The sequence below is a fragment of the Pseudophryne corroboree genome, chromosome 11, assembly GCF_028390025.1.
Source record: "Pseudophryne corroboree isolate aPseCor3 chromosome 11, aPseCor3.hap2, whole genome shotgun sequence".
Classification (NCBI taxonomy): Eukaryota; Metazoa; Chordata; class Amphibia; order Anura; family Myobatrachidae; genus Pseudophryne; species Pseudophryne corroboree.
Genome location: NC_086454.1, coordinates 105770039 through 105914217, shown reverse-complemented (window position 1 = coordinate 105914217; position 144179 = coordinate 105770039). Strand labels below are relative to the sequence as shown.

The 144179-nt window shown below is 44.8% G+C and overlaps 1 protein-coding gene and 2 long non-coding RNA genes across 4 annotated transcripts; 2 read left to right on the top strand and 1 right to left on the bottom strand.

Annotated features, from left to right (window-relative positions):
* Window positions 1–30386: 30386 nt before the first annotated feature.
* Window positions 30387–83962, bottom strand: IGF2 (insulin like growth factor 2). Of its 2 annotated transcripts, none has more exons than XM_063944722.1 (4): window positions 83638–83962; window positions 57153–57330; window positions 38558–38724; window positions 30387–37706 (listed from the first exon to the last, which is right to left on the bottom strand). In XM_063944722.1, exons 1-4 carry the CDS (start codon window positions 83701–83703, stop codon window positions 37473–37475), a joined length of 645 nt encoding a protein of 214 aa, XP_063800792.1. In that variant the 5' UTR covers window positions 83704–83962; the 3' UTR covers window positions 30387–37472. The 2 variants fall into 2 exon arrangements, with proteins under 2 accessions (XP_063800792.1, XP_063800793.1); XM_063944723.1 differs by having other exon boundaries at window positions 57168–57330.
* Window positions 60565–77995, top strand: LOC134969989 (uncharacterized). Its single transcript, XR_010189603.1, has 5 exons — window positions 60565–60705; window positions 61556–61652; window positions 66112–66180; window positions 67854–67917; window positions 77071–77995. It is a non-coding gene; the product is annotated as an uncharacterized LOC134969989 (long non-coding RNA).
* On the top strand, window positions 81585–86983 carry LOC134969021 (uncharacterized). The gene is made up of 3 exons (XR_010189376.1): window positions 81585–81734; window positions 82716–82843; window positions 85573–86983. It is a non-coding gene; the product is annotated as an uncharacterized LOC134969021 (long non-coding RNA).
* The last annotated feature ends 57196 nt before the right edge of the window (window positions 86984–144179 follow it).

Genomic DNA, 144179 nt, shown 5'->3' with positions numbered 1-144179 from the left:
TTGTCACTGGGCAGCCTGCTACAGAGCTCTCAATCTGAAGAGAGACCTGAAACCGGGACATTTGACACCTGAAACTGAGATGTATGATTTAGATGCCTATACTAACAGTACAAACGGGATGCAGTTATAATGCCGGCTGTCGGGATCCATGGGTTCAGGAGCCCGACGCCGGAATCCCAACAGCCAACATATTACCGGCGGTTCGGAATGCTGACACCCGCCCATAATTCACACTCGGTTGGTGGGTCCACGTTGGATGTTTCATTTACATAGTTAAGGACTGGTGCTGAGTCATACATAAGTCCAAATCTAGACGCATCCTGTGGGTACCTACAAACTGCGCATGAGCCATAGAAAGTACCACTACAATAGTGACAGCTGTAGATAGAAAATCTGTCCGACCGTACACATTAAGATGGACGGATAATTTGCATAGATGGAAGGATATTCACTTTAGCATAACAGAACAAGCAGACTGCTATGGGTGGGCTATATTTAAAGTGTTGCTGTGATTGCAATACTAAAAAATTACTTAACTTTTATCATGCTACTTTGCTTCACCTTTACCCTAGTATTTGTGTGACATATTTCTCAGACTGAGGTTGTTTGCTGTTGGATTCTCCTTGATTTTTGAGTGTGTGATAAAACACAAAGTCATCTGCTTTTCAGAGTTGGCAAGAGGCACTTGCCATCTGCTCTGTTTGCAAAAGTAGCATAAATAAAAGTGCTGCACGATGACGACTGTGAAGGCCTTGAAAGCATTTTCCACCCAGGATGGCATGCCCAGGGTGTGGCCACACAGGCACCCAAATCACTAGGGATAAGGTATCAGCCTGTTCCACATTTAATCACCTCACTCCCTGCAAAGTTATGCAGCAACTGTGAAACAAATAAACATACTTCATCAAGAGTATCTTTAACATTCAGCTCATGGTCACTGATAGCTACTGATAGGAATGTAGAAAATACTGTAAGGTCAATGTGAACAAACTGTAAGCATAGACAGTGTGCAGTTCCGCTTCAGTGCCTTACAGTTGCTAATACTCTACTTGAAAGTAGACTGAAGAGGGAAATTGTATACTAGGGTTATTTTTGAGTCTAACCATGGCGAAGGTGTAATAATATTTTGTTTTCCATTCCATCTCGCACCATGGAAATATAAACAGCAAATAATAACATTAATATTCTGTAAAGAAAGCACAAAGTCCATTATTTAGTCGCGTGCATTGTAAGTATAATGGAAAGTGTAGATTTAATAAAGCTTCTATGACAGTTGTGGTGTTGCCCATAGCACCCAATCAGATAATGTCTATCATTTTCTAGAATACAATAGAGTACTGATAGCTACAGTTACAGTAGGATCCAGGGGAGTATCAAGAGAGGAGGAGGTCCGTGTGCATCATGTGTCTGGGCCCCTCCTCTATTGATGGCAGCGCTGTATACTTTGAGCACTACATAGGCAAACGCGGGGGGGGGGGGTGTTCCGGTTGCCTGGAAACCCCCCTCCTCTTGGCAAGTGGCACAAATTATCAATGACATATACTACGATTACCAGAGCTGCCACTACAACATACAGTTTAAGGGACAGAACACTGCAAAACTGATTCTATTGCTGTATGTTTGTGTTTTTATTTATTATTTACATTTGTTTGATACAGCCTATACTATAGAACATCTATAGTGTGTTAAATGTTAATACTGTATTCCATACAGTATCCAGTGTATAAAAAAAACAATGTTTACATTAATATCAAGGGTCATTAGGTTCCTCTACTGCTCTCCCAGACTCCCGCACTTGCACCAATGTTCTGCAAAGTGGTAGATTGTGAAATGCATTTGGAAACCCCCCCTCTAGAAATCCTGCATTTGCCACTGCACTAGGGTCACCAGATGACCCTAGCGCTGTCCCAGAGTCTAGTACACATGCGCAGGTGTCCGGGAAAATGGTGCGATGGCCATTTTCCCATAGACTCGCTGTCCCAGAGTCTAGTGCGCATGCCCGAAACAATGGGAAAATGGCAGACGCACCATTTTCCTGGTGATTCCTGCGCTGCTGCTACTGCCAACACGGGACCCCGAAGCGTATGTGGTGTGGTCTCCCCTGCTTCCTGGGGGCCCGTATGCACGGCACACACTGCACCCATTTTAAATACGCCACTGCTAGGATCTCCCATTTGTCTGTTTTGGAAATTTGTCTGCTTTAGTAAATCTTGTTGGAATGGGAGAGTTCTACTGTGCATTATTCAGTATGACTTCTCTGGGGATGATGCTTCATTCCCTTACCAAGATGGCCACCAGAGTTACTACTATGTAGTGTGAAACAGTGGGAGACAGACATCTCCCCCTTAGCTCCAAGAATGCTACTTTTACCTGTGATACCGATGCTCCAGCACCCTGAACCTGCATCCAGGGGGAAGACACAGGCTGGTGAACTGTCAGAACCTCGTTCCACTAGAAGTGTAACAGTGAGTACAGCTGTACCTTCACTTATACAAAAACCACACTACTGGTTACACCACTGGACTTGTGATTGGGTCAAATACAATTCCGCTGGTGTGGACATAGGTGGTCATTCTGAGTTGATCGCAGCCAGCAAATTTTTGCTGCTGGTGCGATCAACTAGTCCACGCCTATGGGGGAGTGTATTTTAGCTTAGCAGGGCTGTGAACGCTTCTGCAGCCCTGCTAAGCTAGAAAGTTTTGTGTAAAAGAAGACTAGCCCTAGACCTACTTACCCTGTGCGACGGCTCCAGTGATGCAGGTCCAGGCTTTGACGTCAGACATCCGCCCTCTGTTCTTCTGACCACACCTGCGTTTTCTCCACCACTCCCCGAAAACGTCCGCCAATGGTCTGGTGACGCCCAGGAACACCTTCTTTCTGTCAATCTTCTTGCGGCCACCGCTGCGATCGCTTTCTTCATAATCCGCGTCATAACCCGGTGACCCCTGTCGCCGGGCAAAGATGCACATGCGCACGCTGCGCATGCGCATTCCGGACCCGTTCGTACCACAGCGACAAACAGCTGCGTGCGAACGGGTCGGAATAACCCCCATAGTTCTGCTAATCTACCGCTGTACACACATATTTCTAACAAACCTACCCCCAAGGCCCTTTCTGAGAGGCAGTGATACAATTTTATAAGATTGCAACATGTACATACTGTATTCGTATACAAGCCTAGTGCTTAAGATAGTTTCAATTAATATACAATATAAAATGTTCATATGATTTAATTTATGAAGGAAATACAAAATGCCCACTTAAACTAGGGATATACTATATGTGAGACGTTTATAAATAGTAGAGATGTGCGACTGGCACTTTTCGTGTTTTGTGTATTGGCTTTTGGTTCTAATTCCACTTTTGTGTTTTGGTTTTGGCTTGGTTTTGCCAAAACCACCCTTTTCGTGTTTTGGTTTTGGTTTTGAATCTGGATGATTTTTTAAAAAAACCATAAAAACAGCTAAAATCACATAATTTGGGGGTAATTTTGATCCTACGGTATTATTAACTTCAATAACATTCATTTCCACTCATTTCCAGTCTATTCTGAACACCTCACAATATTGTTTTTAGGCCTAAAAGTTGCACCGAGGTGGTTGTATGCTAAGCTAAGCGACACAAGTGTGCGGCACAAACACCAGGCCCATCTAGGAGTGGCACTGCAGTGTCAGACAAGATGGCACTATTCAAAAACTAGTCCCTAAACAGCACATGATGCAAAGAAAAAAAAGAGGTGCAATCAGGTAGCTGGATGGCCAAGCTAAGCGACACAAGTGTGCAGCACAAACACCTGGCCCATCTAGGAGTGGCACTGCAGTGGCAGACAGGATGGCAGATTTAAAAAATAGGCCCCAAACAGCACATGATGCAAAGAAGAAAAAGAGGTGCAATGAGGTAGCTGGATGACTAAGCTACGCGACACAAGTGTGCGGCACAAACACCTGGCCCATCTAGGAGTGGCACTGCAGTGGCAGACAGGATGGCAGATTTAAAAAATAGGCCCCAAACAGCACATGATGCAAAGAAGAAACAGAGGTGCAATGAGGTAGCTGGATGGCCAAGCTAAGCGACACAAGTGTGCGGCACAAACACCTGGCCCATCTAGGACTGGCACTGAAATTACAGACAGGATGACACTTAAAAATACTGGTCCCCAAGCAGCACATGATGCAAAGATAAAAAAGAGGTGCAAGATGGAATTGTCCTTGGGCCCTTCCACCCACCTTTATGTTGTATAAACAGGACATGCACACTTTAACAAACCAATCATTTCAGCGACAGGGTCTGCCACACGACTGTGGCTGAATGACTGGTTTGTTTGGGCACCCACCAAAAAAGAAGCAATCAATCTCTCCTTGTACAAACTGGCTCTACAGAGGCAAGATGTCCACCTCATCATCATCCTCCGATTCCTCACCCCTTTCACCGTGTACATCCTTCTCACTGAGTATTTATTCGTCCCTACCGGAATCCACCATCACAGGTTCCTGTGTATTTTCTGGAGGCAATTGCTGGTAGAGGTCTTCCCGGAAGACTTTATAATTCATTTTGATGAACATCTTCTCCACATTTTGTGGAAGTAACCTCCAACGCCGATCGCTGACAAGGTTACCGGCTGCACTAAACACTCTTTCAGAGTACACACTGGAGGGGGGGGGGGGGGGGGCAACTTAGGTAAAATAAAGCAAGTTTGTGCAAGGGCCTCCAAATTGCCTCTTTTCCTGCCAGTATACGTACGGACTGTCTGACGTGCCTACTTGGATGCTGTCACTCATATAATCCTCCACCATTCTTTCAATGGTGACAGAATCATATGCAGTGGCAGTAGACATGTCGTTGGCAGGTCCATCAGTCCGGACCAGATGTCAGCTTTTGCTCCTGACTGCCCTGCATCACCGCCAGCGGGTGGGCTGGGAAATCTTATCCTTTTCCTTGCATCCCCAGTGGTGGGAGAAATTGAAGGTGGAGCTGTTGATGGGTCACGTTCCGCTTGAGTTGACAAATTTACTAACCAGCAGGTCTTTGCACCTCTGCACACTTGTGTCTGCCGGAAAGAGAGATACAACGTAGGCTTTAAGCCTAGGATTGAGCACAGTGGCCAAAATGTAGTGCTCTGATTTCAACAGATTGACCACCCTTGAATCCTGGCAAAGCGAATGAAGGGCTCCATCCACAAGTCCCACATACTTTGCGGAATCGCTCTGTCTTAGCTCCTCCTCAATTTATCCAGCTGCTTCTGCAAAAGCCTGATGATGGGAATGACCTGACTCAAGCTGGCAGTGTCTGAACTGACTTCACGTGTGGCAAGTTCGAAGGGTTGGAGAACCTTGCACAAGACGGAAATCATTCACCACTGCGCTTGAGTCAGGTGCATTCCCCCTCCTTTGCCTATATCCTAGGTGGATGTATAGGCTTGAATGGCCTTTTGCTGCTCCTCCATCCTCTGAAGCATATAGAGTGTTGAATTCCATCTCGTTACCACCTCTTGTCTGCCCTTTTCCACTTGTCCCCATGTCCGTGGTTCTTTTACTGAACTTTGGCTTTTTGGATTTTACACGCCCTCTACTATCACATTGGGCATCGGCCTTGGCAGACGATGTTGATGGCATTTCATTGTCTATGTCATGGCTAGTGGCAGCAGCTTCAGCACTAGTAGGAAGTGTTTCTTCTTGATCTTTCCCTATTTTCTCCTCAAAATTTTTGTTCTCCATTATTTTTCTGGAGTTACATGAGACAATATGCGTCACAGGAATGACTGGAATTACTGATGACACAGGACACTACCACTGGTCTGATGCAGCCTAACAGGTTGTTATAATTGTTATACTGCAGCAGTGGATATATAGGAGTAGCGTATATCGTCACTGGAATTACTGATGACACAGGACACTACCACTGGTCTGATGCAGCTCAACAGGTTGTTAATAATAATTAGTGATGAGCGGGTTCGGTTTCTCGGAAACCGAACCCCCCCGAACTTCACCTTTTTTACATGGGTCCGAGGCAGATTCGAACCTTCCCGCCTTGCTCGGCTAACCCGAGCGCGCCCGAACGTCATCATCCCGCTGTCGGATTCTCGCGAGATTCGGATTCTATATAAGCAGCCGCGCGTCGCCGCCATTTTCACTCGTGCATTGGAGATGATAGGGAGAGGACGTGACTGGCGTCCACTCCGTTTATTGTAGAAGTTGATTGGTTTATTGCTTAATTGTGGGGAGGACTGGGGAGCAGCTGTTAGGAGGAGTACAGTGCAGAGTTTTGCTGATAAGTGACCACCAGTTTTTATCCGTTCTCTGCCTGAAAAAAACGCTCCATACCAGCTCAGTGTGCTGCAAAATATATCTGTGCTGAGTGCTCACACTGCTTAATTGTGGGGACTGGAGAGCAGCTATAGCAGGAGTACAGTGCAGAGTTTTGCTGACAGTGACCACCAGTATACGTTGTCTGCCTGAAAAACACTCCATATCTGTGCTCAGTGTGCTGCTTTATTGTGGGGACTGGGGACCACCAGTATAATTAATATTATATAGGAGGAGTACAGTGCAGAGTGCACTGCTGTACCTACCTCTGTGTCGTCATCCATTAAGTATACTATCCATCTACATTCTATACCTGTGGTGCATTTTAGTTTTGCAGTTTGCTGACAGTGTCCACCAGTATACTATATATAGCAGTACGGTAGGCCACTGCTGTACCTACCTCTGTGTCATCACTCGTCATCCATTAAGTATACTATCCATCTACATTCTATACCTGTGGTGCATTTTAGTTTTGCAGTTTGCTGACAGTGTCCACCAGTATACTATATATAGCAGTACAGTAGGCCACTGCTGTACCTACCTCTGTGTCGTCACTCGTCATCCATTAAGTATACTATCCATCTACATTCTATACCTGTGGTGCATTTTAGTTTTGCAGTTTGCTGACAGTGTCCACCAGTATACTATATATAGCAGTACGGTAGGCCACTGCTGTACCTACCTCTGTGTCGTCATCCATTAAGTATACTATCCATCTACATTCTATACCTGTGGTGCATTTCAGTTGTGCGCAGTAAATATAGTAGTAGGCCATTGCTATTGATACTGGCATATAATTCCACACATTAAAAAATGGAGAACAAAAATGTGGAGGTTAAAATAGGGAAAGATCAAGATCCACTTCCACCTCGTGCTGAAGCTGCTGCCACTAGTCATGGCCGAGACGATGAAATGCCATCAACGTCGTCTGCCAAGGTCGATGCCCAATGTCATAGTAGAGGGCATGTAAAATCCAAAACACAAAAGTTCAGTAAAATGACCCAAAAATCAAAATTAAAAGCGTCTGAGGAGAAGCGTAAACTTGCCAATATGCCATTTACGACACGGAGTGGCAAGGAACGGCTGAGGCCCTGGCCTATGTTCATGGCTAGTGGTTCAGCTTCACATGAGGATGGAAGCACTCATCCTCTCACTAGAAAAAAAGAAAAGACTTAAGCTGGCAAAAGCACAGCAAAGAACTGTGCGTTCTTCTAAATCACAAATCCCCAAGGAGAGTCCGATTGTGTCGGTTGCGATGCCTGACCTTCCCAACACTGGACGGGAAGAGCTTGCGCCTTCCACCATTTGCACGCCCCCTGCAAGTGCTGGAAGGAGCACCCGCAGTCCAGTTCCTGATAGTCAAATTGAAGATGTCACTGTTGAAGTACACCAGGATGAGGATATGGGTGTTGCTTGCGCTGGTGAGGAAATTGACAAGGAGCATTCTGATGCTGAGGTGGTTTGTTTAAGTCAGGCACCCGGGGAGACACCTGTTGTCCGTGGGAGGAATATGGCCATTGACATGCCGGGTCAAAATACAAAAAAAATCAGCTTTTCGGTGTGGAATTATTTCAACACAAATGCGGATAACAGGTGTCAAGCCGTGTGTTGCCTTTGTCAAGCTGTAATAAGTAGGGGTAAGGACGTTAACCACCTCGGAACATCCTCCCTTATACGTCACCTGCAGTGCATTCATCATAAGTCAGTGACAAGTTCAAAAACTTTGGGTGACAGCGGAAGCAGTCCACTGACCACTAAATCCCTTCCTCTTGTAACCAAGCTCCTGCAAACCACACCACCAACTCCCTCAGTGTCAATTTCCTCCTTACCCAGGAAAGTCAATAGTCCTGCAGGCCATGTCACTGTCAAGTCTGACGAGTCCTCTCCTGCCTGGGATTCCTCCGATGCATCCTTGAGTGTAATGCCTACTGCTGCTGGCGCTGCTGTTGTTGCTGCTGGGAGTCGATCGTCATCCAAGAGGGGAAGTCGGAAGACCACTTGTACTACTTCCAGTAAGCAATTGACTGTCCAACAGTCCTTTGCGAGGAAGATGAAATATCACAGCAGTCATCCTGCTGCAAAGCAGATAACTCAGGCCTTGGCAGCCTGGGCGGTGAGAAACGTGGTTCCGGTATCCATCGTTAATTCAGAGGCAACTATAGACTTGATTGAGGTACTGTGTCCCCGGTACCAAATACCATCTAGGTTCCATTTCTCTAGGCAGGCGATACCGAAAATGTACACAGACCTCAGAAAAAGACTCACCAGTGTCCTAAAAAATGCAGTTGTACCCAATGTCCACTTAACCACAGACATGTGGACAAGTGGAGCAGGGCAGACTCAGGACTATATGACTGTGACAGCCCACTGGGTAGATGTATTGCCTCCCGCAGCAAGAACAGCAGCGGCGGCACCAGTAGCAGCATCTCGCAAACGCCAACTCGTTCCTAGGCAGGCTACGCTTTGTATCACCGCTTTCCAGAATAGGCACACAGCTGACAACCTCTTACGGCAACTGAGGAAAATCATCGCAGAATGGCTTACCCCAATTGGACTCTCCTGGGGATTTGTGACATCGGACAACGCCAGCAATATTGTGCGTGTATTACATCTGGGCAAATTCCAGCACGTCCCATGTTTTGCACATACATTGAATTTGGTGGTGTAGAATTATTTAAAAAACGACAGGGGCGTGCAAGAGATGCTGTCGGTGGCCCGAAGAATTGCCGGCCACTTTCGGCATTCAGGCACCGTGTACAGAAGACTGGAGCACCACCAAACATTCCTGAACCTGCCCTGCCATCATCTGAAGCAAGAGGTGGTAACGAGGTGGAATTCAACCCTCTATATGCTTCAGAGGATGGAGGAGCAGCAAAAGGCCATTCAAGCCTATACATCTGCCCATGATATAGGCAAAGGAGGGGGAATGCACCTGACTCAAGCGCAATGGAGAATGATTTCAACGTTGTGCAAGGTTCTGCAACCCTTTGAACTTGCCACACGTGAAGTCAGTTCAGACACTTCCAGCCTGAGTCAGGTCATTCCCCTCATCAGGCTTTTGCAGAAGAAGCTGGAGACATTGAAGGAGGAGCTAAAACAGAGCGATTCCGCTAGGCATGTGGGACTTGTGGATGGAGCCCTTAATTCGCTTAACCAGGATTCACGGGTGGTCAATCTGTTGAAATCAGAGCACTACATTTTGGCCACCGTGCTCGATCCTAGATTTAAAACCTACGTTGTATCTCTCTTTCCGGCAGACACAAGTCTGCAGAGGTTCAAAGACCTGCTGGTGAGAAAATTGTCAAGTCAAGCGGAACGTGACCCGTCAACTTCTCCTCCTTCACATTCTCCCGCAACTGGGGGTGCGAGGAAAAGGATAAGAATTCCTAGCCCACCCGCTGGCGGTGATGCAGGGCAGTCTGGAGCGAGTGCTGACATCTGGTCCGGACTGAAGGACCTGCCAATGATTACTGACATGTCACCTACTGTCACTGCATATGATTCTCTCACCATGGAAAGTATGGTGGAGGATTATATGAGTGACTGCATCCAAGTAGGCACGTCAGACAGTCCGTACGTATACTGGCAGGAAAAAGAGGCAATTTGGAGGCCCTTGCACAAACTGGCTTTATTCTACCTAAGTTGCCCTCCCACAAGTGTGTACTCCGAAAGAGTGTTTAGTGCAGCCGCTCACCTTGTCAGCAATCGGCGTATGAGGTTACTTCCAGAAAATGTGGAGAAGATGATGTTCATCAAAATTAATTATAATCAATTCCTCCGTGGAGACATTCACCAGCAGCAATTGCCTCCAGAAAGTACACGGGGACCTGATGTTAGGATCTCCTGCTCTGTGCTGCCACGTCGCCATGGCAACCGGGAGGCAAGTGTTAGCGAAGTAACCTGAGCGCAGTTGATACTCCGGTCAGGGTTTTTACTGTGTAGTGGTTACAGGCTCTGTGCACGGCAGGGAATCCGGCGCTGGTTTTGTGCTCACAGTCTGTGAGGTCTGAGTGGGGCGTGGACAGCACCTGCTATATAAACCATCCTCTCAGGCTAGGCAAATGCTGCTGAATCTTTGTTTGTTAGTCAGTTCCAGAGAGTTAGCTAGTACTGTGTGACTTTGTATTTACTTGTTGCTTACTGCGAATAGGCCTTGGGATTCGGTACTTCATTCTGCCAATCCGGACCTAGCAGTAAGACTGGAGTCAGTTGTTTGACCTGCTGGGGTTCTTTTGCTATTCTGTGAACCCAGCAGGTTTGCGGCTGTACTCTCAGACCTGCTTGCTTAATCCTCCCTCACTGTGCAGGGCGTCCAGGTGTCAGTTTAGTGGCAGTAAGCTGAACCTGTGCCCTGCAAGTGGGGGTTAGGATTGTGGATACTCTCCTTGTGTCTTTATTTCTATCTCTGACCAAGGAGTTTATTCCCACACCCGTTGGTAACCCTTTGGGGTTTTTCTGTTGCTCTTAGCAACATCATTTCAGGTGCTCCACATGTTAAATCACTACACCTCGCTTCATTGTCCGCTCTATTCCATCTGAGCATTCCTGACACTAGGGAGACACCCAATTCCTGAGCCTTTGGGCTTCTCCGTTCACTTTGTGTTTATTAGTTATTCCATCACCTCCTGTGTATGTTATGTTATACTGTCTGTGAGTTCGTTTGCTTCGTTTCCCTCTCTGTTCATACACCGGTATACTCCTGTTAGCACGGGTGTGCATAACACCTGAGATGGTGGATTCCAGTGGGGACGAATTAATAATCTGTGAGGAGGGGGATGTACACAGTGAAAGGGGTGAGGAATCGGATGATGATGATGAGGTGGACATCTTGCCTCTGTAGAGCCAGTTTGTGCAAGGAGAGATTGATTGCTTCTTTTTTGGTGGGGGCACAAACCAACCAGTCATTTCAGTCACAGTCGTGTGGCAGACCCTGTTGCTGAAATGATGGGTTCCTTAAAGTGTGCATGTCCTGTTTATACAACATAAGGGTGGGTGGGAGGGCCCAGGGGCAATTCCATCTTGCACCTCTTTTTTCTTTCATTTTTCTTTGCATCATGTGCTGTTTGGGGACAATTTTTTTGAAGTGCCATCCTGCCTGACACTGCAGTGCCACTCCTAGATGGGCCAGGTGTTTGTGTCGGCCACTTGTGTCGCTTAGCTTAGTCAAACAGCCACCTTGGTGCGCCTCTTTTTTTCTTTGCATCATGTGCTGTTTGGGGACAATTTTTTGGAAGTGCCATCCTGTCTTGATTGACACTGCAGTGCCACTCCTAGATGGGCCAGGTGTTTGTGTCGGCCACTTGTGTCGCTTAGCTTAGTCAAACAGCCACCTTGGTGCGCCTCTTTTTTTCTTTGCATCATGTGCTGTTTGGGGACAATTTTTTGGAAGTGCCATCCTGTCTTGATTGACACTGCAGTGCCACTCCTAGATGGGCCAGGTGTTTGTGTCGGCCACTTGTGTCGCTTAGCTTAGTCAAACAGCCACCTTGGTGCGCCTCTTTTTTTCTTTGCATCATGTGCTGTTTGGGGACTATTTTTTAAATCGGCCATCCTGTCTGACACTGCAGTGCCACTCCTAGATGGGCCAGGTGTTTGTGTCGGCCACTTGGGTCGCTTAGCTTAGTCATCCAGCGACCTTGGTGCAAATTGTAGGACTAAAAATAATATTGTGAGGTGTGAGGTGTTCAGAATAGACTGGAAATGAGTGGAAATTATGGTAATTGAGGTTAATAATACTATGGGATCAAAGTGACCCCCGAATTCTATGATTTAAGCTGTTTTTTAGGGGTTTTTGAAAAAAACACCCGAATCCAAAACACACCCGAATCCGACAAAAAAATTTCGGTGAGGTTTTGCCAAAACGCGTCCGAATCCAAAACACGGCCGCGGAACCGAATCCAAAACCAAAACACAAAACCCGAAAAATGTCCGGTGCACATCACTAATAATAATATAATTGTAATTTGTTATACTGCAGCAGTGGATATATATAGCAATAGCATATATCACCACTGGAATTACTGATGACACAGGACACTACCACTGCTCTGTTGCAGCCCAACAGGTTGTTATAATTGTTATACTGCAGCAGTGGATAAATATAGCAGCAGCGTATATCGTCACTGGAATTACTGATGACACAGGACACTACCACTGCTCTGATGCAGCCCAACAGGTTGTTATAATTGTTATACTGCAGCGTATATCGTCACTGGAATTACTGATATATTTACTGGAATTACTGATATATGGCAGCAGAGAACACCAACACTGTGAATGGCTGGACTGATACAGCACAATACACTGACTACACTGGACTGGTCTGCACAACACAGCACCACTTTACAGCTACACTGGCTATATGGACTGGACTGAGCAGCACAACACTTGTCACCCCACGTTCCCGCCCCAATAAACAGAGACTGAGCACACTGAATACACGTCTTCTCACTCTCCGAGACTGGAGTGAAAATGGCCACGACGCTCGGCTCCTTATATGGAATCCAAATTCCGCGAGAATCCGACAGCGGGAGGATGACGTTTTGCCGAGTTCGGGTTTCCGAGTCAAGAGGGAAAATCCGAACCTGGCTCAGATCCGGTCTCGGAAGGCAAAGTTCGGGGGGGGGGGGGGTTCAGTTCTCTGAGAACCGAATCCGCTCATCTCTAGTCTTTAGGCACCACTAAATATCCTAGCATGTCCCTCAGTGGAACTTCTACAGTATCATGGGTGGCATAGAGACACCCAACTCACCAGTCACAGTCTAAGTACTGCAGTTGCAGTGACTGACTTGCACCTCTAGCTGTCAACAGTATTGTTCCAGTAGCGCTAATCAGCCAATAGACAATTCTTGCTGGAAGAGATGAATAATGAATAAACCTTTGTCCAGTTTATATGTAATTATGAGCCTAATTCAGCATCAGTAGCAGTTTTGCAATTGTAGCAAAAATTCCTAAAGAAAAATTTGTAACTTGGAGGCCACCTAGCACGAGAAGGTCCACCCTGTGTTGCGATTGCGATTAGATCGCAATCGCAGCAATAAATGTTGACCCATGCCTGCACCCCTCCCCCCCCTCCTTGAATTATGGGGGGTATTTTGAGTTGATCGCTTGCTAGCAACTTTTTACAGCGCTAAGATCAGGTCAAAACTCAGCAAAACTGCGAATGCGTATGCACCACAATGCGCAGGCGCGTCGTATGGGTACAAAGCCGATCGTTGCTGAGTGATGGATTTAACAAAGAATCCATTCGCACAGCCGATCGCAAGGAGATTGACAGGAAGAAGGTGTTTATGGGTGTCAACTGACCGTTTTTAGGGAGTGGTCAATTCCGGGCAAGTCTGAAGTGATCGCAAGGGCTGAGTAAATTCAAACCTACTCAGAAACTGCACAAACTGTTTTTGTAGTGCTCGGCTGCAAAAGCGTTCGCACACTTGCAAAGCTAAAATACACTCCCCTGTGGGCGGTGACTATGCGTTTGCACGGCTACAAAAAGTGCGAAGGTATGTCACTTGTGCAATCGCATCTGCCTGATTGACAGGCTGAAGCAGTCACGGGACTTGTCGGTGGCGTTGTATATATATAATTTACGTAAAAGAATCATTCAGGTTATATATATTAGAGATGTGCGGCGGGCACTTTTCGTGTTTTGTGTTTTGGTTCTAATTCCCCGCTCGTGTTTTCAATTGGGTTGGTTTTGCCAAAACCACCCTTTCGGCTTTTGGTTTTGGATCTGGATGACTTTTGAAAAAAAACATAAAAACAGCTAAAATCACATAATTTGGGGGTAATTTTGATCTTACGGTATTATTAACCTCAATAACATTTCATTTCCACTCATTTTCAGTCTATTCTGAACACCTCAAACCTCACAATATTGTTTTTAGGCCAAAAGGTTGCACCAAGGTGGCTGTATGACTAAGCTAAGCGACACAAGTGTGCGGCACAAACACCTAGCCCATCTAGGAGTGGCACTGCAGTGGCAGACAGAATGGCACTTAAAAAAACTAGGCCCCAAAAATCACATGATGCAAAGAAGAAAAAGAGGTGCAATGAGGTAGCTGGATGACTAAGCTAAGCGACACAAGTGTGCGGAACAAACACCTAGCCCATCTAGGAGAGGCACTGCAGTGGAAGACAGGATGGCACTTAAAAAAACTAGGCTCCAAACAGCACACGATGCAAAGAAGAAAAAGAGGTGCAAGATGGAATTGCCCTTGGGCCCTCCCACCCACCCTTATGTTGTATAAACAGGACATGCACACTTTAACAAACCAATAATTTCAGCAACAGGGTCTGCCACACGACTGTGGCTGAAATGACTGGTTTATTTCGGCCCCCACCAAAAAGAAGCAATCAATCTCTCCTTGTACAAACTGGCTCTACAGAGGCAAGATGTCAACCTCATCCTCCGATTCCTCACCCCTTTCAGTGTGTACATCCTCCTCCTCACAGAGTATTAATTCGTCCCCACTGGAATCCATCATCACAGGTCACTGTGTACTTTCTGGAGGCAATTGCTGGTCAAAGTCTGCCCAGAGGAATTTATAATTCATTTTGATGAACATCATCTTCTCCACATTTTGTGGAAGTAACCTCCTACGCCGATTGCTGACAAGGTTACCGGCTACACTAAACACTCTTTCGGAGTACACTGGAGGGGGGGCAACTTAGGTAAAATAAAGCCAGTTTGTGCAAGGGCATCCAAATTGCCTCTTTTCCTGCCAGTATACATACGGACTGTCTGACATACCTACTTGGATACTGTCACTCATATAATCGTCCACCATTCTTTCAATGGTGACAGAGTCATATGCAGTGACAGTAGACATGTCGGTAATCGTTGGCAGGTCCTTCAGTCCAGACCAGATGTCAGCACTCGCTCCTGACTGCCCTCATCACTGCCAGTGGGTGGGCTAGGAAATCTTATCCTTTTCCTTGCAGCCCCAGCCTATATTGTAGGTGGATGTATAGGCTTGAATGGCCTTTTGTTGCTCCTCCAGCCTCTGAAGCATATAGAGTGTTGAATTCCACCTCGTTACCACCTCTTGCTTCAGGTGATGGCAGGGCAGGTTCAGGTGTGTTTGATGGCGCTCCAGTGTTCGGCACGCGGTGGCTGAATGCAGAAAGACGCCCGCAAATTTTCGGGCCACCGACAGCATCTCCTGCACACCCCTGTCATTTCTCAAAAAACTCTGCACCACCAAATTAATTGTATGTGCAAAACATGGGACGTGCTGGAATTTGCCCAGATGTAATACACGCACAATATTGGTGGCGTTGTCCGATATCACAAATCCCCAGGAGAATCTAATTGGGGTAAGCCATTGTGCAATGATGTCCCTCAGTTTCCGTAAGAGGTTGTCAGCGGTGTGCCTCTTATGGAAAGCATTGATACATAGCGTAGCCTGCCTAGGAACGAGTTGGAGTTTGTGAGATTCTGCTACTGGTGCCGCTGCTGTTGTTGCTGCGGGAGGCCATACATCTACCCAGTGGGCTGTCACAGTTATATAGTCCTTAGTCTGCCCTACTCCACTTGTCCACATGTCCGTGGTTAAGTGGACAGTGGGTACAACTGCATTTTGTAGGACACTGAGGACATTTTTCTGACGTCTCTGTACATTCTCGGTATCGCCTACCTAGTGAAGTGGAACCTAGATGGAATTTGATACCATGGACACAGTACCTCAAACAATTCTCTAAGTCCCACTGAACTAATGGCGGATTCCGGATGCACGTCTAACACCAACATAGCTGTCAAGGCCTCAGTTATCTGCTTTGCAAAAGGATGACTGCTGTCATATTTCATCTCCCTCACAAAGGACTGTTGGACAGTCAATTGCTTAGTTTAAGTAGTACAAGTGGTCTTCTGACTTCCCCTCTGGGATGACGATCGACTCCCAGCAACAACAACAGCAGCGGCAGCAACAGCAGGTGTACCACTCAAGGATCCTCCAGAGGATTCCTGGTTAGTAGAGGACTCCTCAGTCATACCAGTGACATGGCCTGCAGTACTACAGACGTTCCTGACTGAGGAGGAAGTTGACGTTGAGGGATTTGGTCGTGTGGCTTGCTGGAGCTTGAGTACAGGAGGAAGAAGGGATTTAGGTGTCAGTGGATCTCTTACGCTCTTACCCAAAGTTTCACAACTTGACATTGACTTCTGATGAATGTGCAGCAGGTGATGGGAGGATGTTCCTAGGTGGTTAACGTCCTTACTCATACTTATTACAGATTGACGGAGGCAACACATGGCTTGACACCTGTTGTCCGGATTTGTGGAGAAGTGATTCCACACCGAAGAGGTGGCTCTTTTGGTATTTTGCACAGGCATCACAATGGGCTTCTTTATCCCATGGACAACAAGTGTCTCCCCACGTGTCTGATTTAAACAAACCACATCACCATCAGAATCCTCATCGTCAACTTCCTCCTCAGCGCCAGCAACATCCATATCCTCATCCTGGTGTACTTCAACAGTGACATCTTCAATTTCAGAAACTGGACCGTGGGTGCTCCTTCCAGCACTTGCAGAGGGCGTGCAAATGGTGGAAGGAGCCACCTCTTCCCGTCCAGTGTTGGGAAGGTCAGGCATCGCAACCGCCGACACACTTTGACTCTCCTTGGGGATATGTGATACCATCTTAGAACGCACAGTTCTTTGCTGTGCTTTTTCCAGCTTAACTAATTTTTCTAGCGGGAGGATGAGGGCTTCCATCGTCATGTGAAGCTGAGCCACTAGTCATGAACAAAGGCCAGGGCCTTAGACGTTCCTTGCCACTCCGTGTCGTAAGTGGCATAATGACATGTTTACATTTCTCCTTAGACCATTTAAATTTCTTTTTTTGGGTCTTTTTACTGAACTTTGGCTTTTTGGATTTTACATGCCCTCTACTATCACATTGGACATTGGCCTTGGCAGTCGACGTTGATGGGATTTCATCGTCTATGTCATGACTAGTGGCAGCAGCTTCAGCGCTAGGAGGAAGTGGTTCTTGATCTTTCCCTATTTTATCCTCCAAATTTTTGTTCTCCATTATTTTTCTGGAGTTATATAACAATATGCGGTACAGGAGAGCGTACCTCTACACCACACAGGGAAAACCCTGTGAAAATTATTTGGATTAAATATTAATGGGTGTGGTATGGTATGCCGGCGGGCGGGCTCCCGGCGACCAGCATACCAGCGCCAGAAGTCCGACCGCCGGCATACCAACAGCGTGGCAAGCGCAAATGAGCCCCTTGCGGGCTAGCTGCGCTCACCATGCTGTGGGCACGGTGGCGCGCTACGCATGCCACGCTATTTATTCTCCCTCCAGGAGGGTCGTGGACCCCCACGAGGGAGAAAAACTGTCGGTATGCCGGCTGTAGGGATTCCGGCGCCGGTATACTGTGCGCCGGGATCCCGACAGTCGGCAAACTGAAGACCACCCAATATTAATAACCCCTTTATTTGGAGTAAATAATATACAGCACATGACAGCACCACTGAACTTATATGGCAGCACCACTAGACTGGATTTATATGGAATTATATGGATTTATATGGAATTATACGGCAGGATCACTGAATTATATGGCAGGATCACTGGAATTATACAGCAAGATCACTGCAATTATACAGCAGGATCACTGGAATTATATGGCAGGATCACTGGACTTATACGCCAGTACCACTGGAATTATACGGCAGGATCACTGGAATTATACGGCAGGATCACTGGACTTACACGGCAGGATCACTTCAATTATATGGCAGGATCACTGGAATTATACGGCAGGATCACCGGATTTATACGGCAATACCGCTGGACATATACGGCAGTATCAATGGACATATACGGCAGTATCACTGGACATATACGGCAGTATCACTGGACTGGACTTGTACACCAGTACAACTGTAATTATACGGCAGGATCACTGGAATCATACGGCAAGATCAAAGCAATTATACGGCAGGATCACTGGAATTATACGGCAGGATCACTGGACTATACGCCAGTACCACTGGAATTATACAGCAGGATCACTGGAATTATACGGCAGGATCACTGGATTTATACGGCAGGATCACTGCAATTATACGACAGGATCACTGGAATTATACGTCAGGATCACTGGATTTATACGACAGTACCGCTGGACATATACGGCAGTATCAATGGCCATAACGGCAGTATCACTGGACATATACGGCAGTATCACTGGACTGGATTTATATGCCAGTACAACTGTAATTATACAGCAGAATCACTGGATTTATATGCCAGTACCACTGGAATTATACGGTAGGATCACTGGAATTATACGGCAGGATCACTGGAATTATATGGCAGTACCACTGGATTTATACGGCAGGATCACTGGATTTATACGGCAGTACCGCTGGACATATGCGGCATTACCACTGGACATATACGGCAGTATCACTGTAATTATACGGCAGGATCTCTGGATTTATACGCCAGTACCACTGGAATTATACGGCAGGATCACTGGAATTATACGGCAGGATCACTGGAATTATACGGCAGGATCACTGTATTTATACGGCAGTACCGCTGGACATATACAGCAGTATCAATGGCCATATACGGCAGTATCACTGGACATATACGGCAGTATCACTGGACTGGATTTATACGCCAGTACAACTGTAATTATACAGCAGAATCACTGGATTTATATGCCAGTACCACTGGAATTATACGGCAGGATCACTGGAATTATACGACAGGATCACTGAAATTATATGGCAGTACCACTCGATTTATACGGCAGGATCACTGGGTTTATACGGCAGTACCGCTGGACATATACAGCAGTATCACTGGACATATACGGCAGTATCACTGTAATTATACGGCAGGATCACTGGATTTATACGCCAGTACCACTGGAATTATACTGCAGGATCACTGGAATTATACGGCAGGCTCACTGGACTTATATGGCAGGATCACTGCAATTATATGGCAGTACTGCTGGACATATACGGTAGTACCGCTGGACATATACGGCAGTATCAATGGACATATACGGCAGGATCACTGGACTTAAACGGAAGGATCACTGGAATTATACGGCAGGATCACTGGATTTATATGGCAGTTCCGCTGGACATATACAGCAGTATCAATGGACATATACGGCAGGATCACTAGACATATACGGCAGGATCACTGGACATATACGACAGCACAGGGACACCATCACTGGACTCATGCAGGACAACACAGCACCACTGCAATGGACTGGATTTATACAGCAGCACTGGACATATGGCAGCAGAGGACACCACCACTGTGACTGGACTGATGCAGCACAACACACTACCACTGGACTGATGCAGCACAACACAGCACCACTGGACTGGACTTATACAGCAGCACTGGACATATGGCAGCAGAGGACACCACCACTGTGACTGGACTGATGCAGCACAATACATCACCACTGAACTGATGCAGCACAACACAGCAACACTGTAAGGGACTTATACAGCAGCACTGGACATATGGCAGCAGAGGACATAACCACTGTGACTGGACAGATGCAGCACAAGACACGGACACTGAGGACACTGAGAGGACGGAGATATGTCCTCTCTCTACAATCTCCAATGCCGCAGTGAAAATGGCGGGGACGCGCGGCTGTTTATATGGAATCCAAACCCCGCAAGAATCCGACAACGGGATGATGAGGTTTTGCTTCGTTCTGGTTTCCGAGTCATGCGGGAAAACCTGAGCCTGACTCAGATCCGGGCTCGGATGGTGAAGTCCGGTAGGGTTCGGTTCTCTGAGAACCGTTCCCGCTCATCTCTAATATATCTGTATATGCTTTCTGCCAAAATGTATTCATATTTTATCTAGGAGATGGGTCAGAGATACTCAACTGTCCCCTCAATACTGGTCTGAAATAGTTCAGAGTCACTATTTATTGGGCGTGCCAGACTGCACATGTATGAGTCAGCTCGCCACTTGGTGCACAGGCTGTAGTAAAGCTTTTAGTTCCACTACTATGCAAAAGTAAAAGTATAAAAACTCATTACATGTCCCTCCTGCAGCCCTGTGCCATCTCTCCAAATGCTTCCAGACAGTGAATAACTGTCAGCACTCTGATTGGTGGATAGCTCCAGCCATCCACCAATCAGCATGTTTACAGCCATTCACTGTCTGGCTACAAGCTGGGAGGCAGGTAGAGAATGCTAATCACTGTCTGGCTGCAGGTTGGGAGGCAGACAGAGAATGCTTCTTCAGCACTCTGATAGTGTGACCACCACCTGCCCTGGGTAGCTGGCCGTCCTATACATTTAGATGGCCCTGTTCTGAGCCATTGGAGCAGGTCTCCTGCTCCCACTGCACACATAATTTATCAGAGACATATATATAATTACATGTCATAGTGGGGGGAAAAGTGAGCAGATAGAAGCGCGCAAGAAAAGCATTTCCGAAAATGCCTTCTGTAACGTTGACACTGTCTCTGTAAATTGGTGTGAATGAACCAAAAATTACCCTTATTTAGGGGTCTATTTACTAAGCCTTGGATGGAGATAAAGTGGACGGACTTAAAGTACCAGCCAATCAGCGTCTAACTGTCATGTCACAGGCTGGGTTTGAAAAATGACAGTTAGGAGTCGATTGGCTGATACTTTATCTCCATCCACTTTATCTCCAGCCAAGGCTTAGTAAATAGACCCCTAAGTAACAGCTTCATTAGTTACTAGCAGTTGGTCAGAACTTTGAATCCCGATCATTCCAGCCTCTCCGCCATCTACCGAGCTTACCAGAGACAGGACAGACTTAGACAATTAGTATATAGACCAGTGAAAGGACGCAGAATATGCCAGGTCACCTCAGGCTTGCCCCACTGCACTCCACCCAATCCAGCTCCTCCCTCTGGTATGCATTTAAAATACCGACCGTCGGGATTCCGGCGGTCATAATACCGATGCCGAAATCCTGACAGCGGTACAATGCTGACACCAGAATACCAGTGAGGTAGGTTTTACTCTCCCTCTATAGGTGTCCACGATACCCATAGAGGGAGAATAGAACCACAAGGGGCCTCGATCCGCTCGCCCTGCGGCCAGCATTGTGGCAGACGGGATGCTGCTGTCGGCATAGTGACAGCCGGAATCCCGTAGGCTGGGATCCCATACCTATCCCCTCCCTCTGTCCCACTCCACCTTGCAGTGGGAGCTGTTGGACAGGTGGCACACACCCCAGCTCCCACTCCCACGGACATTAGAGAATTACTGTACAGGTTGAGTATCCCTTATCCAAAATGCTTGGGACCAGAGGTATTTTGGATATCGGATTTTTCCATATTTTGGAATAATTGCATACCATAATGAGATATCATGGTGATGGGACCTATATCTAAGCACAGAATGTATTTATGTTACATATACACCTTATACACACAGCCTGAAGGTCATTTTAGCCAATATTTGTAATAAAGTTGTGCATTAAACAAAGTGTGTGTTAGAGATGAGCGGGTTCGGTTTCTCTGAATCCGAACCCGCCAGAACTTCATGTTTTTTTTCACGGGTCCGAGCGACTCGGATCTTCCCGCCTTGCTCGGTTAACCCGAGCGCGCCCGAACGTCATCATGACGCTGTCGGATTCTCGCGAGGCTCGGATTCTATCGCGAGACTCGGATTCTATATAAGGAGCCGCGCGTCGCCGCCATTTTCACACGTGCATTGAGATTGATAGGGAGAGGACGTGGCTGGCGTCCTCTCCATTTAGATTATAAGAGACTGAGAGAGATTTACTGGAGCTGACTAGGAGGAGTACTGTTACTGTAGAAGTGTAGAGACTGAGTGGAGAGAGTTTACTAGTGAGGACAGTGCAGTTTACTTTATAATCCGTTCTCTGCCTGAAAAAAGCGATACACAAGACACAGTGACTCAGTCACATACCATATCTGTGTGCACTGCTCAGGCTCAGGCCAGTGTGCTGCATCATCTATTATCTATATATAATATTATATATATCTGTCTGACTGCTCAGCTCACACAGCTTATAAATGTGGGGGAGACTGGGGAGCACTACTGCAGTGCCAGTTATAGGTTATAGCAGGAGCCAGGAGTACATAATATATTATATAGTGAGTGACCACCAGGCAGACACACAGTGCAGTTTATTTAATATATCCGTTCTCTGCCTGAAAAAAGCGATACACACAGTGACTCAGTCAGTCACATACCATATCTGTGTGCACTGCTCAGGCTCAGGCCAGTGTGCTGCATCATCTATTATCTATATATAATATTATATATATCTGTCTGACTGCTCAGCTCACACAGCTTATAATTGTGGGGGAGACTGGGGAGCACTACTGCAGTGCCAGTTATAGGTTATAGCAGGAGCCAGGAGTACATATTATATTAAAATTAAACAGTGCACACTTTTGCTGCAGGAGTGCCACTGCCAGTGTGACTGACCAGTGACCTGACCACACTGACCACCAGTATAGTTAGTAGTATACTTATATTGTGATTGCCTGAAAAAGTTAAACACTCGTCGTGTGACTTCACTTGTGTGTTTTTTTTTTTTTTATTCTATAAAAATAAAACTCATTCTGCTGACAGACAGTGTCCAGCAGGTCCGTCATTATATAATATATAATATATACCTGTCCGGCTGCAGTAGTGATATATATATATTTTTTATATAATTTATCATCCAGTCGCAGCAGACACAGTACGGTAGTTCACGGCTGTGGCTACCTCTGTGTCTCTGCACTCGGCAGGCAGTCCGTCCATAATTGTAATACCACCTAACCGTGGATTTTTTTCATTCTTCTTTATACATACATAGTTACATAGACATCTTCTCTTTATCAACCAGTCTATATTAGCTGCAGACACAGTACAGTACGGTAGTTCACGGCTGTGGCTACCTCTGTGTCTGCACTCGGCAGGCAGTCCGTCCATAATTGTATACCACCTAACCGTGGTTTTTTTTCATTCTTCTTTATACATACATAGTTACATAGACATCTTCTCTTTATCAACCAGTCTATATTAGCTGCAGACACAGTACAGTACGGTAGTTCACGGCTGTGGCTACCTCTGTGTCTGCACTCGGCAGGCAGTCCGTCCATAATTGTATACCACCTAACCGTGGATTTTTTTCAGTCTTCTTTATACATACATAGTTACATAGACATCTTCTCTTTATCAACCAGTCTATATTAGCTGCAGACACAGTACAGTACGGTAGTTCACGGCTGTGGCTACCTCTGTGTCTGCAGTCGGCAGGCAGTCCATAATTGTATACTAGTATCCATCTCCATTGTTTACCTGAGGTGCCTTTTAGTTGTGCCTATTAAAATATGGAGAACAAAAATGTTGAGGTTCCAAAATTAGGGAAAGATCAAGATCCACTTCCACCTCGTGCTGAAGCTGCTGCCACTAGTCATGGCCGAAACGATGAAATGCCAGCAACGTCGTCTGCCAAGGCCGATGCCCAATGTCATAGTACAGAGCATGTCAAATCCAAAACACCAAATATCAGAAAAAAAAGGACTCCAAAACCTAAAATAAAATTGTCGGAGGAGAAGCGTAAACTTGCCAATATGCCATTTACCACACGGAGTGGCAAGGAACGGCTGAGGCCCTGGCCTATGTTCATGGCTAGTGGTTCAGCTTCACATGAGGATGGAAGCACTCAGCCTCTCGCTAGAAAAATGAAAAGACTCAAGCTGGCAAAAGCAGCACAGCAAAGAACTGTGCATTCTTCGAAATCCCAAATCCACAAGGAGAGTCCAATTGTGTCGGTTGCGATGCCTGACCTTCCCAACACTGGACGTGAAGAGCATGCGCCTTCCACCATTTGCACGCCCCCTGCAAGTGCTGGAAGGAGCACCCGCAGTCCAGTTCCTGATAGTCAGATTGAAGATGTCAGTGTTGAAGTACACCAGGATGAGGAGGATATGGGTGTTGCTGGCGCTGGGGAGGAAATTGACCAGGAGGATTCTGATGGTGAGGTGGTTTGTTTAAGTCAGGCACCCAGGGAGACACCTGTTGTCCGTGGGAGGAATATGGCCGTTGACATGCCAGGTGAAAATACCAAAAAAATCAGCTCTTCGGTGTGGAGGTATTTCACCAGAAATGCGGACAACAGGTGTCAAGCCGTGTGTTCCCTTTGTCAAGCTGTAATAAGTAGGGGTAAGGACGTTAACCACCTCGGAACATCCTCCCTTATACGTCACCTGCAGCGCATTCATAATAAGTCAGTGACAAGTTCAAAAACTTTGGGTGACAGCGGAAGCAGTCCACTGACCAGTAAATCCCTTCCTCTTGTAACCAAGCTCACGCAAACCACCCCACCAACTCCCTCAGTGTCAATTTCCTCCTTCCCCAGGAATGCCAATAGTCCTGCAGGCCATGTCACTGGCAATTCTGACGAGTCCTCTCCTGCCTGGGATTCCTCCGATGCATCCTTGCGTGTAACGCCTACTGCTGCTGGCGCTGCTGTTGTTGCCGCTGGGAGTCGATGGTCATCCCAGAGGGGAAGTCGTAAGCCCACTTGTACTACTTCCAGTAAGCAATTGACTGTTCAACAGTCCTTTGCGAGGAAGATGAAATATCACAGCAGTCATCCTACTGCAAAGCGGATAACTGAGGCCTTGACAACTATGTTGGTGTTAGACGTGCGTCCGGTATCCGCCGTTAGTTCACAGGGAACTAGACAATTTATTGAGGCAGTGTGCCCCCATTACCAAATACCATCTAGGTTCCACTTCTCTAGGCAGGCGATACCGAGAATGTACACGGACGTCAGAAAAAGACTCACCAGTGTCCTAAAAAATGCAGTTGTACCCAATGTCCACTTAACCACGGACATGTGGACAAGTGGAGCAGGGCAGGGTCAGGACTATATGACTGTGACAGCCCACTGGGTAGATGTATGGACTCCCGCCGCAAGAACAGCAGCGGCGGCACCAGTAGCAGCATCTCGCAAACGCCAACTCTTTCCTAGGCAGGCTACGCTTTGTATCACCGCTTTCCAGAATACGCACACAGCTGAAAACCTCTTACGGCAACTGAGGAAGATCATCGCGGAATGGCTTACCCCAATTGGACTCTCCTGTGGATTTGTGGCATCGGACAACGCCAGCAATATTGTGTGTGCATTAAATATGGGCAAATTCCAGCACGTCCCATGTTTTGCACATACCTTGAATTTGGTGGTGCAGAATTTTTTAAAAAACGACAGGGGCGTGCAAGAGATGCTGTCGGTGGCCAGAAAAATTGCGGGACACTTTCGGCGTACAGGCACCACGTACAGAAGACTGGAGCACCACCAAAAACTACTGAACCTGCCCTGCCATCATCTGAAGCAAGAAGTGGTAACGAGGTGGAATTCAACCCTCTATATGCTTCAGAGGTTGGAGGAGCAGCAAAAGGCCATTCAAGCCTATACAATTGAGCACGATATAGGAGGTGGAATGCACCTGTCTCAAGTGCAGTGGAGAATGATTTCAACGTTGTGCAAGGTTCTGATGCCCTTTGAACTTGCCACACGTGAAGTCAGTTCAGACACTGCCAGCCTGAGTCAGGTCATTCCCCTCATCAGGCTTTTGCAGAAGAAGCTGGAGGCATTGAAGAAGGAGCTAAAAGGGAGCGATTCCGCTAGGCATGTGGGACTTGTGGATGCAGCCCTTAATTCGCTTAACAAGGATTCACGGGTGGTCAATCTGTTGAAATCAGAGCACTACATTTTGGCCACCGTGCTCGATCCTAGATTTAAAGCCTACCTTGGATCTCTCTTTCCGGCAGACACAAGTCTGCTGGGGTGCAAAGACCTGCTGGTGACAAAATTGTCAAGTCAAGCGGAACGCGACCTGTCAACATCTCCTCCTTCACATTCTCCCGCAACTGGGGGTGCGAGGAAAAGGCTCAGAATTCCGAGCCCACCCGCTGGCGGTGATGCAGGGCAGTCTGGAGCGACTGCTGATGCTGACATCTGGTCCGGACTGAAGGACCTGACAACGATTACGGACATGTCGTCTACTGTCACTGCATATGATTCTCTCAACATTGATAGAATGGTGGAGGATTATATGAGTGACCGCATCCAAGTAGGCACGTCACACAGTCCGTACTTATACTGGCAGGAAAAAGAGGCAATTTGGAGGCCCTTGCACAAACTGGCTTTATTCTACCTAAGTTGCCCTCCCACAAGTGTGTACTCCGAAAGAGTGTTTAGTGCCGCCGCTCACCTTGTCAGCAATCGGCGTACGAGGTTACATCCAGAAAATGTGGAGAAGATGATGTTCATTAAAATGAATTATAATCAATTCCTCCGCGGAGACATTGACCAGCAGCAATTGCCTCCACAAAGTACACAGGGAGCTGAGATGGTGGATTCCAGTGGGGACGAATTGATAATCTGTGAGGAGGGGGATGTACACGGTGATATATCGGAGGGTGAAGATGAGGTGGACATCTTGCCTCTGTAGAGCCAGTTTGTGCAAGGAGAGATTAATTGCTTCTTTTTTTGGGGGGGGTCCAAACCAACCCGTCATATCAGTCACAGTCGTGTGGCAGACCCTGTCACTGAAATGATGGGTTGGTTAAAGTGTGCATGTCCTGTTTTGTTTATACAACATAAGGGTGGGTGGGAGGGCCCAAGGACAATTCCATCTTGCACCTCTTTTTTCTTTTCTTTTTCTTTGCATCATGTGCTGATTGGGGAGGGTTTTTTGGAAGGGACATCCTGCGTGACACTGCAGTGCCACTCCTAGATGGGCCCGGTGTTTGTGTCGGCCACTAGGGTCGCTAATCTTACTCACACAGTCAGCTACCTCATTGCGCCTCTTTTTTTCTTTGCGTCATGTGCTGTTTGGGGAGGGTTTTTTGGAAGGGCCATCCTGCGTGACACTGCAGTGCCACTCCTAGATGGGCCCGGTGTTTGTGTCGGCCACTAGGGTCGCTAATCTTACTCACACAGCTACCTCATTGCGCCTCTTTTTTTCTTTGCGTCATGTGCTGTTTGGGGAGGGTTTTTTGGAAGGGACATCCTGCGTGACACTGCAGTGCCACTCCTAGATGGGCCCGGTGTTTGTGTCGGCCACTAGGGTCGCTTATCTTACTCACACAGCGACCTCGGTGCAAATTTTAGGACTAAAAATAATATTGTGAGGTGTGAGGTATTCAGAATAGACTGAAAATGAGTGTAAATTATGGTTTTTGAGGTTAATAATACTTTGGGATCAAAATGACCCCCAAATTCTATGATTTAAGCTGTTTTTTAGTGTTTTTTGAAAAAAACACCCGAATCCAAAACACACCCGAATCCGACAAAAAAAATTCGGTGAGGTTTTGCCAAAACGCGTTCGAACCCAAAACACGGCCGCGGAACCGAACCCAAAACCAAAACACAAAACCCGAAAAATTTCAGGCGCTCATCTCTAGTGTGTGTACATTCACACAATTCATTTATGTTTCATATACACCTTATATACACAGCCTGAAGGTCATTTAATACAATATTTTTAATAACTTTGTTTATTAAACAAAGTTTGTGTACATTGAGCCTTCAGAAAACAAAAATTTCACTATCGCACTCTCACTCCAAAAATTCCGTATTTCGGAATATTTGGATATGGGATACTCAACCTGTATATAGATTTTCTTAACCCCAGGAAATAATAGGTATTTTTGGGGAGTGGGGTAATGTAAGCTTGCGAGCAGGGCCTTCCTACTTCTATGTCTTTCTGTTTTAACCCAGTTTTGTTCTATTGCTGTCGTTCCAATTGTAAAGCACAACAGAATTTGCTGCACTATACAAGAAACTGTTAATAAATAATAAATAATAGCCCTCAGTACTGTAGTCTATGCACCAACAACCCCTGCCAGGTGCATGTGCCATCGTGGAGGTAAATTTACTAAGGTGGGAGTTTTTTTAGAACTGGTGATGTTGCCCATAGCAACCAATCAGATTCTATCTATTATCTTCTAGAAGTAGCTAGATAAATGTTAAGTAGAATCTGATTCGTAGCTATGGGCAATATCACCAGTTCTAAAAAAAACTCCCACCTTAGTAAATTTACCCCATGGAGTTACACAACAGGTGCCTGGGAAGCCATGGTAAAAGGCAGATGCCTTTCTGTGTAATGATGTGCCCAGGGTTTCCAAGATGCAAAAGGGTAGCGCACTGCCTCTCCAGGGTGCCTTTGGGGCAGTGATCATGCCACCCTCTTGGCTTTACACCTTGAGCACTGTTCGCACACCCTTTGTTAGGACTTTACAAACAGATCTGTGCTATTTTGTTAATTCCTTCATGAGATGGCATTAAGAGAATAGGTATTATTAATGAATACAGTAAGCTCTCAATGCACACAGATGAGGGATAGCAATAACTGGGCAATGGCTAGCTTTAACCCTTTAGTATACAGTGGTGGATTTGCCACTAGGCACATGAGGCCCGTGCCTAGGGGTGACATTTGCAGGGGGTGGGTGTGTGGTGGGGAAGGGGGGCACAGGATCCTCACTTGCATGGGAGCCCTGCTGATCTGTTATGCCAGCAATAGGGTTTTTCTGTCTTTGATATTTATTTTCAGCCCCTCACTGTTTCTTTACTAGGGTAATTTGCCAATAGCATAGATTAAGAACATGCAGATAATGTCATCATGCACAAATAGGCTACTTGTATTAGCCTCATGTATAAAAAGGATCACAATCACACAATGAGAACACTGCGTGCCATTGAGGAATGTAGGAAATGTGCTCGTTGCTGATGCTGCCAGCCTGGTGAGCTTATTTCTGTACTTCCTGCACCAAAATAGACAGAGGACATCAGAAAGTGAATTTGTGAGGCAAGGCCGCCTTTTTGTAATGACCTTTACTTGCCATCTCAACTCAGCTCAGAAATATCAGGAGATAGACTATAAACTCCTTTATGTTCTAGCTGCTACAACATATCAAGGATCTATTTATCAAACTAATTACTGTATGTCCTTAAAACATGTGGAAACAGCTGTTTCCTTATATTGAAGGCAGAATTTAATTTTACAGTGATTTATTAAGGCTGTAAAGCAGGATATATAGGTGATATCTCCTGATTGGCAAGTAACAGCACTCGCATCAGCCACCCCTATAGTAGCCTGCTGTTGCCTTTGGAATAACCACGACGCCCATCATAAGCTTTCTACTCTGCACAAGTGCGTATGGATGGCCGGGCAAGAGCAGTTGTGCAGCGGAATCGGAACCTTTTGTTTCTAAATAGAGATGAGCAGTTTTCAAATAAAAAAACGAACCAGACCCGCTCATCTCTAGTCTCTGTATTGTATTGTACTCTAACCACCAGTGCAGGGTGTCAGTATTGCACTGTCACCAGAAGCTCTATATACTGTATTGTACACTAACCATTAGAGGTGGGTCTGTATTGTACATTAGCCACTAGAGTTTGGATCTGCACTGCATACTAATTAGAGAAATTTGCTAAAAAGACAAAGGGTGGGATGTAATGAAGTCCAAGTTCAGCGTCCGTGTGGGATGCCGGATGAACCTTGACATTTTTTTTAAAGGGGCAATCATGTACAAGGCCATGTACATGATTTCCCCTTTAAAAAAAAGTCTGAGTTTGTCCGGCATCCCACACGGCCGCTGAACTCGGACTTCATTATATCCAAGACAAATTTGTGCAGCAGGTTAAAATGATTAGCTGTATCCAATAGCAACCAGACATTAGTGAGCTAGAAACATGTGGTTTAGGTTACAGTATCATATATCATAAAGGTCCCCCAGTAACATACTTGCTGTTTATTGGGCCCACATGGAGATCTCAGAGGGATAGTCAAGATGGGAGGTGCTGGGGGGGTGGGACCCACCTACAGTGCAGTGATTTGCAGCATTGATTCACTGTGAATCTTGCCATCAAGCCCAGGGACTGCCCACTTCACTGGGGAAATGGGTGTGATCTGGGAGACTGGTCTACTCTCCAGGAAGTGCAGAAGAACGCCATTAAATTCAGTAGTCTCCTGGACATTCCAGTACAGTAGGGAAGTTTGCTCAGTTGGTTATGCATATTCTGTAAAGAGGGAATACAATAAAATACACAAAGACAGTTTCATCATGATATGGTAGATTTGCTTTATTGATATGATATTACAAAATAGGTAAAATAGGTGCAGAATCTGGGCGGTTGTGAAGTTGCATACTATGCTGAGTGCACAGAGTTTGGACAAGCTATGGCAACAAAAAAACCATAGCATTGTCATTAAACAATCCTTTAGGGACATGAAAAGCCAACAGTCCAGTGACAGCAAGAGAACATTTCCTTCATATAGTGCAGAGGCCACTAAATCCATCCACATGACAGTGGCAGTTCCAGTTCTATAAAAGCCTCTTTAAATGGTGATAACATTGCTGCACTTTGGCTCTGTAACACATAAACCCTTTACAATTGCTTGCATTAATAATTGCTTTACTTTAATTCTTCCAATAAGGCAGAAGGTGTATGATACAATATTGTGACATAACAATGTTCAGTAATATTTAGCAGAATCTAGGAAAATGAAAACATGAACGTTTAAGTAAAAAATAACCTTACAGAGATGCTGGATATTTTTGCGCATGAATTATATGAAAGTCCTTTAACTGTTTTGTAACAATTTATAGAATATGGTACAAAGTGAAGATAGATGCTTTATAATGATGTGACTGCAGAATTAGGAAGTCGGCGGTTTCCACTCAACTTTCTAAATCTGCTCCAAAAATAAAATCTGCTAGTGCATCAAACAAAATCTGAGATAGCGTGTTTATAAAACCAAGAACACGTATTTGCGACAGTCCCTGCAATAAGGCACTGCCACGTCATGTCCGCAGCAGTGTCTCTAACTGTGAATGCATATGTACTTAATGCCAAACCTGAAGAAGAGACAAAATTTGCATTGCTGATTAAAAATTCAAACACAAGTCAACACAAGTCAAAGAAATAGCAGAGTTCTTAATTTGAAATGGCTCAGACCTGCTACCCATTTGTGTTTATATACCTGTTGTTATGTAAAAAATATTTTATTTTATTTTTTTGTGAAAGGCAGCCAGCAAAATTATTTTCAGTGTGACTTTTGCTGTTTTTGTAGTTTTTTTTCTAGATGTTTTTTTCCCCATTTTTTGGTAAAAAGCATTTACAAAGTTCTAGCAACTAAAAGTACAAAATAATTCATTAAAATGCTGCTTTCTCTTTCTTGTTTGATTTCATGCACATTAGTTAAACTCTGTTTTCCTTTCTTAAAAACCCTCCATGTTTTGTAACATCAATAAATAATGCTGTTTTTTCTTCATCACCTCCATCATATTGCAATTTAAGTTTTATCTTTCCTTTTTTGCATGTTTATTTTTTTGTTGTTTTTTTGTTGTTTGTTTGTTGTTTTTTTACAAAAATGTATCATGGCTCAACATTGCAAGGAAATAATATTAATATCATATAAAAAAAAAGATTACACAATAAAAATATCTAATTACATCCTCCCATCTCCAGTTCTGGAGCCCTCCCAACTTAAGACCCATTGCTCATCATCCGTGATATGAAATATTGTACAATTCAAGTAGTCTTCCCATTTTTTTTTCTTTATATGGTACAGATAAGGCAGCAAGCAAAAAAAAAAAAAAACCCAAAACAAAAGAAAAACCCCAACCATTATAGCTGCAGTACCACCTATTTAGCTGCTTTGATAATTGTACAGCTGACATCAATGTATTGCAGACTCAGCCAATAACCTAAGACATTCTCATTAAAGTAATGAACTTCTGGATTTACAAATTTTTGAAAATGGAAACAGATTGTTGCTCATACCAGAAGACATCATGTGAAAGTAAACAAAGACCTACAATAATGGAAGGAAAACATATATATCCCTACTAAAATGTTGCCATCATCCTTCCATACTAGTTCTAGTACATTCACAGCATGTTAAGGATAAGGGGCTTAAATTCCAGACAACTTTATTTTTAGGTGCACACAATCCTACCGCTTTGACTCCTTTAGTCTTTTTCACCATATTATACCAACTTTTTAGAGTTTTTGTTCTTTACTGAGAACAGGGCTGTTCCGTGGATGAAATTGCATTCAATGCAGAGACATAAGCCCTTTCATATCAGAAAGGAACACTTAAGCATCTGGCCTGATAAATAAACGGTGAAAAACACAAAAGCAGGATAAAACAATGTATTTAGAAAACAGTGTTGTTAGCCATAGGATCAAATCAATTAAAGTTGCCTGAAGGTGTGTCGTCACTTAAAATAAGATTTTAGAGCGCGAAGTGGTCTATCAGGGGTAGCCAACCTGTGTCACTCCAGCTGCTATTGAACTACACATACCAGCATGCCCTGCTGCTGTTTTATCATTGCCCAACAGCTAAATTGCGATAGAGCCTGCTGGGATGTGTAGTTCGGCAGCAGCTGGAGTGCTAAATGTTGCTCATACCTGGTCTGCTGTATATCGTGGTGGGCATTCTCTATAACTATTTTAGCCAATCCCAATGTGGGAAAGAAGAGTATGACCAGAGCAGTTACCCTTATTGATGGAAGAAATATCTAAAACTGTTCTTTATTTTCCTTATTGCCCATAGTTAATGTTTTAGTTGCACATAGTATCCCTGTATCATTCAAAATGAGGGAAATTCACAAACTATAACAATTGACACTAATGTGAATAAGCTATGAGTTTGAAAGTGGTCCTAGAATTGCCAACTGTCCATATTAAGGATTCTACTGGTGGTATTTGCAGTCATGCAGACATTATGGATGCCCCTAAGAAAAAAAGTATTGTCTTAATAAACTTAAAGAGCAATGATAGGAATGAATCCAACTCCATGGCGACATACTAACATATGGTTACTGAGAACTGTTCTAAAAGGGTATAATTTCCTTTTTCCTGTTAGAAATAAGATATGCTAGCTATTGGACTTCTTATTGCACCACTGCAGCGTCATAGCTGGTAGACACAGTCGTTATTTTTAAGTTTATAATGTAGGTAATGTGACAGTGACGCTGCTTGGTTCAGTTTAAGGACACATGATTTTATTTGCCCCCTGTCCTCAGCTAGGTAAATGCTATGTTTACAATGAACAAATACGCCTGTGCGTATGTACCCTGTGACGGGTGGATTGTAGTTCAATTTATTTGCGCACTACTTGTTGTTAAATAGCACAGGAGATTTATCGAGCTTTCAAAAGCAAAACAATGGAAGTGTTCCCTCTAACAACCAGTTAGATTCAAGCTACAATTTTCTAGCATTGGCAAGATAAATAAGAGCTAGAATCTGATTGGTAGTTATGGACAATACCTCCATTTTAACTTTTCAGAAGGCTTGACGAATCTCCTGCTCTGATCGCTACAGAGAATGCATTATTAGTACACACACACACACACACACACACACACACAGATTTACAGATGCAATAAGGACCTAAACTACCATAGGCTGCGCTCCATGGACCTTTCTACATCTGAAAAGAGTGTGTTCAGAAAGTAAAATCTTCATACAGATTAATCATCTCTTTCAGAGATCAGGTAACAACAGGTGAACGTCACAGGATGCTACAGCACTACATGAAACTGCAAGCTAAGCAATATTAGCATTGAAGTGTGGAAGGATCCAATTTGTTGGCTGAACCAACAGTCCTGAGTGCAGCCAATCAATTTGCAAAGAACTGATGACATAATTGAGGCACTATCTGAGCAATTCACGAGGCCTGACTAATATTTGTGAGGTACTGGCTCCTGGGGAATTGATAATCTGCATTCTCAAAAACTGCTTTCGCGTTACAGAATGGCTGAGTTAGCTGTGTGTTCATGAAGAATAACTTTCAATATTAATATTATTCTACTGTGTTGAGAGTAGGTGAAAGTAAAGTTCTGAAAAGGTAAATGACAGTATGACTGGTGCTAGAAATGGAATTGATCAACCTTCTCAATTTGTATCCCAACTAGTCTGTTTTACAACAGAAACATGCAGATGAGATAATGTACCCTCATTGAATAAAAGGAATGGGTAATCTTTGGCACTTTACCTGTTGCTGAACTACATTTCCCAGGATGCACAACTGGTTTATGCTAGAGATATGCGGTTTGGTTCTCCAGAAATCCGAATCCACCAGAATTTTGAGAATCCAAGCCAAACCAAAAACCGGTTCAAATCTCCAGAGAAGTTTCGAACCGAGTCCCGCTTTGGACTTCCCGCGTTTCGATATTTGGATTTTAAAACAAAATTTTGTGTTTTGGATTGGAAAAATTACATGTTTTTTTTTTCTATATTTAACCAAACAAAAATCCAAACCAAAACACTTGAGGATGGTTTTGCTAAAATCAGAGCCAAAATATGCTGATGGATTAAAACCAAAGCCAAAACACAGGGGCCTGCCACATCTCTTATTTGTGCTAAACTTGACCATACCTGTCCTATCATAGTGCACCTATCCCTTGCATGCTGCAGAAAGCTGCCATTTTGGAGAAAGGTTTGGTATACAGTCTATGAGTATGCAGTTTAGCAATGCATTTAATAACAGTGGCTTGTGAATATAAGTCATGGCCCATAAATATTAGTAAAGTGTCTCAGTGACGGTGGGATTTCCTACTGGATTTATAAACTGCAGATCCATGAAAATTGGTTCAGATTGCTGTACCCAATGCAATGTGTACTCGGTACTCGGTATTAAGTACACATTAATAACAGCATAATTGGTTGCTCGCAATTATCAGAGATATTACTGTATCTAGTTGAACTATTATTACCAAAATGACCTACAAGACTGAGGTGCAAATAAATCAGTGTGAAACGTATTATATTTATCAATCACATGCCACTATGTCTCAGACAGATTTCCACAACATCAAACATGATATTCTCAATAAGGTCTATGTAGTTTTCGTACTGGTCAATGAAAAAACAAACTTACAATGTGTAGTGCCACCATCAATGCAGTGCTATAGATAAACAATATCATTAAATCCATAGTCTGCACATAAGTGCTTAGTAGTTAAAAAAAAAAAAAAAGGAGTTAAAGTATTCTCTACAGCCACACAGTACAAAAATAGGTCTATACTACCGCATTACAGCATAATATCAACCCTTTAAAGCTGTACTACCACCATACACTCCTGTTTTCCCGGTATGTCCGTGGGACTTTGGGAAGCACTACCGGGGAAAAAAGACAACACTCCCCTATCCCGTCCGCTTCTGCAGTGAAGCCCCCTACCTCTATCTCCTTTCCTCCATCTCTCAAAACCCTGTGCAAAAAGAGGATCTTTATTGATTTGCTAGTTATGTACTATAGAACCAGCATAGCCCTGTGAAAACATCCGCGCATAACAGACACCCGAGGTAGGGTAGGGTGTCACCTTAGACAATCATTTTTCTATGTGGTACTGCAGCGTTAATGCTAGAGTAAAAACTTTAGGAAATAAACAGTTATTTGTACAATAGGAGCTGCTACTTTTAGTGGCTTTCTTAATGACGAGTAAGTGAGATCTAGCCTTCCTACATATAAACGCTCATTTATTTATTTACGGCAATGTCAACAGATTAAAGTTGGAGCAAATTGATAACAAGCCCATATCATTTATGTGCCATATTCTCTCCAGACTAAAATGGATATTTGGTTTATTTTGATTAAGAATAAAAATGTGGAAAGAGAAAGATTTATTTTAATCAAAACAAATATGCTTTCAAAAATATTCAGTGCTGCATTTAAATTAAAAGTCCATATGGCTCTTTCAGTTGGGTGAGGTGGTACCACTTCAGCTAACTATAGTTGACATTCTAGTATGTAGTAGAAAAATCAGGTATTTATGGGTGTGACTAACCGAAGATATAACATACAATGTAATTCCCTTTTCCCCTACATACAGACTGTGAATGACTGTACTAAAACATGACATATGAATATAGGTGAATGGCTATAAGTAACACCCTCTATGTACTTCAATGGAGGGAAAAAAGTTATACTTTTCCTAAAACGAAAAGCATTATTTTTTTCAAGTTCAATGTAAATTAATCTATTTATTCTATGGTGAGGATTCATTCATTCTATAAAAGCCACATAGGATTCATTCATTCATTCATTCATTCATTCATTCATTCATTCTATGACAGCCAACAATGAATGATTTTCGTGTACTATGAACCCTAGGCTATATCCAAAATCTCGCACCAGATCTTCCCCTCTGCTTTAGCACCAAAGGACATCATATTTAAAATATCACATCCTTCTTCTTTCATTGCTATATAAAAAGTATATCCCATAAAAAATAGTGCTTGACTTTTTTTTCCTTTTTGCAAAAAAAAAAGTAATATAATATATATATATATTATACATATATAAAATCATTGTACTCTGTGGCGCATGTGCAAAGCAAACACATTGCTCACTCAAACTAAAAAAGCATTCTGCCCTCTTCTCTTTCTTAGTTCTCAATGATTAAAAGGTGCAAATACATTTGGAATCTTGCACTTGACCCCCATAATACCAATATCTGCAATACATTGACAAGAATAATATTGCAGGGCTCAGTAACACAAAGGAGCCAAGAAATAAAAATAAAAAAACATGCCTTTAGAATTCTTTCCAGGCAGAAAAAAGGTGCAAAGATTATTGGACATTGACATTAAAATGCTGTAAGAAAATAAGAAAGTAAGACATAAAATAAGTGTAAAATGTTAAACCAGTTGTAAGAAATGGAGGGAAATGTTCTACCCTGCTTCTGCCCCTTTCCATCCTTAGAATAATTATTTGGATGGAACTTCCATTGGGCAAAAACTTTGTTTTCCCTTAGGGGCAGAGTTAGGCCTTGTGCCCTATTTTGCATATTTGTGTGTGTATGTATATACACAAATACATTTACGTATTTGCATATACATTCACATACACACATATACGGTTCTGTCGTTTGAAATGCAGTAAAAAGGAACGTAGTAAGGGACCCAAAAATCCACAGAAATAGTTCCCACCAAAAACAAAGCTGTTCCTGCTTTGGCGTCTCTTCGTTTTGCTAGTTTTTAGGCTGCCTTGAGGTGTTACAGGAAGCTTTGTCGGCTTCACTCCTGTTGCTTGGCCTGTTCTTCCTCCCTTTCAGAGATACAGGAGCAGAACAAACAAAGTCTAAAACAGAAATTGAAGGCAGTGGAATGCTGCTTAGAACGGATTCCTGAATCAATTGTGTGTGGACTCCAAGCCTTGATGAACAGGACGAGGTTGCGTAACCGGTAAAGTAGTTAACGGCCGATGTGATAGAACCTGCTGAGATTCTTCAACTTGCTGCACCTGCCACCGATAATGACGAGCACGAACAATGGCAGGAACCCCTCTTCGCAGGCGCTGTGTGGCCTTTCTTTGCCAAATGTCATATTTGGAGTACTTTGTGTGGGAATGCTTATGATACATGTCCTACAAAAAAAACAAAAAACAGAAAGCATAATCATTATAAAGCTTGTGTTTTACACACATATTTTAAAGCCACTCAATTGAATGTCCAGTAGTAAAAACTATTCGAATGAAATAGCCATAACATTTCAAAGAGAATATTAATGTATACCAATGGTGGAAATAGGGAGGAACACCTGCTTACAGAGAGTGGGGTCATACGAGCCATCTTAATGGGCAGTTGTGCACCACCAATATGTTTATTGTTGCAAGTAGTATCCATATCTATGCATAGCATTGTACAGTCATATGGCTTGTCAGGTACCCTCCCCTACCTAACTCTTGCCTGCAAGGTGCCATTCCAGGTGCCACTAGGGCAGCTTCTGTCCTGTGTCACTGCACATTGGGTGGCGACACCGCTGGCACACACCTAGTTAAAGCCCTGCCACCTACATCAATTATGGATGCTTGTTGCCAGATGCCTCATAGACTTGACTTGTGCAACATTTCTGGTTCAAGTAGTTTCATGGCTTAGTCAATGCTCCCCACCCACCCCACTCCCCATCCATAAAAGCATGCTGTGACATAAACAGACATCAGAGTAGTAACATGAAATACAAAAAAATATTAACAAATAAAGAAGAAAAAAAAAGCTATTTTACAAGTTTTATTGCTTTGATGGGGTCATAATATATTTCCGTTTTAGTCTAACGGTTAAAGTATCGGAACAAGGTTAACAAATCTTTGGCTTAACTCCCGTGCCCTCATCCTCTACGTAATTTCAGTAAAAGTGCTGACATTTTACTGTTGACTCAGTAGATCTCATAAACAGATTGAGATTAGAAAAACTCCTTAACCTGACATATACCACTCACCTTACTCAGAGGTGGCATGGCTGTAGAAGGTACGATGGAAAGATCCCGCTCGTTCTTGACTGGCTTTGCACAGTACATCTCCAATAATTCTAAGTCACAACTGCGGAAGCAGCATTCCTCCACAATCCCCCTGCCAGACCTGCGATTGGAGCGTCCAGTATTCTTTTCTTTAAAGAACCAAAACATATCAGTTAATATTTCTTAAAGATATTCTAACATAAAATATCATGTCTTATTTTCTTATAATTGCAGATTTTATTTGCAGATATTTGACTTTATTACAAATCACAGAGGTTTACTGCTTACTTATACCCCTTTTACACCGCCACAATAACCCAGCTCGGTGTAAAATAATTTTCGCTGGGATATCAGGAGCTTGATATAATGAAGTCCGAGTTGGCCAGAGATGCGGATTCCCGCCCGAACTCAGACTTTTTTAAAGTGGCAATCACGTACAAGGCAAAACCATGCCTTGTAAATGATTGCCAGTGTTAATGAGCCTGAGATACAGTATGGGAAGCAGACAGAGGTGGTTTCCAGTCTAAAAAAAAAAGAGCTAGACTGTTGTCACGCGCATATACTAAATAACATTGTAAAGACAGGAAGGATATATACTCATTATAGATTTTACGTTTTTCCCAGCCTCGGCTGCTTCACCCAATTTCTGCAGAGCTCAACTTCAACTACAGTATGTTCTATCTACAGCAATACAAATATAGTTTATGTAAAATAAGATGCATAGGGGTCTATTAACCATATTTAAAGGTCCTGTTACACATGCAGAAATGATATTTTTCCCATGTTTTAAGTGACCATTACCATTCATTATTAGGGACCGCATGGGGACTCCTAGTATTCAGCAAACCATCTTCAGATGGTGCTGATTCCCAGAGCCCCACTCCTTCTTATGTGAAGGAGGCCTGGGGTTGCAAAGAGGGATCAGAGCGGTACCCTCAACCGCCTCCACAGTGAGTGTCCATCAACCGTGCACATGCATAAAATCATGCACGCACACTGGCTGTCACGGCAGTAGTAGGTAACACTGCTACAGTAGGGATTGTGGGCACAGCTGTTAGGGATAGTGGGTGACGGCTTTTCGGAGTAGCTGTCCCCTCACCGTAGCAATACTGAATTGTTCTGGTATTTAAGTATCCAACCCACAATTCAGCCCACGATGATGAATACGCCCCATAAACCTAAAAAAACACAAACTTAAAGATTTTTAGTGAAAAGTACAAGGGGCACCCTGCCACTGCCTGTGCCCATAGGTCAGGACCTATGCATTATTTCCTCAACCCTGGCCCTACATTCAACATGTTTTTAGACTGGATAATAATAGAGCAAAATCAATGTACTCCGCAATATTATTTTCTTATAAAAAGCAGTTCCATATTTTATTGTGAAGGGCCTCCTTTCACCTCCCACAGCTACTTGTTATACTTGGGATAATGCCATCATCAGGGAAGACATGTACTGTATATGTGACATGGGCTATCCAAGTGTCCGTACGCCAGCCGTTGTTCCTCCGTCAGAGCCTCCCAGGAGGTGCAGCCACACTCTCAAAATGGTATGTCCACTCCCCCTCCCCCTCCCCCCCCCCTCCCCAGACCGTTGATAGCAAATATTATAATCTCCGTTATCTGCAATGGGGTATGGCCACGTGCCCCCACACACTTGGTCATGCTCCCCCCAGTACTGGGCCTAGCAGATCTCCTGGCAGCACTGATTACCTATTACTGAATTTTCATTCTTCCAAAGCCATTGTCAACTAATACTAATTCATTTAAAATGGCAACATACGGTCTGAAACTTCTCTAGACCAAAGTGTGAGAAGCTAGCTAGAGATTTGGAATGTATGCCGTGTAGCCTGACTACTTGGGGGCCTGCCATTGCAGTCGGCACACAACAAAATATATAGGACAACAATGGTTATTTGCCAGGTATGTGGGCATCCGCGGAAATAAACAATATAAATTTGGGGGCCTCACACACAATAATATTGCACCAATTGCAGATATTGGTGCCAGCATTGGTGCGTGTGAGGTTAGCATTAGATCTAATGTAGGAAGAGAATAGAACAGTGCACACTCACAGTAATCGCTGTCACTTTGACAAGTTGCTGGTTAATCAGATAGGCTAACTAACTTAGTCATACCAGTTAAACTTCATACACCAGATTGCTCTGGACATTTAGAATATTTCATCTCTTGCAGGAACAATATTCCTGGAATTGCAGTGTTTGGTCTCTGTCCAGTACACCGTAAACCTTCATTTATTTTTTTATTGGCAACAGTGAAATAAAAATAAGGTCATGAAAAATAAGCAATAGCATCTGAACCATGGTTCATCAGTCAGACAACTGACCTTTAATAGATATGAATGACGTTGTGCAAATGACAGTAGGTCACTTGGCAGACTAATAGAAATATATGCATAGGTATTCTAACTTCATGCAATGAGTTTTAGCTCCTTGGGACACCTATCCTTCTACTCCTAGCCTGAAGATTTCAGATAAATATTCATGTCCCTCAGCTCAAATACCAGCAGAGTAAGCCATGTAAACAACAGGCTTGGATTTCACTCTTGGATAGGGGGTGTCACACTAAGCCCACTCAGCTCTTTTCCATCAACTATGCTTTAGTCTGTTAACCCTTCTAGGATCTACAACTTATAACATGGATTTACAGTTCGGTGTTCAGTGAACACTAAAAGCAGTTCTATTTTTTTACTGACATGTAATTATCTATTTTTACTGTAAACTCTGGGTTTTGCACCCTAAATAAATAACTCTTCTAGTGATCCTAAGTACGCAAGAGTCTCTTTATATTTGCATACCAGATTCTTATCTGTCCCATGTTTTCTGATTGTAGGAAACTGCCTATTCTGTCACGTGCATTATGCCACAGCAAGGTTTTCTTTAAAATGCTTTACCGGGAGATACAAAGGTGCTTTCTATGCATTTTTGCCTTATTAAAATACACAGTATTTTGTTTAGTTAGTAGTTTGTTGTATTGTCCAATCAACAGGGACTTTTAAATGAAGATAGGCAAACATTATTGCCATAGATTTGTAAGGTTCCACAGTTGTCAGCAGAACCATCCAAATTGTGTGTGTGGGGGGGGGGGGGGGGGGGATCAAACATAATACGGGTGGTATTCATGTGACCGGCGGTCTGCTGACCGACAGTCACATGACCTCCTCCACCATCCCGCCGGCTCAGTATCCCGGTGGTCGGCATGCCGACCAACAGGGACTATTTCCACTCGTGGGTGTCCACGACACCCATAGAGTGGGAATAGATCCCGTGGCGACCGCAGGTCGCCACCGAGCCCACAGCGTGAGCCCGCAAGGGGCTTGCTGCACTCGCCCCTCCCCGCCGGGATCCCGGCGTCGGTATGCTGCCGGGATCCCGGCGTCGGTAAGCTGACCGGCGGTCAGGAGACCGCCGGTCAGCCATACTACACCCCATAATACATGGGCATGCCTTTTTGAGCAAACATGCTTAGCACCTCATTTATACTCCATCTTAATTAAGAGTTTATCATAATTATTTTCAGTGCATTGGTATTGTGAATCCACATTAGTAAATTTGTACCACTGGGAATAACAAAGGGTAACATCCTTTGATAAAGCAAGCACAGGCTTGTTACTTTATCTATACAGAGCTTGGACGAGACATGGTAATATAAACAATATATGCAATGGATATCCCATTGATTATAAACCTCTTTGCAATACATGCTGGCAAGCAAGCATACAGTAAACAGAGTTATTTGTGAAATGTTAGCTAGAACGGCCGCACTGTAGAAAAATAAGGGTTGACTGGAGGTTTATCATTTAAAAACATGGAGGTTTGTCATTTCTTTGCACAGAGTTGCCACTTGACTGCCATAGCTGTAGAATATTTTCAATTACTAATATGCAGGCTTTTCCCACTTGGTTCCTAAGTGGCATTAGCCTGAATTTTTATAGGAAAGCCAATTTCCCAATTTCGGTATGACAGTTCCGAAACAAGGCTCTATCCCGCTGTTCCTGATTGGATCTACAGTTTACCAATGAACCAGTCATTTATAATGATAAATCCCATTCACCATTGTACTGCCTAGTAAAGGAAGCGCTGGGTATGCCGTGACTATACATGATCACTCTCCCATGATAGGTGACTATGTACATCATTTGTGTGAACATTGCTGTCCCACTCAGGCTGCTACATATGTTTGAAGGTATGTACATGCCCAGTGTCATGATATAGAGATGAATTGTCCTGAGGCAAGAGGGGAAAGAAGCACCTCTTGGCATGTTTAAGCAGGAAATTATTCAAAGGAAAACATGTTGTGTTTAGTAAATTTATGCCTTGATGTCTAATAATACAGTTACTTTTACATAGTTGCCAACTGTCCCTAATTTCTATAGATTGCTCCAGAATATAAAGACTTGGTACAGATACTTCAAAACTATGATGGGCAAAGCATGGGGTATGCATAGAAAGGACATATAGGGGTCTATTTACTAAGCCTTGGACAGACATAAAGTACCAGCCAATCAGCTCCTGTCATTTTTCAAACCCAGCCTGTGACATGGCAGTTAGGAGCTGATTGGCTGGCACTTTATCTCCGTCCACTTTATCTCCATCCAAGGCTTAGTAAATAGCACCCATTATCTCCGAAGGATGAGAATGGGGTTATATTTACAAGCAGGATTTTGCACAGCAGCTGCTTATTGTAAATTATCTCCATTATTTATGACAACAAAAATATATAGTAAGAGAAACAAGGGATTTTGAGGACCAAGAGCTTATGCTTCTCCGTTCTGCCTATCTGATTAGCCAAACATGGATGATCGGCCATCCATGGGGAAATCAGCAAAAAACAGCATGTTGAATATCCCAGAAACATCGATCCTGATAATTTTTTGGTAGGAATAGGCGAATCAAGGATTTTCAACATGTTGGATTTCCCCGATACCTTGAGCCAGAACAGGGAACCACCCTGATACCTGCCTGATGTATGGTCACCATTTGGCTCAAGAATTAGATATCTGCAATCCATGATTCTACAGATGCCAAAATTACAGGAGTGCTGCATGTTATGTGTAGGTTAATGGCATCAACAAGCCGCCGTATTGGATAAAAGACAGAGCTTCATACCAAATTGAGCTGTTTACTAGAGATGAGCGCCTGAAATTTTTCGGGTTTTGTGTTTTGGTTTTGGGTTCGGTTCCGCGGCCGTGTTTTGGGTTCGAACGCGTTTTGGCAAAACCTCACCGAATTATTTTTGTCGGATTCGGGTGTGTTTTGGATTCGGGTGTTTTTTTCCAAAAACACTAAAAAACAGCTTAAATCATAGAATTTGGGGGTCATTTTGATCCCAAAGTATTATTAACCTCAAAAACCATAATTTACACTCATTTTCAGTCTATTCTGAATACCTCACACCTCACAATATTATTTTTAGTCCTAAAATTTGCACCGAGGTCGCTGTGTGAGTAAGATAAGCGACCCTAGTGGCCGACACAAACACCGGGCCCATCTAGGAGTGGCACTGCAGTGTCACGCAGGATGTCCCTTCCAAAAAACCCTCCCCAAACAGCACATGACGCAAAGAAAAAAAGAGGCGCAATGAGGTAGCTGTGTGAGTAAGATTAGCGACCCTAGTGGCCGACACAAACACCGGGCCCATCTAGGAGTGGCACTGCAGTGTCACGCAGGATGTCCCTTCCAAAAAACCCTCCCCAAACAGCACATGACGCAAAGAAAAAAAGAGGCGCAATGAGGTAGCTGTGTGAGTAAGATTAGCGACCCTAGTGGCCGACACAAACACCGGGCCCATCTAGGAGTGGCACTGCAGTGTCACGCAGGATGTCCCTTCCAAAAAACCCTCCCCAAACAGCACATGACGCAAAGAAAAAAAGAGGCGCAATGAGGTAGCTGTGTGAGTAAGATTAGCGACCCTAGTGGCCGACACAAACACCGGGCCCATCTAGGAGTGGCACTGCAGTGTCACGCAGGATGTCCCTTCCAAAAAACCCTCCCCAATCAGCACATGATGCAAAGAAAAAGAAAAGAAAAAAGAGGTGCAAGATGGAATTATCCTTGGGCCCTCCCACCCACCCTTATGTTGTATAAACAAAACAGGACATGCACACTTTAACCAACCCATCATTTCAGTGACAGGGTCTGCCACACGACTGTGACTGATATGACGGGTTGGTTTGGACCCCCCCCAAAAAAGAAGCAATTAATCTCTCCTTGCACAAACTGGCTCTACAGAGGCAAGATGTCCACCTCATCTTCACCCTCCGATATATCACCGTGTACATCCCCCTCCTCACAGATTATCAATTCGTCCCCACTGGAATCCACCATCTCAGCTCCCTGTGTACTTTGTGGAGGCAATTGCTGCTGGTCAATGTCTCCGCGGAGGAATTGATTATAATTCATTTTAATGAACATCATCTTCTCCACATTTTCTGGATGTAACCTCGTACGCCGATTGCTGACAAGGTGAGCGGCGGCACTAAACACTCTTTCGGAGTACACACTTGTGGGAGGGCAACTTAGGTAGAATAAAGCCAGTTTGTGCAAGGGCCTCCAAATTGCCTCTTTTTCCTGCCAGTATAAGTACGGACTGTGTGACGTGCCTACTTGGATGCGGTCACTCATATAATCCTCCACCATTCTATCAATGTTGAGAGAATCATATGCAGTGACAGTAGACGACATGTCCGTAATCGTTGTCAGGTCCTTCAGTCCGGACCAGATGTCAGCATCAGCAGTCGCTCCAGACTGCCCTGCATCACCGCCAGCGGGTGGGCTCGGAATTCTGAGCCTTTTCCTCGCACCCCCAGTTGCGGGAGAATGTGAAGGAGGAGATGTTGACAGGTCGCGTTCCGCTTGACTTGACAATTTTGTCACCAGCAGGTCTTTCAACCCCAGCAGACCTGTGTCTGCCGGAAAGAGAGATCCAAGGTAGGCTTTAAATCTAGGATCGAGCACGGTGGCCAAAATGTAGTGCTCTGATTTCAACAGATTGACCACCCGTGAATCCTTGTTAAGCGAATTAAGGGCTGCATCCACAAGTCCCACATGCCTAGCGGAATCGCTCCGTGTTAGCTCCTCCTTCAATGCCTCCAGCTTCTTCTGCAAAAGCCTGATGAGGGGAATGACCTGACTCAGGGTGGCAGTGTCTGAACTGACTTCACGTGTGGCAAGTTCAAAGGGCATCAGAACCTTGCACAACGTTGAAATCATTCTCCACTGCACTTGAGACAGGTGCATTCCACCTACTATATCGTGCTCAATTGTATAGGCTTGAATGGCCTTTTGCTGCTCCTCCAACCTCTGAAGCATATAGAGGGTTGAATTCCACCTCGTTACCACTTCTTGCTTCAGATGATGGCAGGGCAGGTTCAGTAGTTTTTGGTGGTGCTCCAGTTTTCTGTACGTGGTGCCTGTACGCCGAAAGTGTCCCGCAATTCTTCTGGCCACCGACAGCATCTCTTGCACGCCCCTGTCGTTTTTTAAAAAATTCTGCACCACCAAATTCAAGGTATGTGCAAAACATGGGACGTGCTGGAATTGGCCCAGATTTAATGCACACACAATATTGCTGGCGTTGTCCGATGCCACAAATCCACAGGAGAGTCCAATTGGGGTAAGCCATTCCGCGATGATCTTCCTCAGTTGCCGTAAGAGGTTTTCAGCTGTGTGCGTATTCTGGAAAGCGGTGATACAAAGCGTAGCCTGCCTAGGAAAGAGTTGGCGTTTGCGAGATGCTGCTACTGGTGCCGCCGCTGCTGTTCTTGCGGCGGGAGTCCATACATCTACCCAGTGGGCTGTCACAGTCATATAGTCCTGACCCTGCCCTGCTCCACTTGTCCACATGTCCGTGGTTAAGTGGACATTGGGTACAGCTGCATTTTTTAGGACACTGGTGACTCTTTTTCTGAGGTCTGTGTACATTTTCGGTATCGCCTGCCTAGAGAAATGGAACCTAGATGGTATTTGGTACCGGGGACACAGTACCTCCAACAAGTCTCTAGTTGGCTCTGCAGTAATGATGGATACCGGAACCACGTTTCTCACCACCCAGGATGCCAAGGCCTCAGTTATCCGCTTTGCAGTAGGATGACTGCTGTGATATTTCATCTTCCTCGCAAAGGACTGTTGAACAGTCAATTGCTTACTGGAAGTAGTAAAAGTGGGCTTACGACTTCCCCTCTGGGATGACCATCGACTCCCAGCGGCAACAACAGCAGCGCCAGCAGCAGTAGGCGTTACACGCAAGGATGCATCGGAGGAATCCCAGGCAGGAGAGGACTCGTCAGAATTGCCAGTGACATGGCCTGCAGGACTATTGGCATTCCTGGGGAAGGAGGAAATTGACACTGAGGGAGTTGGTGGGGTGGTTTGCGTGAGCTTGGTTACAAGAGGAAGGGATTTACTGGTCAGTGGACTGCTTCCGCTGTCACCCAAAGTTTTTGAACTTGTCACTGACTTATTATGAATGCGCTGCAGGTGACGTATAAGGGAGGATGTTCCGAGGTGGTTAACGTCCTTACCCCTACTTATTACAGCTTGACAAAGGGAACACACGGCTTGACACCTGTTGTCCGCATTTCTGGTGAAATACCTTTACACCGAAGAGCTGATTTTTTTGGTATTTTCACCTGGCATGTCAACGGCCATATTCCTCCCACGGACAACAGGTGTCTCCCCGGGTGCCTGACTTAAACAAACCACCTCACCATCAGAATCCTCCTGGTCAATTTCCTCCCCAGCGCCAGCAACACCCATATCCTCCTCATCCTGGTGTACTTCAACACTGACATCTTCAATCTGACTATCAGGAACTGGACTGCGGGTGCTCCTTCCAGCACTTGCAGGGGGCGTGCAAATGGTGGAAGGCGCATGCTCTTCACGTCCAGTGTTGGGAAGGTCAGGCATCGCAACCGACACAATTGGACTCTCCTTGTGGATTTGGGATTTCGAAGAACGCACAGTTCTTTGCGGTGCTTTTGCCAGCTTGAGTCTTTTCAGTTTTCTAGCGAGAGGCTGAGTGCTTCCATCCTCATGTGAAGCTGAACCACTAGCCATGAACATAGGCCAGGGCCTCAGCCGTTCCTTGCCACTCCGTGTGGTAAATGGCATATTGGCAAGTTTACGCTTCTCCTCCGACAATTTTATTTTAGGTTTTGGAGTCCTTTTTTTACTGATATTTGGTGTTTTGGTTTTGACATGCTCTGTACTATGCCATTGGGCATCGGCCTTGGCAGACGACGTTGCTGGCATTTCATCGTCTCGGCCATGACTAGTGGCAGCAGCTTCAGCACGAGGTGGAAGTGGATCTTGATCTTTCCCTAATTTTGGAACCTCAACATTTTTGTTCTCCATATTTTAATAGGCACAACTAAAAGGCACCTCAGGTAAACAATGGAGATGGATGGATTGGATACTAGTATACAATTATGGACGGGCTGCCGAGTGCCGACACAGAGGTAGCCACAGCCGTGAACTACCGCACTGTACTGTGTCTGCTGCTAATATATAGACTGGTTGATAAAGAGATAGTATACTCGTAACTAGTATGTATGTATAAAGAAAGAAAAAAAAACCACGGTTAGGTCACTGGTATATACAATTATGGACGGGCTGCGGAGTGCCGACACAGAGGTAGCCACAGCCGTGAACTACCGCACTGTACTGTGTCTGCTGCTAATATATAGACTGGTTGATAAAGAGATAGTATACTCGTAACTAGTATGTATGTATAAAGAAAGAAAAAAAAACCACGGTTAGGTCACTGGTATATACAATTATGGACGGGCTGCGGAGTGCCGACACAGAGGTAGCCACAGCCGTGAACTACCGCACTGTACTGTGTCTGCTGCTAATATATAGACTGGTTGATAAAGAGATAGTATACTCGTAACTAGTATGTATGTATAAAGAAAGAAAAAAAACCACGGTTAGGTCACTGGTATATACAATTATGGACGGGCTGCGGAGTGCCGACACAGAGGTAGCCACAGCCGTGAACTACCGCACTGTACTGTGTCTGCTGCTAATATATAGACTGGTTGATAAAGAGATAGTATACTCGTAACTAGTATGTATGTATAAAGAAAGAAAAAAAAACCACGGTTAGGTCACTGGTATATACAATTATGGACGGGCTGCGGAGTGCCGACACAGAGGTAGCCACAGCCGTGAACTACCGCACTGTACTGTGTCTGCTGCTAATATATAGACTGGTTGATAAAGAGATAGTATACTCGTAACTAGTATGTATGTATAAAGAAAGAAAAAAAAACCACGGTTAGGTCACTGGTATATACAATTATGGACGGGCTGCGGAGTGCCGACACAGAGGTAGCCACAGCCGTGAACTACCGCACTGTACTGTGTCTGCTGCTAATATATAGACTGGTTGATAAAGAGATAGTATACTCGTAACTAGTATGTATGTATAAAGAAAGAAAAAAAAACCACGGTTAGGTCACTGGTATATACAATTATGGACGGGCTGCGGAGTGCCGACACAGAGGTAGCCACAGCCGTGAACTACCGCACTGTACTGTGTCTGCTGCTAATATATAGACTGGTTGATAAAGAGATATATTATAATATACTGGTGGTCAGGTCACTGGTCACTAGTCACACTGGCAGTGGCACTCCTGCAGCAAAAGTGTGCACTGTTTAATTTTAATATAATATTATGTACTCCTGGCTCCTGCTATAACCTACTGGCACTGCAGTAGTGCTCCCCAGTCTCCCCCACAATTATAAGCTGTGTGAGCTGAGCAGTCAGACAGATATATAATAAGATGATGCAGCACACTGGCCTGAGCCTGAGCAGTGCACACAGATATGGTATGTATGTGACTGAGTCACTGTGTGCTGTGTATCGCTTTTTTCAGGCAGAGAACGGATTATAAATAAAAGTGGTGGTCACTGGTCACTATCAGCAAAACTCTGCACTGTACACTACTGAGTACTCCTAATGCTCCCCAAAATTAGTAAATCAAGTGTCTAAACGGAGAGGACGCCAGCCACGTCCTCTCCCTATCAATCTCAATGCACGTGTGAAAATGGCGGCGACGCGCGGCTCCTTATATAGAATCCGAGTCTCGCGATAGAATCCGAGCCTCGCGAGAATCCGACAGCGTCATGATGACGTTCGGGCGCGCTCGGGTTAACCGAGCAAGGCGGGAAGATCCGAGTCGCTCGGACTCGTGAAAAAAAACATGAAGTTCTGGCGGGTTCGGATTCAGAGGAACCGAACCCGCTCATCTCTACTGTTTACTACTATAATGAGTATATTAAATATTTTGTCTTTTTGTGCTCTTAATCACTGAGCCACTTCCTCCAACCAATGGTTATGAATGTACCACAGCAATGTTCAGTTTTCATGTTGATATACTGAACACTTGATTCGATGCTGCCCGAGTTTGGCAGCAGTGCGGGATGCCGGCCGAACTCTGACTTTTTTTAAAGAGGCAATCATGTACAAGGCACACGTTTAGCATTGTACATGATTGCCCCTTTAAAAAAAAAAGTCTGAGTTCAGCCAGCATCCTGCATGGCCGTTGCACCGATATTTATACTGCAGATGTTCTGCATCACTGCTTGTAGTAGAAGAAGCTGTTGTCCCTGTTCCCTGTTTACTTCACCAAAGTCGAATAATGGATCTCTTACTAAACAGTTACTAGTACTAAAGCAGTGTTGCTTGCCCTAGTGACTTGGGATACTTATCTGATGATGTGGGCAGTGACAAAGTTGGTAAAGCGGTTCTTATGTTCAATAACATTATGTTTGATTAAGGGATATATTTATACATGTCAAATTTTTTTTTAGCAAATCACTAGACGCTTAGACTCGTCATAGTGTTAACCGTACATATCTTTAGGCTAAAGTTTTTCTCTATAATTACAAACTGCCAAAGGACAGGCTGGAAATGTATGTAATTAACACAAGAAAGTAAAATGCATTGTTTTAAGCTGTCTATTGAGCCCTCTCGCAAAACAGTCTGACGCTTGGCATATATTGCTTGTTTATTGTTATTTTTCAGGGTACTTTATGTTTTGATGGATAAAGTCATTTAAATATGTGTTTGGGATTCATAGTGTTGATGCCTTTGCTGTGTAAAGGCAAATTACAGTACATGGCCAAAAGTATGTGGACACTGGAATATCACATTCATATCTGCTTTTGAACATCTCATTTGAAAACCATAGTCATTAATATGGAGTTGTTACTGCAGCTGCCCCCACTACATTGGGAAAGGCTTCCACTAGAATATTGGAAAATAACTGTGATGATTCCCTTCCATTCAGCTATACGTTCAGCTGGGTGGGATGCATCCAACCTTGATATGCGATAAAATATCAGAAAACAACATTTTCTGGAGGTTTGCCTCAGTACATATGGATGCCCATATGTACTAAAAAGGGTAACAGCAGATATCGGAGATATCTGCTACATACAGACCCGCAGCACATCAGTCTCTATAGGATTCTATGGGACTGTGATGTTACCGCATGCAGCAAGGTACGAGCTGGTGCACAACAGGCAATGTCATCAATAGATGGTATTGCCTATAGAAGCTTACAGCCTTCTCTTCACAGACAAAACCAGAGTGGGATGCCTTTCGCATGCCAGGAAACATGGAGGCCATTTGTGGATGTGGCCTAAAATGTTTCTGGAACATTGGGTAGTTGACACCCCTTTATGCTGTCATACCCCTGAATACATAGGTAAGCAGCTTCCAAAGGCCATTAAGAACCATAGAAAAGGAAAAAATACATAAAATGGGGAAAATGTTATACACCACATGCCCCTGATTTGCTTAATGTTATAAAGCCTTTAAACTCAAATGGTTACATGAAACACATATAATGCCACATGAAATTATCATTTCTTTTTAACATTCAGTATAAACCCAACCAGCATGGAATCTAGTACTTGATAGTATCTACAGTATACAAACACAGAAAGTTACTGATAAATATGTATTACAGGGGAACTCAGAGAGAGTTTGATTTGGGTGGGGTGTGTTCAATCTGCAATCTAAATTGCAGTGTAAAAATAAAGCAGCCAGTATTTACCCTGCACAGAAACAAAATAACCCACCCAAATCTAACTCTCTCTGCATGTTATATCTGCCCCCCCCCCCGCAGTGCACATGGTTTTGCCCAACTGATAACAAAATTCCTGCTGAGATCAACTAAGAATCACCCCCATAGATCTGTGCTTTGGATACATTGTACTGTATGTATTTATGTATATAACAGCTGACTCCTTGTTATATCTGAAGGCAATGAAAGTAAACGTCTGCTTAGAACAATTTACTGTGAATGTGGATGTTCCCCTTTAAAGCACTCTAGGTGAGATGTATCAAGCATTGGGGAGTGGAGAAGTTGTCCAAATTACCTAATTATGCCCCTTTCACATCGCACAAATAACCCGGTATCGACACGGCATATTGCCGTGTCGAAAAGGGTCAGTGTGCGATGTGAAAGCTCCTTTGCTGAATTAGCGGGTCGCCTGACCCGGTAATTCAACCCGGTAAAAAAGAAGGGTTATTACCGGGTTGAATACCGGGTCAGGTGCAGTGTGAATGGGAGCCGTTCCGATGCGACACGGCTCCCATTCACAGCATAGGGAGAGGCGGCGCAGGAGATGAGCTCATCTCCCAGCGCTGCCTCCACCCCCGCCCCTGCTGCTGCTGCGCCCCCCGCTGCTATGGCAACCATGTCGGAAAGCCAGCAAAGGAGCACAAATGCCGGATCCCACCCGATAAGGACACGTTTCTCTTACCGAGTGGGATCCGGCATTTGCGATCTGAAAGCAGCATTAGTGTCTAACTGTCATTTATCTAGCACAGTGTTTGAAATGACAGCTGGTTGATTTTGGAAACTTCTTCACTTTATCTCTCTCTCTCCAAGGCTTGATTCATCTCCCCCTCTATTTTGAGAGAGCAATGCTATAAGTTCTGAGACCCTGAAATGTGAGTGAAACCTGCAATGAGCCATAACACAAAGAGCTTTCATGGCTACACAACAGAGACCAGATGGGGGAAATGCCTGGCCAAAGGTATGACATATACTTAATAAAATGACAATGTGACTGAGCAAACAGCTCCTGCAATAGAGTAGAACTTAAACTGTCCTAAAGCAGCAGTTATTTCTATGATTGAAAATATTAATATTCATTTTATTATGACCTCTTCTGCTTTTCTCAAATGTGTTCAGCAGAGTACTTATGATGATAACAGATACAGCTAGTCTGGTACTGTAGGTGCTAAAAAAACCAACCCTGCACGCTATGTTCTGGAAACAAGTCCGGTTAGCAATAAAATTGTCACTTGACTGTAAAAACATTAAAACAACAAAAATTGGGTGTACTTTGTTGTTGTTTTTTTGGCAACAGCGATGGCACAGGCTTTAGCAGCTTAGTTTAAAATGAAAAAGAAAAAGAAAAAAAAATTGTGGATAGATTCTGCCTCCACAAACAAAAACAATAACTCCTAGTTATTACGACTGGCTATTCTACAAAGCAGACTCAGACATGAGAACTAGAATTAAATTGGACCTTTCAGCAACTTTTTATCATCTAAATCAAAGACTGGAAGTTTTTTTTATAATACTTCCATAAAAGACAAAAAGTCACACAGACTGTGGATTCGTAACCCACACATAATAATGACCTGGTGAGTGTATTGCATACAGGAGTCCACTCTCAGGTTTACCCATCTCCTCTTACACGCAGTAGAGACAGCCAATCAATAGCCTGAATTCAGCATATCATGACACTGCTTCCTAGCCCATTTATAACAATTCAACCTAAAAAAAAAAAAATGTAGCCTGCCTAGGTCCGTTTGGAAGTTATTAATTTAATAATGGTTCTAAAAAAAATAAATGTTGATTTGTTTAGCATTAGGGCATTGGGGGGAAAAAAAACTTGCAAAACACTAAAGGAAGACTATTCAGCTGTGTTTTGGGTCACACAACAGCCAAGGGCTGTCTTTTCGTATAGCTCAATGGGCTCTTTCCCAAGGGCCCGATGAGTATAAGGGGCCCAGACTGATAGCTGAGGGTCCCCTCTTTCCAGGGGTACCAGATTTTTGAAAATCGGCCCTAGGGAACCAGAGATATCCGACTTCAAAGCAGTGGTCCCCATCCAAGCCTGTTAATTGCTCTTCCCAGCCAGATATCTCGGGCTCTGTATGACTTAATGTTTTTCTGAGGGTATATTTCAAAAGCTGTGACTCTCCACTTTCGGTGAACACTAGCAGCTTGTCTCTACTATGCCCAGAACCAAATATATCAGCCTTCAAGCAGCTGGTACCTGCTCCAGCTCCACACGTCTAATATCAAGTTTTATATATTTGTTGGTTAATTGCTCTGGCTCCTGAACTCTGATCCCCAAGTCCCCAGTTCCTCCTGACAGGTGAGACACTCTAATTTGTTATCCCATTCACAGCTAAGAAATCTTTTTCCAGGAACTTGAGATATCTGCAGTCAAGCAAGCTACTCTCTCACCAGAAAATGATGAAAATTAAGCCCACTCCACTATCGACCCCTTCCTTATGTATTAAACACCCCCCCTACCACCCTGAAAGTCATATACTGGGGCCCCTTCATTCAGCCCAGTGCCTCCTTGTACAGTTTAGTGTTCTCCCTTCCACCCTATCTGTGCAGTAAAGGAGTAATTAGCAGAAATTACTGCTCCAAGTCCTACATGCTGAGCTGAATATAGAACACCCCTTACCGCCCGCGGGACATCAAAGCTGCTGCTGATAGCACCCCCACCCATGGAGGATGGGTAGGGGCCCCAGTGTTTTGCTATGCCTAGGGGCCCACACTGCTGTTAAGACGGCCCTGCAACAGCCCATTAACCAGCAAGACACGATCGGCCTGTAGTGCCATACATATTTCCTGCGCTTGCTCTTTCTCTCTCAGGACATGTGTGCAGTGAATGTGCTGGCAATTTCCTTTCGGTATCCTTCCCTTGTCCCTCTCTTACCTCAAACACTCTCCCTCCCCTTTTACCAAATCAATCAAACTGAGTTAAAGGGGAGTTTGAAGTAAACAATCTCTCACCCCCCCCCCCCCTTTCCCCATCTACTTTCCCCGAAGGAATGCAGGAGGCAACAATGAGGGTCTTTGTGGGACCAGGCTCACTGAACCGCTGTCCCCCCATTCTGCCTCCCGCTTGGGTCATCCTTTTCTCCCCTGCCAGCTTTACCGAGAAAGACACATAGGGCAGGAATGTGCACAGTCAGCACAAGTTACACAGAACAAACTCTTATCAGCTGTTCCTAGAGAAGCGCTCTTGCATCTCTGTTCTGTACTACAGACAGCTGTCAAGCTTTAAGAATTAAATAAATGACACTTCAGTATATGACATCAGAAGTGAAAGCTCTAGACGAACATTTCTCAGCACAGTGAGAACAGCTTTAGATTATATGCATGCATATATATATATATATATATATATATATATATATATATATATATATATACTGTATAAACAAATCAAAGGCCCTTCAAACAATAATGAATAACAGTCATTTATTGTCACCACCTATTGAAAAAGATTTTTGCAATCACTTGCAGCTTACACCTCCATTGTAATTACATACAATAGTACAGGATATCAAATTATCACTGCCATAGATAAATCTCACATGTCATGGCAGTGCTGATTTGAAATCCTGTGCTATTGTATGGCCTAATTTGACACAGTTTTCTGGCACTTCTTTACATATCATTATATACGATGGTTATAACTATGGGGGTCATTCCGACCCGATCGCTCGCTGCAGTTTGTCGCAGCGCAGCGATCGGGTCGGAACTGCACATGCGCAGAGCAGTGCGCCGGTGCATGGCAGCCGTCGGTACCTGAGACAAAGGCGGTCGCTGGGCGGGAGGGCGCAGGCGTGGCCGGACCGTTGGGGGGACGGTCTGCGGCGGCTGCGTGACGTCACACGCAGCCGCTGCGGGCCGGGGAGCAATGAGTAGCTCCCGGCCAGCACACTAAAGCTGCACTGGCCGGGAGCTACTCTTGAAGTGCAAAGGCATCACCGCTGTGCGATGCCTTTGCACTTCTGCGGGGGATGAAAGGGGGCCAGACTGACATGCGGGGCGGACTAGCATCCCCCCGCATGTCAGTGTGAATGATCGTAGCTGTGCTAAATTTAGCACAGCCACAATCTGCTCGGAATGATCCCCTATATCATGTCAAGTGCTGTTAATGTGGTCACACAAGATGTGAAGCTGCCAGTTGATCCAGAACTTGAGCAACGGGATCACTGTTAACATCAGCCAAGCACATAGGTGCGCAAAACAGATTAGAACCAGCAGTGCTGGGGCCAGATCACCACTGGTGTCAATGCAGCCTGACACTGGTCACACGCCACACGTGGTCATCTTCAGATGGCACTGGCATTATTTTTGGGTCAAATAGTCTATGATAACAGGCAAGTGCCCAAAATCGAACACAAAACAGCAGCGGCGGCGGCCAACATAATTAGCCTTATAGATTCTGTGTACAACATGCACGCAGCTAATAGCACCTAATAACAGCATGCAAAGAGCCACATTCTCTCTAGAACAGGCCTGGCCAACTTGTGGCTCTCCAGCTGTTGTTAAAACTAAAAGTCCCAATATGCACTGCCAAAGTTTTTGCTATTAGGTAATGCTAAAGTTGTGGCAGGGCATGCTGGGATATGTAATTTCACAACAGCTGGAGAGTCACAGGTTGGCCAGGCCTGCTCTACAAAGTAACATCCTAGGTAAGTGCAAGCACTGGGTAAGCACAAAAGACAAGCAAACAAACAATACAATCCAGGGGCATTTTAACAGAGGAGGGGGCCCGTTTGCACCTTCGGGTGGGCGCCCTCCTCTGTACGCCATAGCAGACTCCGGTATTGTGCCGGAGTCAACTGCACATGCGCAGGTCTCCAGAAACATGGAGCCTTCCATGTTCCGTTGACCAAAATCACTACTGCGCATACCCATTTTGTTGGCGATTTTTGCCGCGACTGCAGCCCCCGACGCTGGGCTCCGGAAAAGTAATGTAAAAAATGGGTGCAGTGTGTGCGGTGTGTGCCCCTCCTGTACCCAGGGGACTGTGTACACCGCACACATTGCAGCCATTATAGAAACACCTATGACAAAACCTGCTGTTCCATAATAACAAAACATTCTAATTAAGACTTCCTGTCATAGTGACATGGCAATTCCATTTAACTAATTTTAATGATACAACTCTAGCACAAACTTTTCACCCATGGCCAGCAATGAAAGTGTTAAAGGGTACTGGATGAAAGTATGGAAACACTTATCCAGCAATGCATTAAAGTATGTTTTTGATCCCCTCTGGCGACATCGGGCTTGTTTCCCAATAGGGAGCCAAGTTCGGAAACAGTACACCAACAGCAGTTGTTGGTTAATGACATTTTGTACGTTAGTATGTGTCTTATTGTAAACGTCTGAGCTTTTGTTTGCTATGAAAATGCATAAACATGCATACAGTTGTTAAGTGCTTTCACAAGTAACAGTAATTCATGACAGTAATTAATTGAGTACTTACTGTAGTTCGACTTACCGACGTAAAAGCCCCTGTCTCCGCAAATGAACTGAAGTGTATCAACCAGCTCTCCACCACAAAGTGTCTCCGCCAGGATGAAGGCCCCGGAAGATTCAGCCGTGTATGCTATAAAAGTATATAGGATCAACATGACGTGACTAGTGAGTGGCATTCCTGGTAGCTGGAAAAATGAAGAAACAATACACATTAGTGACTGAATGTACCAGGTACTAAACATACGTTTTCACTACAGGTGTTACATTATTTGCATTTGTAAAGAGCAAAACGAGAAGTCAAAAGGACATCACAAACCAGAGAGCGCAGGAGTGAAAACATTAGGTGACAGCAAGTGAGGAGATACATGCTGTCATAGTCACCTGGATCACCCAAGTCGGCTCTACAACAAGGTGTTAGGGGTACCAAAATCAGGAACTCTAAAACTGTGCGCAGGAGAAGGGAAGTAGTGTGAGAGACTTTATCAACTGAGGGAGTGTTAGCTGTAGAGGCAAAGGGCACTTGTCAAAGTCTGATGCTGCTTAGGAAGTTAAGGAAGAGATTTATCATGCAGTAATACACTGTACAGAAGTGAGTTATGTTCCAGTGGATGTAGATATTTAGGAAATTTGATAAATCTCAGAAATTTGTGATCAGCTAATACATTTGGTAATCCATGCATATTAACCAAAAAATCCTCAAATAAATAATAGCCAGTGGAGAATCAGGCCAATCACTACAAAACATAATACTAAGAAGCCAAAAAGCAAGCACTGGCAAATGCACATATGTACAGGATAATAAAAGGAGCTTGCAGGCCTTCTGGCAGATTGGGTATGAAATCCCGGGTCTGGGATTTCGACTCAGGGTCGACAGCACAAAGGTCGACACACCTTAGGTCAACGCCAATTGGTCGACACACCTTAGGTCGACGTGGACAAAAGGTCGACAGGAACAAGGTCGACAGGAACAAGGTCGACATGGAAAAAGGTCGACATGAGTTTTTTATGTTTTTTTGGTGTCGTTTTCTTCGTAGAGTGACCTGGAACCCCAATTATTGCACCGCGTCCCCTCGCATGGCTCGCTTCGCTCGCCATGCTTCGGGCATGGTGCCTTCGCTCCGCTACCGCTTCACTCGGCACACTTTACCGTTCCAATCGTAGTCCACGTGGATCGTTAAGTATGAAAAGGTTCAAAAAAAGAAAAAAATCGTGAAAAACTCATGTCGACCTTTTGTCCATGTCGACCTTGTTCCTGCCGACCTTTTGTCCATGTCGACCTAAGGTGTGTCGACCAATTGACGTCGACCTAAGGTGTGTCGACCTTTGTGCTGTCGACCTGGAGTCCGGATACCGAAATCCCAACAGTCAAAATCCTGATGGATCCCGGTAAGTCTTTTAAGCCTATCCCTACTCCTACCCCTATACCTAACCCACCCCTCCTGCAGCCTAACCCTAACTGCCCCCTCCCGCAGAATAACCCTAACCGTCCACTCCCGCACCATAACCCTCCTCCACAGTCTAGCCTTAAACTCCCACACCCCTCCGCCTATCCCTAACCTAGTGCCTAACCCTTACTGACTGCATCCCCTTCTGGCACTCATTGCTCCTGTATTGTGTGTACTAATAGAGAAAAATGTCTGCAGATGCACACTGTGACTATTAGTAACCAAACATATGTATCTGCTCACTGCATTTTCTATGTGGTTGTGCGTTCATTGCCAAGTTCTTCCCAGAAAGTTGTCCCTAAAGACAACCATGGAATATTGGAGTACATTTCAACTATCTACAACTGTTGTTGTGATCATATCCTTTTTCTGCTGGACGTTCAAGATTTCAGGGGACTGTCCAGCAATTTGCAGGAAGGTTGGGAGGTATTCCAGAATGGTGACCCTCAGTCTACTCCAGTGTGCCGCCCATGCCTATTATGACCTCATCATATCACCAGCATGCAACAGCCATTTTTGCTTGCATTCAGCGATGGCTTTTCACAGAAACTTGTAAGAGCAGCTATCGTCACTGCCAGCATACATTTGTATCAGCTCTATGCTGGGGGCAAGATATTTGCCTGAAATCGCCAAATCTTTGCTGTTGGCTACTTGTGATTAGGATGTAATTCCATCCAGACGCCCATGACATGCTCATAGAAAACCTATGCTTAGTGTGTATGCCCTGTTGCAACCCAGTTACAACCATTAAGCCACAAGTGGAGATCCGTCTGACCTCCAGGATACTTTGAATAGCCCCCCAGATATGCCTATGTATGCCTTGTTCAGCCTCATAAGTATGCGCAGTGCGAAGAATCTCAGGTCCACTGGCTGTAAGTATTATTTCCATCTGTATTAGGCTACACCATGTAAGGACTGTACATTTGAGGTCAGTGCAGTTGTATACCCTTAGCGCCAGTGTCGGACTGGGGCATAAAGGGCCCACCGGGGGAATGCTGTTGTAGGGGCCCATGCTAAAGGGTGTGGCAAGGCTCCAGTGGGAGCGTGGCCAGCCACCACAGAAGTTTGGCTAACCATTACAGAGTACAGGTTCTGTGCCCCTTGGTAAATGTATAAAAAAAACAAATTCCTGTGAAGTATAATGTAACATATGTATAATGCAGAATTGAAGTGTACTAGGATAGAGTCTGGAACCTGATCCCTAGAGGAGGAGGAGGGCCCACAGGCAGTGGGGCCCACTGGTGGTTTCCCCTGTTCCCCTGTGGGCCAGTCCGACCCTGCTTAGCGCTAACAGTCCTGCAAACTGATTGATGTTCATCTTACTGTACATGGAAAAAGTTTATCATCACAAAGTACTGTATTACACATCACTGTTATAGAAAACAGAATGACTGAACTAGGAACAATGCTACAAAGGAAATGTACTTAGTGCTTCTTTGTTTCAGACAATTTAGTAATTGTTGTCAATAAGTACAAATAGTCAATTCACCAACAATGTAAAAACAGGAAACATAAGTTGCACAGTCTCCTGTATACAAGTCAAATGTCCCTTTAGTTATTACATTGACTTTCTATCCTAATCCTCAAACTCCTGGACCAAATTTATTTAATAAGATGAATGGAGCTCACTTTAATTTCCTATTCTGTTAATATCCACAGACAATGCAAATCTTCCCAAATATTTGAACAAACATTTATAGAGTATGCAAACAATGGTGATTCATTACAACCTGCCTGCAGCTTTCTTGGCTGTCTTTTACAGGGTCATGTACATAAAACCACAGGAATACGTTCTGTGTGGGAGATGCATCATTTGGGGCTTGTTCAGATGAGCACTTTGGGGGTCATTCTGAGTTGATCGCACGTAGCAACTTTTTGCTGCTCGTGCGATCAACTTGACGCCGCCTATGGGGGAGTATATTTTAGCATAGCAGGGCTGTGATCGTTTGTGCAGCCCTGCTATGCTAAAAAAAGTTTCCTGCAAAACAAGACCAGCCCTGCAGCTACTTACCCAGTGCGACGGATCCAGCGATGAAGGTCCCAGCTGTGACGTCAGACATCCGCCCTCCAAACGCCTGCACACGCCTGCGTTTGCCTGACCACACCCGGGAAACGGTAAGTAGACGCCCCGATCCTCCTTCCCGCTGTCAGTCTTCTTGCGATTGGGCCTGCGAACGCTTTCTTCGGTCCTAGCGCTGCTGCCCGGCGACTGCCGTCTCTGGGCAATGACGCACGCGCGCATTACCAACCCGTTCACACCGCAGGAAAGAACCGCTGCGTGCAAACAGGTCGGAATGACCCCCTTTGACAGAAGCCACATTCCAATTGGAACACAGAGGGGCAGATGTACTGAGCCTTGCAGAGTGATGAAGTTGAGAGAGATAAAGTACCAACCAATCAGCTCCTAGCTGCGACTTATGAAGACTGGGACATAAATAGCAGTCAGGAGAAGATACATTTGCAGGTGCTTGACCCTGGTGCAAGTATCAAGTTAATAATGATGATGAACAGACGCAAATGCTACCCATGCAGAGCTGGCCACATATGGTGACTTTGCCAACTCATCATCATTGCAAAGCTGTCGTTTTTTTGGATGCAATTTGAGTGCAAATTGCCTCCAATGTAACGTGACTCGTGAGGCTCTGACTGCGTATAGGCAGAGTGGCTTTAATATGCGCTGTGACCTACTAATAATAAGCCTTAATCGAGTTCTGCAAGCTTTCAACATTTCCCCCCAAAAATAAATAAACTGAAAAAAAAATGAAAAAAAAACAGCAATTGAGCCCTTTTATTCAAACTATAGTGATACACTTCCACTGCCACCTTCAATGTAAGACATTCTAAGCAGATTTAAACAGAGAAGAGCATGATATTCTTTAGAGTATCCGCCTTGTAAGCATGTCACTTATGTAGGATTTGATATCTGAGCCACTAATAAACAGTACTGTGTTTTGGTGTTTTACAGAATCAGCTGCCGGAACTGACTTGTACTACGCTGACTATCAGCCAGCATTGGGTGGAGTATATACTGTCTGTAACAGCTGCATAATGCACTTTCAAAGGTAAGCAAATCCTACAGCATTTTACATGATATAAACTATGTATCAGAATCTCTTTTACAGTGCATTAGTATATATAGTAGATATGCTAGGGCAGCCGTCCTGTCAGCTGCTCAACAACTGTTTAATGCTGGGACAGTAATTTCAAACGCTTGTCAGCCTACAAGAGGTGGGCGGTACAGTGCCAGCAGGTGGGAGTACATTCTTTTTACTTACTGATAGTGAGGGGGCATTTGTCAATGTTATCGCCAACCTCATTTTAAAAGGACAGGTTTCAGGTTTAGGTTCTGGGATTGTTAAGTTTCTTGACCATCAGGTCTGTTTACTAATATTGCATTTAGATTTAAATCTGCACTAAGCCAAAGAAATCAAATAGTTCCACTGAATGGCCTGATTGGATAGTGTGAGTCACATGCCACAAGTGGCATGGGCCCTTTTTCAATTAGATATGTCTAGAAATATAATGCCAGGGATTTGTATTTTGCTGTGGGTGAGAAACAGGTACATGACACTATGGGGCAGATTTATTAAGCCTGGTGAAGTGATACAGTGGAAGGTGATAACGCACCAGCCAATCAGCTCTTAACTGTCATTTTTAAAACCCAGCCTGTAACATAGAAGTTAGGAGCCGATTGGCTAGTGCGTTATCACCTTCCACATTATCACTTCACCAGGCTTAATAAATCTGACCTTATGTTAGAAGTTAGTGGAGTAGACGCTATATGGTAGAAGTTACTTGATGGCAGCAAAAATTTAAAATCCATGTATATGTGGCATGTGCCTCTTTTCCACTGAGCCCCTCAATTGGCAAATCACGTATTTAGTGAATGATTTCAGGGTGGGCCCCTTCACTTATGGGCCCCTGGACATTTGCCAGTCTAGGCACCCTGTGGTTATGCCACGGAGTGTGTACCTGACTTTTTATTTACAATTTTTTCTTACTCTGTAAGTTTTATCTTGCAAACCAAATGGACAAATAGAATATAAACAGAGACATACTGTGTACAGCGGGAAAATATAACAATTACAATAATCTATATTTATTAATGTTTTTCTCAAGTCAATATCTGCTAATGTGCACTTTTTACATATAGTGTGCACCTTTAAGCACTTTGGGGGTCATTCCGAGTTGTTCGCTCTGTATTTTTTTCTCGCAATGGAGCGATTAGTCGCTAATGCGCATGCGCAATGCCCGCAGTGCGACTGCGCCAAGTAAATTTGCTATGCAGTTTGGTATTTTACTCACGGCATTACGAGGTTTTTTCTTCGTTCTGGTGATCGGAGTGTGATTGACAGGAAGTGGGTGTTTCTGGGCGGAAACTGGCCGTTTTATGGGAGTGTGTGAAAAAACGCTACCGTTTCTGGGAAAAACGCGGGAGTGGCTGGAGAAACGGAGGAGTATCTGGGCGAACGCTGGGTGTGTTTGTGACGTCAAACCAGGAACGACAAGCACTGAACTGATCGCACTGGCAGAGTAAGTCTCGAGCTACTCAGAAACTGCACAGAGAAGTATTTTCGCAATAGTGCGAATCTTTCGTTCGCAATTTTGATAAGCTAAGATTCACTCCCAGTAGGCGGCGGCTTAGCGTGTGCAAAGCTGCTAAAAGCAGCTTGCGAGCGAACAACTCGGAATGACCCCCTTAGATGTATATTCACTTCTCAGCAGAAGTGAGTGACTGCAGGTTTAAATAAACAGAACCATGTCCCAGTAGGTTAGGAGGCCTGAAATTACTGCCTTACATCAATATCCATGATGCAAAATAAAATCTATTGAGAATTTCAAAATAATATATGTAACCCTGCAAAAATGTAAATAAACTCATTTCAAATATTGCTTGCACCAAGTAACAGACCTCTGGAACCCCTGAAGAGCCTATATTTTCAAACAGCATAGTTAACTATTGCAGTAATATACCAAACAGACATTTCCAACAAGTTAAAGCAGTGTACAAAAATGTCATAAAATTAAATAATCTCCATTGGATTTAAGGCATACCAAGAATACCTTCTAACATTTAATGTTGGGGATTGGGACAATTGTGAAGTGTGCACAAAACAAGGGAATGACTATGACTGCCCACCGTTCCGTTAAACTGTCCTGAAAAAATAAAATACATGGCATCACTTGGTCACCACTGCTATGCCATACCTCTAGAACTGCTGGCCAGATTGGAATAAAGTTGTCCCAATCAGGAAAAAGGATTAAACACTAAAGTTGGGACTGTCCCGCCTAAAGCAGAACTGTTTGGAGGACTGTCCTATCTCTTTTACATTGGTCTAATGTAAATATAAAGTGATGCTTGTTTATTCATATTCATTTTGCAGACATTGGGGTCTATTTACTAAGCCTTGGATGGAGATAAATTGGATGGATATAAGTACCAGCCAATCAGCTCCTAACTGCCATGTTACAGGCTGGGTTTGAAAAATGACAGTTAGGAGCTGATTGGCTAGTACTTTACCTTCGTTCACCTTATCTTCCTCCAAGGCTTAGTAAATAGACCCCATTGTCTTAGCTTCTACAAATGTGTCAGACTGAACCTCTTTATCTCCTCTCAAAATCCTCACAGTTTGATGCAATTGTGGCCATGTTAGACCAGAATACAGTCTCTTGCCAATAGATTTTGTTGACACTGTTCGGTTGGTATAAAAATGATTGAAATGTATTTTATTTCACATTTTATAACACTATAAATCAAAAGTTTCCAATTCCAGCAAGTTTTAATAAGTATTTAAAGAAGATTGATGTGCAAAAAAAAAGTTAGCAATTATTGCATAAGCGCTGGCAGATCAAGAAGGCGGTCGTGCTGACTGGGGGGTCTTTACCTATCAGAATCCATGGACATTGTAAGAAAAAAAAAAAACAGAATGCCGCTCAGTTCAAACAGGGTTATACTTATAACCTGGCCCTAACCTCTGTTCCTTTGCTATGTGAGGGAAATTGCATCTCCTTCTACACTGAGAGGAGTTGGGGACAAAGTAGCTTTTCAGAATTCTCTCCGTTGCCCTGCTTTAATCATATTTGTCTTTCTGATAATTACAATAATCAGATCCTGTCAGAAGTGGAAGGGTACGGAGTCACTTTCCTCATACATGTTATTTTTGTAAATTCTGCAATTGGCTAGTTTTAAACTGCATTTCAGAAAATCACAGAGTCCGGACAAGGACTCAAGTGGGGTTTAACCTCTGAAATGATAGGAAATTTAGTTTACGGTGACTGCAAACAATTACTTCCAGCTATAACTTACACTTCAGACCATTCCAGGCAACATGAATGAATTTCCTTATTACATACACTTTAAAAGTCTAGTAATGCTGCAATGCAATTCAAAATGAGGTTTATTTTGTTTTATTTTCTACGTAGCAACTAAAACTAAAATACAAGTAGGTTCAATACAAATATGACTAATATAAAAAAGCACCTAAGAGCACGCATGTGCAGCAACTCAGTATGAACAAATCAAACAGCCTCTGAAGCACAAGTCACACCCCTGAGGAGGCATGGCCACGCCCCAATGTCCTGACTCCAAGCAGGCCAATGTATACCATTATAACATTCACTAATATATAACTGCTTGTGACAGAGCTAAAGCGTTTTCACTTGGAGGATGTAGGGTACAGAGATAAACCAATATTTCTCCACCACCTCTATTTCTTTTCTCCCTCTTCTATTTCTTACTCGCTTCTCTCCTCTGCAGTTCACTTCCTCTGCCAGTGGCTCATCTGTAAGTCATTAAGTAGTGCCTGAGCCACTTAAAATAATAATTACAAAAACAGTGACTTTGCATACCAAGTACAGTATAATGGAATGACATCAAAATATAAAAATTGGCACATCTCCCTTACCACCACTGCTTTTTTTTTATAAATGTGGTATAATAATACAACTACGGTGGCAACCAATAACAGATGTGGCCGGAATCTCGCCCTCCTCCTCTCTCTGCTCAGTGACCACCATTGTTATGAAGCATGGGCCCATTGGCATCAAGCACATGAGGCTTTTTATGCACTGGACACTACTCTGGAGCACACTACACAGAGGGCATTACTATTGAGCATGACATTAACTAGGAAACTAGAAAAAGTGCATAAAAAGAACTAGGGCACTATTGTGAGATAGAAAACGAACTAGGACAGTACTATGGGGCATACAAATAAATAGGAAACTACTATTAGCAAGGGCACTACTGTGGAGCATATTAACTAGGACACTACACTACTGTGGTACATACATGTTGGCAATACAGTATGGCATATTATGACTTGGGGGCATGGCTGTTGGGCATATTAAGATGACCTGGATAAATTGCTATGGAGCATGTCATGACATTGGGACACTACTGTAAGGCATATAGTTTTGCATTTCTTTTATAATAGTGTACATTTAATTAATATATAATTCTGCATGTGTATATATATATATATATATATATAAAACAGAATACATTTTCTCAACTTTCAGGTTGTTTGAGGTGGTGATCTCACTTGCAAAAAGCCTGCAAGACACAGTCAGCCTAGGAGAGGACAAAGGGTAGGTGCATGGCCTTTTTACTACTGAAAGTGGTTGTTGGATATTATAATATGGGGTAATGACCATGATGGAAAAAGATGATGGTGATAAGAAGAGATCTGAAAATGATAAAAGACTTAAAGACGTCAATGCATTTAATATGATAGGCTTCAGTAAGCACGGTCCTTGGGCATGCCCACTCTTGGTGCAGTGCTGCAGAGGGAGGAATTGGGCCCTTCATAATATCTCTATGGGTCCTTCATAGATCTAGTTACACTCCTGTCCGAGTGACCGACCCATTCGGTTTTGAAAAGCACAGTTAAATCCAACTGTAGATCAAAAAAGTGCAACAAACTACTGAGTCATCAAACTTCTCAGGTTGAAGGTGGCAAACCTTAATTCACCGAGTAAATATCCCTTATCTGATCAGTCACGCTTATTGTGGTTACACTCAATTATCCCACAGGAAATCTCAGTCTAGAATGCCTGGCAAAAGGGACTGCTAGGGAAGCAATGCTTGTTATGGTTATAAAGTTTATGTGTCACCTACATGGAGTAGAGGCAGCCATTATGTGGAAGCAGCCATTTTGTGTCCTCCTCCAACACTCATGAGAGTATCATGAATGTTTCAGATACATTTCCACAAGGATTAATAATCTGCCATTTATACTGTGGGTGACCTGAAGATTTGATTTGTTCATAGCTGTAGTTCATACTACCAAATGCCATTCTACTGCCAAGTGCCATTCCCATCTTGCACCATATTTGTTATCAACGAGTCTTCTGGTGGCACCCAATGACCCACCAGCCATGGCTGTCATTCTTCTTCCTTTGTTCCAAAAGCATTAAGGAGTCACATGAGTCATACTCAGGCTAGCCCTGGCTTGTTTATTTATTAGGCAGATATAAAATGACGTAAAGAGATTATATTATATGTGAGTGCTCACACAAACAAGCCGTTTAATGTAATTAACATCCTTAACTCTTAACTGACACATGGGTCATTGTTCAAATCTGAAAAATGTATTAAAAATTTAATTCTATCTGTTAAAAAAAAATGCAGAATATAAATGTTTGGAAGAAATAGATCAGTTGTGCACCTTTAAGAAACATTGATTGGCTTACCCCATAGTTAACATCAGCACATAATTAGAAGACCCTAAAAACTTGGTGTCTGGGATTTGTTCAGCCATTTACATGGTCTAATATCTGTATATTTACAGTATATAAAATAGTGAACTTTTGTGTTAAGCTTGGTCAGCACCCATCAAATTACGAGTAAATACACCTTGAGTGGCTCAGCAATGTAAAAGCTGGATTCAGGGCTTACTGCCAAAAAAAAGGGCCAATATATAGCAAACATATAGGGGCAGATTCAATTAGCCACAGTTAAAGCTCAAGATTTAACGTCCGGAGCTATTCAATGTAAGATGCCCAGAAAATATGGGTTACCCTGTGCGTTAATCCCCAGAGGGTACATTTAATGCAGAATTTTCCTTGCAGCTGAGGTAAACCCTGCGGCTAATTTAATTATAGTGACCAGTTAGCAGTTAAGTCTGTTTACTGCTAGATAAGCAGCCAGTATTGGGAATGGGACCAGTGTCACCTTGTTTGGTAAAATAGGCTGGGTAATTACTAGGCATGTTTGTAAATGTAAGAAGACAGCTAGTATTAACCAGCAAATGCATTAACAGACCCAAGTGATCTCAGGGCGATTCGCCATTGGACACTGTTGGCCAAAGTGGACACTGATGCATGGTGAGTACTAGGTTCAGCCAATGTGTGGAAAACTACGTGAAAGATGTTTTTGGATTAGTTTATTTGAGCTACTGTATACTTATCTAGTTGATCACATGGTATCCCATCGTTATCAGACAATCTAGTGTAGCCTCGCTGATGAAACCTAACATTTGTTTAACACATATGAATCATATCCTCTTTTTCACATTTATATATGATTGTTATATATGGGGTGGTCACTATTATTATACTAAATAAGCATTCTTGTTTAGAAGATTACTCTTGCAATTAGTTCAGATATCAGTTATTCATAATTTACAGGCATAGAAATGTATTTTTGAGACGTGATCTACAGCAGTGGTTCTCAACAGCGGTCCTCAAGTGCCCCCAACAGTTCATGTTTTCCAGGTCTCCTCACAGGATTGCAAGTGAAATAATTTGCTCCACCTGTGGGTCTTTTAAAATATGTCAGTGAGTAATGAATACACCTGTGCACCAGCTAGGTGACCTGGAAAACATGAACTGTTGGGGGTACTTGAGGTCCGATGTTGAGAACCGCTGATCTACAGCATTAAGTCACACCCCTTGCTGTGCAATGCAAGAATTGCGGGAATCACACAAAGGGGGGGGGGGGGGGGCGTGTCTTAATGATCAAGTGCCCAGACTGCCTATTTCACTAATAAAGTGATCAGGATACCGGAAGTTAGTCTATTCTCTCAGGATTCAGGAAAAGTCTCCAAATTTCAGGATTCTCCTAGAGTAGGCACGTATGAGGCCTGTTTATTGATCGACGTGAATGGCTGACTGGTAACTACATATTAGAGAGAAGCATCATACGAGAGTGAGCAGGCAGTGAATGGGTGAAGAACTTGCTTCTGTGCTTCACCGCACCCAGCTGAGGAGGAGGATAAAATCACAGCCCATCCACTAATGCGGTTATTAAGATTATAGTTCTTGGTCATTTACAGCTTAATGACAATTAGTGTGAAGGAGGTGGAAAGAAAACACATTAAGCACTGCAGTAATGCAGATGACGACAGCAAGAGTAAAAATCACTGACGTCAAGAAATCTCCCTTAATTATATATATTTAATCACATAATGTAATTTTAAATGTAATAAAAGGATTGTTCTTCATCATTAAAGGAAGCACTGAGAAATCAATGTCTTCCTGGTTCTCAGCATAACCTTCTGTTCCCGTGATAGTGGAATTGCATCCAGTGTACCAAAACTGTGCAGATTCAAATACAGGGACACAGCTTTAAAAATTTGTGATAGTACCTAGAAAATGGGGACAAATGGTACTGTAGCTATAAAGTTTGGTGTAACTTGTAGAGGCCAAAAGTGGAGCTACAGTGGGTACAGATATAACAGAGAGGCATTCCTTGGCTATGCCCCACCCCATACACTCCTATGGCCCTGCATTCCCCTGCTATAGACCCCCACGCATATGCTCTTGCCAGCCAGAGAAGAGATGTGGCACCAATGCCGGCCTCTCCTTCAAGATTTGCCATGGGGCTGGGAAATGCACTGTTCTGTCACTGGTAGAAGTTTACCAGTTATATCCTTTCATGTTTTCTAACCAGCACTAGAATGCAATATTTGATTAAATAAGCTCCAAAGTGTATGAAAGGCTTTTGCTTTGGCTAGTTATCATAAACTTTGTGTAAAAGAAATCAATGTCCAGTACTTTAAATTTATTATTGGGTTCTAGACCCAATCATTTATATTGACACTTATTGTGGTAATATGAAATGAAGGATCACAAGAATGTTTTAAAGACAATCCACAGGGACAAGGGTTCTGGAAGGATCCCTCACATTTGTATTGATAAATAGGCCCCTAAGCCTGAATGCTCACCCAGTTTGCACGTGTTTTGAAGTAAGAAAGGGCAAACCATTACAGATAGTACATGTTAATAGAATGGTTCCCAAATAGACATGCTGCCTTCTCCAGCCACTAAAACGTGTTTCCCCTTCAGTGATCTGAATGGGTCAACAGATGAAAACAAAGTAAAAACCGTACATGAGTTGGGAGAAGGCACCAAAAGTGAAAATGTGATTAATCTCTGAGAACTGCTTATTGTATCTGCGAGGTGGGGGCTGTGCACTAGATTTGGAGCAAAACTGTACAAGTCTTGTAAATCCTGGCAACCAATCAACATTGAACTATAAATGGCATCATTCAAGTTGGACAAGTAGCGTGAGAGTGAGGAACAATCACTGTAATTGCAGCATGCAGAGAACAGTAGAGACAAATGAAGTGATTTCTTAGACTAGAGACCAAAGTGGGACACACATGATAACATCATCATGATCTAAAATATAGCAAAAATTCTACTACTGTGCTTGTTTTACAGGTGTGTTTCCAAATATGCCTGAGTCACAGTAATAGATGATTGTATTGGGATGGGCAAGAATGCCAGAATATATAATCTGGGTGAAAGATAGATATATATTTTAACATTTCCAAAAAGGCACTAAACTCTGTTCTCTGCCAGGTCTGACCTATTCTGCATATCACTTTGTAAAACAAGGCTAATGCAGACATAACACTAACACAATAGACAGAATCAAAATGTTGCATAGCGCTGCAAAACGCACAAGTCGTTTTCGACTTCAGATTATATCACATAATTAACTTGGCATTGTAAAGCAATAGGTAGACGTGATCTTAGAGCTATGTTCTGTCTATATGAAATTGTTACTATGATTCATGTTTATGTTACAGCTTAAAATGTATTGCGTTGAAGATAAATATCATAATTTTACATGACACTGTTTGTGGTACAGTCCTGATCTTAAAATATTTGAAGCTTACAGATACTTATTCCTCAAACCTCATTAATCGATAATAGTTGGTCCTTTAATCCCTGGAATGGTAGCTTTAAGTACAGTAGTTATGTGTGTCAGTTCCTGCAATGTCATCTTGTCCGCAGTGCATCACTGATTTGTAGAGATGAGACAAAAAGAAACAGGTTGGTATTTCTTTTCCAGAATTCGTGTCAACACTGTTTATGGGGAATCTGTCCATTTAGACTCCAGATCTTGTATGACTAATGCGGGCCATACATCAGCTCACCGATTTCCCATTTTGCCGGAAATTGATGATCAGCGTTCCGTCAGGAAATTGAGGGAGAAAAGCATGTTAAAAATCTCCAAAACACCATTCCCGGTCAATTTTTTTGGGCATAATCAACAAATCAAGAATTTCCAGCATGTTGGATTTCCCCAATCCCCCTACCCAGGCTTCGGGAGACTGGGGAATTTCCCCGATACCTGCCTGTTGTATGGGCCGCTTAACAGTGATCTCATCTGACTCTTCAAAAACACTCACACGTAAAACTGTGAGTCTGCCCTACAGTCAGATACCCCCAAACTTTGTAATCATAGAGAAGGCAACATGTTTAGGGTACATCCAGGGAAGTATGAACTTCATTAGTTAGGTGTACGGAAGAGATAATTATTGTTCAAGGAAAATATCTGTGCCATTTCACATTTAATTGCAAAAATTAGCATATTCCGCTGACAGAAGTTATATTTCAGTGTTCTCTGTCCAGCCCAGCAATACCATCCTGCAGAACGGATTGATCCTCATCATCTCAGCCCTATTCACAGATGGTGATTTCCAGCCATTTATAAATACAGGACAATGCAGAATAGCTTTCCACAGACTCATAACGCACTCGCGGATCTCTAAGGGTACATCCCTCTTCTACAGTTACACTGTATTCTCATGAAAGTTTGCAGCAAATTCACTCAATTCTACTTAGACGGTAGCCACTTTTTCCACATTTTCAATAATGTTAACATACAGTAGTAACTGTGATATATATAATATGGGAGTGAAAGTACAATCTGCTGGAAATGAGGGCCTAAGGCAATTATTCTGTTTTCACTTACACACAACTCACTGGGAAAAAAAAATCTCTTTAAAGAAGGTCTGTCATCAACTTTTTAGCCCACACTGATTACTTTAGCCAATCAAATACAGCAGGCCCCTGAATATCAGGGGAAAATGAGTGGAGAGTTAGCTGGGATAATCTAAATTTCTGTAAATCTGAAGAGCCAAAGTGGGCAGTCGAATACAGTACTGTACTTTCTGTAGTGTTTATATATGATAGTAGCAGGGAGGATTAAAAAATATAAATATATTTTTAGCTGCTCAGTTAAACCGCGCAACAGTTAGTGCTGTCCTGGATAATCAAGGTTGCTCTATGCTAGTTTTTTTTATAGAAAATTAAAGGAGAGATTTATCAAAGCTTGGAGAAACAAAAAGTAGAGAGAGATAAAGTACTAAACAATCAGCTTCTGTAAATTTTCAAATACAACCTGTTAAATGATAACTGGTTAGTATTTTATCTCTCTTCAAGCTTTGATAAATCTCATTCTACGTTACATACTGTACAATGGGGGTCATTCCAAGCGGATCGTAGCTGTGCTAAATTTAGCACAGCTACGATCATCGTTCCTGACATGCGGGGGGACGCCCAGCACGGGGCTAGTCAGCCCCGCATGTCAGTGACGGTCCCCCCACAGAAGTGCAAAGGCATCGCACAGCGGCGATGCCTTTGCACTTCAAGAGTAGCTCCCGGCCAGCGCAGCTTTAGCGTGCTGGCAGGGAGCTACTCATCGCTCCCTGGCCCGCTGCGGCTGCGTGTGACATCACGCAGCCGCTGCTGCCCGCCCCCCATTCGGTCCGGCCACACCTGCGTTGGCTGGACCGCACCCACGAAACGGCGGCCAAACGCCGCCCTTCCGCCCCCTCCCGCCCAGCGATCGCCTCTGCCTGTCAATCAGGCAGAGGCGATTACACCCCTGCTGCGGCCTTCGGACATCTGGCATGCGCAGTAGAGACCCGTTCGCTTGACTGCGATAAACAGCAGCAAGTGAACGGGTCAGAATGACCCACAATGAGAACATACTAATAATTGCCTTGTCTTGAAAATTTTAATTTCTTATTGCTGCTATTTGGGGCAATAAAATATGTATATACTGCCTGAATGTATCAAAACTCACAGGTATGAACAGGTACTCCAAAAGGACCCTGTCCCTGCAATCTATTCAGAGTGAAGTGACTCCTCTATTGGGACCAGACATATTGGGATCAGAGATATTTGCTGTGGTCCCTCCCTTAATAGTTGGTGATATCCTCTAAAAATGGTTGTTTTCAGTGGATTTGCAATATTGAATGATAAATAGGCCCCCAAAGCAGAGAGAAGTAAGAACTGCCATATTTACTGGTGAGACAGGCAATAGACAGCAATACCAACAGGACCACCTACAGTAGATATGACTTACGGGAATTATCCACACTTTCTATTGTTTCCGAAATTAAAACATTTCTCAAATCAATAGCCATTGAATGCGTCTCTTAGCCTTGCAGAAGACATTCAAAGACTCTGATAACAAGGAGATCAAACAAACGGAGTTGCTTACAAAGCGGAATACATTTCTCACAGTGATAATGAAGTATCTTGGGCTTGGTACTACAACTGTCTACAAAATGTGAAACGTTTAACTTTTGAGGGAAAACACAGTGACAAGTTTTTGTCTTGTAGGCCTATAGTTCATTATTTAGCATTCATATTACCACAGATTTTCTGTATGTAGAATGTAAAAATCAGAATTAAAAATTAATATTGCTGTCTGCATAGAGACTCCAAAATGTAACATCTACATTCATGAAACAAGGATTACAACATCTACTGTCTTCCATACTGTCATTACACTGCACATTTTCATGTCTGTGAAAGTAAAATGTGATTTAATATTTCCTCCGCCTGCGTCACAAACAGACAAAAAATAAACTGAGTAAGAAAAATGTATAAAGTAAAGTAGAAAACAGAGTTATTCCTTGTCAGGCTGCCAGCTGCTACTGTGACCTCTTTGGTAATGCCACTGTGTGAATCCACCCATCTGTGCAGAGCATTAATGTTACCAAAGTGACTACAAGTCAAAGATAGGCAACCCGTGATTCTCTAGCAATTCTGAGACTACAAGTCACAACACGTCCAGACATTCTTGCTGCTACTTGCAGTTCCACAGCTGCTAGAAAGCAGTATTACATTAGTATTACTTTCCCTATCTAAAGAGATATAGCACAGGGAAGATCAGGGAAGCGATATAACACAGGGAGTTCAGGGAAGAGATAAAGCACAGGAAAGATCAGGAAGAGATATAGCACAGGGAAGGTCAGGAAAAAGACATAGCACAGGGAAGATGAGGAAGAGATATAGCACAGCGAAGATGAGGAAGAGATATAGCACAGGAAAGATCAGGAAGAGATATAGCACAGGGAAGGTCAGGAAAAAGACATAGCACAGGGAAGATGAGGAAGAGATATAGCACAGCGAAGATGAGGAAGAGATATAGCACAGGAAAGATCAGGAAGAGATATAGCACAGGGAAGGTCAGGAAAAAGACATAGCACAGGGAAGATGAGGAAGAGATATAGCACAGGGAAGATGAGGAGAGATATACCACGGGGAAGATCAGGAAGAGATATACCACGGGGAAGATCAGGAAGAGATATAGCACAGGGAAGATCAGGGAAGAGATATACAGTACCACAGGGAAGATCAGGAAGAGATATAGCACAGGGAAGATCAGGGAAGAGATATAGCACAGGGAAGATGAGGAAGAGATATACCACGGGGAAGATCAGGAAGAGATATAGCACAGGGAAGATCAGGAAAGAAATATAGCACAGGGAAGATCAGGGAAGAAATATAACACAGGAAAGATCAGGGAAGATCAGGGAAGAGATATACAGTACCACAGGGAAGATCAGGAAGAGATACAGCACAGGGAAGATCAGGGAAGAGATATAGCACAGGGAAGATCAGGGAAGAGATATAGCACAGGGAAGATCAGGGAAGAGATATAGCACAGGGAAGATCAGGGAAGAGATATAACACAGGAAAGATCAGGGAAGAGATATAACACAGGAAAGATCAGGGAAGAGATATAACACAGGAAAGATCAGGGAAGATCAGTGAAGAGATATACAGTACCACAGGGAAGACCAGGAAGAGATACAGCACAGGGAAGATCAGGGAAGAGATATAGCACAGGGAAGATGAGGAAGAGATATAGCACAGGGAAGATGAGGAAGAGATATACCACGGGGAAGATCAGGAAGAGATATAGCACAGGGAAGATCAGGAAGAGATATAGCACAGGGAAGATCAGGAAGAGATATACAGTACCACAGGGAAGATCAGGAAGAGATATAGCACAGGGAAGATCAGGAAGAGATCTACAGTACCACAGGGAAGATCAGGAAGAGATATAGCACAGGGAAGATCAGGAAGAGATATACAGTACCACAGGGAAGATCAGGAAGAGATATAGCACAGGGAAGATCAGGGAAGAGATATAGCACAGGGAAGATCAGGGAAGAAATATAACACAGGAAAGATCAGGGAAGATCAGGGAAGAGATATACAGTACCACAGGGAAGATCAGGAAGAGATACAGCACAGGGAAGATCAGGGAAGAGATATGGCACAGGGAAGATCAGGGAAGAGATATAACACAGGGTAGATCAGGAAGAGATATACAGTACCACAGGGAAGATCAGGAAGAGATATAGCACAGGGAAGATCAGGAAGAGATCTACAGTACCACAGGGAAGATCAGGAAGAGATATAGCACAGGGAAGATCAGGAAGAGATATACAGTACCACAGGGAAGATCAGGAAGAGATATAGCACAGGGAAGATCAGGGAAGAGATATAGCACAGGGAAGATCAGGGAAGAAATATAACACAGGAAAGATCAGGGAAGAGATATACAGTACCACAGGGAAGATCAGGAAGAGATACAGCACAGGGAAGATCAGGGAAGAGATATGGCACAGGGAAGATCAGGGAAGAGATATAACACAGGGAAGATCAGGGAAGAAATATAACACAGGAAAGATCAGGGAAGATCAGGGAAGAGATATACAGTACCACAGGGAAGATCAGGGAAGAGATATAGCACAGGGAAGATCAGGGAAGAGCTATAACATAGGGAAGATTAGGGAAGAGATATACAGTACCACAGGGAAGATCAGGAAGAAATACAGCACAGGGAAGATCAGGGAAGAGATATTGCACAGGGAAGATCTTCCCCACCCCAACAGTTTTTTTAAACATATCAGGAAGAGGACAGATAGAATATTGGATGTACATTTATATTGCATAAGTCCACTGTAAAAGGTAAATGTCTACTTACTTAGGTATATAAGGTACTTGTGCCATCCAACGCATTTTATTATCTAGATGCATTTTATTACCTGGTTTGGTGTAAGTACGCCTGACCAGACCTGGTTCATAGGCAGCAAGTACAGAACCGAATGCCTCTACAGCTTACATTGTTTTAATGTGGGGCTTATTTATTTATTTATTTTTTTGACACATAAGCGTCTAACTAAGCGGGAACTTCTAAATAATACTGTATGTTTCCAATTTGCTAATTATCCATTTGTACATCGCTTCTGACATATTTAATTTGCATTGGTTTTCCTTTCAACTATCACTATAGTTCAAAATGTATATTAACTACATTATACAGGAGATTCATGAAAACAGCTACCCCTGCTGCTTATTAATGTGAACACCACCAGCAATAAACATTTGAAAAGATTTCAAATGTGTAATATATTTTAACATGAGAGAGACATAGGACACACTGGTTTATGTTCATGGTGACAGTACATTACAGACCTGGTTCATAAAAACACATATGTCTTGTAACTGCTGCCAGAGGTTGTTCCTTGTAAACTTGTGCAAGATCATTTAGATTGCAAATGCTGTAATTCCCTTCCCCTACCAGCACACAGCCAGGCTGCTATCAGCTGGGAAACTTCTACTGTACATCATCTTTGTTTCGCCACAATTTTATATCCAAGCAGCACTGGCGCTATAACCCAAAACTATCTCTGGATGAAATAAACCCATGCACGTTATGTTTCCCAAATAAGCGAATGAGGCAAATAAAAAAAAAATACAAATAAATTAAAGGTATAGAGCAAAGAAATAGAGGGGGAGTTGGCAACATCTGCTCACTTGCTGCTACTCCTGCATGTTAAAGGTTCCCTCATATGCCCCCTATTCCCCGTTGCTTAACAATGCAGAAGCCTTTCCAACTCAGCTCTCTCTCCTTTCTCCAAACAATCACTGCAGAGAGAAGGCAACTGGGAGAGCAAGAGGAAGAAAAACAGAATGAAACAAGCAAACAACAGACTTTTTCAGCTGGCGGCGTGCCATCACTTAGCTCTCTACTCTGGCTTTTCTCGCTTGTTTGCCTGAATATTCTCTCCTTGGGGACACTAATATGAAGAAGGGGTGTTTTGTTTCTAAAGTAGCATTTATGATCTGTATCCCCTCTCATTCCTTTCTACATACTCTTCATTGCTCTATTCGTTCCCCCGAAAAGAAAAAAAAAGCAGAAGGACGGACTGTACCTTCTAAAGTAACACACAAGTAGAACCAATCTGGAATTATTCATTTAGAAGTCAGTTACTACAACTTAACCCCCTCAGTTCTCAGACAGACTGGTTTAACATTGTACTTTTATATTGCGGAACTTGTTATGTTATTGCTGGTCTAGGCAAACTTTGGCTCTATAGGTGTTGTATAATTATTAGTTCCACCAAGCTCTGTTTGCCTTAAGTTGGCAGGGTGTGCAGGTACTTGTAGTGCCACAACAACTTGAAATACCTGTGTCGGCCTTGCATTATTATTCTCATAATAATAATGCAAGGCCATTAATAATTCAAGGCTTAAACAAAGCAGACTAACTAGAGAGTCCACTTTATTGCACAAAAGTGATATAAAACCAAAAATTATATATAGATTATTCGTCTTTTTTGGGGATGTAATAGAGGTCACATGCTCTGTCTGTGATATAATTGGTACCTAATGTGTTACATACTAATCCCTCTGGTGTGCTACTCTGGAACAGAACAGGCCTTCCCTCCTCCATTTAAAGGTAGTATGTGCTGTTCTAGAAGACATAGAACTCCCAGTGATTACTAATGAATTTCACCTCCAATGACATGTATCCATTACAACTCTCTGTGGATACCAAAGAAAATAAAGAGTTATCCTGACCAATTTGAAGTCTGCAATATGTTTACTGCAAGTTAGATAATGGCTCAGGCACACATATTCTCTTATTAATTGGAAAGACATTGGGCAGCTGGTTACGCTATCCCGGTAGGACTGGCCTGAGAACCAGAGCTGGTTACTCTTGCCAAGTACGTTTATCCTGGGCTCACATCTTACACAAAATAAATAAGAACAAAGGAGATTAGGGTTTTTTTTTCAACCCCTATGATAAGTCAACACATGTACAGCTTCCTAAAACACATCACATGGCAGCACAGACATGACATACAGTAGTCAGGACAGTACAGTATATATAATGCTATTTATACTGCACTGTATATGTACTTTGGAATCTCATTTTAAGTGATTAAATATGTAACAGTAGAGCAATGAACTTTCCTTAGTTACAGTTGCTAAGGAAATAAAAAGTGTTGCTTCTTCTAATTAACCTATAAAAGGTGTCATAAGGAAACTACCATCAGATTGGTTTGATAACGCCCACCAAGTTCCAATATATCATGTTAATGGCCTTGATGCTCAGTTATACCAGCAATACTGATCAGCATGTTCTAATATACAGCGGTGGATAGCCCATTAGGCATGTAAGGCATATGCCTAGGGGTGACATTTGCTGGGGTGGGGGGGCGCACAGCATGCTCCCTTGCATGAGAGCCCTGCTAGGCTGACGGTCAGATGAGGCCAGGGTATTCTTTTTTTTTTTTTTTTGTCATTACAACTTATTTTTTTTTATTTTTTAACTGGTAATGGAGGAGGGGGCAATGGTCAGTAAATTGGGGAGGGGATTGTGAGGCCTAGCAGGTGCTGCTTTGGCAGTAAAAGGCCCCAACATGAATGGGGCAGTGACATGACAACCCTGCTAATGGGAGTAATAGTGCTCATTATTACATTTATTTCCAGTATTTCTATAAGTAGCATTAGTGCCCAATAATATGCCTATTAGGAGTAATGTCCAATATGACTTCCATCAATAAATTCCAGCAAAATGCCCACCTGCAATAGTGCATCTGCAGTGCACATGGTTTTGCTCATCTGTTAACAAATTTGCTGCAATTAGGCCCTTAGTACATTGTAGTGTAGGCAAAATTGGATGTAGTTCAAACAGCATGCAGTTAAATAGCACCCTGTGTGCACTCCAAATCGCAAAGCACACATTGTATAGACTCAAATCGTACCTAGCACAAATAGCACCATGTGTGGGCACCATTAGTTACATATAGGTTAGGTGTGTGGCAGGTAAATATCCCACACAGTGCATTTTTTGCAGGTAACCCAGCAGGTGCACAGGTGGATTAATTAATCACTGACACATTTTAAAAGGTCCACAGGTGTGGTTGTGATTCTGTGAGGAGACCTGCAAAACATGCACCGTGTGGGGTCCTGAGGACCGAGTTTGAGAACCTGTGGCCTAGATATTACATTTTATTCAAGAAGTCTAGAACACAGGTTCTAAAACTCGGTCCTCAGGACCCCACACAGTGCATGTTTTGCAGGTCTCCTCACAGAATCGCAAGTGAAATAATTAGCTCCACCTGTGGACCTTTTGAAATGTGTCAGTGAGTAATTAATACACCTGTGCACCTGCTGGGTTACCTGCAAAACATGCACTGTGTGGGGTCCTGAGGACCGAGTTTGAGAACCCCTGGTCTAGAACATCCAAGAACATATGCACACACCAGTGACGTGAGATGAGGGTAGTCAGGGGTACATACTATATGCATAATAATAAATCTTAAGTGCCAAGTTGTTAACCTGGCCAGTCTGGTGTGATTGCTATGACATAATGAAATCACTTTGTGTTTGGAATGATCAAGTACAGTAGTAACATACATATGCATGTGCAAACTGTAATCTAAATTAAGGGAACTGCATGTTACTGTATACTGATAGTGAGAAGAACACCCGCTGTAGTATATGGAATTATCAGGAGGACACAGGTTGGAGCAGTAGTGCACTACCTGGAAGTCTGACAGCAGTATACGGTATCACTGAACAACATAGCGAAGGATATGGTAAAAGGGAGAAGCCATTTCTGAGCCCCTGGTGATCTTATCGCCCCGCTGCCCCTTTGTAATTAACATTCAGTTCATAGTTCTAGATAGAATTAATCAAATTTTCAACAGTGCTTTACAGCAATTCAATCTGCCTTTGTAAATAGAAATGAAAATTATGGAAAGATTCTAAATAGGAATAGGCAACATAGAACTGACTGGCTGTTGTAGCACTGGATGTCCCAGAGTCTTGTTAGCCAGAAGCTATCAAGAGCATGACATGGAATGCAGACTCCAGTAATCATGTTGTTATATCTTAGTTTTTGCAATCCAAAATGTCATTATTTCTCTGCTCATTTTAAGATATTATAGTCCCTAAAGTGAGAAGACCACCTAGTAACTGAGGGAAAACAGAAGACGTGGGGTTGAAATAACTCCCTGGTTTGAATTCTCAAACATTCCCCATAAATCATAGAACAATGATTTATATGCCCACCAGTTTACTGTTTAACCCCTGTGCTGTTAGCAGCACAGGAGCGTGTCCTGCAATCATTGGCAGGCCATGGGTTAAACAGCTGCAGGGTATAACCCATAGACAGATCTGTGCCATGTGTTCAGTGTCTGTGTGGGAAGAGCTCCCTACTAGGAATCTTGAGTCAGCAGTTAGCAGTTCTGTGCCTGCATGTTCTATCTGTAGAGCTCACACTGTAACAAGCCTGCTCTGTGAGACACGTCACAAGGGCTCACAATCCTTATACAAAGCATCACTTCAAAGGGCAGCGAAAACAAGAGTTTTCCTAGAAATGAATTAGCTAAGGGGCCCAGAATACACACAGACTCTCAGATCAGCTGCAGTTCACTTTACACACCGCCTCAGGGATATAGACAGAGTGAGCAGCGGTTCCTCTACAGGGGAAGAGGTGGGGTACGTGAATTTCCTACCTGCCTGCTGAAAAATAATACTATACATTGTATATGTGTCATTAATACAGCTTTTCCATACAAAAAAAAAAAGAAAGAAATATATCAACACACCCCACACGGGTCACTGTACTGGTCATACTTTCAAGCCTACTACGCCAGCTGTTAACCAACAAAATCATGTTTATTTGGCAAATACTTGTTTTATGAAATGCACAATTATTCTTAAGGTGGGTACACACTAGGCGACATGCTCTATGAGAGACGTTGCCTAGTGTTTCCCCTCCAGGGCCGGGCTGGGGTGGTCGCGGCCGGGCATACACACTGAGTGATATGATGTTCATATCGCTCAGTGATGTCACGCAGTGGCCACAGGGCCGTCTTTTCGTATGGGCTCAATGGGCTCTTGCCCAAGGGCCCCAGGAGTATAAGGGCCCCAGGCTGATAGCTGAGGGTCCCTCTTTCCAGGGGTACCAGATATTTGAAAATCGGCCCTAGGGAACCAGAGATATCCGACTTCAAAGCAGTGGTCCCCATCCAAGCCTGTTAATTGCTCTTCCCAGCCAGATATCTCGGGCTCTGTATGACTTAGCGTTTTTCTGAGGGTATATTTCAAAAGCTGTGACTCTCCACTTTCGGCGAACACTAGCAGCTTGTCTCTACTATGCCCAGAACCAAAGATATCAGCCTTCAAGCAGCTGGTACCTGCTCAAGCTCCACACGTCTAATATCAAGTTTTATATATTTGTTGGTTAATTGCTCTGGCTCCTGAACTCTGATCCCCAAGTCCCCAGTTCCTCCTGACAGGTGAGACACTCTAATTTGTTATCCCATTCACAGCTAAGAAATCTTTTTCCAGGAACTTGAGATATCTGCAGTCAAGCAAGCTACTCTCTCACCAGAAAATGATGAAAATTAAGCCCACTCCACTATCGACCCCTTCCTTATGTATTAAACACCCCCCCTACCACCCTGAAAGTCATATACTGGGGCCCCTTCATTCAGCCCAGTGCCTCCTTGTACAGTTTAGTGTTCTCCCTTCCACCCCATCTGTGCAGTAAAGGAGTAATTAGCAGAAATTACTGCTCCAAGTCCTACATGCTGAGCTTAATATAGAACACCCCCTACCGCCCGCTGGACATCAAAGCTGCTGCTGATAGCACCCCCACCCATGGAGGATGGGTAGGGGCCCCAGTGTATTGCTGTGCCCAGGGGCCCACACTGCTGTTAAGACGGCCCTGAGTGGCCAGGCCGTGCAGTCTGGCTCATGGACGGCAGTCCGAATTTGAGCTGCCTGCACGGCCGACAGCGAGGGTCGTTAACGGCCAGCGGGGTTGATGGTGGTATACACACTTGCCGAGAAAGTAAACAATGACGCTCAGGAATGGTGAAAATGAGCATCAGCGCTCATTTTCTCGGCAAGTGTGTAAGCACCTTTACTCGGAAAATTATTATTATTATTATTATTATTATTATTTTAGTGTGTGTGTGCGTGTGTGTGTGTGTGTGTGTATATATATATATATATATATATATATATATGTAATTCCAATTATATATTGCACATCTCTTGTTAGTGGAGTTATCTGCAAGATCATGTGTATATGCATTTCTTACATTGAATATTACAAGTTATATTTCTGAGTTTATCAGTCACCATAACTCAGATCCTATCTTACCTGTTACTCTGATGCCCTCTAGTGGACAATACCCTCTAGTGGACAATACTAGTAATATTTAGAGCTTGATACTAATTGCATATTTTTCTTTTCTCCACTTTCCCCCCAGCCCAAAGTTCCTGATAATGCGTACACCCCTTCTGGGGGTTTATGTTCCTCTATAGTAATCCCCTAATCTTTCTCAGACATAGAGCAACACCTGGCAGAGCAAACCATCATTGTCAGCAACTAATGCAGGTACTGTATTTATTAATGACACTGCTAATTAACGAGTACCAAGGGGATACAGACAACAACATCCTCATGCCTAGTCCCAATAGCTCCTCTCCTCTCATTGATGGTGTCAGCAAACACACAACCTCAAGTATTCTGCAGCTGTTGTAGAACTAAAAGTCCCAGCATAAACGCTAGTAGCATAATATGCTGGGACAATGCCTATAGAGAAACAGGTACCCTTTGCCCAACACAACCCCCAATAGCCTGGCAGCTATTGCAAGTTATTACCACCAGCCAGAAAGGGGTTAACACCATATATGACATTATGCATTGGTAGAATGAGGACAAATGACAGAGGTGACGTATGTGCGACGATTCTGTGACGCAAAACAAACACAATTAACATTGCTAATTACTAACCAGCAGCTATACACCGCTCTGCTTATACAGCTGTCATTATATGGCAATTATCTCTCCTCTTGCTACACATTATCCCACGGCAGCGCTAACAGTACTAGTGCGTTTCCATCGCAGCCACAAGTGCACGGGGAGAAATCGCATCTGCCTTGCAACTTTCCTGTCGCAGCGACTGATACTTCCTGGTACGGGAGGAAAACAAAATTCAGTTTGCTTAAATCTGTCACATTGGGCAATATTGAATAAATATATCTCAGCCACCTCCTTAGCTGCTGCGGACCTGCACTGTAATAATATTTTTCAGTAAATCATTCCAAAGAACAATCACAACATACTTCCAACTTTTTTTTGTTCTCTGAAATGTGTCCCCAAGCCCCGGAGTTTGCCCCATGGGTTACCTGTAGCCTCCTGCAGGACTCCTCTCCTGGGACCGCGCTTCTGCTTCTGCACTTGAGTTGCTCCATTTCTTTGCTGAGTTTTTTTTTCTTTGTAATTGACTTAGCAGCTCCCGAGTGATGGGGTGTCAGGGCTTTCTCTTACTGTTGCATTAATGGCATGAAATGCTAATGATTGTGTTATTAGTCTTCTGTCCCAGCTGGTAGTTGCAGGTTAAAGGATGGCTTGGAGAACGGACGCGGCTGGTAAAATGCATCAAAGTCGTATCTCAAGCCAAGCTACACTGTTCTTCTTCTAGCTGCTCCAATCCTAGGGAGACAGACTGAAGAGGCAGCCTGCCCTTTCTTTTATACACCCTACCTCCCCCTTCTCTTCTAGTGGGCATGTTCCCGCTGCTTCCACACCCCTTTCCCCTCACCCCAAAAAAAAAAAAGTGAAAGTGTTTAATCAAGAACAAAAAGTCTAGAAATCGCTTTGCAGTTACTGCTCTTTTGTCATTCACAAGTGACACAACAGAGCCACTACTTTCTATACTGCTGGGTTATTTCCATACCTGTGATACTGTTATTCATCTGCTGGGGACGTATTCCTTGTAGTCATGTACAGTAGCTCGTTACTACAATCAATTACAGGTGAATACATGAGCTTGTGGATAAAAGTGACTATCATGGAGATCAACAGCTAATCAGTATACACACATCATATATTTGTCTTGGGATTTAAAAATCAATTTGGTCAATACAAGTGATAGCAAACACATTTATATATATATATATATATATATACACACACACACACACACACACACACAGAGTCACACACATATGTATGTATATACATGTATATATATATATATATATATATACACACACACACACACACACACGCACCGATAGATAGATAGATAGATAGATAGATAGATAGATAGATAGATAGATAGATAGATAGATAGATAGATAGATAGATAGATAGATAGATTGTATATAATAACCATATATACTGATGATAAGTAGGTAAATTCATTTTATTCATACATTGTTATATAACTTACCACTTAACTGACAATTTTTCCCTTCATAAGCGTTAACAACATTGTTTTTTAAAATTAATTTTATTTAATAAAGTTGAAAAAGTATTTTTTTAAAATATTTAAACATTATATTATGCACATCTGCAGAATGGATCTCCTCATCAAAAATGGGGGGACAGGGTGGCATAACGCAGTTGCATGAAATCTGACCATGCCAGTTAAGTGGGTTTTTTTTTTTTAAGGTTCTAGCAAATGGTGTTCACATGCTGTAAAAATGGAAACATACAAGGGGAGGGAGGAAATCAATTAATTAATTAATAAATAATAATAATAATAATTTTAATAATAATAGGTGATGCAACAAGTACATTGTTTTTCAACTATTTAGTTAGCATTTATTTTAAGAAAAAAATGTACGGGACAAGATTTAAAAAAAAAAACAAATTTGGAAAAAAACAAAGTTTCTAAGTTAGGTATATATTCCTGTACTGCACGTTTAAGTATTTTTGTTTATCATTTTGATAATAATAATAATAATAATAATAATAATAATAATAATAACAAATAATAATAATAATGTATTTTATTACATTTCAATAAAAATGTCGGAATATATTATCTGCACCCAAATCTTACTTAACACAAGTATTATCTATGAAGAATTAAAACAACATCAACTTCTTTTAAAGATGTACTTGAAATGTTTCTTTTTAAATATGGGTTGTTTATATTAAAATAAATAAATATGGACACCTATTTTGTGTTATCTGCATGAATTGATTCCTATTAATTCCTTAGTATAGTTAACAAATATATATAAAAAAGTTTTATTTATTTTTTTATTATGTTGTGTACTGTATGTTTCCAATATTATTACTGTATCTTTTTTTTTTTTTTTTTTTTTTAGGCTTCTGCAGCCAATGCATTGCAAAGTTAAAAGCAACAAATGTGTTAACCTACAGCGCACATGTAATTACTTTCCACCTGTTTGTTTATGAGACCTGCTAACAGACATAAAATAAGAAAGGGCATTCACTTACGTGTCCCAAGGCGTCAGAATATTTAGACAATTTGTTAGAAAGAAAAAGAGACTTCATTGAGTTTTATTAGTTTACTTCTGATCCCAGTGCACTGAAATATGACAAACAGTAGCAAGGATAGGAGGATAACAGCAGTCAGCAAAGTGGGAAGTAGTGGGAATTGCTGTGTAACGCTTTCCAGGAACAAAATAGTTAAACATTATCAAATTTTTAAATATATACAGCAGATTCCCTGCATAGCTCTAGTTTATTTCTAATACCTGGTAACGTGCCTTGTAGCTTCATCCAGAAAGGCTGGAGAAATTCTCCAAAGTGATTTGATAATTGAGTGCTAATTGAACAACTTTGTTGGGTAATTCCGATCACCCCGTAAACCCTCATACCCATGGTAAATGAAAGAAAATATAAAGTTTATTTTTAAACAGCTGATTTGAACACCGTTTTACACATGCTTGGAAGGGAATCCATTTCATCCAAACCACATCCATCTCCATCTGCCCAATAGTTTTACAAAATAAATCATTTTAAAAATGGTTTAGATGCATTTGTTTGAATATAAGAATTCTTAAAGCCTGTATGCTGCTCTGCGGAATAAACCTTTCATATTCATTTGATTAATTTGCCTGGTAGCATACATTAGCCAAAATTGGGATTCAGTTATTTAGAGTATTCTTCAATGCGAAAGAGCACAAATACCCTTATCCCAATATAATCCAATCATTTTCCTGTCCACTATGGATAGGCTGAGATTCATTGCCTTGTGCCAGGGTCATTGCCTCAGTTGATTCTCTGGATCTAACTTACTGCACCTAAACATTGACCCTTATAGGAAAAGTCTATTCCACCCAGGTTTCAGCAATAATTTACATATGTTAACCACATTGAATTCTAAAATAAAATGGTCATGGTTTACACAGATGTGTTGTCTCATGCTTAAACTGAGAGTATGTGATTTATTTTAGAATGATTACTCATCAGCTTACCCTGGATCCTTAGATGATACATCTTTCGTTTATTCTTTTTGTCCAACCTAGTCATGTTTAAGCAAATTCTAGGTCCAGAAATTTTTTTCACTGGGGAATCATTGGTCTTTAACCCTTTCACAGTCAGCTACATATTATTGGTACAGTATGAGTAAACAAATGTATCATAAGTTATTTGAAAGTATCATATCTGCGTAAATTCTCAGTCTTTGTGAGGAGTATAAATGTAAAATAGGTATGCGGAGAAATAAATGTGAAAATTAGAATGTTTACTGTAGTATGAAAAATATTCCTATAAACAGTACAAAACAATAGTTCTGATCAATTTATTGTATTGTTGAATAATATTTGCAACACAGAATAAAGTTTCTTATCCACAATTTGCATATCTTTGCTCTTCACTTTAATACAAAATGCATATATTGCTATATTAGCAATATGTTATTTTATCACCTGACTTCCTCACATATCAGTTTACTTCTTTTCACATGTTTTATAAACAAAAGAATGACAGATAATATGTTAATCTCATCTGAGTCATTTACCCTATTTTGTTTCATGTATTGCAGCTTTTGCTATTGCGAATTATCCAAAACAAATTAAAGGTTTACTTTATTAAGTGTACTGTAACATTGTAGATAATTTACACTTCATTTTCCTTGTACATTATACTGTGTGTATATATATATAATATATATATATATATACATTTTATACATTTCTATGTTTATGGATAGATATTCCCAACCAGGGTCTCAACGCAGTAAGTTCAAATCTGTAGAGTTGCAAATATGTAGGAATTATTTTTGCGATAGAATGTTGGTTAAAGTTTCAGAAAAATGGTGTGTGTTATTTACTTTTCTGTTTATGCTTTTTTATGTTTCAAACGTTATTTAACATTTTAACACAGGTGTGCGTTGTTAAAAATTACAATTAAGTGTGACAAAATGAAATCTTTGGGAACTTTACAGTGTACAGTACACTATTCTTGTGATGAGTCAGTCCATGTTTTACAGACACAGCAATTGGTCTATGTATATAATATATAACCCCAAAAATAAATAATACAAATAATTGTAATAATTTGTAATAATTTGGGAACAAAAATTCACATGAATTATTTTCAAACAACAATTATAGCATGTTTTATATTATTATAATGTAAATTACTTCTCTATGCTTTATGCGCTTATATTTTATTTTTATCCCATGCTATTTCTAAATCAAATCATTTCACAAATGGAACAACTTATTAGAGAATGTTTTGTGATGGGTTTCTAATAAATACATAGTGATCATAGATTGTAAACTCATTTCGGCATTGCCATCATGATTTCCAGTTTCATGTTATTGTATGTAATTTGTTTACATTATGATCCCCTGCACAGTGCTGTGTACTATGGCAGTTTTTTATAAAAGAAGAAGAAGGAGGAGAAGGAGAAGAAGATGATTCAGGCTATGGGGGTATCCAATTACCCGCAGTCAATGACTGCAGGTAATTGGATCGCCTGGGGCTATCCAATTAGCCTCAATGCGGTGCGCTCCTCGCACCAGTGCCGGCACATATCAGGGATTATGCTTACCTGACTTACCTTCTTCATGTCTTCTGGCTGCTTCTCTTCCCACCGTAGCTCCTCTGCTCCATTTTCCATAAGTGTGGCATGTCCTGCCTATTTTAGGGGCTGAGATGTCATTCACAGCTCAGCCACTCCCCCGGCTCTAAGAAGCAGAGCCTGCAGCTGCACATGTGCATAAACGCCAATAGTAATATGCACATAACAGTTACCTGCCATTGATGGTGTGTGTTACCATTACCATCGATGGAGGTAATGCCGATGGCCATCCCTAATCCTACCTGCACCTTCTGTGCAAGCGCAGAGCCCCTCAATGTCTTTTCTTCTTCAAATGTGCAGTATGACTAATACACATGCGCAGTATGACTTATACAAATGTGCAATATGACTTATACACCTGCTAAGTATGAGTTATACACCTGCTTAGTATGAGTTATACATCTGCTCAGTATGACATATAAACCTGCTCAGTATGACATGCACACCTGCGAAGTATGACATACATATGTGCAGTATGAATTATACACATGCACAGTATGACTTACTGTATACACATGTGCAGTATGAATTATACACATGTGCAGAAAGACTTAAACACATGTGCAGTATGACTTATACACATGTGCAGTATGACTTATACACATGTGCAGTATGACTTATACACATGCGCAGTATGACTTATGCACATGTGCAGTATGACTTATACACATGTGCAGTATGACTTATACACATGCGCATTATGACTTATACACATGTGCAGTATGACTTATACACATGCGCAGTATGAATTATACACATGTGCAGTATGACTTAAAGACATGTGCAGTATGACTTATACACATGCGCAGTATGACTTATACATATGTGCAGTATGACATACACATGCACAGTATGACTTATACACATGCGCAGTATGACTTATACACATGCACAGTATGACTTATACACATGCGCAGTATGAATTATACACATGTGCATTATGACTTAAAGACATGCACAGTATGACTTAAACACATGCTCAGTATGACCTCTACACATGCGTAGTATGACTTATACACACGTGCAGTACTATTTATACACATGCACAGTATGACATATAAATGTGCAATATGACTTATACACCTGTGCAGTATGACTTAAACACATGTGCAGTATGACTTATACACCTGCGCAGTATGATTTATATACAGTACATGTGCAGTAAGAGTATACACATTCTTAAGGAAGATGCTAGGCTGAACAGCCTGGCTGAACAGGGTTGTCTTAGAAGGGTTGTTTTTAAAGGGTTAAGAAAATATTACGATATAGACTTACCCAGGACTCAAAAAGGACGAAAACAGACAGAAACATCCAACCAACGTTGCAACAAAACAACCACCCTTCCTTTCATCCTCAATCAAAATCATCTGTGCATTTATACGTATGTAACTATAATCCTCATAACCTCTAAGAACAGAATGCAACCAATTTTGTATAAAACCAGTTGTATTGTGATTTGCATGTCACTGTACATACCTGTGTCTCTGTCATGCTCAGTTAACATACAGCGGAACAATACCAGTAAGCAGGCACCTGAACTTTAACTTTAACAAGTGAAACCTTGCACTCTAAGCCTAGATAACTTTGCCTTAATCTCAAACGACCCATGTACCACAAATTGATTTTCTGCATTGCAATTCATGGAGTATTCATAAAGGCCATTACATCATTCAATCTCCCAGCAACTCACCTCTCTGTACATCTTGCCCCCTCAATTATTCACTCCCCTCTTATTAACACTCATGAGCTTTTTACTTCCCTGTATTCATTGACAATAACATCTACAACCTCTCACCATAAAAAACTTTCACAAACCTCTGACACCCACATTTATCCCTCTCTTCTGCTTCTGATAGCTAGTGGTTGGGTCCTGATAGCAGGACCCAACCACTTGCATCACTCACATTCACCTGATTCACAGCAACATAGAAATCCAGCTAACCTCATAAACATCACATGTCTTCCATCACCCCCCAGTTCACTAAAATGTGCCTTATGGAATGCACGCTCTGTTTGTAACAAATGAACATCCATCCATGACCTCTACATATCTAACAACTTCAATCTGCTGGCTATAACAGAAACATGGCTCACACAATCAGACACGGCCTCCTCTGCAGCACTGTCACATGGTGGTTTCCACTTCACACACACCTCCAGGCCTGGTAACCATAAAGGAGGTAGGGTTGGATTATTACTTTCCCAATCTTTTGCATAAACTGTTCTACCACTGGTTCCATCACTCACGTTTACATAATTTGAAGTACATTCCATCAGGGTTTACTCTCTTTTATCTCTGCGTGTTACAGCTATCTATCAGCCACCTGGGCATCCCAAACAATTTCTGGAAGATTTTTCTGCCCGGCTCCCTCACTTCCTGTCCTCTGACATCTCCACTATCATCATGGGTGATTTCAGTATTGCTATTGATTGTTCAAAATCTGCTGCTCATGTCTCCAAACTACTCTCTCTAACCTCCTCTCATGGAGGCTGCAAGGTAGGGGGCGCTGTTGTCTGCACTTGTCAATTATCTGTTTTAATTATTTTCACTTGCAGCTTCCCCCCTTTTTAAAGTCCAGCATCTCCTAACCACCCCTGTCTCCTACTCTGACCCGTTCTGTCGCTAATACCTATACAGCATTCATGACATCACACACAGCCGCTGCGGGCCAGGGAGCGACGAGTAGCTCCCGGCCAGCACGCTAAAGCTGCGCTGGCCGGGTGCTACTCGTAAAGTGCAAAAGCATTGCCTGTGTGTGACATGCAGAGCGGGATAGCCCTGTGCTGGGCGTCCCCCCGCATGTCTATTGTCATGATCGTAGCCCTGCAAAATTTTGCAGAGCTGCGATCAACTCGGAATGACCCCCTATGACATATACACATGCGCAGTATGACATATACACATGCACAGTATGACATATATGTGGGAGTGCTGGCGCGACCCACTCTACCCCCCACTGCCGGTCCGGGGCCTTCCCCCCACCCCCGCTGCCGCCCGCCGCAGCAGAAGGCGCGCCCACGTGTTGTGGCGCGTCATCACTGGGCGATGCGGCGGGCCAATGAGGACCTGCCGTGTCACCCATCCCAGAGAGCAGCGTGGCGGGGCTTTTAAACGCCCGCACGCGGCGGGAAGAGGAGGTGTTCGGACGGCGAGCGGACGGAGGACGTCGGCGCGGTCAGCGGAGGCGGCACTGCGGAGGATTCGGGATCGGATGTCCGGACGTCAGTGGATCAGGTAAGCCCTCGGTGAGGCCCTTTTCTCCAGCAGGTACCATCACCGGGTCTGCTCCCACCGCACCACCATCGCCGGCGTTAGGCCGAGGCCCCCCCATTGTTCCCCCACCGTCAGGCAGGCCACGGCCTGAGCCGCAGCGGGCGCTAGGCCCCCCCCATTGTTCCCCCACCGTCAGGCAGGTTACGGCCTGAGCAGCAGCGGGCGCTAGGCCCCCCCATTGTTCCCCCAACGTCAGGCAGGCCACGGCCTGAGCCGCAGCGGGCGCTAGGCCCCCCCCCCATTGTTCCCCCACCGTCAGGCAGGCCACGGCCTGAGCCGCAGCGGGCGCTAGGCCCCCCCCCATTGTTCCCCCACCGTCAGGCAGGCCACGGCCTGAGCCGCAGCGGGCGCTAGGCCCCCCCATTGTTCCCCCACAGTCAGGCAGGCCACGGCCTGAGCAGCAGCGGGCGCTAGGCCCCCCATTGTTATCCTGGGGTGTGTCGCATCTGTTGTAGCACACTGTTTACCATTGTACCACCGTGTTTGTTATCGTTGTACACTGTTCACCTTTCCATACACTGTCCGCACCGTCTTGCTTACGCGCCAACATTGAGCGCCGTCGTATACTATTTACATGGCGAGGTGTAATACCCGTGACTGTCCACGGGCCCTCCACTGGTTGGTCCCTAGGGAAGGTAAGGTGCCGTTTGTTGTTGTTGTGTTTGTGGTTGTTGTTGCTGTTGTGTTTTGAAGTTCGTTCCAGGTGCCGAGACCAAGATATCGGACCATCAAAGGGGACCAACATATACCCGGTGAGGATAGCTTGTTCGAGTCTGTTTTGTGTACCGTACGTGACCCCTCCCCCCCCCTTGGTTTCGTAGGGCGTTTCCGTCCGGGTCGCACCCACCGTGCCTCGCACGCGGGTGTAACCAGTCTGAGGCCACAAGTGCCAATGATGACCATCTTCTAGTTCAGCGAGCGTCTGCCCGATTGCCCCCCCTTCCCCCCCCAGTGCCCTTCCAGAGCCTTAGCGTAGTCGCCTTTCTTTTGCAGACGGAAGGACCGCCGACGGGGAGCGAGGGATCTGGGATCATCACTGACCCGAAGGTAAGAGTCAGCGGCGGGCGCGGGGTGAGTAACTGTACTCGCGAGCACCAACAGCGTCGCGCGCAAGGCCCCCCCCCCCCGGTCTCTTACATTTGGCGTTGCCGGCAGGATCCGACATGTCGGTCCCAGCAACGGACCCGGCACCGGATTGGCCCGGTCTGCCCCTCGGGACGGCCATCCATTTTCTGTCTAGGTACGATGGGTGGAACATGCCCCTCGAGGAGTGGAAGCATCAGCTGGACTCTGTCATCCGGCTACACCGCCTACCCGCTTCGGCGCACGTGGATCTGGCCCTACAGTTCCTCCAAGGAGAAGCCAGGGAGACCGTGATGCTGCGACCGGATGAGCAGAGGACGGACCTCGACGGGGTATACAAGATCCTCAAGGACGTCTACCGGGAGAGGTCAACGGCAGATGGCCTCCGGAGGCGCCTCTTCGCACGATTCCAGACGGAGGATGAAACTATCTCCCAGTTTGCCAACGCCTTACAGAAATGCGCGCAGAAGATCAAGGCACGTCCCGACGAGAAGTGGTTGACCGGAGACGCGGACTCCGGACTCCGGGACTGTTTCGTGGCCGGCCTGAGGAATAAACAATTACGAAACCACCTCCTGGACAAGATCGAGGCTCAGCCCACCATGACCTTCCCCGACGCGCTGGAGAGGGCCTTGACCAAGGACTAGGATGCGGAATTTGGGTCCTGCGTCATAGCTCCCCAGCAGGCCCAACCCCTGGTGCAGGCCCAGTCACCACCACCGCCCCCCAAGCCAGAGGTCAGTCCCCTGGAAGGGTGCGTCAAGGACCTGACCAATGCCCTCCTACTAGTCCAGGAAGAGATGTCCAAACTGAAGCGACGGGTGGAACAATCGGAAAGCCGCAATGTAATTACGGGAGGAAGCACCAGGGACGCCGAGGAGGAGATGGGAGACTCCTTTTAATGTCTACGCCGGCGGGAGGAACCGCGCAGACGAACGGAGGACACCCGACGGAGGGGACCCCGGGAGATGACGTGCTGGGAGTGTGGACGTCCGGGACACTTCGCGCGGGAGTGTCCAGAGGCCCGACGCCACCGGAGTGATCGCAGGAGGGCTTTAAACTAACATCCCTCGCAGTTGCGGGCAAAACTGCGAGGAACAGAGACGACTTTGTCGATATCGCCCATTCCTCGGATCTAATTGGAGAATGCCCCACCGTGATAGCGCGGCTAGACGGTCAGAGCCAACGCTGCCTGCTGGACACCGGTTCTCAAGTGTCCACCATGTCCGAGAGATGCTTCCAACAGGACTACAGCCACTTGAAGAGGATGGACGTGGGAGACTGGATAACCCTCACGGCCGCCAACAACTTGCACCTCCCAATCCTGGGCGTTGTGTGGCTCGAGGTAGAACTGTATGGGCAATCCCTTGGAAAAAAAGGAATAATGGTAGTCGCCGGAGACGAGTTAAGACATGGGCCCATCATCCTGGGGACCAACATATTGCGAGACTTGGATCAAGCCCTGGCCCAGGAGAAGGGCCCCCGATATTGGAAATACCTGGGGATACAGAAGCCCGTACAACAGGCCCTACAGAGAGTGGTCCAGCTAGGCGACGGGTTGTTGTCTGCCCGAGGCCTGGGCCCCTTGGGGCGTATTAAGACCCACCACAATCAAAGGGTGAAGATACCCGCCCGACAGGAGGTAGTGTTGGACTTCCCCGTACGGACGCAGCACCGCCTGGAAGGTAAGGCGGTACTGATCGAGCCATGCTGGTTCAGCCAGTCCGGTGCGGGGCAGGTTGTGGCCCGGGTCCTGGCCGTGGTCCGGAACGGCATGGTCCCCATACGGATTTGTAACCTGGGGGACCTCCCCACACATATCCCCCCCGGACCATCCTCGCACAGGTGGACGCGATCCCGGCGGAAGGCGTGGAGACAGGACGAGGCCTAGTCCTGGATTCGGATGGGCGGAATCCTTGGACACTGGCCGTGAGCCTAGAAGAATCGGAGGAACCCACTGCCAGCTGGAACGGCCAAACCATACTGGCCCAGATGGACGTCTCTCTGGAGCAGGCCAGCCCCTCCGACATCAAAAGACTAGAACGGATGCTATGGAAAAGGCAAAAGGCGTTCTCGCGGCACGAGGAAGATTTCGGCTACACCCGAGAATTGGAGCACGAGATCAACACGGGGGACAACGCCCCTGTCAGGGAGCGATACCGGCCGATCCCGCCCAAATTGTACCAGGAAGTAAAGAGCATGATCCGCCAGATGCTGGACAACCAGGTTATTCGAGAGAGCAAAAGCCCCTGGGCGGCCCCTATCGTACTGATAAAGAAAAAGGATGGCGCGCTACGCTTCTGCGTGGACTACCGGAAGCTCAACCACTGCACTGTGCGCGACGCGTACCCGCTGCCCCGGATCGAAGAATCTTTGGCAGCCCTAGGTAAATCCCGTTATTTTTCAACATTGGATATGGCCAGTGGGTACTGGCAGGTGCCGGTAGCCGAGAAGGACCAGGCTAAAACCGCCTTCATCACACCCATGGGTCTGTTCGATTTTTGTAGGATGCCCTTCGGATTTTCCAATGCCCCTGCCACGTTCCAACGCCTCATGGAACGCTGCCTGGGGGACTTGAACTTCGATGCGATTCTGATCTACCTCGATGACATCATCGTGTTCGCCCCAACGTTGGAGGAACACTTGCGGAGACTGGACTTGGTCCTGCAAAGGCTGGAACAGTTCGGGCTCAAACCAAAGCCAAGGAAATGTCACCTTCTCAAGCCCAGCCTTGAGTACTTGGGGCATGTGGTCTCCCAGCAGGGGGTACAGCCGACCCCCGACAAACTCGCCGCGATCCGTGGATGGAAAGCCCCAACCACTGTGACGGAGGTGAGGGCCTTCTTGGGACTGGTGGGATACTACCGACGATTCATCAAGGGCTTTGCCAAGATTGCCGGACCCTTGCATGACCTACTTCAAGGGGTAGCGACAGATGCCCGGAGGAAGGCGGTGGAATGGGGGCGAGCCCAGGACGACGCGTTCAACCAGCTTAAAGACGCCCTCATGCATGCCCCGGTCTTGGCCTATGCGGACTTCGACAAACCGTTCTTGGTCTATACCGACGGAAGCCACCAGGGGTTGGGGGCGGTGCTCTCCCAAGTACAGGACAGCCAGGAGAGGATGATCGCCTATGGAAGCCGGAGTTTACGGGACTCCGAACGGAACCCCGATAACTACAGCTCGTTCAAGCTGGAGTTGCTGGCACTGGTGTGGGCGGTGACAGAAAAGTTTGCGGAGTACTTGACAGGCGTGGACTTCGAGGTCATAACCGACAACAATCCCCTGGCCCACCTCAGCACAGCCAAACTAGGGGCTCTGGAGCAACGCTGGGTGGCCCGACTGGCAAAATTTCCCCACAAAATCAAGTATCGTCCAGGGAGGGACAACGCCAACGCGGACGCCCTGTCCCGGTTTCCAGTGGAAGGCCCCACCGACGAGGAGCAAGAGGGACTGGAGATCCCAGACCTCACCAGGGTCGGACCAGCCCCCCGGTCCTGGCAGGCCACCAGCTGCGGTCTCCTCCTGCAAAAGACCCCCAAGGATTGGGCCATTCAACAGGAGCAGGACCCAGACCTGAGAGCTCTTTGCGTCTGGAAAAAGGGAGGGCACTGGCCCTCCAACCGAGAGAGGGAACATCTTGGAGCTAACGGGCAGAAAATACTACACCAGTGGGATCAGCTGGCGGTCCAGGAGGATGTATTATGTCGGCGCGCCTACCTGGAGCAGGAACTTCGCTATGTGTGGCAGATCGTCCTCCCCGAAACTACAGCCCGGGCCTTAGTGACAGAGGCCCATGAGGAAGGGGCCCACTTCGGGGTGGCCAAGACACTCCAGTGGATCCGCCGACAGTACTTCCTACCTGGACTCAAGGGGGTGGTGGAGGACGTATGCCGAACGTGCGAGAGGTGTGGAGTGACCAAGCCCAGCGAACAACGGGCCCCCGTCCAAACCATCAAGACAAGTAGGCCCCTGGAGCTACTGATGGTGGACTATGTCTCGCTAGGTGAATCGGCGGCTGGATACCAGTATGCCTTGGTGATGACGGATCACTTCACCAAGTTCACCGTGGTGGCCCCCACCCGGGACCAGACAGCAGAGGGGGCCGCCAAAGCCATCGTGGAGCAGTTCATCCGGGAAGTATGGGTGCCCTGAGCGCATTCACTCGGACCAGGGTGCGTGCTTCCAAGGCCGGGTGATGGAGCGACTCTGCCAGACCTATGGCATGCAGAAGTCCCAGACCACCCCATATCACCCTCAAGGGAATGGGGCCTGCGAGAGATTTAACCGGACCCTCTTACAGATGCTGAGGACGCTAGCACCCGAGAAGAGAAGGCGCTGGCCCGACTTCGTCCAGGAGTGCGTGTGGGCATACAACAACAGAGTACACCGGACCACAGGCATTTTCCCCTATTTCATGTTGTTTGGCCGACCGGGGCGGGAGCTGCAGGACCTTGACTTGACCTTACCGACGGGGGATGACCAATGGACCGAAGGTGGATGGGTCGAGGAGCAGAGACGTTGCCTAAAGACTGTGGCAGAGATGGCGGAGTCCCACATCAGCTCCGCCGAACACCCCCAACCTCCCCAGGCTCAGAGGGAACCCCTCGAGGTGGGTCAACGGGTCCGGGTCCGGGAGAAACGGCCCAAGAACAAACTGAGCGAGAGGTGGGAAGTAGTGCCCTATGTGGTGCAGCGGCAGGCATCTCCCGGCAGTCCAGTCTATCAGGTGCGAGCCGACGACGACAGCGGTTGTACCCGCACCCTACATCGAGACATGCTGCGCCCTTGCGAGCCACAGGCCCCAAGGGGCGAAGCAGAGGAGCCAGTGCTGTGCGGCCCCCCAGTAGCCAGGGTGGCCCCAGGGGGACCAGCCACAACCCTGGGGCCAATACTCTTCGACTTATGGGTACCCCCACCAACTCCAGCGCCACCAGTCGGCCCGGCCACAGGGGGGGCAACCACGGAAACCAGCCCCACACCCACGGAGGAGCCGACAACTGACTCGTCCCCAGCAAGGCAGGGAGGGGCGCCCAGGGAGCCCACACCAACCCCCCTGCCCCAAGCCGCACCGGTCCGGAGATCGGCCCGTTCCACCATGGGAGTACCCCCACCACGCTTCGCAGACCCCGACTTCGAGTGGTCGCACAACCCAGTCTTTGTGTGGACCACAAAGGAAAAGGCGGGGGGAAGTGTGGGAGTGCTGGCGCGACCCACTCCACCCCCCACTGCCGGTCCGGGGCCTTCCCCCCCCCCCTGCTGCAGCCTGCCGCAGCAGAAGGAGCGCCCACGTGTTGTGGCGCATCATCACTGGGCGACGCGGCGGGCCAATAAGGACCTGCCGCGTCACCCATCCTAGAGAGCAGCGCGGCGGGGCTTTTAAACGCCCGCACGCGGTGGGAAGAGGAGGTGTTCGGACTGCGAGCGGACGGAGGACGTCGGCGCGGTCAGCGGAGGCGGCACTGCGGAGGATTCAGGATCGGATGTCCGGACGTCGGTGGATCAGGTAAGCCCTCGGTGAGGCCCTTTTCTCCCGCAGGTACCATCACAGGGTCTGCTCCCACCGCACCACCAACGCCGGCGTTAGGCCGAGGCCCCCCCATTGTTCCCCCACCATCAGGCAGGCCACGGCCTGAGCCGCAGCGGGCGCTAGGACCCCCCCATTGTTCCCCCACCGTCAGGCAGGCCACGGCCTGAGCCGCAGCGGGCGCTAGCCCCAATACCCCTTTGTTCCCCCACCGTCAGGCAGGCCACGGCCTGAGCCGCAGCGGGCGCTAGGCCCCCCCATTGTTCCCCCACAGTCAGGCAGGCCACGGCCTGAGCAGCAGCGGGCGCTAGGCCCACCATTGTTATCCTGGGGTGTGTCGCACCCGTTGTAGCACACTGTTTACCATTGTACCACCGTGTTTGTTATCGTTGTACACTGTTCACCTTTCCATACACTGTCCTCACCGTCTTGCTTACGCGCCAACATCGAGCGCCGTCGTATACTATTTATATGGCGAGGTGTAATACCTGTGACTGTCCACGGGCCCTCCACCGGTAGGTCCCTAGGGAAGGTAAGGTGCCGTTTGTTGTTGTTGTGGTTGTTGTTGCTGTTGTGTTTTGAAGTTCGTTCCAGGTGCCGAGACCAAGACATCGGACCATCAAAGGGGACCAACATATACCCGGTGAGGATAGCTTGTTCGAGTCTGTTTTGTGTACCATACGTGACCCCTTCCCCCCCCCCCCCCTTTGGTTTCGTTGGGCGTTTCCGTCCGGGTCGCACCCACCGTGCCTTGCACGCGGGTGTAACCAGTCTGAGGCCACAAGTGCCAATGATGACCATCTTCTAGTTCAGCGAGCGTCTGCCCGATTGCCCCCAGTGCCCTTCCAGAGCCTTAGCGTAGTCGCCTTTCTTTTGCAGACGGAAGGACCGCCGACGGGGAGCGAGGGATCCGGGATCATCACTGACCCGAAGGTAAGAGTCAGCGGCGGGCGCGGGGTGAGTAACTGTACTCGCGAGCACCAACAGCGTCGCGCGCAAGGCCCCCCCCCCGGTCTCTTACATATACACATGCGCAGTATGACATATACACATGCGCAGTATGACATATACACATGCGCAGTATGACATATACACATGCGCAGTATGACATATACACATGCGCAGTATGACATATACATATACACATGCGCAGTATGACTTATACACATGCGCAGTATGACTTATACACATGCAGAGTAGCAATCACTCGCTCTACTGTGTACATTGACATTGCTTCCATCTCTGAATCAGGCCCAGAGTCGCATGGTAGTAGAAGTGTACTGGAAATGTATGAGCATTTGTGGGCAGTGATTGGGAGGTAACAGGGTGGTGTCTAGTCATACGCACAGAGATGCTGAATCATATGGGAGTGCCACGGAATTATAAACATGTAAATCGTCAAGAGGAAAAACCTTTCAGGGATAAATTTTAAACCGAATGGGATTATTTCTGGTGGAAAAAGATAATCCGGGCAACTACTCAGCCTTACCAATTATACAAGTAACACTACACTACACTACAAGAGTTCCATAATAATGTTGTTGATTCTCACACTGTAGGCTGAGACCAGCAAACCACCAAGAAGAGAGATCTGGGTGATGTCAAATAGGGAAACTAATCTCATCTATCAGCTTCCCAGAAGGGAGTATGAGATTATCATTTTCAGAACCATGGAAGCGTCAGGTGTCGGCCTCCCCGTACACTGTGTCATTTTTAGCAGTTCCAGAAAATGATGTTGCCCATCCCTTATAAAAATGAAAACACAACAAAATAAAACACTTTAGATACAAGTCAGTAAAATGTGCAGAGTAATGGATGCAAGGAATACTGAGCTAGGCAGGCCTGATCGTCGCAGAGGAAAAAATTATGCATCTGTTGAAGGAATCTTTTTCTCATCTGTCAATTCCAAAGTTCAAGTTACGAAATGACAGAGTTAACGTTGTTAAATATTTCCTGAAAAGCCGCAGCAAGTTCAACAGAAGAGTTCAGTTTATCTATGTTCAAAAGGGCATTATATTCTATTTTTGACATTTGCTTAAGTTTAAGTAAATGATACATACAATGTTGTCTAGGGAAAGATATTTTGGTCACGTAAAAGTGCCTTAAAAGATATGTACCCTTGATCCCTATTCCGGAGATATGCAATAAATCCCATCCCAAATATTTCCAGACATGAACACTTGATAGAGTGATAATTGAAATCATTGGCCGAATTAGCTCATCATTGCACAGTGTTTATGACCCTTTGTCCCTCCACCCCCTACGCCCCCAAAAAATCTGTTTAGAAACAATCGGATTTTAGGGGGCATATTGTTCAAACCAGCTATTTAAAGATGGTGGTTATTTCCTGTTCGGGGTTCACCGGAAGTGTGAACTCGGAATGTGGGATGGTTAAATCGCTTTATTTATAACTATGGTATTAGGTGATTATAAAAGTTAACATCCTATTAGTGGGGCATCGATGCCGCTGAATGCGCCATCATTTTTTCAAATTAGCGGCATCGATGCCCCACTTCCAGTTCTGTCACTTCCGGTCGACGGCACTTCCGGATAGTGTCATTTCCGGCCACTTGGCCATTTTTATTGGTGCCTCACTAGTTATGTTTAATTGGTCTCTGGCATAGACTTACATCTAATAGGATGTTCACCTTTATAATCACCTAATACCATAGTTATAAATAAAGCGATTTAACCATCCCACATTCCGAGTTCACACTTCCGGTTCTGGTGAACCCCGAACCGGAAGTACTTACCCACCATCTTTAAAAAGCTGGTTTAAATAATCAGAGAAACCATCAAGCCCTGAGGAAGAGATTGCAGATCTCGAAACGCGTTGGTTACTGGAAATTTACATGTTGGAACCACAACCATTTTTAACCATTTGACTCGACTGCTGACGAACGTTAATTGGTAAGCTCGGGATCCAGAGCAGGGTGAAGTCTGGACCACCCTGCCATATATACCAATTGCGGCTCCTTTGCTACCTTTTTGGTACAATTTGTTTTATTAAGGAATTGGGACATATATCCCTAATGTATTTTATGCCTATTGTGTTATATTAAATTCACATGTTTTATTGCTTTTATACTGCAATTGCGTGGTACTCATTTAAGACATTTAGGAGCTGTTGGCTGGTACTTTATCTCCCTGCAATTTATCACTTTTCAAGGCTCAGTACATATGGCCCTGTGACTTTTGCACTTTGCAAAGGGAATGCTGGTGATCGAAGCCAAGCACAGAGATGCATTACAGCTCTGCACATGGGTAAATATCTGCATTTAGTTCAGTGCCAGCAATGCAGGAAGTGACTTGTGCTAACACCAGAGTCGGACTGGCCCACAGGGGAACAAGGGAAACCACCGGTAGCCCCACTACCTGTGGGCCCTCCTCCTCCTCTAGGGATCAAGTTCCAGTCTCTATCCTAGTGCACTGCATTATACATATGTTAAATTTCTACTTCATAAGAACATGGTTTATTGTATATTTACCGAGGGGCACAGAACATGTACTCTGTAATGGTTAGTCAAACCTCTGTGGTGGCGGGCCACACCCTTAAGCATAGGCCTCTACAACAGCATCCCCCCGGTGGGCCCTTCATTCCCCAGTCTGACACTGGCTAACACTGTGTATCCAGAGGCGCTTAAAGAGAGAAGAGTGCAGTCTTGTGCAGACATGTGCAGTCTTCATTTGGGCCCCCTCCTCTCTGGCGGCGCTGTAGACTCTGACTTTGTCCAAGGCACCCCTGCAAGTGTCCTGAGGCACTCCAGGGAGCCACGGCACAGAGTTTGAGGACCACTGCCTTAGATCTTGCTCCTGCCTCATAGGAGTTATATATGTTAAACCTGTAAAATCCCACTGTCATCTCCACATGTCATGAGATGCATGGTTTTGGTATAGTGCCGTTATAAATACATTTTCTGTCATTTGTCACTGCTGCGGCTGAGCTGAGGCGCAGAACTCCAGTCTTTCAGTACGTTTATATATACAGGGTTTGCACCAGTACAATTTCTTTTTCTGGTCCTCCAAGAGGACAACTCAGTACAATTTTAAAGCGATATTTTGATACAATATTTCAGTCTTAAAGCTGTTACACAATTTCACTTTTAAGTCGCTGACTATATTTGTAGGAAGCAAAACTGACAATAGATATTTAGCTATAACACAGACCTTGGGGTAAATTTACTAAGGTGGGGGATTTTTAGAACTGGTGATGTTGCCCATGGCAACCAATCAGATTCTACTTACCATTTATCTAGCTGTTTCTAGCAGATAATAGATATAATCTGATTGGTTGCTATGGGCAACATCACCAGTTCTAAAAATCTCTCACCTTAGTAAATTTACCCCCTTATCTTTATGTTGGAGTGTATGTCTTCAACAAGCAAGAGCACACAATTTGTTCTAGAAGTGTCCTACGGAAGACTGCATATGAGAATCAGTCCAACACAATGTGTACATCTATGGGGAATGTTAGAGACAAGCACAATGTGTACTATTGTCAGCCGTTTATACAATTCTTAGAAAGTGAACTTGCTATTTGGTAAACAAACACAGTTTATACAATGTACCAGTATCCTTGGAAATGTAATCCAGTGTTGATAAATGCCATATTTCTCTTACTTCATAACTCATCAGTTTTTGTGTTCTTGTTAATGCTTATTGTGATGTTTTCTATTGCCCCCCTGGATAATATAAGGTAAGTGTGGTGTTGATGTAGCACATCCCATCAACACGTGTACAGTACATGTTTCACAAAAAATTTAGAAAATAAAATCTACTGTAGGTATACTGTATATATTTTACATTGATCTGTGATTTGTAGTCAGTACAGTAGTACAGTATTTGCATATACCAATGCATCATTCTAGCAATGACGTGCGGTGGGGTGAGGCAGGTGAGGCAGAGCCTTTCTTGCTATACTAACATTTGCGCCAGAGATTTGACTGTATAAAGTATATGAAAAATACAAAGACTATGTTAAAAATATATATTTTTGCATTATTCTACTATTTTTTATAGTCAAATCTCGGGAGCAAAAAGTCTATGGCAGGTGAGGCAGTGCCTCACCTGCTTATCTTTTCCGCCCCTGATCAAAACCCACCAAATTTCCAGGAGTTTACTACTGCACCTGTGTATAATGCCCAGATGAACCATTTGATTCATATGTTGTGTTTAAATCTGGCTCTGGTACTAACCAGTGCCTCCTGAGAAATTTACCTCACCGCACGTCCGTGTATTCTAGCTTAAGTACATGCATCAGAGAAAGAAACTGGTGACTACTCAAGGATTGAATCAGCTACACACAAAGACGTAACTACCTAGTACATATGGATTGATCGTTCCATCGATAGATCACATTTTCTGTGCTTCTGCACTCCACGTGACATTCTATACTCATAGGAATCATAGTCAATGAATTAAGCTATAAGTAAGTTGTTCAATCATTCTGCTGTGTGTTGTGGTCGGGGCAGGATTGGGGACAAAAAAGTAAAGCTCAGTTAAATAATAATAATAATAATAATAATAATAATGAATCTTCCTGTGGAATAAGTCAAATATTTTGTAGAACAGTTTTGTAAATGTTGCTCATCTCTACCTCAAAGTTACTGTGCAGCTATAAACCAGAAATTCATCCTGGTATAAAACCTACTATAAACACATAGATTGGTCGGTGTTAAAATGTTGCATGTATATGTGAGAAGGAAGTTTTCCTGAAAACATTTTCCAGAAAATAATAAATAGACTCACTCGCCAGAACCAGGTTAATAAAGGCAGTGTACATTATTTAGTTTATGAGCTGGAAATATATTTTGCTGATCTCACATAGGTGCTCTACAGACATCAACACTTAGGGGTATATTCAATTGAAGTCAGATCCATTCAGACATGCATTTGTTGGAATGGATCCGACAAGGGCTATTCAATGGCCATCTCAATTCGACTTTAAAAAAAGTTGAATTGAGATGAAGGTGTCGAGAGGAGGAGACAGGGGTGGGGAGACAGGGGAGAGCCGCGGGGAGACGGGGGAGAGCCGCGCTACAGCAGCATTGTAGGAGGATGTGGCACCGCCGCCAGACCTCACGGCAGCGTCCACCCGGCTCCAGCAAGTGAAACCTTGCTTGCTGGAGCTGGGTGGACGCTGCCATGAGCGGCGGCTGTGCCACATCCTCCTGCATATGCTGTAGGTGCTGCTCTCCCCCATCTCCCCATGGCTCTCCCCCATTTCCCCGCTGGTCTCCCCCCTCTCCTTCTCTCAGCTCCCTCATCTCCCTCATCTCAATACGACTTTTTTTAAAGTCGGATTGAGATGGTCGGAAACAGGGCCAAAACCTTTCGGATTTGGCCCCCGTTTCCAACATAAGCATGCGGATCGGCAGCTATTCCGCCGATCCACGTGCTTTCCGACAAGTTGAATTCCCAGACTTATCGGATAAAAATGCCGGGGATTGAATAGGTCGGAAATCCTTCCGATCTGAAAAAGTCGAATAGTGACGTCTTTCCGACAAGACGGCAGTTTCGACTTCAATTGAATATACTCCTTAGGGGTAAATTTACTAAAGCTTCTAAAAATATTATATTTCTATTGCATCCTAAAAAATGAGAGACAGAACCTGATTAGTTGCTATGGGCCATTTACTACTTTTCAATTTTAGAAGCTTTATTAAATATACCCTTTACTTCTGTATCTCAGAGATATTATAATTAGGCTTACCATACCATCCCTTTTAAACCAGGACACTCATGGACTACACAGGTTCTTTGGCTGATAAAAAACAGGTGGAATGCAGGCTTCAAGTCAGCCGGCCACAGAACCTGTTAAATTCATAAGTGTCCTGGTTTAAAGGGATAGTATGGTCAGCCTACTGTAATTACACGGTGGAGACACATTATTATGATCACCAGCTAATAGCCAGAGTAACCGCCATTTGCAGCACAGACAGCAGCTAGACAAACGTCTGGTAGCCCCACGTTCATTTTGATGATGAGCTACTCCACTGTAGTGTGTCGGTCGGCCCTCACCCACCTTCGTAGCTGACGTTCACCTCTCACATTAGTGACACGTGGTGCTCTGCAGTTTCCACGTCAGTTATTCGCAATGGTGACTTTTGTCCTGTCACAATACACCTTCACCACATCAGCACGTGAACAGTTCACAAACTGCGCTGCTTCAGAAATGCTGATTCAGAAACACACACATTCACTACATACACACATTCACACACACCATATTTGTTTTCCCTTTTTTTAAGGGGGGCACGAAACTCCAACTTGCCTCTGGGCGACTGGGGTGAACTAACACCCCTGTTGGTAATATATACATTCACAGCATTTGTTTCACTCCTGATTTCAATATTCACAGTTGGCCTATGGTTGCTATATTATATAATCAGGGTCAAATATGAAATACACTTGTTCTGTGGCTGCTTAGAACCAGGTGAAGTGCACGCTTGAAGTCAGCTAGCCACATAACCTGTGTAACTCATATGTGTCCCTGATTCTAGGGATATTTTAGCAAACCTAAGTTGGCCACATCTATGTAGCCGCACTGCCCATATACAGGGATAATGCAAGTTTTGCAAAGGCGGAGGGAGGAGGGGGTGCAGTTCTGTATATGTGTACGGGGAAGGGCAAAGACAAAATTATGTGATTAAAAGAATTGAGTCACATTTCTCCGTCTTCCCAGACACTCACGGGTGAAAGAGATCTGTCTGAAATCACTGGATCTTTTTGTATGCATAACACTATATAGGCTGCAAACGTATGCTAAATACAGAACGTCCCGTTGCCGCCCAGTTACAGCCATTTAACCAAAACTGGAGATCCGGTTAACTTCCTTGTGACTCTGACCCCCCAGATCTATATAGATCTGCATGGTTTGTAAGCATGCACAGTGTGAAAGATCTGAAATGCAGCTGTTTTGTGCTTGACTCTGGATCATGCTCTCTGTGTTTAGCCTGATGCATGGCCACAACTAGGTGGTGGTGGGGGGTTAAGGGTGTGTGTGTGTGCCCCGGGTGCAGAATCTGAGAGGGTGCTGAAATGGGTACTGTGCCTCCCCTCTTTGCTCTCAGCCCCAAGGGGCTGAAACACTGGTTACAGGTCCCCGCTCCCCAGCAATGTGGACTCCTGCAAAACTCCTCTCCCCCAACCCCTGGCAACTAGAATGTTGATGAATGGTGCGGGGGCAGAGTCAGATGCTCACACACTCCTGTGCCTGTATAAATGATGTCTGCCCCCGGTCCCGTTCCCCAGCGCTTGATTTGAGGGAGCGTGTTTGCAGCTGCTCTCACCCTATAATAAATATCTGTCTTTCGCTGCTCCATCCCACAGCCTCTGTCTCTCTCCTGCTCAGGGCACCCAGGGACCCTCACACTACTGTAAATGCTCTCAACCATCCCACTTTCAACGGCAACATGCATGTACTTGCACAGGGGAGCAGCAGCAGGCCCCTGGCAGCTATCATCTGACATCTGCCTCCCACAGTCATCAGGGTGCGGAGGCGTTACCGACCAATCGTGGAAGTGGCCGGTATCCGTCGCCCTGGTGCTGCTGCTGCATGGTGAGCAGCCTTTGCTGCACTCAGCAAACGGAGTTGCCAGGCAGCCAGTGCCTCCGTGTGAGTTGCCGGCACAGCAATAGACCACAACAAGGAGAAGAGCTTGGGTCGAAGAGTAAGGATGAAGAAGATGACTGCATCTACCACAGTCAGGAGTCTGATGAGGGAGAAAGGTAGTTCCTGTGTGTGACTTATACCCCTTTTCCACTAGCTCTAAAAACACGGTTAAATGCGTGGGTGCACGCATTTACCCGTGTTTTTTTCAAGTGGAAACGGCTTCCCCTGCAAATTCCCGGATCAAGTGATCCGGGAATCCTACCCGGGTAGTTTGCCGGGTTGAACACGTGTTCAACCCGGTAAGCTGTGTAGTGTAAACGGAAGCCGTGTCGATGCGACACGGCTCATATTCACACTGTATGGAAGTGTGGCGCTGGGAGATCATCCCCTGCCACGTCAGTAGCAGCGCCACCAACCCGGCAATATGCCGGGTTGGTGAGCATAGTGGGAAAGGGGGATGAGCACGGGCCGCAGCCGGGTGGCACCCGCGTCAGGCTCCCGACTGCGACCCGTGCTCAGTAGGTGGAAAAGGGGTATAAGTGGCAGTACCTCATGTTGTGTGTGTGTGTGACAGTGTTGTATGTGTGACAGTGTGCATATCTCACTGTGGTCAGTGGTACAGTATATGCTGATGGACAATAGGGCAAGGCTGCACCCTCCCTACACCACCTATATACCAAGGACCATAACTGGGAGGGGGCTAGGGGGTACACACCATGATCACCATAGCCAGTGGGTTGCTGGAGTTGGGGATGGTTTTTTTTACTAATTTTTTATTTATTTTATATATTTATATATATAGGCACCAAATTATTGCCTCGCCCCAGGTGACAGATATCCTAGTTGCGGCCTTGCCTGATGTCCCCAAAGAAACCAGAGCTGTGTGATGTTTTGGGGGTGGGAACAGTAGGACGGAAAGTAAATTGTCAATCATGGACATTGTGGCTTCTCGTTGATACCATCTGTTTACATCAGTGGTAGCCAACCCTGGTCTCCAAGAGCTACCAGCAGTTCACATTTTCCAGCTCACCTGGCAGGTGCACTTGTGCAGTTATTACAAACTGTCACATTTTAAAAGATCCACAGGTGGACTCTGTGAGGAGACCTGGAAAACGTGCACTGTTGGTAGCTCTTGAGGACCATGGTTTTACGACCCCTGGTTTACACCATAATGCTCCCCACTTTAATTGGTTGTACAACTTTCAGGAGCTCTAAATTATAAACTGTTTAAAGTGATTTTGAATCTCAAAATAACTCCAGACAGTCATAGTCCACCTAAGAAGATATATGCCTAGTTTTTGCCAACTTGCAGGTGAATCATTGTCTCAAGAAAACAGTTCTCAGAAGATGTCAATCGGTTCAACTATGAGATCTAACTTTAGTGTTTGCTGTACTAAGGATAACAGCAAATTATTAGGGAATGAGTCTGAGTCGGATGAATCATAGTTGTTTCTCTCCATCAGTAAAATGGGCTTTTCTAGGCGGCAACTGCACAGGAACTATGGGGATGCATGCAAAAGAACTGTCTCATGGGTTGTCATGGGAATGTCATGTGTATGTAGAAATTCTTGTGTATGATGAAGTGCACCTCGTGGTGGATGGCACCGGAGCAAGGAACCCATTAGAGGGTTGTCTCTTTTCTTTTCACAAATGTAAATATAACTCGAATTTCAGTTGCATCCCACCTTCCATGGAAGATTCCAAACACAGGAAATTCTGAAAAACAACAGTCTATTCTTCTGTTTGTCTCTGTAACCTTTACACAGAGACATAAGAATACTCCCCTGGACTGCATCTCAGAGAAATTGCTTTTCCGGAGACCCCCTTGCTGGTGCCGTGGTCATTAACATACCAAATCCTATGTGAGAATGCCCCAAGGCAGGGGCATAGCCATTACTTTGTGGGCCCCATAGCAACATTTTGTGGGGCCCCTGCTTCAAGAGAAACACCTCTCTGCAGCAGTTGTTAAATGTATGCCCCATATTAGTACTCTAGTTCATTTTCTGAACCATAGTAGTGCTTTAATTAATGTTATGCCCCAAAGTAGTGCTTTAGTTTATTTTATGAATCATAGTAATGCCCTAGTTCACATTTTGCCCCACAATGTAGGGCCACCAGTACACATTACACAACACAGTACCCAATACACATTATGACATGCAGTGCCCTAGTTCATATGACACACTATAGTACCTCCACCTCGGGTTCACTACGATATGCCGGCGGTCGGGCTCCCGGCGACCAGCATACCGGCGCCGGGAGCCCGACCGCCGGCTTACCGACAGTGTGGCGAGCGCAAATGAGCCCCTTGCGGGTTCGCTGCGCTCGCCACGCTGCGGGCACGGTGGCGCGCTACATGTGCCACACTATTTTATTCTCCCTCTAGGGGGGTCGTGGACCCCCACGAGGGAGAATAAGTGTCGGTATGCCGGCTGTCGGGCTCCCGGCGCCGGTATACTGAGCGCCGGGAGCCCGACCGCCGGCATACAGAAGACCACCCCTCCACCTCTACTGTGCCACTTTATAGTGCCTCAGCTCATATTATGTAACATTATAATACCCTCCTGTTAATGTTATACCACATTATATTGAGCAAGTCCAGGGGTATAACTAGATATACTGTAGGCACCATGGCAAAAGTTTGTAAGGGCCCTTATGTACTACCCAGTTGTGAAAAATGGATATAACATACGTACTGTAACTTCAACAAAAGAAGATGGGCCCCTCTCAGCTTTGGGCCTCATAGCAGTTGCACTGCCTGCACCTATGGCAGCTACGCCCTTGACCCAAGGGTAATTTTTTCCCAAGTCCCAAAGACTTTTAAAGCAGTATTTCTTAAACATTCCTCATAAGTGCATTGTCCGTCCATTTGCACGTGTTCCATTTCTCAACTGCACATAGCACACTGTATATATACACATTATTACGTACCTATACATTTACAGTATATGGCGCCTAGCGCTGATTCGTCCATTTATTAAATATAAATTATAGAACTTTTATACCCATATTATGCTGACTTTTAACATCATGGTCACAACAGGTTGCATGTTAGCCACAAAGGTCCAATATTTTAACTTAAATGCATGCTACAATAATCAGGGTGCAACTAGTCAGGGTCCAGCATGGAAATCCTAGTATCTAGCACAGCAGCTCCTATTCCCATGACAGTGGCCACAATTTCTAGCATGGCAATCTCAGTATCCAACATAATACCCACAGGGCCGCCAAGACAAGGTGGTGATATATGTCAAATCTGGGAGGTGTAACCACATCTGAAAAAATATAAAAAAAATATACTATGTGCTCTGCAGCAAAGTGGGGTATTTCACCTCCTCCACAGCTAGCCCAGGCCTCCCAGACAAGCATGGACCCAGGTAATTAGTACCCACCGTCCCCCTCAGCATCCTTGAGTACCCACCATCCCCAGGTCTCTGGTAGGTACAGGCCAGTCGCTTGAGAGTCTGCCCTACCTATATGTGGTTTCTCTGCAACGGAAAAACTCTGGAGAAATTGTTCCTCCCTGGGCAGATGGTGGCTTTAGTCAGTATTCACCAGTATTCACCAGTGGCCACCCAGCTCAGCGTCAGTAAAGCCAAATGCATTCCGTGACTTCCTATTGGAAGTCCTACCTGTCAGTCACAGACACTACAGGCAGTCCCATTGGGAGGTGTTTCCTCCCTCTGAGACTCCTGTCAGACTGGGCCACAATTAGCACAGAGTTGGCATCCAGTAGGAAGGCACTTCCTGCCTCATCAGCTCCAGGCAGCTTCTATAAGCTGCAACTGATGCAGTCTATAGAAGCCAGGGGTTTGCGCATGCACAGTCCAGCCACCGCTGGTGCACATGCGTCGATCCCGGCAACTGCCAGATCCATTGCGCTGGTGTCGGTACCTGGCTGATGGGCTGACTGTCTCCTCTCCTCCTCTTCCCTCTCCAGGCAGGCATGGGTAGCGGCAGCCCCCTATCACCGTCAGGTAGGAACAGCTGCTGGTATTCACTATTCATGTAGGAGATCACATGGCCCCAGAAGACGTCTGTTTGTGTAGGTATATAACCAATCTTATTGTCTTAGGTTCAACAAAATAACACATAGTAATTGAAGTTTTGGTGCAGGGCAAAATGTGAAGTTCCCACATCAAATTTTTAATTATTAAAATTATTTTAAATTATTGTATTTGTTAATTAAGTACCATTTGTGTAAAAACTGTTTCTTTAGCCTGAAGATTATGGTTTCCGAGCCTTTTCTTTCTAATCCTGTCAATTGTGGATAATCTCCAGCCACTTTCCCCAGTTCTCTGCAGCCTCACCCTCACAGTGGGGTCTATGTACTAAACCTTGGAGAGAGATAATGTGGATGGAGATAAAGTACCAACCAGCTCCTGTCATTTTTCAAACACAGTCTAAAATTGCCTTTTCAGACCCACAGTGTCTCTCCAGCCCCCACAGTGTCTCTTCAGCCAACCAGTGTCTCACAAGTCAACCAGTGTCTCTCCAGCTCCCTACTGTCTCTTCAGCTCCAACTACTGTATCAGACACTAAACTTACCTGACTTACCTTCTTCATGTCTTCTGGCTGCCTCTCTTCCCACCGTAGCTTCTCTGCTCCATTTTCCATAAGTGTGGTGCTGCATGATGACAGCGCCAACCACATAGTGCAGGGGGGAATCTCTCAGCACATACAGTATTTGTGCTGGCTTGTTCCACTGGGGATCGGCAGCACTGTGTCTATCTGACACCATGCGGCATGCAGGACGCGGCATAAGACTTCACACTCTTTCTAAGCCCAGCCCCAGACTTCTATTGGCTAGTTCCACAGGATTCAGGGGGAGGGCTTAGAAAGAGTGTGAATCCTTATGCCAAATCCTGGGTGACACATAGTGCCTGATAGACACATCGCTGTCGATCCCCAGGGGAACAAGCCAGCACATATAAAACATACATCATAACATGTATATTATATGTGCTAATCGGTTACCCTCTGCACTATATAGTCGGCACTGCAGCCACCGTTGATCTCAATATTAAATAGATACAGTCCAGAGCAATCAAAGGATGAAAATGATTTGGCCAGAGGTCATTGACCTCCTCGTGTGTTTACTTTATACACCTATTCCAAATGACCACAAATATTACCTCCTTCACTTTCACTTAGAAGTACCCATGCTATCCCGACAACAAAATAAATTAGTTTATCATATTGTTGCAGCTATGACCTGCAAGATAGCGATTGACTGCTCCCCTATTTCTGCAGTTTATCATATCTTGCATTTGGTACACGTATCGAATGGAGTATATGGGTCTTATTCAGCAGCAATCGCATCTGACGAATACCAGGTCAGTGCGCATCCACATGGCCCATTCTGTACTTGAGCGGGCCGGTAAATGCAATTGCATTGCAGTGATGTGAACATCTCTGCCTGACTGACAGGCAGAGGCATTCGCGGGGCAGTCTGGGGCAGTCGTTGGCGGAAAAGCTGCATTGCGGGGCATGTCGATGGAAATGCAGACAATGGGCTACCCTTATTTTGCTTGGTCTGAGATGGGATCACATTGCTGGTGGCATTTAGCATGCTGAGCGACCCTGCCTTGTGCTGGGTGGCCCCCGGCATGTGAGTGCTAGCAGTTGCAATTTTGCTAAATTAGCAAAACTGCAACTGATGCTGAGAAAGGTCCTATAACTGCTATTATTAATAACTTATCTAAATTGTTTGATAAAATAAGGGGTCCCATCCCCACCCCAGTGGTTCTTTTCTATCCTCTCCTTTCTTCTTTTCCTTCTTCTCTTGCTATTTCTGTCTTTCCCTTTTTCAGGTTTGCTTCACTGGTCTGTACAAGAGAACTATGGGCCTAATTCAGACCTGATCGTAGATGTGCTAAATTTAGCACGTCTACGATCAGCTTCCCTGACATGCGCGGGGGGACGCCCAGCACAGGGCTAGTCCGCACCACATGTCATGGCCGACCCCCCCCCCCCCCCCTTCCCGCACAAGTACAAAAGCAATGCACAGCGGCAATGCTTTTGTACTTGAAGAGTAGCTCCCCACCAGCGCAGCTCCTGCGCACTGGCAGGGAGCTACTTATCGCTGTGAGGGTCGCAGCGGCAGTGTGTGATGTCACAAAGCCACCGTGGCCCGCCCCTGGCACGGTCCGGTTACGCCTGCATTGCCTGCACTGCGCCCCTAAAACGGCGGCCAAACGCCGCCGGCCTGCCCCCTCCCGCCCAGCGAATGCCTCTGCCTGTCAATCAGGCAGAGGCGATCGCAGGGCTCAGACAGCCGCCGACACTGATCAGGTCTGAATTAGGCCCTATTTTCCCTCTCTCTTTGTGTAATGTATGCTTATTTATGTGTCATGTCCACTGATGCAGAAATGTCTATATACCGTGTACTTGTCCTACATTGTCTTCTACTGTAAGTCGCTGTTTTCTTGTTTTGCTCATCTGTTTATGTACTTTGTTAGGTGCTGCGGAGCCCTTGTGGCGCCACATAAAGGATAATAATAATATTAATAATAATAATAATAATAATAATAATATACAATTGCATCACTAAAGTGATTATCATTTACTGGAGCAGAGACTCAACATCTTTGTAACCTCTGTAATTTTGATGTTTACTGGATAACTTTATCACAATGCAATTTAGATTTCAGTTTGGACATGCCCCTCCCACATCTAAATCTCTCTGCACATGTTACATCTGCCCCACCTGCAGTGCACATGGTTTTGAAAAGGTGCAAAGTTACTTACTCTTCTTTGCTTTACTCCCAACAAAGAATCAGCCCCAACTCATCATCATCATCAAGAGAATACATTTTGCTCCAGGTGTCAAACCCACAAGATATATACCTCCTGATAGGAACATAAGCATCTATGACCTAGTCTGGCTAAGTTACATTCATGAGAACACAACATCTGTTCTGCGCTCTAGGAGCTGAAAGCACTATATGCATCATAATATAAATACACATAGTAGCAGCATTAGACGTTTGTATCCACAAGAGCAGCACAAACATGCTAAAAGAAGTGCATACATCTAGCCCTACATGAGCCCCTGAGCTGCTTCATTTTTGGGGCTGGGTACAGGATATCGGCAGTGAGGATACTGGCTGTGAGGATGCCAGCAGTCACATTACCGACACCAGTATACTGATTGCCAAAATCCCAACAGGTGGGACTAAGTAAACTGACTCTAACCCTCCCCCAACCCTAACCCTTCCTTACCGCAGCCTAACCCAAACCCTCTGCAGCCTAACCCTAACCCTCCCTTACCGCAGCCTAACCCAAACCCTCTGCAGCCTAACCCTAACCCTCCCTTACCACAGCCTAACCCAAACCCTCTGCAGCCTAACCCTAACCCTCCCTTACCGCAGCCTAACCCAAACCCTCTGCAGCCTAACCCTAACCCTCCCTTACCGCAGCCTAACCCAAACCCTCTGCAGCCTAACCCTAACCCTCCCTTACCGCAGCCTAACCCAAACCCTCTGCAGCCTTACCCTAACCCTCCCTTACCGCAGCCTAACCCAAACCCTCTGCAGCCTAACCCTAACCCTCCCTTACCGCAGCCTAACCCAAACCCTCTGCAGCCTAACCCTAACCCTCCCTTACCGCAGCCTAACCCAAACCCTCTGCAGCCTAACCCTAACCCTCCCTTACCGCAGCCTAACCCAAACCCTCTGCAGCCTAACCCTAACCCTCCCTTACCGCAGCCTAACCCAAACCCTCTGCAGCCTAACCCTAACCCTCCCTTACCGCAGCCTAACCCAAACCCTCTGCAGCCTAACCCTAACCCTCCCTTACCACAGCCTAACCCAAACCCTCTGCAGCCTAACCCTAACCCTCCCTTACCGCAGCCTAACCCAAACCCTCTGCAGCCTAACCCTAACCCTCCCTTACCGCAGCCTAACCCAAACCCTCTGCAGCCTAACCCTAACCCTCCCTTACCACAGCCTCACCCAAACCCTCTGCAGCCTTACCCTAACCCTCCCATCCTGCAGCCTAAACATACTCTAACACTGCCCCCATCAGCCTAACCCTAAATCCCCCTCTGCCTAACCCTAACCCTCCCCCCACAGCCTAACCCTAACCCACCCCTGTAAACTTCTGTTTGGTATTCCGGCTGTCGGGTTTCCAGCGTCTGCATTCAGACTGGTGTAGGGATTCCAGCGATCATCTTCTGACCGCCGGGATCCCATCCGTTGGAATGCCCACTTCATCCTGATGTTTGGTGATGTGAAACAGCTATATGTGGAGTTTGTGTCACACCACCGGAAAAGCTCCTCCATGAGTGTTAGAAATTAGCTAATTAATTCAGCTGATATTCAGACTAATGATTTTCAGACGTCAACAAATGAGATTGCAAATGGATATCAGCCTAGGGGGACCCTAACAAGCAGCCACACTAGGGCAAGACTGCTCACAGTGACCATGGAAATCTCCAAACAGGGTGATAGATTCACTATCTTTCAGTTTTTCAGACCCTGATGATCATCATATTTAACCAATGGATATAAAACAGTTGTTATTATTATTATTATTATTATTATTAGTAGTAGTAGTAGTAGTATTATTTTAACAGTTTCTTAGATAGTGCAGCAAATACCATTGCGCTTTACAAACGGATATAATAGTAATTAATGCTGAACAGCCCCGAATTAGCATGAAATACAGTTGCTGTTTGAAATCCAACGGTTAAAGCCGCTGTACATTCAGTGGTGCCAAGAGAGTGGGGGAGAGGGTACAACCTGGGCCCAGGTCTGATGAAGGGGTCCAGTGAGGGTCCAGTAGGGGCCCGGGCCCCCTCCTCCTTACCTGGCAGCAGCAGCTGCAGCTCTTCTCCTCAGCCCAGCACACACTGCTGTGTGTTGGGCTGCAGTGTGGCCATGGAGGTGCTTAAAATACAATTTTTTCAGTATTTTTTTCTAAGGGTACATGACCACACTTTCTGTGATTAGGCCACGGCCCTTGAAAAGTATCTGGGCCCAGCCCGGCTCTCGACTGCCCTGTGTACATTGGGGGCTTTGAAAAACTAACAGTAAATCTAACTCACAGTGTTTGTTACAGCACTACAAGTAGAAAATAGACACATTTGTAGACATGATTCAGTTTGTTCACATTTCCAAGAAATGCTTACACAAACTATTCAGCCATTCATTAACATGTCAGTGTTAATGAATGTAATAGTGAAATTCAGCAAACTGTCACCAAAACTTTCTACTAGGGAAGGAGAAAATATATTAATTATGAAAAAAATAAATAGTATTTTTAGTGGTGACTCTGTGGAGGGGGCACAATAATTTCCATGATGTAATAGAAACATAGAAACATAGAATTTGACGGCATATAAGAACCACTTGGCCCATCTAGTCTGCCCCTTTTTTATTTTATCCTTTAGGCAATCTCAACCCTTTTTTAACCTTAATTCTTTGTAAGGATATTCATATGCCTGTCCCAAGCATGTTTAAATTGCTCTACAGTCTTAGCCTCTACCACCTCAAAATACATTTTGAACTTTTAAAAGTGAGTGATCTGAACAGCTAGTCACCCACATTTTGGCATGTTTTACCCCTAAATGAATTAGTGCCAGTCAAATGTTTGGGTTTTTATACATTTGTGGCAACTGTGTTGTTGATTCAGTAGAAGGAAGCTCAGTGGTACAGTATTTGTCCTTGGCTAAACTTCAGAACATAAAACATATGTGATGCTTCCCTACAAGTTCAGGGTTCATTTCCTCTTTTTTTCTGGACACATTGTTTATTTGCCCTCCCAGTGCTGTGCTGTGCTGTGCTGTGCTGTGCTATACATTGAAACAGAACAATGGACATGAGCAAAGAAGGAGGCATTGGTTGCCATATGCATTAGTTCCATTGGACTTCCCCCAGCCCCTTTACCCTTCCATACAACAAAGTCATGAAACAATGGATCAGAACAGGACATGGCAGCAATTTTTGCACCTCTGCTACATAGCTAATTAAAAACTCCTAACACAGTTTCATATGCTATATACCCTGTATTTGAGTGCCAGCTTATATTCTTTATAGAGCGCGTCTGACTTTGCCCGTGCTTATGTTTGCCCTATTCACCTACAGTATGTATGTCTATACCCAGTGGCATCCCTAACTTCAGTGACACCTGGTATGGGAGGATATGATGTTTATGAGTGAAAAGGGGCGTGTCCTTGTGGTTATGGGGCATGGCCTCACAGATGTGTGCAGTGCCGGCTCTTACACTGTGACTGGAGCCGGGTGCTGACCGTAGATTTGGGCATCATCTCTCATGTACAGGAAACCACGTGAGAAAAGTAATTCTCCAGGCTAGTAAAGCTATTTTGGAGAATCCTCTGATGAAACATACTGAATAATTCGAGAATGCCAAAAATCACTGAACTGCCTTGGCATCTTGAGGTTCTGGACAATTTTAGATTTCATTTTAAATTTCCTGCATTTTGGTACTGTCTATTACAATCCCTGCAGCAGACACAATTTCTCCCAGAAATTCAGTAGCATTTATTGTATTTCAAAGGTAAATTTTTCTGGTTTGGTGTAAAATCCCACAAGTTCTAAGCCTCTCCAAGACTATACATGGAGCAGGGACGTGCAGTCAGGGGAGGCAGTGCCTCCCCTGTCCTTAATGATTAAAATACAAAGAAGTACCTGCTTTATCTTTCTATTATTTAAATAATGTAAAATAAAGTTTTACATGAGTTCAGAGGCACCACTCTCGGTGCCTCCTGCTGTCAATATGTTTCGGCCGGAAGCGGGGGGCGGGCCAAACATCGGGCTGTAGAAGCCCATTAAGAAAAAACCCTGGTAAGCGGCACTAGTGTGAGTGCCTCTGTGACAGGGGCGTGCTTTCAGCCCATATGAAAGCACGCCCCTGTCACTAACACTGATGTGATTGGGCAGTGGGCAGGGCCGGACTGGCTGCCCGGCACCAAACCACCCCCCATTCCTGGGCCGACTGACTTGAGCATCAGACTCCCCCCTCCCCCCCAATCTAATCAGCGGCGGCCGATAATACCCGTTACTGTCCTCCCCCCCCCCCCCCCCCCCAACCCCCGGCTTCACCCGCAGGAGATTAAAGTCGCGGCGGCCGCATTATATACAGGGAGAGCAGGACTGCATCGAAGGTCCTGCCCCCCTACCAGGGCCGTCCGCCGCTCACTTTCACGCACAGCACCAGGGCTCCGGGGAACACCCTGCGGGAAGAAGTCCTCTGGTGCGGGTCACCAGCGGTAAGGAGAGAGGTGGGGGTGGGGGGGGGGGGGGGGGGGGGACTGGTATACGGGAGAAGAACTTTTCTTGCAGAGCTCCGGCGGTAAGGACAGGGGGGGTGAGAGGGGAGAAGACCTCTGGTGCGGTAAGGAGAGGAGGGGGGTTAGGGGGGAGAGGGGAGAAGATTGCTGCGGGGCTCCAGTGGTAAGGAGAGGGAGGGGGGGGGGATGAATACCTCTGCTACGGGGCTCTGATGGTGGGGAGGGGGGGTTTCTGCCACTGCTGCAGCTGCTGACTTCTTCCCCTTCCTCCGCATTCATGGAGCCCCACAGGAGTGGACTCCCCCCCCTCCCCCTCCCCACCATCAGAGCCCCACAGCAGAGGTATTCATCCCCCCCCCCCCCTCCCTCTCCTTACTGCTGGAGCTCCGCAGCAATCTTCCTCTCCTTACGGTTGATGCTAGATTCAAGTGGGCTAAGGGACCTTTTCCGCCAGTGGGAGGGGCCACGACACAAGGGGGAGGAGTTAGACCAGCAGAGCGAGCCACCGAGCCTGAAGCGTGGCGAGCGAATCGAGCCCGCGAGGGTACGTTTCGGGTACACTGTTCGGCTGTAGCTCCTCCCCTTGGTGACGTATCTCCTCCCCTAGGTATGTCAGAAGGTCCCTTCTCCCACTCCGATATAGAACCAACCCGGTCCAAGCAGTGCCTTGCACTGGGGCCCGCCACTGTCAAGGGGCCCAAAGACAGCGCGGCATGTAATGAGTCAAACTGACTCATTACATGCCGCCAGAGGCGTCGAAACGGGAAGGGGGGGGGGGGGGCAGCTCGCCCCCCCAAACATAAGAGGCACCGCCGCCAACTTGCAAGAGGAGCGAATTGCAGCAGTGAACAGAGGCGGGTTGCGCCGGCGGCTTTAGCTGCTTTCCGCGATCGGAGCTCTCAGCTCCAATCGGGTGACGGCACATACATATGAGCCGGCAGCAGCAAGAGCCGGCCCCTGGACGTTGTGCGGAGGCAGCAGTGAGGGGCGTGGCTTAGCTGCCGGGAAAGACTGTGCGTGGGGCAAGCGGCGGGCGGCATTATATGCACGCTGAGCCAGGCACAATGTAGGGATGGACCTGTAGTGCCCAGACGCGGTCCTCGCGCTATAACTCTATTCAGCCAGCGGCCAGCCACACATCTGAGGGTACAGGAGGGCTGATGGCAGGACCTGACCCTGACGTAATTCTCCGGCTGCAGGACACAGGGGCTTGTTGCGGCTGCTCTCTCCTGGCCTCCTTCATCATACCCTGGCACTGGTGAGTCTACATTTTTACATTCAATCAGTGTGTGGGGGTGCTGCTGAGCCACCTTATGTGAATAAGGTGAATATGGTGTAGTGAAATGTGAATAATGAGTGGTACATTGTCTCTCCCTGGCACTGTGTCTTTCCCTCTTTCTCTCTCCGTTATGTGTAAAAAGGAGTATGCTGTCTGCCGTAATGTGTAAAAAGGAGGACGCTGTCTGCTGTAATGTGTAAAAAGGGGGGCGCTGTCTGCCGTAATGTGTAAAAAGGGGGACGCTGTCTGCCGTAATGTGTAAAAAGGGGGACGCTGTCTGCCGTAATGTGTAAAAAGGAGGACGCAGTCTGCCGTAATGTGTAAAAAGGGGATGCTGTCTGCTGTAATGTGTAAAAAGAGTGCGCTGTCTGGCGTAATGTGTAAAAAGGGGAATCTGTCTGCCGTAATGTGTAAAAGGGGCTCTACCTGGTGTAGTGGCGCTACTGTGCGGCGCAATTTGAATAATGGAGACTACTGTGCACCGTACTATGAATTGGTGGTATTTTGTGGCCACACTCCTACCCCACGAAGCCATGCCTACGGCGCGCACTGTCCCGTTTTACATAGAGGGGGGACTCCAAAGTAATTTCTCGCACACAGCGCTAAAATGGCTAGTTACGGCACTGTTGCTAGGTATCCATTTCCCTGACCCTGAGCAGGTCCCCCTCACAAGATCCTCTCCAGGGGTGAGGGGGTGGACTTGGATGGGAAGGGGAGGGGGGGCCCAAAGCATTTTGTCGCACCTGGGCCCACCGCTCGCTAGTTCCGCCACTGAGCTGCAGGGTTCCACTGGTGGAGGAGGGAGCAGATGCATTGGCGGGGGCAGCGGCAGTAGCGGCTATAGGATTCATCCGCGGTACTCGAAGGACATTATGGCTGCAGTGCCTCACCAGCCACTGACCTCACCGCACGCCACTGACATGGAGTCAATGTTGTTCTGGATTCTGAGAATAAATGACGGTATCCTCTAAAGCTAATGACAACTTCATCTAAAATGTCTCTGAAATCATTACTCACATTTTTTTTTTTTTGCCAAGCCCTACGAATACAGTATATATTGGGAAGGGAACTGACCTGCACCGGGGAGTAGTGGTAAGTATGTAGTGTGAGCAGAGGCATAACTCTGGGGGGCAACGGAGGCATCTGCTGCCGGGCTCCTGCTCTGAAGGGGGGCACCTCTCCTCCGATTCCGTGACACCATTCAATTAAGGTAATTAACAGCTGCCGCTATCTCTTTAGTGGCCGACTTCCTCACTGGTCCCTGCACCTTACAAGTCACACCCTCTTTATTATAGATACACATTTTACAAGTGTCACACCCAGGATTAGAACCCACGACCTATTACACTGGAAGCAGACACCTTACTGATGAAGCTGTTTGCTCCTGTATAGGAAATATGAGAATTCTAACTATATGAAGTTACTTCTCTGACAATTACACGTAACTTCATAAAGTTAGAATTCTCAAGTTTCCTATGCAGGAGCAAATAGCTCTATCAAGTGTCTGCCGTCAGTGTAACAGATCATGGCTTCTAATCCTGGGTATGACTGCTAAGAATTGTGTGATTTAAAATAAAAGACAATGAATTGTATATAAATATATATATTGGTAGTGGCGGTGGTAAATGGCGCTGAGTCCTTCTTATAACGACCTATCCTTTCCGTAATGGTAAATTTCCGTGTTCTAGAATACACTCCCCCAATATTCTATTTCATGGGGTGGCAGCCCTTTTCTCCAGTGGTTAGCTGTTCAAGCCAACCAATTGTAGGTCTGGAAAATAAAAGTGAGAATAGGCGCCTCCTAGTGTAATATTAAATGTATGATATGACCATCACCCTTAGTCTCACCCTGTAAAGTGGAACTATACCGTATATGGTGGAATTCCAACCACCTTTGAAATAGCATAGGGTCACAATCTGAGCGACGTCATCAGTGGTGTTCTATTGGTGTTCCTCCTTGTTGTTACTCACATGGTCAAAGTAAAAGTAGAAAAAAAGGGGCCGATAGTGTAATACTTTTTACACAACAACATACATTTATTTGGAACTAGTCCGACAGTAAAAACATTGCCCGTACCATATAATAAATTAAAAACAGCTTATCTGCATTTTAAGTTGTCCATACGTGTTTTCAAAGGTGGTTGGAATTCCACCATATACGGTATAGTTCCACTTTACAGGGTGAGACTAAGGGTGATGGTCATATCATACATTTAATATTACACTAGGAGGCGCCTATTCTCACTTTTATTTTCCATAAATATATATATCTAGATATGGGGGGGCCACCAATATTTATCTTGCCTCCGGGCAACTGGGACAAACTTACGCCACTGTCTAAGAGAATTAGGTGCTTGATTCTGGCTATATTCCTCAGATAATAGAATGAGGGTTTGATTGTGCCTGATACCTCATGTTTAAGTATCAAGCCATTATCCAGGACAAAACTGCACATGTTCAGTGTTTTGTAGTTCTGAACCCCCAAGTGTAAGTCCTGTTGGTTGGCTATGCTGCAGTCTTGTCCTGTGACCTATTATAAGGTCCTCTGTTTTATCAGGGTTCAGGCGTAGCCAACTGGGACTCATCAACTCCTGGAGCTCAGCTATTTAGGGTTGTTCTTAGGTTATCAGTACTTGTAGCAAAGGATAGGTACAGTTGTCTATAATGTGCATAGCAGTGGTAGATCAGGTCATAACATTTGATTATTTCACCCAGTGGTAGCATATATTCTGCAAAATGCAGGGAAGATAGTATAGAACACTGTGGGACACCACAAGTTAATGGCACTATGACGATGAGTATTCTCCAGACAAAAAGTATGATGAGAAGTATTCTCTGTGACCTGCTGGTGAGAAATGATTTGAGCCAGCAAAGGATTGTGCGATCCAGTCCACAGAAATTCTTAAGGCACTCAATTACAATCCAATGGTCCACGGTGTCAAATGCTGCAGAAAGATCCAGAAGGATTAAGATTGAACATTCACCTCTGTCTCTTGCCATTGGAAGATCATTAAGCACATATACCAGGGCTGTTTCGGGGGTTACGTCTTCTCTTGAATCCTGACTGGAATGGATCATAAACATCATGGGTTGACATAGTTGAATTTTCAACCACTTTCTCAATAACCTTTCCTAGAAAAGGAAGGTTTGATAATGGTCTGTAGTTGGGGTCTAAATTACATTTTGTATGGCGTGGTCTGACAATTGCTTCCTTTAGTAGTTCAGTAAATATAGATATATAGATTATACATAAAGATATGTTTAGTTATTGTAAATGTGCTTTTACAGTGTATATCTATATATAATTTTTTTTAGCAAAGTGTCACATTGAACTTGCCTATCTGAACTAGGGGGGTCATTCCGAGTTGTTCGCTAGCAGATTTCGGTCGCTGCGCAGCGATCAGGCAAAAAATCAGCACTTCTGCGCATGTGTATGCGGCGCAATGCGCACGCGCGTCGTACTATTACAACGAACGATGTAGTTTCACACAAGGACTAGCGAAGCTTTTCAGTCGCACAGGCAGCCGCAGAGTGATTGACAGGAAGAGGGTGTTTCTGGGTGTCAACTGACCGTTTTCAGGGAGTGTTCGAAAAAATGCAGGCGTGCCAGGAAAAACGCAGGGATGGCTGGGCGAACGCAGGGCGTGTTTGTGACGTCAAAACAGGAACTGAATAGTCTGAAGTGATCGCAAGCGCTGAGTAGGTCTGGAGCTACTCTGAAACTGCACAACATTTTTTTGTAGCCGCTCTGCGATCCTTTAGTTCGCACTTCTGCTAAGCTAAAATACACTCCCAGTGGGAGGCGACATAGCGTTTGCACGGCTGCTAAAAACTGCTAGCTAGCGAACAACTCGGAATGACCCCCTAGGTCTATTTGTCTGTGGGTTTTTTGTAAGGTTTTAGGTGCAAGTTTACAGCTTGTACTCTATTACATTTGCCGAGTTGTATGTATAAAATAGGAAAACATCTGGATGCGAGTCTGTACCTTGCGAGATGCAAAATTGCAGGAAGTATGCGAGTTTGCTTAATCTCACACACTATGACATTGCGAGTTCTAAAAATTTGCAAGTTTTGCGGTACACTTGCCAATTGGCCAAACTCGCACCCCATCACATAGCCCATAGATGGGGGACACGCTTCACGGATCCTTTGGAGAAAACATTATCCTCCACCAACTGGTCATCCCAGACCGAGGATTCCTCAAGAAATGGGAACCCTAATAAAGGGGTCCCCCTCCCAAGTATATCCCAGGCCTAGGGCTATCCCCCACACCCCTGGCTTTTGGGTGTAAGGTTGATGTTGGTGAAAGTTAGTTGTTAGTAGTAATATTGTCCATTACAGTGGGACTACAGTTCCCAGCAAGCCGACCCCAGCATGTTGGCACTTGGAGAACCGTAAGTACCAACATGCCTGGACAGTAGGGGCACCTGTACCAAACTGGTAAAAAAGATTTTTTAAAAGTCAAGACACACATTGAATGTTTTAAGTCTTTATTACATCAACACCCTCACTCACACTCAGTGGCGTAAGTTTGTCCCAGTTGCCCGGAGGCAAGATAAATATTGGTGGCCCCTCATATCTAGATATATATATTTATATACAATTCATTGTCTTTTATTTTAAATCACACAATTCTTAGCAGTCATACCCAGGATTAGAAGCCATGATCTGTTACACTGACGGCAGGCACTTGATAGAGCTATTTGCTCCTGCATAGGAAACTTGAGAATTCTAACTTTATGAAGTTACGTGTAATTGTCAGAGAAGTAACTTCATATAGTTAGAATTCTCATATTTCCTATACAGGAGCAAATAGCTTCATCAGTAAGGTTTCTGCTTCAAGTGTACTAGGTCGTGGATTCTAATCATAGGTATGACACTTGTAAAATGTGTATCTATAATAAGAAGGGTGTGACTTGTAAGGTGCAGGGACCAGTGAGGAAGTCGGCCACTAAAGAGATAGCGGCAGCTGTTAATTACCTTCTTTAAATGGTGTCACGGAATCGGAGGAGAGGTGCCCCCCTTCAGAGCAGGAGCCCGGCGGCAGATGCCTCCGTTGCCTTCCAGAGTTACGCCTCTGCTCTTAGAAGATCTGCCTAAAGGTATATATGCATTTGTATCATCATGCCTAGACTACTGCAATGCCATTTACCTTGGTCTCCCAGCAAAAGAATTGCACCGCTAGCAGATGGTACAAAATGCAGCTACCAGGCTATTAACCAACCAGCTCCGTTCTAGCCACATAACACCCATTCTCTACTTCCTTCACTGGCTATCTGTAAGGTGGCAAATCGTTTTCAAGATTGACTTAATCAAAGTCCTACATGACCAGGGCCCAAGGTACATGAAGCAGCTTCTGATTCCTTACTGTCCTACTCAATTACTGTGATCTGTGATGAATTACTATTAACAGTACTTAGACTCTCCCTGAATTCATCCGGGGGTTGAGCTTTCAGCTTTGTGGCTCTGACTCTATGGAACTCTCTTCACCACACAGTTTGTGAAACCCCCACTGTAGAATTCTTCATAAACAGACTTAAAGGCCCATACACACTTGCCGATAAAATGAGCAACGTCGCTCATTTTCCCCCTCCCTGAGCGACGTCATTCATTTTATCGGCAAGTGTGTATACCGCCAGCAACGACCGATACGCGGCCCCGCGGGTCGCCAACGATCATCGCTGTCGGTAGGGCATGCATGCAGGATCTGGACTGTTGTCCACGACCTGCATGCAGCGCTGGCGGAGGCGTGACGTCACTGAGCGATATGAGCGGTCATATCGCTCAGTGTGTACAGTCGGCCGCCGACCGGCTGGCCCGGGAGGGGGAAACATTAGACGACGTCGCTCACAGAGTGACGTCGTCTAATGTGTACGGACCTTAAGACTTACTATTTCACTACTATCTACTGTTAAGCTGGTTTCGGGTTTTGTGTTGTAAAGTCATATGTAAAGCACTTTGAGTCCTATTAGGAGAAAAGTGCTATTCCATTATCCAAACAAATTACCTATAATGTACCCGCTAAATAGTGTAAGTGTTAAAAAAAAACTATTTAAATTAATGTATCCCCTAAATAATGTAACTATATCCACAATATAAAAAATACCAAAAATTACAAAACAATTTCTGGAAAGAATTTAACTTACTTTATAAACAAAAACAAACAATGTTTTTTCAAAAACAAGAAATAAAAAAACACACACAAAATCAACAAAATAGAAGATATTAACAATTTACTGTGAGGAAGAAGTGCCTCTGCCACTCCCTGTCCCGCAGATGCACCTGCCCCTGTAAGGACACTATGTCTTGGAGGAATCACTGGTGTTGCCATTTAGGGACTGGTGGCTTGGTAGTTTGCCGTTGAGCTGTATGGAGCATCCATAATGGCCCTTTGGGCCATCAGCTCCCTTTGCAGACTGATAAAAGCCTGTGACTGCTCCCAGATAGCCTGTGTTTGCTCCCCGATGGCCTGTGTGAGCTCAAACATTCAGAGATTTATCTCACTGGCCATCCGGGTGCTAGTTCCCAGGGCCACCGCAGTGGTGCGGTTTAGCTTTTGCAGTTGGTAGGCGATGTTTGATGGTCTATGAACACCATCTGGTGTTCTCTAAGGGAGTGGAGGGAGTATGCTAGCTCCTCTACACTTGGGCTGATGGTCTGTGGCGTGACTGCTGATAGTTGCTGCTGCTTGTTGGCTGGGGATTCCATGGGAGTGGGGATGGGAGTTGCTCGTCCAACTGCCCAAACCCCCCCCCCCACCCCCCACACACACACACACACACACACACACACACACACACACACACACACACACAATGCAACACTTGCTGTGCTCCAATTTTTGCTTTGAGGGCACTCTTGGTATCATTAAAATGTTTCTTTTTATTTTTCAGGTGACGCTAGCATGAGCTGACCACATTTACTGCATCTCACAAGGACTGCCACATTGCCTTCTATGGTGATGATACTGGCGTCTTGTGCGTCTGGACAACGAGGAGGTGAGGAAAAACTGCCACCATAGCATGGATCAGAGTGCAGTTTTCTGACTAAGTGAACTTGGACTTTTCTGCCAGTGCGCTGCAGGTCCAGCTGGCTTCTCCTTCTCTCACTCTCCTCCTCCACACTTTCCTCCTCCTGCATCTCCTGGTCCTCATGACCTCCCTCCTCCTCATTCTCAGGCTGCTGTATCATCACCACCTCCTCCTCCATCCTCTGCTGACCACCAACTATCCTGAAAGCCATAATGCTGCACAAAATCACAAACGTCTCTCTCTCATAGTAAAACTCTCCTCTCCTTCCTAAACACCTCTCAAATCTATCAAAGGACAAAATAGCCGAGGTGAGACTTATATAGGGACTGTGAGGTACAAATCAGACAACTTTTGGGTGCCAATGGTTGACTTTCTCTGAAGCCGTGCAACTCTCTTTCCGAAACTCACATCCTGTTTGGCCAAAAACTGCTTCCTAGTGTGAATTATCACGAGAAGTTGCATGTGAGTTATGTTTAAGCCTGAAAACTCGCACCCTATTACATCTCGCCCAAAATGTGTACTTGAACCAGCCATCAGATATACGCCCATCAGACAATTCCTATTACTTTGTACTCCAACATCAGCTGAACATAAAAACATCACTGGCCTACACTCCTCAAATTGTAACTCATAATACCAACTGTTGTAATTAAAAATTACCATGATTATTGACCTGAGTACCAGTCTACAAACCACTGGTTGGCATTCTTCATTTTACAGCTACAATACATTGAATCAATTGATTTCTGTTACAGTTGTCGGTGTTCCCTTCAAGTAAACTCGGGTAAACATTGTGGTAAGGGAACATCTGCAAATATTTCCATTTTCCACCTAGAAGACAAAGCATCACTACCAGCACCTTGTATTTGGAATCCAATACTCACTTCCTAGATGATTTGTTGCAGCCCATACTCCATCTCCAGGCACAGAGTTCTTTAATTAAGCCCTCTGAATTTGTTTAGCAAGGTCTTTAACTCGTATAGAACTCTGTGTCCATGTGGCTTGTCATTGTAGATGTCATTTAATTACGTTCCATTATTCAGATTGATGAGCTCTAGAGGTTGCTTGCATAATATTTAATAAACCTTCTAAGCCTATTTGGCCTTTAATTTCCATGTTGGCGGTTTTTAGTTTGTGTAACCAATTACTGTGCTCTTCATAAATCTTGTTAGCATGCTTGAGAATTTCCATTGTTTCCCGACACAGTGGCCAGTCTTTAAATGGCATTTTATGAACAGTGACATATTGATCCACGGTTTAAGACAATCCTTTTGTTACTTCAGATACAGCATACCTCCCAACCGTACCGATGTTAGTGGGAAAGTGGGATAGTCCCGCTATTCGAGGAATGTCCTGCTGTCCCACCCGAGGGCCGCAGTGTCCTGTGGGCTGTCAGGAGGTTGTGAGACTGAGCAGCAGTGCCAGTGGAGGTGGTGAATGGATAACTACTTGCACACACCTAGCGCAGACTGCCTTATTTATAATAAATCCTAATCTTCTTTATTTATAGTAAATCTTTGTAGAAAGTGGGACCTCTCTGCATAGTTTGCAGCTTAGAAATAGGACCATTACATTAACGAGCACTAGATCCAGGCCCCACAATACTTATTTATATAGTACTTTTCTCCCAATAGTGCTTTACATTTGCACCTTTTTTTAAAAAAACACACAATAAACAAGCTTAACAGAAAAGAGAACTAGCATTTGGGTTGTATTTTTGTGAACTATAGAGACATTGCGGGGTATTCAATTGTTTGAAAAGTCAGTTGGCTGTCTGTTTTTTCCTATCTAATAGACAGGAAGAAACAGACACCCAACCAACTTTTCAAACCATTGAATATCCCCCATTATGTTAGAAAACAGGTAAGTGTTGAATCTATTTTTGAAGGAACTGTTCGAATAACGAGTTCCGTGGAGTCGGACCTACAAAGCTGAAAGCTCGTCCCCCAAATTAATTCAGGGAGATTCTAGGTATTACTAATAGTCTTTCATCTACAGATCGCCTTAATCGAGCTGGGCAGTAAGGAATCAGAGGCTGCTTCAGGTACCTTGGACCTTGGTTTGGTAGCGTTTTGTAGTTCAATAAGTCAATCTTGAAATAGTTTTGCCAGGCAGTCAGTGGAGGGAGTAGAGCTTGGGGGGATGCATTCAATATTCCGGCTGTCGGGATCCCGGCACTCAGCATATACACCTATTCTCCCTCTTGGGGTGTCCATGACATCCCTGGAAGGAGAATAAATAGCGTGACATGCGTAGTGCACCACCGTGCCCACAAGGGGCTCTTTTGCGCTTGCCCCGCTGCCGGCATTCCAGCGCCCGGCATCTCATGGTTGGGATTCCGACCACCAGGATGACGGGCACCAGTATATCGATACCAACCCGAGCATGGGTGTTATGTGGCTATAGTGGGCTAGTTAGTTAACAGCCTGGCAGCTGCATTTTGTACCATCTGCAAGTGTGATGATACAAACACATGAATAACTTTAGGCAGATCTTCTGAGTGAATTAAGTGCTTGATTCTAGCAATGTTTCTCAGATGAAAGGATGAGGATATTATTTGGCTGATACTTGATGTTTAAGTGTCAAGCCACCATCCAGGACAACACCAAGATTCCGCACAGGTTCAGTGTTTTGTAGTTCTTTTTAATCAGGATTCAGTCACAGCCAACTGGCATTCATCCACTCCTAGAGCTCAGCTAGGCAGCCATTTATGTTTGTTATTGGGTTCCCAGTATTCAGAGCATAGGATAGATACAATTAGCTTCAAACTGTCAGATTGCTTTGTGACACTTCTCACTGGCTCTTCATTCGTGTGGTGGCTGTATTATATGAAATCACTACTGTCTATTCACATTATTAAATAGATATTTCCATTTGGGCTGCAGGATAAAACAAAAAGTCCCATTTAATTAATAAAGAGGAAAACAACATATGCTTGTATTTCATTTGTTTTAATTTGTATTTTGTATTTGTCTGTGTTTTATCATATTTTACATGGCAAATACGACTTTCAAATTTATTAAGAACACTGGTGGTCATTCCAAGTTGATCGCTAGCTGCATTCATTCACTGTGCAGCGATGAGGCAAAAAAATGGCATTTCTGCGCATGTGGCGCAATGCGCACGCGCGTCGTACTACTGCAATGAACGATGTAGTTTCACACAAGGTCTAGCAAAGCTTTTCAGTCGCACTGCTGGCCGCAGAGTGATTGACATGAAATGGGCATTTCTGGGTGTCAACTGACCGTTTTCAGGGAGTGTTTGAAAAAACGCAGGTGTGCCAGGATAAACGCAGGCGTGCCAGGAAAAACGCAGGTGTGGCTGGGCGAACGCAGGGCGTGTTTGTGACGTCAAAACAGGAACTGAACAGTCTGAAGTCATCGCAAGCGCTGAGTAGGTATTGAGCTACTCTAAAACTGCACAAAAAAACGTTGCCGCCGCTCTGCGATCCTTTCTTTCGCACTTCTGCTAAGCTAAAATACACTCCCAGTGGGAGGCGGCATAGCGTTTGCACGGCTGCTAAAAACAGCAAGTGAGCGAACAACTCAGAATGACCACCAATGTTCCCACATATGTATATGACGGTTCATTACATATAGTATAAATAACATACCTCCCAACCATCACGATTTCAGTGGGACATTCCCAATTTGAGGGCTCTGTCCCACTGCCAAGCCCAAGACTGCTCTGTCCCAATTTGGAAATGGGAAGTATGAACCAATTATGTTGCTCTCCAAAGTAGAGCAGTGGTGAATGGGTGCCACGTGCATCGCCCACTGGTGTGTGTGGCATTGAAAGAGCCCGACTGGGGACAAGAGAAGGATTAGGGGGAGATTAGCGTACAAGCTGCCAGGAAACAGACATGGCCTCTCCGTTATGTGGATGAGGACAAGTCCACTGCATGACGTGGAATCCAATTCTTGATACCCCAGACATGCTCCTCTGTTATGCCAACACATGCCTCCTGAATGTGGCCATGCCCCCTGTCCCATTTAGCTTACACTCTAATAATGGGAGGTATGAAATAAAAAAGAAAAAGAAAAGTCCTTTTTAGCACAGATTCAATTGAATACTCAGGACCACTTCTTACAAATGGCTTAAAAATGTATTTGAAAAGTGACCACAGAAGGTTCAGATATCACAATGATAGAAAGGAAAGCATCGTCTTGTCTGAGGCATACAAAATAATTGCATAAACGAGTTACACATTTCACCAGTTCTCTACCCGCTTCTTCAGACTTATTATTTCAAGATTTTTTCAAAAGTGGCGCTTTCTTCATAGAGTGAATGGGAGGTGTATAGCCAGAGCAGCAGATTTACATTCTGTGTCTGATGGCTGTCACAGGACGGTCACCTATGCACTCTAGCTACAGCATACATCCCGACTGTCCCGATTTTCATGTGACAGTCCACTCTGTCCGACCTGCGGGCCGCAGTGTCCCACGGTGAGGTGGGGCAGTTGGGAGGCTCCTGTCAGTGGTGAATAGACGCTATGCGCACAGCGTCTATTCACGGGAGACAGAGGGTTAAGGGACTTGCCAGCAGCTCACTCTCTGGGCATGCCCCCTCAATGACCGAAAATGGGGGCATGGCTCACGAAGCCACATCCCCTATTCAATAGGCCATGCCCCCTTTTAATTGGAGCACAGATTTGCTGCGTCTGGGGTTCCCGATTCCCCATCTCCCAATATTGGGAGGTATGCTACCGTATATGCAAATTTACATTTATTATTTACTATGAACCCTATTAAGCCATATCCAAAGCTTTCTCAGTGCTATCACAGGGTGCATACACACTTGTTAATCAAATATAAACTTGTCATATACTGTATGTTAGTGGTGAAAAGCTGGAAACATCTTGAAATGCACCGGGCTGATAATGGGGGTAATTCCAAGTTGATCGCAGCAGGAAATTTTTTAGCAGTTGGGCAAAACCATGTGCACTGCAGGGGGAGCAGATATAACATGTGCAGAGAGAGTTAGATTTGGGTGGGTTATTTTGTTTCTGTGCAGGGTAAATAGTACTGGCTGCTTTATTTTTACACTGCAATTTAGATTGCAGATTGAACTCACCACACCCAAATCTAACTCTCTCTGCACATGTTATATCTGCCTCCCCTGCAGTGCACATGGGCCCTCGTTCCGAGTTGTTCGCTCGTTATTTTCCTTTGCATCGGTGCGATTTTCCGCTAACTTCGCATGCGCAATGTTCGCACTGCGGCTGCGCCAATTAAATTTGCTAAGAAGTTTGGTATTTTACTCACGGCATTACGAGGTTTTTTCTTCGTTCTGGTGATCATAGTGTGATTGACAGGAAGTGGGTGTTTCTGGGCGGAAACTGGACATTTTATGGGAGTGTGTGAAAAAACGCTGCCGTTTCTGGGAAAAACGCGGGAGTGGCTGGAGAAACGGGGGAGTGCCTGGGCGAACGCTGGGTGTGTTTGTGACGTCAAACCAGGAACGAAACTGACTGAACTGATCGCAGTGGCAGAGTAAGTCTCGAGCTATTCAGAAACTGCTAAGAAATTTCTATTCGCAATTTTGCGAATCTTTCGTTCGCAATTCTGCTAAGCTAAGATTCACACCCAGAGGGCGGCGGCTTAACGTGTGCAATGCTGCTAAAAGCGGCTAGCGAGCGAACAACTCGGAATGAGGGCCATGGTTTTACCCAACTGCTAAAAAATTTCCTGCTGCGATCAACTTGGAATTACCCCCAATATGCACATTAATACATTTTATCGTGCATGTTTTTTTCCTGTTTATGTTCAGGGAACAAATGCATCCATCAACCTATTATAACTATCATAAATAGAAGATGAACTAAAAGGAAAATGTGGCCAAAAATCCAAAAACTGCTGTTTTTGGAATTTGGTGGGATTTCCCATATGTACCAAGTTCCAGAATGTGATACATTCCGGCACATGGACCCTATGGGTAACACCATCTTTAAATGGCTTAACCCAATAGAAGCCTATGAAGTTTCACGTTTGCCCCCTGAGAGGGATCCAATCGTAACCCTCCCAGCACCCCCAGCAGCCGCTACATCCCACTGCGCATGTACGGTAAGAGCTGTCCATTGTGTTAGAAGGACTTCCGGGTTTAGGACCGGGAGTCGTTCTATCACAACAGACAGCTCTTATCGGGAGAGTTGTCCTCTGCACATTTCTAGATACATAACGGCGATAAGAGGCAGGATGTATTGCATCATGGATGTGATGCTTAGTACATCCCGCCCATAGACTTTATACACTTTTGTCCATCAATACTGTTTGCCTACTAGTTTCAAAATGAAACCACTAATGTCCTAACTTGAGACGCATTCTCTGAAAAAATGATCCTGTACAAAACTATGACTCCCATTTATCAAGCCTTGGAGAGAGATAAATAGTACGGTGATGAAGTACCAAACAATCAGCTCCTAACTACCATGTCACAGGCTGTGTTTGAAAAATGACAGTTGGGAGCTGGTTGGCTGGTACTTTATCTCCTTGCAATTTATCACTCTCCAAGGCTTGATAAATCTGGGCCTACTGTATGTTGTTGTGAGAGGGAAATGGTTGCCTTATAATGAATATTACAAAAAATACAAAAACAGGGGATTAATGATAGGTAACATTTTCAGGATTCTCAGGCCACACCGATAATAAAGGTATCATAGTCTTACTTGTTTATTATCCCATGTCATTTATTTCCTCTCCTGTCCTGGCAGCTTATTGTACCTTTGGAAAAACATCACTTATATTTGAACATTTTACATAATCAGAAATGTTCTTTACAGATGGAGCTACGCTAGTCGTGACTCCACCTGTGCCTGGACGCGCCCACCTGGGTACGCCTAACAACGAGAGCGTCTCAGTCCGGGCGGGCGCGCATGCCCACAACGAAGACGCACCACATACGGAGACACTGACGAGATGTGCCCCATTCTAATGAATGGGAGAGCGTCTCTGTGCACTCCCGGCGGGGCTAGGCGGACGGATCGCCTAGTCACGCCGGGAGTGCACACCTGCGATGGAGCCGCCTCAGATGAGCGTGGACCATCTGTATGTCTGACCTTCGAATTATGCAACAGATACTGGGCCTAATTCAAGGTTGATTGCAAAATAACAGTTTCCCCTAATGGGGAAAACCATGTGCATTGCAGGTAGGGGTGTAGCGAGGGTGGCTCCGGTGGAGCCCAAGCTCCGGGCGGCAAAAAAGTTAGAGGGTGCGCTGCCACCAACCACCCCTTTATCCCACAGGCCACTGTACAGACAGCTGCAGACCAGAAGCAGGAGCAGCAGGGTGCGCACACTGACTCGGACTCAGAGACTAGATAAGGAACAGGGCATGCCAGAGGTGACAGCAGGAGCCACTGACAGCCGGCACATGCTGGAGCTCTGCCCGCCCTCTTTATATGTTTCAGTGTCTGCTTATAGCTGTGCAGCAGGTTACTTCTGTCCTTTAGCACCACTCTCTACCCCAGCTGCTGCTGCACTTCTTTCTGCCCCAGCTGCTGCCAGCACCTCTCTCTCTCCCATATGCTACAGCACCTCTCTCTGCCCTAGCTGTTGCAGCACCTCTTTCTGCCCCGGCTTCTGCAGCACATCTCTCTGCCTTGGCTGCTGCAGCACTTCTCTCTACATTGATGCTGCAGCACCTTTCTCTGCCCCAGCTGCTTCTACAGCATCTCTCTTTGCATTAGAAGCTGCAGTACCTCTCACTGCCCCTCAGGCTGCTGCAGCACCTCTCCCTGCCCTTCAGGCTGCTGCAGCACCTCTCCCTGCCTCTCAGACTGCTACAGCACCTCTCCCTGCCCCTCAGACTGCTGCAGCACAGCTCTCTCTGCCCCTCAGTTAATTCTGGGACATTATATTCATTGAACCATAGTGGGGTAATCAGGCCTGAGATGGCAATTCTAGGGTATTATTTTCATTGAGGCATTAGTGCATTATTTTAATTTTGGTGCATTATTTTAATTGGGAGTTTAGGGGGTTTCAGATTGGGGGGCAGTTTTGGGGCATTATTTTTATTTCCATTCAGAGATTAGGGGTGGTTATCAGGTCTGTTGGGGGTCACATTTGGGGCTTTATATTCATTGAGGAATTGGGGGGCTAAGAGGTCAGGTCAGTCGGGGCATATATAGTGTTTTTCATTTATTTGAATTAAACAAGTAAATCATTAAATACAGCTACTGCCATAGCGGCTCTACCATGGTGTAATGTGTATAAGGTGCTCAACCATAGTGTAACGTGTATAAGGGACTATACTGTGTGACGTATTGTGTATAAGGGGCTCTACTGTGTGACGTAATGTGTATAAGGGACTCTACTGTGTGACGTAATGTGTATAAGGGGCTCTAATGTGTGACGTAATGTGTATAAGGGGCTCTACTGTGTGACGTAATGTGTATAAGGGGCTCTAATGTGTGATGTAATGTGTATGAGGGGCTCTACTGTGTGGTGTAATGTGATTGTGTATAAGGGGCTCTACTGTGTGGCATTATGTGTATAAGGTACATTACTGTGTGGTGTAATGTGAATAATGGACATTACTGTGCTGTGTAATGTGAATTGGTACTATTCTGTGGCCAGGGTTAATTTTTGTTTGGAGTCAATTAACCTACCAGTATATTTTGGACTGTGGGAGAAAACCAGAGTACTCGGAGGAAACCCACACAAGCACAGGGAGAGTATACAAACTCCACACAGTTAGGGCCATGGTGGGAATCAAACCTATGACCTCAGTGCTGTGAGGCAGTAATGCTAACCATTACTCCGTCCATACTGCCATGCCCCTATACTGTTGTTGCAAGCCTTCAGCATGCACTGACCCTATTTTAAACATGGGGGGCACCTAAAGGAAACTTTCGCCCTGAGCTTCACAAGGTCTAGAACCGGCCCTGTCACCAATTTAGGATTTTTAAATATTGTTTCTTTTCAAATGTAACATTCCACCACATGTTGGCTAGGCCCCCAGTTCAGTACAGGGGAGGGGGGCGCCAAAACATACCCTTGCTCCAGGCACCATGGCACCTAGCTACACCTCTGATTGCAGGTGGGACAGATATAACATGTGCAGAGATTTAGATTTAGGTGGGGTGTGTTCAAACTGAAATCTAAATTGCAGTGTAAAAATAAAGCAACCAGGATTTACCCTGCACAGAAACAAAATAACCAACCCAAATCTAACTCTCTCTGCACATGTTATATCTGCAGTGCACATAGGGGGTAATTCTGAGTTGATCGCAGCAGCAAGTTTGTTAGCAATTGGGCAAAACCATGGTGGTCATTCCGAGTTGTTCGCTCGCAAGCTGCTTTTAGCAGCTTTGCACACGCTAAGCCGCCGCCTACTGGGAGTGAATCTTAGCTTATCAAAATTGCGAAACGAAAGATTCGCAATATTGCGAAAAGACTTCTCTGTGCAGTTTCTGAGTAGCTCGAGACTTACTCTGCCAGTGCGATCAGTTCAGTGCTTGTCGTTCCTGGTTTGACGTCACAAACACACCCAGCGTTCGCCCAGACACTCCTCCGTTTCTCCAGCCACTCCCGCGTTTTTCCCAGAAACGGTAGCGTTTTTTCACACACTCCCATAAAACGGCCTGTTTCCGCCCAGAAACACCCACTTCCTGTCAATCACACTCCGATCACCAGAACGAAGAAAAAACCTCGTAATGCCGTGAGTAAAATACCTAACTGCATAGCAAATTTACTTGGCGCAGTCGCACTGCGGACATTGCGCATGCGCATTAGCGACTAATCGCTCCGTTGCGAGAAAAAAATAACGAGCGAACAACTCGGAATGACCCCCCATGTGCACTGCAAGTGGGGCAGATATAACATGTGCAGAGAGAGTTAGATTTGGGCGGGTTATTTTGTTTCTGTGCAGGGTAAATACTGGCTGCTTTATTTTTATACTGCAATTTAGATTTAATTTTTAATACACCCCACCCAAATCTAACTCTCTCTGCACATGTGACATCTGTCCCACCTGCAGTGCACATGGGGGGTAATTCCAAGTTGATCGCAGCAGGATTTTTGATAGCAACTGGGCAAAACCATGTGCACTGCAGGGGAGGCAGATATAACATGTGCAGAGAGAGTTAGATTTGGGTGGGGTGTGTTCAATCTGCAATCTAATTTGCAGTGTAAAAATAAAGCAGCCAGTATTTACCCTGCACAGAAATAAAATAACCTACCCAAATCTAACTCTCTCTGCACATGTTATATCTGCCTCCCCTGCAGTGCACATGGTTTTGCCCAGTTGCTATCAAAAATCCTGCTGCGATCAACTCAGAATTACCCCCATGGTTTTGCCCAACTGCTAACAAATTTGCTGCTGCGATCAACTCAGAATTAGGCACATGGGCCCTCATTCCGAGTTGTTCGCTCGCAAGCGGATTTTAGCAGATTTGCTCATGCTAAGCCGCCGCCTACTGGGAGTGATTCTTAGCATCTTAAAATTGCGACTGATGTATTCGCAATATTGCGATTACACACCTCGTAGCAGTTTCTGAGTAGCTCCAGACTTACTCGGCATCTGCGATCAGTTCAGTGCTTGTCGTTCCTGGTTTGACGTCACAAACACACCCAGCGTTCGCCCAGACACTCCTCCGTTCCTCCGGCCACTCCTGCGTTTTTTCCTTAAACGGTAGCGTTTTTTCCCACACGCCCATAAAACGGCCTGTTTCCGCCCAGTAACACCCATTTCCTGTCAATCACATTACGATCGCCAGAACGATGAAAAAGCCGTGAGTAAAATTCCTAAGTGCATAGCAAATTTACTTGGCGCAGTCGCAGTGCGGACATTGCGCATGCGCATTAAGCGGAAAATCGCTGCGATGCGAAGATTTTTCCGAGCGAACAACTCGGAATGAGGGCCATGGTTTTGCCCATTAGGGGAAAATGTTATTTTGCAATCAACTTTGAATTAGGCCCACAAGCCAATCTCATATAAAAGGCAGCACTCCTTGTCAGTGTTACGTTATTGCTAACTAATTTTGATACCCCATAACCTTTGGGTGGTAACTGAGGTCAGGCTTTATTACAAAAAGATTTAAAATGGATTCAATGAGAAGTTTAGGTATACCAGTGCTTCTTTCATTTATCTTGTTTGTTTAGCTTTCTTGTACCTTTTATTATATGTCAGCGTATATGTCAGAGAAACTCTAAAAGGCGCAGCTAAATGTAGATCTTAAAGTTTAGTAACTTAATCTTTGGAATTTGAAGGTGGAGGTAGTTACCATGGCTATAAAAAGTGTTAACTTCATTTCTACATTTTGGGTCTGATTGGGAGGTGAGAGTGAAGCAAAATAAGAGAAAGTGATTTGGGTCCCATTTATCATGGTGGTTATCTGCAAATATTAAGTAACACCTGAATGTAAGAAGGAGGGCCCACAGTAGGTAGGAAGGGGCATGGCCAAACAATAGTACCCCCATTTCACATTACACCACACAGTAGCACAATCTTATTCACATTACACCGCACACAATAGGCCTGCTTATACACAGAATGCCCCCAGTAGTAGTGAAGCTTATACACAGAATACCCCCAGTAATAGTGCCACTTATACACATAATGCCTTTACTAGTAATGCCACTTATACACATAATGCCCCCAAAAGTAGCACCCAATACACACATAATACCCACAGTAGTAGTGCCGCTTATACATATAATGCCCATAGTAGTAGTTCTGCTTATATACATAATGCCTACAGTAGTAGTACTGCTTATACACATAATGCCCATAGAAGTAGCGTTGCTTATACACATAATGTCCACAGTAGTAATGTCACTTATACACATAATGCCGCCAGAAGTAGTACCCCTTATACACATAATGCCCCCAGTAGTAGTGCTGCTTATACACATAATGCCCATAGTAGTAATGCCGCTAATACACATATTGGCCCCAATAGTAGTGCCGCTTATACACATAATGCCCATAGTAGTAGTGACACTTATACACATAATGCCCACAGTAGTAGTGCCATTTATACACATAATGCCCACAGTAGTAGTGCCACTTATACACATAATGCCCACAGTAGTAGTGCTGTTTATACACATAATGCCCACAAAAGTAACTTCACTTTTGCATAATTCCCACAGTAGTAGTGCCGCTTATTCAAATAATGCCCCCAGCAGTAGCGCCTCTTATACACATAATGCCACCAGTAGAAGTGCCACTTATACACATAATGCCCCTCAGTAGTAGTGCTGCTTAAACACAATGCCCCCAGTAGTGGTGCAGCATATACATAACGCACCCAGTAGTGATGCTGCTTTTACATAATGTCCCAGTAGTGGTGCCGCTTATACACATAATTCCCCCTGTAGTAGTGGTGCTTATACACATAATGCCCCTATAGCAGTGCCATTTATACACATAATCCCCCTATAGTAGTGCTGCTTACACATATTGCCCCCAGTAGGGATGCTGCTTACACAATAATGCCTTCAGTAGTGGTGCCGCATATTTTCATAATGTCCCCTGTAGTGGTGGCGCTAATACATAATGCCCCCTGTAGTAGTGCTGCTTATACACATAATGCCCCCTGTAGTAGTGCCACTTATACACATAATACCCCCTGTAGTAGTGCCGCATATACACATAATTCCCCCTGTAGTAGTTCCACTTATACACATATTGCCCAAAGTAGTAGTGCCTCTTCTACATAATGCCTATAGTAGCAGTGCCGCTTACACATAATGCCCCTGTAGTAGTTCCGCTTACACATAATGCCCCACGTATTAGTACCGTTTAGACATAATGCCCCCTGTAATAGTGCCGCTTATACACATTATGTCCACACACACACAAACACACACACACACTTTAACTAACTCTCTTTCCCTCCACTTACCTAACAGTCTGGCTAGCCAGAGCTGTTGCAGGTCATCCTCCTGTGTAACAGCCTGCCCTGGTCCCATGTAGCTCTGCCCCCTTTTCAGGCTGAACACTTACTCTGTTACGCGGTGGGGCTCTTCAAGCTGCCGGCGCTGCTGCCTATCATAGTGTGACAGGCCAAGCTGCCATCAGCAGCAGGGTCATCAGCAGGGATGCAGAGCAGGGAGCATGCCTTTCCAGCCTGGAACCTCCCTGCTCTGCATCCCTTTGCTGACTGGGTAGCGTCAGGCCTGGTTAAAAGTATGAGAGAAAAAAAGGAAACAGGCAGTGGTAGTCCCCAATAGTGGGACAAATTATGTTCCCAATTATTTCCCTGACCCTTGGACAGGGCAATATTATAATTCACTACCAGGTTTATCACTATTGAGCAACTATAGGCTTGGAACTTGCATGTGACAAAAAAACAAACATCAGTTTTCTTTTATGTGTGGGGGTGTGGCATAATGTTTTTATTGCTTTTCAAAATTAACTAAATGAAATGAAATGCATAACTAAATTAAAACAGTTGATAAGTTTGTCTGTTTTGAAAAGCTAGCAAGTAACATTTTGGGCTAGATGCATCATCGCTTGGAAAGTAATAAAATGGAGAGTGAAAAAGTATCAACCAATTGGCTCCCAACTGCCATGTCACAGGCTGTGTTTGAAAAATGGCAGTTAGGAGCTGATTGGCTGGTACTTTTTCACTCTCCATTTTATCACTTTCCAAGCAATGATGCATCTGGTCCTTTGTATTTACAAAGTGGAATTTGCTTCAAAACACTTTTGTCATTAACAGCTGCAGAGATGGTTAAACGGGAGGTAGTTAATATCCCGGCAGTCGGGATCCTGGCAGTCGGGATCCCGGCGTTCGGGATAACGACGCCGAAATCCCGACAGCCAAAATGCCGATAGCACTCGCCACGGCTATTCCCACTCTTGGGTGTCCACAAAAACCCATAGAGTGAGAATAGATCCTGTGGTGAGCGCAGCAAGACACTGACCTGCAGCATGGCAAGCGCAGCGAGCCCGCAAGGGAACTAGTAGTGCTCCCCCCGGTGCCGGCATTCTGGCAGGTGGGATGTTAGTGACAGGATATTGAAACCTGGCCTCCCATTCGTCATTTCATACCCAACCTGGTTAAACACTACTTATAGATTTTCATTGTATATTCCTTTCTTTTTCATAAGATATAGAATGTACTTATGTATATACAACATGTGCATGACATGTACATTCTATCTACATGTTACTGTCTGTTCTTATAATCTTATTTTCTAAGTTGCATGAGCAGAGTATACAGTGGAAAGTTCAGGTGACTGGGAAATAGTGTATATTTCAGGAATTGAATAGGAAAAGCATCCCCCTACTTTTATCACCACTTCCTGCTCCATTTCCATAAGCCGTTTCCTGGTATCTGTTTTTGGCTGGTATATATCGTTAAATTGTCTATTGACTGGATTCATGTGCTTGGCTGAAAGGTAAGCTAAATGGCTAATTACATTTACTTAAACACAATAAAGGCCTTATATCTGGGCCTCTTAATACATACACGAACCGTACATTTAAAGTAGGACCAATAAGTCAAAGGAGCTGGTCCCACCATTGCGCTCTAAGGAGTATATTTGCAGATATATAGTAGTGGAGATGTTGTCCATTATCATTTATCTAGCATTGTTCAGAAAATAATAGCTAGAATATGATTGGTTGCTATGGGCAACATCTCCACTTCTATAAACCTGCACTTTAGCAAATATTAGACACAAGCTTCTTTAATTAAGCTGTGCATTCCACCGCCAACATGCAATTATGTCTTTATTTAATTCCTTAGCTACCAACTGCATGGCACTCCTCCAAGTCCTGGTGCCCTAGGCTGCAGCATAGTTAGCCTAATGAATGATCAGGCGCTGCATACAAGTGACTGTATTGGGACAATTTGCCAATATTGGTGCTGATAACTATGGGTCTGATTCTGAGTCCCACACTGCTGTAGTCACTTCTGAGACTTTATGCTACTGTTAGTACCAGCTCCTCCCCTGGTGTTTTAGACCAATTACAGCTCAACGGCCAAATATCGCCACAGGTTCTATTCCCACTCTATGGGTGTCATGGACACCCATGAGTGGGAACAGTCCTTGTTAGTTCGCATGCTGAATGAATGTTGGCATTTGTAGCATTCAAGATTCTGGCGCCGGTAACATGATTACATCCCAGATAGATAGATATATATATATATATATACATATACATAGAAAATTACAGCACTCAGTCCAAAAAAAAAGGTTTAAGCATTAGTGTAGTGCCAGGTCAAAAAGTATTATAATATCACTCACTTTCCCATAGAGAAAAAATGCAAAAACCAGCACTCACGATTCAGTTGAAAGCAGAAGAGGATTTATTCTTCAATACAAATCCATTAGTGATACATCCAACAACTGTGGACCGACAGCTGTTTCAACGTATGCAGGTTTTCTTCAGCCCCTGCATCAGTCGAGTCACAGTGGTGGTGTCCTCTGCTGCCATATGTCCATTGCTGCTGTATAAGTCCAGTCCGGTGGTGCTGTGTTGTGCTGCATCAGTATAGTGGTGGTGTCTTGTGCTGCATCAGTCCAGTCACAGTGTTGGTGTCCTCTGCTGCCATATGTCCAGTGCTGCTGTATAAGTCCAGTCCGTTGCAGTGGTGCTGTGTTGTGCTGCATCAGTATAGTGGTGGTGTCTTGTGCTGCATCAGTCCAGTCACAGTGGTGGTGTCCTCTGCTGCCATATGTCCAGTGCTGCTGTATAAGTCAAGTCCGGTGGTGCTGTGTTGTGCTGCATCAGTATAGTGGTGGTGCCCATGTGCTGCTGTATAAGTCCAGTGGTACTGCTGTATATGTCCAGTGATCCTGCCGTATATGTCCAGTAATACTGCCGTATAAGTCCAGTGATACTGCAGTATAAATCCAACGGTACTGGCGTATAAATCCAGTCCAGTGATACTGCCGTATAAGTCCAGTGATACTGCTGTATATGTCCAGTGGTACTGCCGTATAAATCCAGTGATACTGCCGTGTAATTCCAGTGATACTGCCATATATGTTCAGTGGTACTGCCATATATGTCCAGTGGTACTGGCGTATAAATCCAGTCCAGTGATACTGGCGTATATGTCCAGTGGTACTGCCATATATGTCCAGTGGTACTGCCATATATGTCCAGTGGTACTGCTGTATAAATCCAGTCCAGTGATACTGCCGTATATGTCCAGTGGTACTGCCGTATATGTCCAGTGGTACTGCCGTATATGTACAAATGTACTGGCATATAAATCCAGTCCAGTGATACCGCCGTATATGTCCAGTGGTATTGGCGTATAAATCCAGTGATACTGCCGTATATGTCCAGTGGTACTTCCATATAAATCCAGTGATACTGCAGTATAATTACAGTTATAATGCCGCATAAGTCCAGTGATGCTGCCATATAATTCCAGTGGTACTGGTGTATTAGTCCAGTGGTACAGCCATATAATACCAGTGATACTGCCATATAATACCATTGATACTGCCATATAATTCCAGTGGTACTGCCGTATAATTCCAGTGAAACTGCCATATAATTCCAGTGATACTGTCGTATAATTCCAGTGGTACTGGCGTAGAATTCCAGTGATACTGCCGTATAATTTCAGTGATACTGCCGTATAATTCCAGTGGTACTGACGTATAATTCCAGTGACACTGCCGTATAATTCCAGTGATACTGCCATATAATTCCACTGGTACTGCCGTATAAATCCAGTGGTACTGCCGTATAATTCCAGTGATACTGCAGTATAATTCCAGTGATATGTCCAGTGGTCCTGCCGTATAAGTCCAGTGGTACTGCCGTATAATTCCAGCGATACTACCGTATAAATCCAGTCCAGTGGTACTGCCGTATAAGTCCAGTGATACTGCCGTATATGTCCAGTGGTACTGCCGTGTAAATCCAGTGATACTGCCGTATATGTCCAGTAGTACTGCCATATAATTCCAGGGATACTGCCGTATATGTTCAGTGGTACTGCCGTATAAATCCAGTGGTACTGGCGTATAAATCCAGTCCAGTGATACTGCCGTATATGTCCAGTGGTACTGCCGTATATGTCCAGTGGTACTGCCGTATATGTCCAGTGATACTGCCGTATAAATCCAGTCCAGTGATACTGCTGTATATGTCCAGTGATACTGCCGTATATGTCCAGTGGTACTGCCGTATATGTCCAAAGGTACTGGCATATAAATCCAGTCCAGTGATACTGCTGTATATGTCCAGTGGTATTGGCGTATAAATCCAGTGATACTGCCGTATATGTCCAGTGGTACTTCCATATAAATCCAGTGATACTGCAGTATAATTACAGTGATAATGCCGTATAAATCCAGTGATGCTGCCATATAATTCCAGTGGTACTGGTGTATTAGTCCAGTGGTACAGCCGTATAATTCCAGTGATACTGCCATATAATACCAGTGATACTGCCGTATAATTCCAGTGATACTGTCGTATAATTCCAGTGGTACTGGCGTATAATTCCAGTGATACTGCCGTATAAATCCAGTGATACTGCCGTATAATTCCAGTGATACTGCCGTATAATTCCAGTGGTACTGACGTATAATTCCAGTGACACTGCCGTATAATTCCAGTGATACTGCCGTACAAATCCAGTCCAGTGGTACTGCCGTATAAATCCAGTGATACTGCCATATATGTCCAGTGGTACTGCCATATAATTCCAGTGATACTGCCGTATATGTTCAGTGGTACTGCCGTATAAATCCAGTGGTACTGGCGTATAAATCAAGTCCAGTGATACTGCCGTATATGTCCAGTGGTACTGCCGTATAAATCCAGTCCAGTGATACTGCTGTATATGTCCAGTGATACTGCCGTATATGTGCAAAGGTACTGGCATATAAATTCAG

Coding starts and splice junctions, on each gene's coding strand:
- IGF2 (XM_063944722.1), bottom strand. CDS start 83,703: ATGGAGCAACTCAAGTGCAGAAGCAGAAGCGCGGTCCCAGGAGAGGAG. Junction 57,331..83,637: donor AGTCCTGCAGGAGGCTACAG/GTAACCCATGGG, acceptor TCATTTTTCCAG/CTACCAGGAATGCCACTCAC. Junction 38,725..57,152: donor CGTCGGTAAGTCGAACTACA/GTAAGTACTCAA, acceptor GGTTCTTTAAAG/AAAAGAATACTGGACGCTCC.